The sequence below is a fragment of the Trichosurus vulpecula genome, chromosome 4, assembly GCF_011100635.1.
Source record: "Trichosurus vulpecula isolate mTriVul1 chromosome 4, mTriVul1.pri, whole genome shotgun sequence".
Classification (NCBI taxonomy): Eukaryota; Metazoa; Chordata; class Mammalia; order Diprotodontia; family Phalangeridae; genus Trichosurus; species Trichosurus vulpecula.
Window position 1 is genome coordinate 127,332,824 of NC_050576.1, and position 124,307 is coordinate 127,457,130.

Consider the following 124,307-nt stretch of genomic DNA (forward strand, 5'->3'; position numbering starts at 1 on the left):
TACCTTCTTATGTCTCTCTTGATTCTTATAAGTCATATTTTCTGTTCAGTTCTGGTCTTTTCCTCAAGAATACCTGAAAGTCCTTTAGTTCATTAAATATGTAATTTTCCCTTGCAGGATTACACTCAGCTTTGCTGGGTAGATTATTCTTGGTGGCCAACCCAACTCATTTGTTCTTAGGAATATTATATTCCATGCCTTTCAGTCTTTTAAAGTAGAAGCTGCTAGATCTTGCATTATCTTGACTGCAGCTCTATAATATTTAAATTGTTTCTAGTTGCTTGTAATATTTTCTCCTTGATTTAGGACTTTAAAGCTTAGCTATCATGTTCCTGCAAGTTTTCATTTTGGGATCTCTTTCAGGCAGTGATAAGTGGAGTTTTTCAGTTTCTATTTTACCATCTAGTTCTAGCACTTTGGGGCAATTTTCCTTAATAATTTCTTGAAATATAGTGTCTAGAGACTTTTTTTTTTAATTATAACCTTCAGGTACTCTGACAATTCTTACTTTATCTCTCCTCAACCAGTTTTCCAGGTAGTTGTTTTTCTAGTGAGATATTTCACATTCTCTTCTATTTTTTCATTCTTTTGACTTTGTTTTTATTATTTCTTGATATCTTATGAAGTCATTAGCTTCCCCTTGCCCAATTCTGGTTTTTAAGGAGTTATATTCTTTGGTAAGTTTTTGGATCTCTTTTTACAATTGATTGGCTTTCTTTTCTTTATTTTCTTGCTTTTCTTGCATTACTCTTATTTCTTTTCGCAATGTTTCCTCAACCTCCCTTATTTGATTCCTAAAGTCTTTTTTAAGCTCTTTTAAGGGCTCTTTTGGGGCTTGTGACCATTTTACATTTTTCTTTGAAGCTTTACAAGTTGTTTTGTCTTCTGAGTTTGAACCTTGATCTTCTCTATCACCACAGTAGCTACCTATGGTTGAGTTCTTTGTGTTCTTTACTAATTTTTAATGGCCTATTTCTTGGCTGTTAACTTTATGTTAGAGTGGGGCTCTGCTCTTGGGGTGTGGGAGATAATGTCTCAGGCTTCAGGATTTTTGTGTTGTTATTTTCTGAGCTCTATCTGAGGGCCTTTGACCCCTTGATTCTTCCAATGTTCTATAATCCAGAGCTAGGTATGGTCATTGACACCTTGGTCTGTAAATGACCTCAGATACTCCTCTCTTCACTCCTGACCCCCAAGCATGGCCCCCAACTCTGCTGACACTACAAATGCTCTTGCTTCCTGCCATTCCTTAGGCAACAAAAAGCCTCAGCTCATCCTCTCTGCCCTGGAACAGAAACCAGAGACTGCAGAAGTGACCACAACTAGCAGGGCCTTGCCCCTCTGCTACCACACTCACCCATAGCCACCACCTGAAACTGAGTCTGATCAGCACACCTGGGCCCCTGAGTCCAGCATTAGCTGAGGGCCCCTGAATCTTCCACTGATCAGCCATTCAAGCCCCACACAGTCCATGGGGCAAAAGTACCTGAAGCTAAGGCTGCAGCCAACACAGCTGCCCTCAGGGCTTGCTGTTTGTTGACTCCCCTTACCTGCCCAGAGGTAAGGGCACTTCAGTCCCACTAGACTGGGAGATGAGATCTTTCCTAATCCTCTCAAGTTGTCTTTTGCTGCACAACTGCTCTACTCCAACTTTTAACTGTTTCTGCTGCTATCAAATTTACTTTGAGGCATTATTTTAATTTACTTGTGGAGGAATTTTGGGAGAATCAGGTACTTTCCTGCTTTATTCCACAATATTCCCACAATTTCTCCAATATACTTAGATTTGAAATTCCTACCCTGGGAATAAGCCATTTAGTGACTGAGTAAGTACAAATTTACCTAGCCCACCCTATCTAGTCAGACTATGTATTCTATCCCATCTAACTACCCACCCGGGCCATCTAGCCATTCACTACTTGCTCTAGGCCCATTAATTAAAATCAATACTGTGATTGCTTCACAAAGGGCATGTGAAAGCACTGCCCTATATATCAAATCACCATCCCTATTACTCCTCAGACCCAAACTCCCCTCACTGGCAACCATTCCCCTACATATGTCATCTTCTGCTATTAGAATATATGTTCGTGGGGGTTGGGGATTGTTTCACCTAGTCCCATAGTAAACACTTAGTAAATTGCTTTTTCATTCATTCCTCCTCAGCAGTGTGTGCAGCACCAGGAGTAGTCAAACAAACCAACCAAGATGAAGGAAAGGGGGCAGTTCAGACTACACACATGGTAAATTCATCCTGGCATAAAGGTCCTTTTCTCAGCCTGGAAAGGGGCTTGAAGACAGAGGAGACTGTGTCTGGGTGACACTTGTCCCTGGCTCTCTCCTCCTATGTCATTACAGAAAAACAGAAGTGCCAGATCCCTCCCAGAAAAGCTGGGCTCAGATGGCGTTCATTCTCTAGTGAAGTGCTTCCTGCTGCGTGGTTTCATTTAATTGTGTATTTTTATCATTGGATCTGCGGTGGCCAGAGGCCTGTGGGCAGTGAATGTCCTTTTTCCAGCAATGCGATGTACTTGCCATGATGACACTTGCTTCAATGTACAGCCGTCTTATTTTAAGAACAAAATCTTCTTCACCAACCACTCCCCCTCCTCGAACTTTTTTTTTTAACATATTTTTTAGTCTTGGGGTGTTATCCTAAGGCACTTAGTTCTCCAACAGAGGACCCTTTTAATATTATATGATGCCGCCACCTAGTGACCACTCAGTCAACAACCTCCTCAACAAATTACTGTATTTGTAACTAACTTGACAGTATTTGTAGCTGTTTCATAAGAAAGAGCCCCATGATGAAAAAAAAAATCTATCACCCAGTGGGCAGCTTTCAGGTGAAAAGTCCTCTCTATATGTAGCTAGGCTGGTCCTCAGAGAGAAGCCGTAAGTCCACTGACATCCACGTTATTGCCACAAAAAAAAACACTAGACTTAGAATTAAAAGATCTCAACTTGAATAGTGGCTCTGCAGCTTCCTACCTGTGTGACCATGGTCAAAGCACTTAGCTCCTCTGGGCCTCGGTTCTTCATCCTTCTATAGCTTTCTCTCTTTCTCTCCATCCTCCCTGACCCACTGTGACTAAGAAAGAAGAGACAAAGAGGAGGGAGCAGTCAGGTCTCCAAGGAAGGATTCAAAGAAAGTAACTAGGCAAAGACAGAAATAATATTACCTCAGAAGTCTTCAGGGACAGAGAGGACAGAACATGGGGAAATGTGGGAGAGGGAAGAGGAAGGCTAGGTGTGCTTCTGCCTGGCTACTAGAGAAAACTGGAAGCCCTAAGGCCTATTCTATCCCAGGGGGACTTTTCACTCACTGCACTCTCTTCTAAAGAAGGATGAGGCCTCATAGGCTTTCTGATCCAGCAGCCCTCACTGGCCTCATTTAGCAGACGAAAAACCTGAGGGTGGAGGAAATTGAGTCACTTGCCCAAGATGACTCAAGCAATAAGTATCAGAGGCAAAACCAGAACCTAAGTCTTACTGACTCCAGAACCAGGGACCTTTCCACTATACCAAGTTGTCTCAGCCCAAACTCGAGCTGAGGAAGAATCTGCATCGACATCAAGATTCCTAGCAGCTCAAAGTACCAAAGGATTACCAAGTTAGGCGGCAGCTGGATGGGGCAGTTGTTAGAGTATTGGGCGAAGAGTCAGTAAAATCTGAGTTCAAATCCATCCTCAAACACTTATTAGTTATATTACCCTGGGCAAGTCTCTCTCTCTCTCTCTCTCTCTCTCTCTCTCTCTCTCTCTCTCTCTCTCTCTCTCTCTCTCCCCTCCCCCCCCTCCCCTTTCCCTCCCTCTGTGTGTGTGTGTGTGTGTGTGTGTGTGTGTGTGTGTGTGTTAGTGTTTCTCTATCTTGCTCTCTCCCTGTCTTTCTGTCTCTCACTTCTCCATCTGTATGTGCGTGTTTATGTATGTGTCTGTGTGTGTTGGAGTTTGGTTTTTTTTTTTCAAAAAGTGTGAAAACTGTGGGTAAGGATTGTGGTTTCTTCTACACTTAGACAATCTGAAAGATACTTTCAGTACTGAAGTGACTAAGAACATTCCATGCCTCCCAAAGGGGACCTAGAAGATATGATTCAGTTCTCACAAAATAGTTCTGTTATTCTGAGAAACAATAGCTCATCCATTTCTTTCTCTTATTTATTTATTTATTTATTTATTTATTTATTTTTAACTTTTTTTTTATTTTGAGTTTCAAATTCACTCTCCCTCCTACCCCTCCCCCACCCATTGAGAAGGCAAGCATATCCATTTCAAAGATAAATAAGTGAGGATCCAATGGCCTAGAGAAGGAAGCTGAGTAAGTGTTCATTGGCTCCCTCTGTTTCATTCTTTCCTACCACAAGGTTAACCATTTATAAAATATGAGCTCAGGGCTCAAAAGAATTAACCCACCTTCCAGCATACTCATAATATACCCAGGAAGTTTGTTGGTCATGTGGTGTGCGCTGACTCAATAATCCAAGGATCTCTAAGCACTTGATACACAGAGAGTAACCTCACAACCCCTTTGACAGCTATAGATCAGAAAAGGTAACAATTATCTGCCAGTGTAGAAGCATTCACTCTGTTGAGAAAATGATGACAATTCTCTCCTAGTAGAGAATAACACTAGAGATAGCATTAGACCTATTTCCTTCGCTAGAGAGGAGGAGGCAGTTAGCATTTCTGTATCAGGGACTGGTTTAGATAAACTCTAAAATCCAGCTCCAAAATCCAGTGTTTCTATGATTTATTCTCAGCTGATACCTCTCTATTGCAAGGTCTCACAATTATAGAACATTTTAAGGGATGCAAAGCACTTTACACATATCTTCTCATCTGACCACACCAACTCTGTGAAGTATTATGATATTCACCTTATCAATGAAGAAACTGAGGCTTTGAAAGGTTAAATGAATTGCCACAATCACACAACTCCTAAATATTGGAGGAAAGATTAGAAACTAGATCTCTTGACCAGCACTTTCTCCACTATCACATACTGTACATCCCCTATGTGCTTATTTTCTGTAAGAAAATCAATGCTAACATCAAATTCAACATCAGTCTGGATTTAATGAGATGAAACGTAATAGAGATAAATATAAAGTTTTGCACTACAATTTCAAAAAATCGGCTGCACAAATGCAGGATAGGTGAGACATGGCTAGATAACAGTACATGCAGGGATGTGTTGGAGCCAGCTTGAACAGGCTCAGCAAAGCTAACTATTAATTTTTCAATGTGAGCATCTACACCTCAGAAATTGACAAATACTACAAATCATGGCTTAATTTATCATTTTGTTGATTGTTTAGACTCAAGAAAGTGATAGAGAAAATTTTAATAATGCAGGTTAAGTTTAAAAGTGTCTTGTGTAAATTTTTTTTGGAGAACTGGTTGTTAAACATTTGCCAGCACTCCCCTACATAGATATGTAAAATACATGGGCACTTTTTTATTGAACTAAAACCACAATAAGAGTCAAAAGCAGAAATAAACAGCAGAAATAAAATTAGGTTCATTTAACATTCCCCTTAAAGGCAGAACTAGGACCAATAGACAGAAAGTACAAGGAGGTAGATTCTGTTTAAATAAAAGTAGAAACTTCTGAAACAATTAGAAGGGCCCAAAATTGGAATCAACTTACTTATGAGGTAGTAAGTTTCCAGTTACTTGAAGGATTCAGGTACAGTCTGGATGACCATTTGAGTGGAATATTTTAGGAAGAGATTTATTCTTCAAATATAGATTGAGTTAAAAGACCTTCAAAGTTACTTCTAAATCAGATTCTAATAATTTGGTTTCCAAAGGAAACATTGGTCTTGTTGGAATGGAGAAAGCTCTTTTTACAGTATCCCTACCAATCTGAGTGCTGGCCTTCATGCCAATAAGCCTTTAACAGGAGGTCTTTGGGAACCTTTACATCAATCTGGGGGTAGGGAGGTGACATACAAGGTTCATTTATGAATGAAGATTGGATTTCTTATCCCCTCCATTACCAGACTGTCCCCAAACCCCAATATTCCTTCCAAGCCCATCTTGGACTCATTGTCAAAAAGACTTAAGCTTCCCCCAGTCACTCCAAAGTGGGGCTCCTCTTTGAGAAAGGAGAGTGAGATGACAGGAGACAGCTGGATAAACAGAAAGGAAATACTCTTCTTGGGTTTGTTGAAAGCTTGCCCTATCTGAGTTTAATAAGGTTAATTCTAATCCGTTGTCTTTCAGGAGGTGAGAAAGGCTCTCCTTTCTGAACATGACTCACTGACTGACTCATATTTCAGGTTCCAAGGGAAAAGTGATCATGTCTCAAACAGCAAGCCAAGCAGGTGCCAAACAAGGATCGGCTAGGCCCTTTCCAACTCTAGGGTTTCTATCTATATTGATATGTCACAAACTCCCAACCCCCATTCCCACTGGCAGGTCAGAGCCCCAGAGGGAGGTTACTATGTCTCAGAGTTCTAGGTACACATGGTCCTACAGGGTTGAAGATGTCTTTCTTTGATACATGTGTATATAATTTATTTATTTTTACAAGCAATTATTATTTGCCACCATACACTGTATTTCTAGAAACCCTGCTAAAAATGCCACTGAGAAGCCTGAATCTGCTTGCCTAAGGATGGGTGGACCACTCTGGGTCAGAAACAGAGCAGGTCATACATCCTGTGCTCATCAGCCATGGGATAGAGCCAATGGATGGCAACTGTACTTGTAGTTTGAGTGAGAAGGAAGACCTAGTGCATTGGTAACTAAGGTGGGACTTTATGACTGTTTTAGAATGCTAAATTAATTAAGTGTCTTTGATTGAGCCTTACTAGGTGCAAAGCCCCAGGCCCAGACCCTTATCTACTAGGTATTAAGCCAATGTAGGTATGAAGCCCTCGGGGCCCTAAGGGGAGTTGCTAAAACCAGAGTCAATAGTATGCACCTAAATTCTGGTTGCTCAGATGACATTTGATGATGTCCAAATACTGTATACAAAGAGGTACAGAGCTATTTGCTTGAGGTTCTCACTCCTGGAGGAATGTTGGCATGGAATTCTGGGCAGCCGCTCTAAGAGCCTCCTGGCTAATCAACCCAGATGTTGATGGTTTCTTGGTAACTATGAATTGTATTTGGTCTGTTTTTAATGTATGTTTGTAATTTGTTTGTATTTGCTCTGGAGTTCAGGGTGCTGGCTTTTTCCCCTGAACTAAGTGAATGATATTTGTATGCTGGATTGAAATAAGATTGTTAATCCCTTAATGTTGCTTTCCTTAGTAAAGCAGATCAAAAGAATCTGTGCCGGCAGCATTCTTGTTGTTGGGCTTGTGTTGGTCTTTCACCCCCACAGCAGCTGCTAGCTGAATTGTTGCAACATCCAGTCTCAAAAATAAACTGCTTTTGCATCATCATGATACAGTCATATAGTATAATGGAAAAAACACTAGATTTAGAAGAGAGAGACCTGGGTTTGAATCGTACCTCTGACGTTAGCCTTGTGACCATGGGCAAGACACTTAACCTTTCTGAGGCTCAGATTTTTCATGTATAAAATGGAAATTATATGATCTATAATGTTTACCTTGTAGAACTGTTTTGAGAATCAAATAAAATGTTATATGTAAAGTGCTTACCTTAAGCTGCTACCTAAATACCAACTACTATCACTTGGAGTTGGAAGACTAGAGTTTGAATCCCAACTCTGCCATCTAGTATCTATGTGAACTAGAACAATTGCTTTACTTGTCACAAAGTTTCCTCATCACAAAATCAGGAATTTGGACTAGAGATGATTCTAAGGTCCCTTCCAGCTCTGATGTTCTATGATGCTAGGACTTTTAATATGGAAGAGGGATGAGATTTTTTTTCTCTCTAGACCCAAGGGAATAATCCAGAACAATGGGTCAAAATTGAAAAGAGGAAAATTTAGGCTTGATATCAGCAAAAAAACTTCCTCTCAATTAGAGCTGTCCAAAAGCAGATACAGTGAGCCTTGAGAGTGTGATGGTAATCTTTCATTTTTCCTTTTATTACCTTTTGTCACACCATTTCTCATAGATATTTGGCTACTTCCTGTTCATATTAACCTCACTTGACTAAAACCCTTCTTATGGAATGATAGAATTAAGGGAACACTTTTTGACATTCCTCAGATAAGAAACCAAAGAGGAGTTTGAGCTCCCCAAAATGATTTAGCTATTTGTGGAAGGGTTCCCTTGGCTAACAAAAGTTATGGAAGGATTTCCCTGACTCTTAGTTTTTGGTTATGTTTGTGATATGTACATCTCCTCCTCTCAATCAGCCCATTGTGAACTTTCTAAATGTAGTAAATCTGTTACCTGACTTAGTTTACCTACCGAGTCTGTTTAGTTAGGTTTGTTTTCTTAGAAGGTGCATGAGATTATGATTCTGTTTAACCAATTTTGTCCAATTTTTGTGGCCTAAGAGGATATACTAGATTGTCGTGTGTCAAAAATTATCTCTCTGTCTCTCTTACATAATTTTGTCTATAAAAACCCTCATTAGAATCCTAATGTTGGTTTAGGGTTGTTTTTCTACCTCCTGAACTTGTGCTTAAGCATAATATAACCTAGTGTTTTGCTGCTATAAATTCTGCATTGTGGTAGATTTATTCAGCAGCAGTAACCTATCACATAAACTCAGAAAGGGGATATTTCTCCCATAGCAAGAGGTGATGGCTTCTTTCTCGTGGGAGGTCTTCAGGCAGAGGACAGATGATCATTCATTGGCTATGCTAGAGAGGGGACTCTTTTTGTAGGTTGGACTTGATGGCTGCTAAAGTCCTCCCCAAATCTCAAATTGTGTGATGCTGTGATCCTGATTCTAGCTTAGTTTACCTCAGAGTTTCTTTCTTCTATCATGGGACCCAAACTTTCCCTTAAAAGTCTATCACAAGTCCACAGCAAGAGCAATTATAACATATTTCAAGGGACAGCCTAGAGGGCAGCAAACTATTGCAACAATTTGGCTAGCAGATGTGGGGGTGAAAAGCCAACACAAGTCGAACAACAAGAATGCTGCGAGCACAGATTTTTTGATCTGCTTTACTAAGGAAAGTAGCGTTAAGGGGTTAACAATCTTGCTTTAATCCAACATATACATATAAACTCACTTAGTTCAAGAGGAAAAGCCAGCACCCTGAACTTCAGAGCAAATACAAACAAATTATCAACATACACAATATAAACAGACCAAATCACAATTCATAGTTACCAAAAAGGATCAACATCTGAGTTCACTAGCGAGGGAGCTCTTAACAACGGCTGGCCCAGAGTCACATGCCACTCCTCCAGTGGCTCAGAGCCCTCAAGGGAGAACGCTAACCTCTAGGTTTATGTATCTTGTTCAGGGTCAAAGATGAGTCACACATGCAATTCACCCACATGACCTTAAAGCATCACAAAAATGCAACTTAAACCCACATGGTCTAAAAGCTTCTGATGTCACAAACATGTCACTCAAACCCATGTAAACTAGGCTTTCCCTTGAGGCAAGGAGGTCATCAAGGACTCCTAATTTAATCAAGGAAACAAAGGCCAAACTCTTCAAGGGTACTTGATTGAATAAGTGCTAAACCAATATACCATCCAGAAATCAAGGTCTTTGTTCTGTGTCTGTAATAATCTCCTGCAATAGTGGGAAAAACACACCAACTCCAAACTAAAAGGGAGAGAAGTCCACTCTCCTCCCTCCACATAGTCTTTTCACAGACACCACTCCTGCTGTCGTCTTGAACTGTCCCCTCTGTCATGCCATTATTCTCCTTGAGGACCTGGCCAGAGCTGCAACTCAGACGCTTCTCTGGCAGGGCTAGAGCAAGCTTTCCTAGAGGATCAGCCTTTCAGGTGTTCAGATGGGAGGAAAATCTGAGCACAGTGGGAACAATTACCCTTATCTTCAAGTGTTGTTTTGGCCTGGGACCCACAAGGCCTCCAGCTGAAGATTCTATCTCTATGCTCTCATCTTCCTTCCCCTTGGCTTCAGCAGCCTGACAGCTAAGCAAAAAGAGAATTCAGATGTATCCACTGAGGAAGTAGGTATTTGTTCTGTGAGAAAATCAAGCAAGCCAAGTATCAAAGCTGCTAAATCAAAGACTCTCTTTTCCTAACCTGCTGCTTGGACTCAGAGCTGAGAAGAATATTAAAAGTCATCAACTCCAAGTGCCATTGTCCTCCTGAGTAAAATAGCCCAGGTCCCTCCAGGAGAGACTTTTATTTGTGTTCTTCCTTAAGTCTGCGAAAGGGGATTAAACCAATATGCTGAAGACCTTTCTTTAATTCCTTTGACACTGTGGATACCAGTGGCACACACAGGCTGTCCATTGGTTATGAACTTGTCCCTCAAACATCTGGTTCATTCATTCATCAGATGTGTCTGAAGTTCAATCTGTTTGCTTTTTAAAAAAAAAAAATTCATAGAAAGAAACTAAAAACTCAAATGATTGACTTTTTTCATTGTTGCAGATCTGTGACTGGTGTAGGCCAGGGGTGGGGAACCCTGTGGCCTTGAGGCTACATGTGGCCCTCTAAATCCTCAAGTGCAGCAAGCCACATGTGGCCTAGAGGCCTCAGGGTTCCCCACCACCCTGCCTAGTGTAGGGAATACCACATGAGGCAACTCTCTTTACCAAGGCAGATCAGCAACTGTTCTGTTATTTGGAGTCTTAGGGAGCCACCTGGAACACGTGGTCATGTAGCCAATATGCGTCAGAAGCAGAGCTTGAGGCCAAGTCTCTCTCACTCCAAGAATATCTCTATGCACTATGACACAATGCCTCTGGGTTTTTTTTATATTTATGTGAATTAATGAATGTGTTTTAGGATCAGAGATTTAGAGCTGGGAAGGATTATAGAGGTAATACAATACAGATGAGAAAATTGAAGTCTTATAAGGTTAAATAACTTATCAAAGGTCACAGGTATTAAGTAGAAATGGCAGGACTTGAACCCAAGCCCTCTAAGGTCATATTCAATCTCCTGCTGAATCACACTACTTCCATATAAGTATAACCAAACCACAGAGTCAAACATTGACCTGAGTAGAAAGGAGAGCCAATATAAATCTGTGCATACCTTTTGACACAGGAATACTACTACTAGGTCTGTATCCCAAAGAGATTTTTTTAAAAAAGGAAAAGGACCCATTTGTACAGAAATACTTATAGCAGTTCTTTTCTAAAGAACTGGAAACTAAGGGGATGCCCATCCATTAAGGAATGGCTGAACAAGTTGTGGTATATGACTGTCATGGAATACTATTGTGCTATAAAAATGACACAGGATGATTTCAGAAAAAACCTGGAAAGACTTATATGCACAGATGCACAGTGAAATGAGTAGGACCAGGAAAACATTGTACACATTTACAGCAACATTGTATGACTATCAACTGTGAATGACTTGGCTTCTCAGCAATACAATTATCCAAGACAATTCCAAAAGACTCACGTTGAAAAATGCTCTCCGACTCCCAAGAAAGAACTGACAGACTCTGAATACAGACTGAAGCATACTATTTTTCACTTTCTTCCTTTTTTAGTGTGACTTCTTCCACAAAATAACTAATATGGAAATGGTTTGCACGATTGCACACATATAAGCTATATCGAATTGCTTGCTGTCTCAGGAAGGGAAAGGGGGAGTGAGAAAGGGAGAAAATTTTCAAAAACTAATATTAAAAAATTGTATTTACATGTAATTGGAAAAAAATAAAATAATTATTTCTGAAGAAGAAGAGAAGGAGGAGGACAAGGAGAAGAAGGAGAAGGAGGAGGAGAAGGAGGAGGAGGAGGAGGAGGAGGAGGAGGAGGAGGAGAAAGGAGTGATTAAGTCACATTCTCACCAGGAGGAGCTGAAGACTTTTAGCCCACCTCCTCATTAATATGTCTACCCCCTCGTTAATTGTTCACCAATCAGAGTTGATTTTCATCTGTCAGAGACACCTCCTTTTCCAAAGCATTCAGGGATCTCCACAGTTTTGTCTTTGCTTACTGAGAGAGCTTACTGACCATCAGTTTACTGATTATCAGCTAATCTAATTAATGAATTAACTATTAATTACCCAGTAACTCTGTCTCTCAGATATTTCATTTCTTTCACTAGCTCCTACTCCTTCCCAAGGTGCCTCAGCCTCTACTACCCCTGTGGAGGTAGAAGAAAGGAAGAGAAAGAACGGAAGAGAACAACCATCTATATAATTCCTACTATGTGCCAGTCACTGTGCTACCTTGAGACATAGTGTGTCTTCCCCCCACCCCTTAAAAGTTTTCAAGAATAAACTAGATGCCACATATTTGGTATGCTGTAATTGGGAACCTATCTCAGATATTTACTAGCTGTGTGACCATAGGCAAGCCACTTAACCTTGCTTGCCTTAATTTCTATATCTATAAAACAAGCTAGAGAAGGAAATGGCAAACCACTGTAGTATCTTTTCCAAGAAAGCCCCATAGTAAAATCACGAAGAGTCAGACATGACTAAACCACTAAACAGCAACAAGAAGTAGGGAACCCCACCAAATCAACAGGTCAGAGACTCTACTGGTTAGTGTTATATCACTTGTTTCAAATATGGCACTGCTAGAAAGTGAGTCAAGAACCTCCATCTACCTTTCCTAAATCCATCACATGTTTCCAACACAGACTCCTGCCTTCGGTTCCTACTCCCTTTTCTTTTTAGGTAAATTTGGCCCTTCAAGTACAGCAGATACCTTTGTCTATTACTTCCATGTTCTCTCATTCCCCCATCCTGTAACTATCAAATTAACCATGGATATAACTTTATGAAACAAATTCCTAAAGAAAAGAATGGCTTGGGTTGTAATTTAAATTAAGTTGGTGGGGATGGGAAAGGGGTGGGAGGAGGGGAGATGGTAGAATGAGGGATATCAGATGACGGCACTGGGGAGCAGGGGGATGTAGGTGCCAGATGATGGTATCTGGAGAGGGAAGGATGTGGGTGTCAGATGATGGCGTTTAATTCAATAAGAAGCACACCTGCTGGGAGACACTCCTCACCAGAGGTTTAGAAGTTTCAAGTTAATGGAAAGTTTGAATAATCCTGAAACTCAAGACAAGTATTGCCCAAGAGTTTATCATGCTCCCACACCTCCCTCTAGTGACCATTTTGAGAACAGCAATAGCTGCATCAACATAGGAAACTATACTATACTCTTGACTATCTGAGCAAAGGCTCAGAATGAGAGAAAATAAGGAGGAAAGAAACTGTTGAAAACGTCCTGGGAAATGGGTTCACATGTGCAAAGAATAAAACAATCCCAACTCACAATAAGCTTATATTCTAATGTAGGTGACAAGAACATATAAAAATATACTCAGTATAAATATAAAGCTAATACATACAAAGTGTTTGGGGAGGGAGGGAGGGCACTACTAGATGAGGAGCACACAAGGGTTATCCACTGGTTGATTATCCTTCCTCATTCTCTCTATAGGAGCAGCCCATCTTTTTTTCCAGTCCTACATTTCTCTGATGATATCATAACTTCTCCTGTATAGTTCTTCATTTGAAATGTGTTTCTGTTCAACTTGTTCATGTCCATCATTGTCTTTAAAGTGAGCCTGTTGTTGTTCAGTCATTTTCAGTTGTGTCCAACTTTTTGTGACCCCATTTGGGGTTTTCTTGGCAAAGATACTGAAGTGGTTTGCCATTTCCTTCTCCAGCTCATTTTACAGATGAGGAAACTGAGGCAAACAGGGCTCAGTGGCTTGCCCAAGGTTACCCAGTAAGTAAGTTCTATCTGCTGGGCCACCTAGCTGCCCCAAAAGTAAGCTTAGAAGTCAATTAATCAGAGATGGTGGTACATACCATGATTTGCAGCCAACTAGCACCAGGAGAAGAGTATTTAGTGCTTTTAAAAATGGGTCTTTGTTTCAGAGAAACTTGGTATTAAAATAACTATAAGGTTTCCCAGAGATAATCCAGCCAGTGCTCCCCACCCCCACCCCCACAGCCCATTCAATTCTGAGCCTACTTCAATATCCATTTGATGTTTGTCTCAGAAATATGTATTAGACTGATACATGTACAGATAGATGACTTGATATATGTACCAATGGACAAGCTTAGGAGGTTGTCCCTCCCATTCAACTGAACAGCACAGTATAGACCAAAGGTGTCAAACATGGTGGGTCACAGAGAGCCCACAAAACTTTCAAGTGCATCCTAAAGCAGATTAAAATGTAATAGGCAACAATTTAACAAAATAAATAAAAAATACAATATAACATAGACAATGTCGATTTGTGGGATTCTAAGTCAATGTGTAGCCAGCAGGTATGTTCCAGAACTTTTTGGCCTCAGGACCCCTCTGTATTCTTAAAAATTATTGAAGATGCCAAATAGCTTTGCTTTATGTCAATTATGTCCATTGATACTATATTTAAAATAAAAACTGATAACATTTTAAAATACATATTTATAATACATTTTAAATTACAATAATGAACCTATTACATGTTGATGGCAATGACTTTTTTTATGAAAAATAATTATAATTTCCAAAACAAGAAAAAACTTAGTGAAAACAGTGGCATTATCTTATGTATTTTTGGCAAATCTCTTTGATGCTTGGCTTAATAGAAGACATCTGGATCTTCATATATACTTATGCATTCAAGTTGCTGTTATATAACATTTTGGTTGAAGGATATGAAGAAATCCGACCTCACACAGATGTGTAGTTGGAAAAAGGAGGAGTGTTTTAATAGGCAAATAATATCTTAATATTATTATGAAACTAGTTTTGACCTTGGAGAATCCCGAAAAGGTCAGAGGAATCTCACCAGGAGCATTAAGGATCATACTTTGAGATTCCATACTCTAGACAATAAGCATTCTGTTTTTTTACTATTAGCGTTCTTCATCCACTTTCTTTTGTATAGTTAAGCATTTTTTCTGTGTAAATAAGGATCTTATTTAGATCCTTCTTACAGCAGCTATTTAAAGGGCAAAGGAATTTTATTAGAATTTAACTTCCTAGACAATATTATTTTCTATATACTGCCACCAGTGTGTATCGGATCTCTCCACTGGACTCTAGTGATTGTCTCATTTTTTTTTAATGGACTGTGGGATAGAGATAGGCTTAAGGCCCAATACACAGGAAATCCCAATGAGGGGCATTTTTTAGTATCCTTTAGTATCCTGTCAACTTCAAAAGATACTTAATCAATATGAGTATACACACTGGTTTCATGAGCTGCTATAGCAGGAAAGAGAAAGAATGAAAGAGAGAGAGAGAGAGGAAGGAAGGAAGGAAGGAAGGAAGGAAGGAAGGAAGGAAGGAAAGAAGGAAGGAAGGAAGGAAGGAAGGAAGGTGTATTGGTAATTAAAGTGGGACTTTTTTACTGTTTTGGAATGCTAAATTAATTAAGTGTCTTTGATTGAGTCTTCCTAGGTGCAAAGCCCCAGGCTGGTTAGCAAACTACTTCACTGGTTTGAGAGAGGCAAGAAGCCCCCAGGCCCCTAAGGAGGGTTGCTAAAACCAGAGCCAATAGTATGCACCTAAGTTCTGGTCGATCAGATGACAGCTAAGGATGGTATAAAAAGAAGAACAGAGTTGTTTGTTTGGAGGCTTTCACTCCTGGAGGAGTGTTGATGTGGAAACTCTGGGCAGCTGTTCTAAGAGCCTCCCAGCTTGTCAACCCAGATGTTGATGCTTTCCTGATAACTATGAATTGTGATTTGGTCTTTCTATATTGCGTACATTTGTAATTTGTTTGTATTTGTTCTGAAGTTCAGGTTGCTGGCTTTTCCTCCTGAACCAAGTGAATGGTTTTTGTATGTTGGATTGAAATAAGATTGTTAACCCCTTAACGTTACTTTCCTCAGTAAAGCAGATCAAAAGAACCTATGCTTGTAGCGTTTTTGTTGTTGGGCTTGCATTGGTCTTTCACCCCCACAACAGCTGCTAGCCGAATTTTTGCAACAAACGGAAGGAAGGAAGGAAGGAAGGAAGGAAGGAAGGAAGGAAGGAAGGAAGGAAGGAAGGGGGAGAGAGAGAGAGAGAAAGAAAGGAAGACAGACCTAGTAACTAGCTTTTAGGGTGATGTGGAACTCTCTCAATGCAGCCTCTGATATAGCACTGGAGAATCAATAGTCACCTCCGTACCATAATGATACAATAAAGTATGGCCATCAGCATAGCCACAACTGGGCGGGCACACCCTAGACCAAGCATTACCATTGCCTATTCCCTTGAAAAGAAGGGCTAATGGTAATGCTGACTCTAGGGTGTGCTGGCATACTGAGGAACATTCAGACCACACTCAATGTACTCCTATGATTAGAAGGACCATAGTGTTTTTTCATATTGCTTTTGTAAATGTTTAACCACTAGGAGGCAGTGCTAACCACTATTCTTGTGCTATTCACAGTGAAAAACCAAGCTTTGGATTGTCCTATACCAGACCCAACACAAGAAAGAGCTCCAGGAAAGTGTAAAGTTGTCCATGATTCCTAGAAAACTGGCTATCTACACTGAATTATTGCCTTTCTGAGGAAAGCAACACTAGTATCACTCTAAAGGGTGTTATTAGTGTGAATTTATCCAATTAAAATAGCTCTGAAGTTTGAAGTCCACTGGAAACCTCTCCTCTCTTCTAGCCATTATTCTTCTGGCCTATTGCACTCTTCAGCAGTGTCTCCAGCCTCTCTTGTCTTGCTGATATTCTCATAAACCAGCTCCTGCCCAGAGACTCCACAGAATCGTAAAAGAAAACCAATGGCTCTCACCTCCTTCCTTCTCTGTCCTTGAAAAGCTCCATCACTAGCCCCTAGGCCCTGCCATGACCGCTTCGTTCCCTTACCCACCCCCTTCTCCTCAGCTCTTCCTGTAGTAAGCATTCGCAGAGGCTTCACTGGAGTTTAACCCAAGATGTAGAACTTTGCCAGCTCCTACTCCACCCCACCTTCCACAGTCATGGCAAAAGGAATAGGGTGGAACAAGGGTGCTTAAAAAATGCACGTATTCTTGATGCACATAAAGATGTACATAAAAATCTACTTTGTGAAGCAGCTAGGCATTCCTTTGGTGGAAAGTCAAGTCTCCTATGACAATGAGAACTCAACGTTTCCAAGGCATGGGGATGCACAAGAGGAACAATTTTCAAAAACTGCCAAGCGCTCACTAGTGGCTTACTCAATCTCTGCTCCCTGGGCTTTCTTCCTCTTCTTCCCAGGTTGCTGCTTTTCTCAGTACAATTGCATTTCCAAAGTTGCTTCTGGGATTTTCTGTTGAAATGGAAGTAGGAGCTGGGAAAAGTCACAGAGTAGTCTACAATTTTTCTGAGGCCTAAATTTAATTCCACTTAGGTGCAGGAGAAAAATCATTCAGAAAATCTTCAACAATATTCTTAACCTTTCTCTCATCTTTCTACCTCCATTACTCTCCTCCAAGGAAGAAGTCAGGAAGATGGATGACCAGAGTTAATGGAAAAGAACAGGAGAAAAGCTGTTTCTTTTTTTTTTTTTAGCTCCACCTCAAACCCTGATATCACACTACCCAAATCCTTGGGGCAGAAAGAGTCACAGCAACTAATTCAATTAGTACACTTCTCTACAAGACAGCATAGCCAGTGTTCAAATTCTGCTTCTGGCTTTTTACTAGCTGTGTTACCATGAACAAATAGCTTCATCAATGAGTTTACATTTCCTAAAGTGCAAAATAGTAATAATACCTGTAAAATCTTCACAATGCTGTTGTGAGGGCCAATTGAAATAAACATACGAAAATGCACCCCATGGTCCTGGGCCCCAACTTTTTTAAGTTTACAACAGATCAGGTTCGGTCTTGGAGACTTCCCCCAAAATTAATAATTCTTTGGCTTATTATGCCTTCACCCCAAAATTTACACTCAGAAAGCTCAAAATAAATTTTGTGTCTAAGTCTCCAAAAAGTATTCATAGATCCCATACAAGTATTCAAGGCAAGTGCGTACATATTGGGTACAGGATAGCCTTTAGTTAACTCAAAAAAAAAATACAGAAAACACAAGGGACTCATAAGCAGCCACAATCAAATGCACAAGATACATAAAGGATTCATAATAGCTCATAAACAATGTCCTCCCTCTGGTGATTTCATCTTTCCATAGATACACATACAATCCCCAGAATGTGATTTGGTCCCTGGAAGGGAAATGGCCTTGGGGCTGCCAAGCAGGAAACATTGTGCCCTACAGACATACAAATATTTTGCTTTGTGGCACTCTGATGACTTTCCTAAGAAAGAAAATTCAATTGCAATCAGCAGACAGTCAATCCCTGAAATTCTGGTAAATCATATTTTCATCACCAGAGAGACACTCTTCTGAAGATTTTTACTCCCCCAGAATGGAAACACATTTGGAGCTACTAGACATTCACCTCCTCCTCCCCTTTTCCTTTTCCCATTTGACCCAAACCATCAAATAACTGACTGTAATAGTGAAATATAAAGTCCAGGTCCTTTGCTCCTGTATAGTGTGGCTTCAGTCCCTAGCTGCTCTTCATCTAACGCCCAAGAGCCATGTACAAAATCCTTTTCTCTGGCCAACCATGCTGCCTAGGAAACTGTTCTTCTCTCGGGTAGAAGGCCAGATTCCGGAACTCTCAAACTTGGGGTTTGGCTGGAACTGTCCGAGAACTTCCTTCTTTTCAGGCTAGAAGAACAGATTCTGGAATCATGTTGCCAAGGAAATCCCCTTTCTCTAGCTAGAAGACTGAAACCCGAGGAATTCTCACTACGGGATCACAAGGTTCTCTTCATAGCTAAGCAACTCAACTCTGCCCTCCTTGGCACCATGGGCCCACATGTTCACCTTGGCATTTTTCCTCCTTGCCTCCACTACCCTCCAGAGACCCTGTCTTTTAGGAACAGAGGCCCTTAGCGTTGCACTGGCTGGAACTAAACATTTTCACCTTCACCCTAATCATACTATTCGCTGTCATGGGCATCCCACCCTCCCCCAAGCTCCGTTTTTCACCTTTCACTTCCTCTGAGAACTATAGAAGCCAACACTAGCTTTACCTCCGGAGAGGGCAAGCCAGTGGACTGGCCTCTCTTTCCCCTGACCTGTGACTTCCCAGATCTAGACATTCCTCTTTGATCCTCCCTTCCACCAGACCTGTGTCTCACATTAAAATGTAATCTTCTCCAGGGCGAAGGCTGCCTCATTTACGTATTGGTATCCCCAGGCCCAGCCCAGTGCTTGGCACAGGGTAAGCACTTAATAAATGCTTATTGATCGATGATTCCAGTAATACAGCACTTTGGCCAAAGTGCTTTATGATTTCAGCATGCGAACTCTGGAAACTTTCTAAGCAGCAGCAACAAGAGGAGCTCGTTTTCTGCTGTAGAATCGTTGCAACTCAAACCACGGGCAACAATTGTAGCACCCCTGTTGCAGTAATTGACTTGTTTAATTAACTGTGTACTTCTAAATGGGCAGGATACTTAACGGAGCCCCGCTCTTAGGTAACATTTTGCTTTCCTAATTCTTTCAAGTGCTAGAGCCCGGGAAGCATCTATGAATTCTATTTGGCGCGAAAGAGGAGGGTCACTCTTTGGGAAAGCGTAGGTATCAAAAAGAGGTTAATAGAAAACGGAAGCCATGGAAAGCTCGCTATCACTCAATTATATTGGGGAGGATGATAGGTGGCTCCATAGCTCAGTGGTTAGAGCACTGGTCTTGTAAACCAGGGGTCGCGAGTTCGATCCTCGCTGGGGCCTTTCCTTTAATTGCATTTTCCCCCCCCCCCCCTCTCAAAATATATTTTACAGGCTCCAGAGAGACGCGATTTCTATAAGCGTTGCTTACAGCGGCTCCAGAAGCCGCGATGCTCAGGCAGGGCCCCGGAAGCGAAGGAGGAGCAGCTCGGGAAAAGGAGGCGACGCACTCGGCCTCGGGACGCCGGGGGCGGCGGGCACCTCCGGGGGCGGGACGAGGCGGGACGTCCGGGGTCCTAATTAAGCGCACTGCACTAAGCGAAAGGCAGCGGAGGTGGCCTTGCGCGGGACACCAGTTCCTAGGTCTGCAAGGAGAGGCGGAGCCCCGTCCCAGCTCTTAGGTTCGGGCGGAGCCGCGGATGCCTGCAGCTCCTCCGTGCGGCCGGCAGGGGGCGCCAGAGGCGTGGGGGCTTGGCCTCCGCTCTCCCTGTCCAGAGAGTGCCACGTGGCACCCGAGAGCGGACAAGGGCTTCCAGAGGGGCGGGGCGGGGATAAGGTACAAGGTCCCGGCCTCAACCAGAGGTCGAGAACACGCGAGGAGGCGTGGCCTCTGCGCAGCCTCCGCTTGGCCCGGGCTGGCCCCGCCCCCCTTCTCCCGGCCCCGCCCCCCCTTCTCCCACCCCCGCGAGTGCAGGTTTCGCTAGTTAAATCCGCAAGCGTTGATAAAGCGCCTACAGTGTGCTAACCGCTGGGGAGCTTACGAGCAGCGGAGTGAGACTGCATACAAACGGCTGCTCCGAGCTAACAAGATAGTTTGTTGTTCAGTCATTTCAGTTGTGTCCAACTCTTCTTGACCCCATTTGGAGTTTTCTTGGCAAAGATACTGGAGTGGTTGCCATTTCCTTCTCCAGCTCATTTTACAGATGAGGAAACTGAGGCAAACAGGGTTAAGTGACTTCCCCAAGGTCACACAGCCAATGAGTGGGACCAAATTTTAGCAGGAGACTTAAGGCATGGAGCCCTGTGCACTGCACCCCCAGCTGCCCTAGGTGGAGACAGGCTGAACAGGGATGTCTCAGGACTGGATGCTGGAGGGGGATGGGAAAGACTTCTTGTACAAGGTTGCTAACTTCCTAAATGCTTCAGCATATGCTAATGAGAAGGAACGTAACTATATATTATAGTCACAATAGGCTAGTTCGGTGGTTAGAGCACCAGTCTCCTAAACCAGAGATCATAAAACTATAACACTGAGGGGCTCTAAAGGTCATGAGGTTCAACCCCTTCATTTTGCAAATGAGGAGACAAGCTGACAGTTTAATTGACTTGTCAATAATTGATTTGTTAGATAATAAGCTCCTTGAGGGCAGGGACTGTCTTTTACCTCTATTTGTATCCTCAGCACATAGTAGGGACTCAAATATTGATTGTCCTAAGGAACACAAATGGCAGATCTATGTGCCTGGCATATCTTAGGAACTTAATAAATGTTTATTGATGGATTGTCCTGAAGAACACAGGGGGTAGATCTGGAATTCTGGCTCAGCTCTCTCACTGTGCACAACTACACAACTCTTTTCTTCTTTGTTTTATTCTTTTTCTTTAGACTAGTAAACTAGGCGAGGAACTCAGTAAATCCCTATTTAATTGAGTGAACACCAGCAGTGGAGCAGCCCCAAATCCTTCTATCCAGCGTTGCTTTAAGCTGGCTTGTATTTCATCTCCTGAATGCCAAGTCAGTCTCAAAGTTGGAAGGGACCTCAGAAGCCATGCAGTCCAACCCATACATGAACAAGAATCCCCTTGTTAACAAATAGCCATCTAGCTTTTGTGTCTCTGCCCTTGCTGACCAATAAGTCTACAGGACAAAGAAAGGGACCTTTTAAAACAAAACAAGAAGACTTAGGGGAGCTAATGGCAGAGTGGAGTGAACAGAACCCACAGCAATTTATAAAATATCCAAAAAAAAAAAAAAGTAAACAGGGGACATGTAAAGAAAAACTAAGAAATATATAAGAACTCTGATCAATGCAATAACCAATCATATTTCTGAAGGCCCTGCTGGCAGTGAAGTGATGTACTCAAAGTGCAGAATGAGACATATTTCAGCCTTGGCCAATGTAGAGATTTGTTTGGCATGACTATACAAACAAGGGTTTTATATTTTCTTTCAGTCTGAGGTGGAGTGTAGCAACAGGATAACCAAAATGGGAAAAAAAAGTAAGAAAAGACAGTTATTGAAACTTTTTAAAATGCATAAAAGACAACAGAAGGAAAGTCAATGGGAAAGAAACAGGACAGCTTTTAAACCATGTTGAATTTGTTGTATATTTGGAGGAAAAAGCAGGCTATATAACATTCAGATTCCCCACTGCATGTGTAATCCTCTTTTTTTATTCTGCTTTGTATATGGAAATGTTCATCTTGTTTGATGTTAAGTTCTTAATGAAAAAATAATTTTTTAAAAAAGGAACATAGAACTAGGAACCAAATCTGAAAGCCAAGAACCTCTTGGCTTTTAAATGACCTTTAAACTAATTCCCATCTATTTGCCCATTTGTCCACGAGATATCTACCCATTGCTTACCTACCAGGATTGTTATAAAAATGAAATCAGCTCTAAAGCGGCATTCCTTAAACTAATTTGGACATGAAACTAACTCTGGACCTGAAATAAAGTGGGAGACTTATAAATGTTGTTCTAATTCTAAAAATGAAAGAGCAGGTTCTGGGAAATTTCTCTAATAGAGGACATTGAGGCATTTTCATACTCCCAAGTTTAATATATACATAATTTAATGGAATGGGGGGAGGGAGAACAGTACTAACAAGTAATTTTCTCATGAAACCTCTGTTCATGTCACATAAAAAACTAGAGTTCCACAGACCATAGTTTGAGAAAGCTTGCTCTCAAGGGCCATACTCAGAATGCCTCAGAGAAATGGGCCTATTAATATATATCTACCACTTGGCATCGTTTTAGGAAAACTAGGAATGGCATCCTGCAAGGGAAAGAAATAAACCAGTATCTAAAACATTTTCTGATCTTCAGATGCCAAAACACAAGAATTAGTATCCAGGTTATATTTTCTTCAACTAATAACTGTGCTTATTTTTCTGCACCCACAATAGGTGTTTAATAAGTGTCTTGTCAAATTAAGACACCTTAACCATATCAGCTGCCATCAATTCCCTTCTCCCCCAAAGCCTTCTGTCCAGGAAGAAAAGGCACAGGCATCTAAGTATTTTTTAACATAATGTACTTTTTCAAACCTGCATTTGTTTTGACTCCCCCAGAGCTGAAGGATTTCTTTCAAACAGAACGGATATCCTCAATGAATAGCTGGCACCAGCTGCCTTTGCTTTCATCGTCCAGGAAAAAAAAAAAGATACTCTACCCAGAAAGTATCATTCCACTTCTATCCAGCCAGTTTCCAATCCAACTGTTTAAGGACAATCCTTCAGCTCCTTTCTCTAGATCCATCACCCAGCGTATGGAGAAAGTGAAGCATGATGTTCCTAATGCCCTGGTTTTTATTGAGTCCATTCCTTTATTTTCGAGAAATTGAAGTTAATTCCCAGTTTATATACCTGTATCCAGAGTGATCTTGACTGGATTGTCCTTTATACTCTCTATTTATGAGGCCCCTTTTCCCCAAAGAGTTCAGAACACAAGCATTTGAAGAGTGAAAATATGGGGAAATGAAGGCACGGTGTCCATTCCTCTAATCCAGGGATTTTTTCCATTTTACCATATTGTCAGGCACAAGATTCCTAGCAGTGTGACAGAACCCAAATTTCTACAACTGAATGTAAAATAAGAACCCTAAGGAACAAATAGCTAGGAGGATGTGGGCAAGGAATTTTAGATTTCAGCTAACCATTGAAGAGAAAAGTCCAGAAGATCTGTCAGTTTGAGGAAATGCTGCTTTATTCACCAATTCAATTCAACAAGCATTTATTAAGCACCTAGTTATGTCCCAGGCACTGTGCTAGATACTAGGGATAGGGAGGCAAAAACTAAACAAATCCTATCCTCAAGGAACTCACGTTACCTTGATGTTTGCCTGGACATTTTGATTCAATCAATTCAAAAAGCATTTATTGCATACCCTTTATGTGCTAAATATATAAAGACAAAAATGAAATAGCCCCTGCCCTTGAGGGGTTTATATTAGTTTGAGGTTGTCATGGTAGTTTTTAAACAAAACCAGTATTGCCAAATGGGGTTCTAGAAAAGCATTACTGTCCTTGTGTGCTAGTAGTGAAATTACCACCATTGGACTCATTGATGGATAAGGACACTCGCATGAAAAGGAAAACAACATTGGTTTCAGTGTCAGTCCCAACTCTCCAATAATTATTCAATTAAGCTGGGACTGGAGCTGGGCCTGGGCCTGGGGCTGGGGCTGGGGCTGAATCAGAGCCTCTGAGATGAGATCCCTTCCCCTTCAGGCATTCTCCTCTGCTGGCCATCAGGACAAAAAAAGGCAGAGGGAAGACTCCTACCAACCCTGCCTCGATGTTGGCTGACCTTGTTTCTTGTGCTGCTGGCTCTTAAGGCCCTAATTCTCTTCTCCTGACGTCTCATGGACAGTCTTCTGGCTTTTGCCTGGCGCTTGCCAAATGCTCGAGGAGTCTTCTTCCTGGGCCTGGGCCTGGGCTTGGCAGGCAATTTCTGGGTGCCTTTAGGAGAAGCTGGCTTCTTAGAGGAGGCTTTCCGAGAAGAGCCCCTGCTTCGAGTACTGGAAGCTGATGCTGCTTTGGCCAATTTTCTAGCAGCTTTCTCTGACTGTTCTTTTAGCAGCTCCAGGACAGTCTCTGGAAGACAATAATTTGCACAACAAAATATGTAAGTAGTGGAAAACTGAAATTACTCAAAACTCTGATTTTAGTAAAGCCCCACCACCTATGAAAGTCACAAGTGTTTTCCATCCTCTACATATTAGGTCAGTTATCCCAAATCCTTGAACAGGGAGCATCCTACTAGCTACTGGGATGTTCACCTATTGGCAGAGATGATTCTGGGAAGTTTCTCTTATTTCTCTCAGTACCAAAAATATTTTTAAAATTTTTGTAAATAATTTATTTTTATATTTTATCATTGTAAAAAAGTACTATAAATAATAAGACAAAAAGACAAAAAAATTAATTATTGTAGATGCTTAATAAATCACCATTCGATGAATGAATGAAGGTAGGATTCCCACCCATTTACCCAACAGGCATTCATTAAGTGCCATTAGGTGCCCAGCACTCTGCTAGGCACTAGAGATACAAAACCAAAAATGAAACTCCCTGCCTTCAAGGAGCTTATAGTCAACAGATAGTACTTATAGAAGAAAAGGTTAACAGCAAAAACATAGACACTTCTAGATGTAACAGAGGCACAAATTAAAGGGTTACAAATAACATATTCTAACCAACAAATCACCAGTGTCCTTTCTGAAAGAACATTGACAAATAGCATAGAAAAATCAATAGAGTGCTGATTTTGGAGTTGGGTTCAAATTCTAGCACTGACAGGAAGTAACCAAGTGACCATGGGCAAATCACTGAAGTTCTCTGGGCCTCAATTTTCTCATCTGTAAAATAGAGAGAATTATATTGACATCATCTACTTGAGAAATCATTATGAGGCTCAAATGAGATAATGTAAGTAAGGCATTTTGAAAACTTTAAAGAGTTGCATAGGTCAGTTATTATTATTTAAAAGAGGGAACTGCAATAGGGACCAGACTAGAGAGCAAGCCCCAGGAGGATCACTTAAAGGAATGGGAATATTTAGCCTTGGGCTTAGACTTGGGGGAGATGGGATAGCTGACTTCAGGATGCAAAAGGGCTGTTACATAAAAGACAGATTGGATTGTTCTATTGCTTTGCCTGGCCCTTGAGAAGTGGAAGGTACCAGAAGGCAGATTTTGTCTCATCCTGAGGAAAAACAGCTTCCTAACATTTAGAGCTGCCCAGAAGTGACGGGCAGCATTGTCTTGACTGTTCAGTGAGTTCAAAGGACCACGTACCCTCTGATATAGAGCTGGAAGGAAACTTATAAGCCAATCAAGTCTTATTCCTTCCTTTTACAAATGAGGAAACTGAGTCACAGATAGGTCAAATGACTTGCCCAGAGTTGCACAACTAGCAAAATGTCTGAGGCAGGATTTGAACGCATATCTTCCTAACCCCAAATCCAATAAATACCCTTATGCTACACCATGCTGAGTTCCCATGGGGGTGGGAGTGGGAGCCGAGGACCCATCCAGAGAAGCCTAGATGACTACCTGTCAAAAATGCTATAGTTAAGATTCATGCTTTGGATTCATGCTCAATGATTTTATGATTCCATGGGGGAAACATAGCCCCTGAAATAGAAGCCAGGGCAGCTCCTGGGGAACAACAGCAGAGGGGTTTTCTGACCCCCTCAGGGGCCCAAACTATGAAACTCAAAGATGAACTCACTGGCAAGTGGCCTGAAGGGGATCAGCTTGCTGTTGGTTTTCACAGGTGCTGGTTTATATTTGCATTTGCCTGGGGGTGCTCGCCTGGAAAACAAAGAGGGAAAGGCTGAGTACATGGAACTGGAAAAGGGGAATTGGAGAGCTGGGCTACCTGTAGCCCTGGTGGTTTCCTATTGCTTCCTAGGTCTAGGATAAAATATAAAACCCTCTGCTGAGCTTTTAAAGCCTTACACAACCTAGTCCTAGCCTCCATTTCCAGCCTTCCTGGACATTACTCTCCCTATGATGCAGCCAAACTGACCTTCTCTCTGTTCTTCACCCATGACACCACAACTGCCACATCTGTACCAATGCATTGGCCACCTCCCAAAATCTGGAACACACTTCCTCCTTACGTCCTACCCATCAAGTCCCTCTCTTTAAGATGCAGTGTCTTCGGCAGGAAATCTTTCCAGATGCCTTCCTGGTGCCTCCCCTCCCAAACTCCCTTGACTTTAACTACTTTGTATTGATAATCATTTAATATCATCTTTGTAACTTCAGTAAAGGCCAGAGCCTGAACTAATGATCAACTAGAAGAAGAGCCTGGACCTCAGCTTCTATGTTCTCTGAGTAAACTCAGAGAATGCCTCTTCCTATGTCAACAAGGCCAGATTGGGCTGACTTAAGAGCATTCTTTTCTCTATTAGCCATTAAGGATGAGACCCTTAACCCGAGAAACTATCTTGAATAATGTGACTTTTTCTTATCCTAATATTTTATAGGCATATACTATGTTAACGGTAAATTAAACACAGAGATCCTAGGTTGCAATTTCTATTGATACTTTGTCAACTCTCTTATCTTATTGTATTTACAACCTATTCAATTAAGAAAAGTGCTTTTCTTATAAATATACATGGGGATCATAAAATTGAGTAACACAGGCATGCTGAGTTGGGACTAAAAAAATGTATTTAAACTCTCTCATTTCTTTGTTCAGGCAGTCAGACTCTGTCTGGCTCCATACATGTATGTATCCGCTAGCTTTAAGGGAATAAACAATATGAATTTACATATTACCTACTTCTGTTTGCCTCCTTTAACCAAACTTTCAGGTCAACAGTATGTATTCACTTTATATGTATACAATGTATACACTTGTCTCTTCCTATTAGAAAGTGAGCTCATTGTCAGTAGAGGTGGTTTCATTCTTTGAACTTGACACTTAGAAGACTCTCAGTAAATGCTTGTCGATTAAGTCAACTCTGAATTACCCAGGTTAATGGGGAGAACCATGAGGGAAAGACTGTAATTACTGAAAATATAAAATAGTCCTAGGCTCTACTGGTGTTTATGTATAGCCTTCAAACAGTTGCTGTGAGGACCAAAGCCCATGATTTAGAGCTGGAATCGACCTTAAAGGCCATCTAACCCAAACCCCTCACTTTACAGATGAGGAAACTAAGGCTGAGAGTTGTTAAGTGATTTGCAACAGGTCACATAGCAGAGTATGGACCCAGACTTCCCTGACTCCAAGTCCAATATTTTACAGCTTATACCCTGCTGCCTCTCTGAATAACTCCTTCAATAGGATTTAAACATTTTTAATTAATAAGCCATGCTAAGACATGGGTTCAAATCTCACCTCCGACATCTGCTAGTTTTGTGATCCTAAACAAGTCATTTAATATCTCTGAAGTTTAATTTCCTTATCTAAAAATCAGAATAAGACTTTTACCTACTTCCCAGATTGTTGTGAGACTCAAGTGAAAAATACATATGTAAAATACTTCGCTAACTTTAAAGTATTATTTAAATGTACATTATTAATATTATAATTGGTCCCAAGCCACTGGATAGAACTCAGAAAAGGAGTTTAAAAGATTGGGGTTCCTCTCATGGGATGTCACTGGGTAGAGGGGGGAGGGAGGGTCAGGAGCTTTACCCATAATAATTATCAGCTTCACCCCTATGCAAAAAAAAATTTAACTTCTTTCCCCCTCCCCTCAGGATAGAATTGTCAAGGTTCTGGCCTTTAAGTTAGCTCACCAGCTCCCCTCCCTCCACCAAAATTTAAAAAAAAAAATTTAATATAAGTTCTTTATGGGGATTGTTTCATTCTTCCTATTATGTATCCCCATCATTTAGTACTGTGACTAGCACATAGTAGGAACTTAATAAATATTTACCGATGACTGATTAATTTATCTTCTAATGGGGAAGGACAGTAATCTGGATGTAGGAAAGGACCACTCCATCCTTTGTGACTAAGGCTATTCTAAGAGCCTTTATTAATGAACCAGGAAGAATGGGCAAATGGTCTACATAAATAACCCACAAAAAAATAAGAATCTCTCTAGCACTTGGCAAAGAGCCTTACATCTGTTTTTTGAGTTACATCTTGTAGCAACTCTTGGAATAGCTTTGTAAATTAATCCCAATGAATGTTTATAGATCACAGAGGGTAACGAGCATAGAAAATAAGGGTATTCATCAACGCTACCCAGTTAGTGAGACAGGATTAGGGTTCCCAGTCCAGGGCAGTCCAGTTTCCTGACCTTTAAATCATTCATAGGTCTGGGGGCTAGGAAGAAGAAGAATCCTTTCTATACTTCTTTGAGATCCCCCAGGGTAAGAGTAGAGATTCAGACATAAGGGGTGAGATGGAGACCAGAAGCCCAGGAATGATAGAAAAAAAGTAAATCGAATGGGTGGGATACCTTGTAATCCCAGAGGACCCACAAGATCTCCCCAAATGTAGCCTTTGAGATGCTGCCTTCTCTTATACCACCTAGCTGGGGGCACTAAACCCTGAGGATCTCTTCCAAGAACTTTTTGGAAAAAAATAAACCAAACTGCTTATTTGTTGGGAGTATAAAGTTTATAAAAATAAAAAAATTAATAGAGAAATAAGCCAAGAACCTCAACTTGCCAAAAGGAAGGTTAGATGAGGACTGCCCCCTCTCCCTCCTTCTCCAGCCTTCCACAACTGGAAGGGTGAGTGAAGCTTGAGTGGTACTGGTCCATCTGCCACAAACAGTACCAGCCCTCCTCATTTCCTCAAGTGAAGAAGTAAGCACTTCTCTATCATTCTGTATGGAACTAGATGGAATGCTAGTATAACCAAGAGATAACTATCAAGCCTTTCTGTTTTTCTGTTGAGGGTGCAGATAGGAGAGGAAGAACTTGAGGAGGAAAGTCCTAGAAGCTTGTCAAAGGTCAAGGGTTCCAGAACCTAAACCAGTCAGTCCCATCTCTAGGGCTGCCAAATTCCCCAGTTTCCAAAGTGTGTTGGGAAGCAAAATGGGCTCTTAGCACTCTGTTCAACTAAGTGCCCTTGGAGAGTTTGGCCTTTGTTTCCTTGATTAGATTTGGGTGTCCTTGGTGCCTCCTTGCCTCAGGGGAGGGCTTAGTTTAGACATGAGTTTGAGTGACATGTCTGGGACAGCAGAGGCTTTTAGACCACGTGGATTTAAGTCGCCTCTTTATGACAATTCTAGGTCACGTGGGTGAGTCGCGTGTGTGACTCACCCCTGACCCTGAAAAAGATATAAAGCCAGGGGCTGGCCTTCTCTTCTTTGGAGCTCTTTCCCACAGCAGTGGTGGCGTGAGTGACTCTGGGCCAGCCCTTGTTCTGAGCTCCTGGGCTAAACCTAGATGTTGGTAACTATGAATCTGTGTTGGGTCTGTCTGTTGATATTTGTAATTTGTTTGTAATTTGCTCTGAAGTTCAGGGTGCTGGCTTTTCCCCCTGAACTAAGTGAATGATATTTGTATGCTGAATTAAAGTAAGCTTGTCAACCCCTTCACCTTGCTTTCCTTAGTTAAGCAGATCAAAAGAACCTGTGCTTTTGCAGTGTGCTGGTAGTGTTCTTGTTGTTGGGCTTTCACCCCCACAACAGCTGCTAGCTGGATTGTTGAAACACAAAGTTCCTAGAGAAGCACTGTTCTAGATTTGAATTTGCTCAACTCTCAGTTCCATTTAATGCAGATATTCAAATATGAATCTGTACAAATTTTGGCATCATAGATTTAAAGTTTGAAGGGAACTCAGAGACCATCTGGTGAAATCCCTCATTTCACAGATGAGGAAATTGAAGCCAAGATAGGTTATGTGACTTGCCCAAAGTCACACAAATAGTACTAGATTGGATTTGAACCCAGACCCTCAGACTCCAAAACCACTGCTTTTTGTCTCTTGCCAATGGAGTACGCAAGTAGGAAATGTGTAGGAAATGTACAAAACCTGTGTGTGGTGAGTTTGGAAAACCTCTCCAGAAATAGTAGCCTTAGAGGCCAAAGAAATATAGCCTTCAGTGCTGTATAAATAAAAACAGACTCTCAGTTTGAGTCCATCTTAAAAGGAGGCTTCCACTATCCTACACCTAAATATTAGGATGAGATTAACTAGAGGCCTCCAACCCCACCAAGATGGTCTGTTGAAACTAACTACAGAGAACACCCTTTGACCTGATCTTGGATGACACCAAAGTTACTCCAAAATCAAGATGCTCAGGAGATCCCAACCTCTCCAAATCACCCAACACCCTGTCCCTTTTATTCAGCCTCCCAAATAAGGAAAGGGGCTGAGCAGCCTCACCAAATAGACTTCTTCTGCTGCCTGCCCTAAGGCTATGAAAACCCTATGTGTGAGTGTGTGTGTGTGTGTGTGTGTGTGTGTGTGTGTGTGTGTGTTTCTAACCTAACCTAGCAAGCTGCCCATCCTCGGATACTAATTAAACTTTTTATCTTCTAGCCTAGCCTCTAGATCCATTGACCTCCAGTAGAAAGGCCCTGCGTGGGAGGAATCACTCTCTGGGAACATCTTGGGATCTCTGGGCAGAGGAAATCCCCCAAGAGAAATAAGAAGAGTTCTTACCTTGAAGGGTCAACAAATTTGTAGATGGATCCATGTGGTGCATAGGCACTTGGATAAGAGGTGGCCAGAAAATACAGCTCTCCTAAACAACCAAAAAAACAGGCAAGACCGCAGGATTTTAGTTTTATCGGAACGAAATCACCCAAGACATGAAGCACATATAAGAGGTCCAGTCTGCAAACACCGAAACTAAAACTAAGTTTCTCGCTTATCACGAGTCTCAAGATTGAGGCAGAATCACCGTCAGTAGTTGAGAAAACAAGGACCTTTTAGTCCTTCCTGGAGGCCTTTCCACTCTCAAAAATATTGTATTGGATTTCATCTTACTACAGTTCAATTCAATAAACCTTTAGGCACTACCTATATACGAAAACAAAAACAAAACAGTCCCTGCCCTCGACAGCTAGCATTTGTATGGCACCTAATATGTGCCAAGCACTAGCGTTCACCAATATTATCTCATTTGATCCTCACAGCAGCCCTGGGAGTCAGGTATTATTATTCGCATTTCACATTTGAGGAAACTGAGGCAAACAGGGGTTAAGTGACTTGCCTGATGTCGCTGTGTTAGGGTCTGAGGCTGTATTTGAACTCTGGTCTTCCTGACTCCAGGCCCAGTACACGATTCACTGCACCACCTACCTGCCGTCAAGGAGCTTGCCTTTCCACTGTGGTAGGAATAGGGGGCCCAAAATGTATATAAATAAGTAAAAGGAAAACTGAGGAGAACAAGAATACACATTAGCAGCTGGAGGTGATAGGGAGGAGACAAAGAAAGTGTCCTGGAGCAATGGTTTCTGAATTGAGCTGGAGGGAAGACAAGCATTCTTAGAGGTGGGGATGCAGAGAGTGCCTTGGACAACTGGTTCTGCCAATGAAGAGAGGCAGGAGTCCAGGCCAGTCCAGGCCAGTGACTCAGTTTGTCCGGAACATAGAGATCTTGAAAGCATGTGATATGAAATAATAGTAATAAATAGCATTTATACGGCGCTTTTAGGTTTGCACAAACTCATTTGATCCTCCCAACAAACCTAGGAGGCAAGTGTTCTTATTATCCTCATTTTGCAAATGAGAAAAGTGAGGCTTGTAAAAGTTAAGGCACTTGCTCAGGGTCACGTAGCTAGTAAGTGTCTGAAACAGGATTTGAACCCAGGTGTCCCTGACTCTGAATTCCCCCTGCTCTATCTACTATGCTACCTAATTTGACCCATGTGCTGTCTAGCTTACCCCAGTAAGGCTGGAAAGGTAGAACTAGCAGTGTAACTTATAACATGGCTCCGTGTGTGTGTGTGTGTGTGTGTGTGTGTACATACAATTAGAATCAAATAAATTAAGAGTTGGAAGGAACCTCAGAGGCCATCTAGGCCAACCTGTTCCTGAATCAATAATCCCTTGTGTATCCCAAGAAGTAGTCATCTGGCCTCTGCCTGTGAAGAAAAAGCCATATGAGCTCTCCAAGGAAACCATTCTACTTTTGAAAAGCTCAAATAATAAAGAAGTTTCCCCCAATATCAAGATTCTCTCTCTCTCTCTATCCACTACTCCAAGCTGCCTCTCTTACAAAAATATAAATATGTATTTATATCATATTTATTATATTGTAGTAATATAACATATCTATTTATTATATATTATTTATATTGCATTTAATATATTAATATATTAAATAAATACAAATCTATTATTTATTATAGATGTAAGTATGTTAAATATATTTTAAAATATATTTGTATAATGCATATTTACATTAATTTATATATCACACATATTTCTATATTATATTTATAAATAACATAAATTAAAATGTCCACAGACTAGTAAAGCTTGGGAAATGTTATGTTTTAAATAACTGTGATGATGTGGATGTAGGTAAAAGTACTTTCCCTGAATTTCTACTCCCACCCCCACTGCCAACTCCCAAACACACATATATTGAGTTAAACCTGATCTTGTCAGTCCTGTCTGGAATGTGAACCATGGTGCTAGCAGAGTTATGCCAGGGAGGCAAGAGACAATACTTGCTACATGTGATGGGCTGGTTTATTATCTTGTGGGAAGTTCCAAATTTAAGAAATTCTCCACTGAGAACAAGTTTTCATCAGAAATTCCCTAGGTACATCCTGGCTTGGTAAACAAGCCTAGGGAGTCCTCTCCACCAAACCCCAGCCAAAGATGTTTTTCTTTGCCTATGTTCTGTCTGCAAAGATAGCTTGTTTTTCTTCTAAGACTCATCTGCAGGCACAACCAAAGCCAGAGTACTGGCTTAAGCAATTGAGCTATGGAACAGACTGCAACCCACAGATGCCCTAAGCAGACAGACTGTCCTTGTCTTTGGGGTGCTCTGGGAGAAACTCACCACCACAGCCTGTGGCGTTTTTAGAATAGATCATCTGCCTGCAGTGATTGATCATCAGGTTGCCAACCTGTGGTCCCTCTTATTTTTCATATGTTTGAGTTTCTGTTTGGAACTCAATGGCTTTTTTCCTTTCAAAATGTTTTGTTTTCCAAAATAACCTAATGCTACAAAATGTTCATCTGAAACTTTCAGCTTTGAAAATTGGCTGGGTAGTTTGCTGGAGCACTTCAAAGAGTGCTAACATTTTTGTTACATCAATCAACCAATAAACCTTTTTAAGAGTCTGCCATGTGCTAGATTCCGAGGTTATAAAGACAAAATTGACAGCTATCCCATTGCTCCAAATGTAAGGAAACTGAAGAGTTTAGGAAGTCCCCACCATGTCACCAGTGGAGTGCCTAAAGCAAAATGCAGTGGAGAAGAGGAAGAGCAAAGAGAGGAGAGAGCAAATGGAGGCTCCCAATAGCAGAGGGAGTTAGGGCTTGGGGAAAGGCAGAATCTGATGTGAGGGCTCACTGAGAAAGGCCATTAAGTAAATGAACACATGGAGTTCTCTATCTCTGGTGCTGTGGCAGCCTGAGAGCTCTGATGAGAGCCGAGGTTACCTGCTTCATCTTCGGCAAAGGAAATAATGAACTTGTTGAAGGTGCTGATCAATCCTGGGAAGGCACAGGTCTTAGTGTTGCCAATGCAGATGTCTTGTTTTTTCCATGTATTTGTTCTCTCATCTTCCTGCAAAGCCATAAGTCGACTAGATGAAAAGCAAAACCTTATATTTTAGGGATCCATATGTCCACTGTGCAGGATTCTTTTCGTATGAAAAGCACAGAGAGCCTATCTAGTGTAACCTATGAATGAATGAGAATTCCTTCTATAATATTCCAAATAAGTGGTCATTCTGTCTCTACTTTAGAATATCCAAGGAGGAGGAATCCACCTTCTGAAGCAAGCCATGCCCATTCTGGATGGCTCTACTTGTTAGAAGTTTTTTTCTTATATCCAATTTAAATCTGTCTTTTTGCAATTTCAACCAATCAACAAACACATTAATAATCCACTATGTGGCAGACACTATACTGGGTATTAGGAATACTAATAAATAAATAGATAAATAAAACTGTCCTTGAATTAAAAAAGTTTACATTCTAATGGGGGACACAACATGTGAATACATAAATATGTCCAAACACATACAAGTTAATTTTAAGGAGGAGCTAGCAGCCAGACGGATCAGGAAAGACCTCAAGTCGGAAGGGACATGTAGTCTGAGCCATCAGCAAGCTAGGGATTTGAAGAAATGGATATGAGGAGGGAGTACTTGCCAGGCATGGGGGGCAGCCTGTGTAAAAACACAGATAGGAAATAAGGTGTCATATAAAGCACATCATGAAGTCCAGTTTGGTAGGAACAAAGAGTGTGCAAAGGATAATAATGTATAATAGGTCAGGAAAGGTAGGTTGGAAGCAGACTGAGAAAGGTTTAAATGCTGATCAGTTTGAACTTAATCACAGAGTCCATAAGGAGCCACAGTCGTTGGCAAGGGAGTGATATGATAAATCTGTGAATGAAGAATAACACTTTGGCAGCTGTGAGGAGGATGGAGTGGAAACAAGGCAGGGAGACCAATTAGAACAGTGCTTCCACAGTGCAGGAGAGGGGTGGTAAAAGCCTGGCCTAGGGTAGTGACTGTAATGGAGAATGGGATAGACACAAGAGATGTGGAGATAGAATATAGAAGAGTTGTCAGCTACTGGATATATGGGGTGAAGAAGGATAAGGAATCAAAGATGACTCAGGTTATAAAGCAAGGTGATTGGAAGGATGATGATTCCGTCAACAAAAACAGGAAGTTCAGAAGTGAGGTTGAGTTTGGTGGGAAAGATAATGAGTTCTGTTTAGGACACATTGAATTTTTGATGCTTCTGGGTCATCTCACTCAAAATACTCAGTTAAGGCAGTGAGTGATACAGGACAAGAGCTCAGGGATAGAGAGAAAGTGGATACATAGATGTGGGAGTCATCTGTGTAGAAATGATCATTGTATCCATGGCAGCTGACGAGGTCACTGAGTGTACAGTGAGAAGGGGAAAGAGGACCCAGAATAAAGCTGTGGGTACACTCACAGTTAAGTGTGTAAGTCCACCTACCGCCCCCTTATTTTGTCCTTTGGGGAACAAGAACAAGTCTAATCCTTCTCTATATGCAACTTTGTCAGGTACTTGAAGACAGCTATCATGTCCCCATTAAGCTTCTTTTTTTTAGGGAGAATATCCCCAATTCCTTTTTCTGATCTTCATGAGAAATAATATCGAGACCTTTCATTATCCTGGTTGTTCTTTTTGTATGTCCTACAAATGTCATTCCTGAACTGTGGGCACCCAGAATTCAAGACAATATGCCAGATGTGGTCTGATCAAGACATAGTACAACTACTCTTAATGTCTTAACAAAACCTAAGATCTCATTAGCTTTTTTGGCTGGGATATCATATTACTATTGCCTCATATTGAGCATGTAGTCCACTAATACCCCCAAAACTTTTTCAGATAAACATCTATCTAGCTTTACGTCCCTTGTGTTGTATTTGTATAACCGACTCTTTTGTGCACATATGTCAAACTTTACATTTATCCCTGTTAAGCTTTATTTTATTATCACTTCCTGGTCATCTCCTCATCATGCTGCCTATACTCTGGCCATTGTCCTCTCTCTTCCCCCACTGCCTCAACCGTGGACTCTATCTCTAGTTTCTTAAGCTCTACTAAAGAAGCTTTCACCTATCTTGCCTGGAATCAGAGTTTCTCAACACTTTCCAGCCCTCACCATACCAGGCTACCATACATTTCTCACACACACTTTTCAGCTCCCCTTTATAAGTTGTCTTCTGTATCTCTAGGGCTTAGCAGAGTATGTAGCACATAAGCACTTCACTGATGTTCTTTCTTTTCCTTCCTTCTTTCCTATCTATCTGTTAGTCTATCTATCTATGTATCTATTTATCATCTATCTATCATAGCTATTTTCAAGTATTTTAAGGACTGTCACTCCTTGGAAAAGGGTTTAGCCTTATTCAGCTTGGCCCCAAAGGGTAGAAATAGGAGTAGTGGGTGGAAGTTAAAGAGAGTTTAACTTAGCTTCCATAAAAGTAAAAATTTCTGAACACTCAGAGTTGTCCCAAAGTGGAAGGGTTGCTTCTGAAGGTACCAGGCTCCTTCTTTCACTTGAGGTCTTTGAGCAGAGAGGCTGGATAACCACAAACTGGTTGTTGTACAGAGGATTCTCCTTTGGATACCATTTGGACTAGACGGCTCCTGGTGCCAACTGCCAATTGTAGAATCATGGCACCTCTTCTCTTTTAGACTCTACTCATGATTCCAATTTTGCTAAATTGAAACTTTGAAGTTTTGGATTCAGATTACAATTTAATACAAAAAGAGCTGAGTGAGAGCAAATGCAAAGGAGCTATAAAAACAAATAGAAAAAACAACAAATGATTTATGAAACAATTTTTATTGGAGCTTCTCATAGCTAGCAGCCAGGCAGCTTCCTAATGGAAATTAGAGCTGCCTCTCCTAGGGACCTGGCTTCAAAGCAAGGAACCAAGTTCTTCTTTAATGATCTACTTTTGGGGACAGACTGCTGAAAGAATGGGAGCCAGGCCTGAGTGGGATGAAAGTGAAAAATAGATTTAAGAGCAACTCACGCTGTTGGGTGAGAAACTCCCTCCAGCCACAACCTTGGACTCTGCCAATAGGTTCCCTGGCTCTGAGAAGTTAGCTGCCACCTTATTTTGCCCAGATCCAGGCCACCCCACCGTCTCCCTGCTACCATCTCCCCATCATACTGCTGCAAGTTTTCACCTTATATATTCCTATTAACGTGGAAGCTCCTTGAGGGGAGGGACTATCTTACTTGCTTATTTATATATGTATCCCCAGGGTTCAGTACAGTGTCTGGCACATAGTAAGTGCTTCATAAATATTCTATCTATTTTTCTAATTCAGCCCAATGTTCTAACCTGTTGAGATAATTTTGAATACTAACCCTCCTCCTCTTCCCCCACATACCTCCTTCTCAACAAATAATTTATTATGCATTGCCTGTGTAATTGTAATAGTGTAAATGGCTGTGTTATAGTGCATTGGCACTATGCTAAGCACTACAGGTATTAAGACAAAACAACAAAAAAATTCCTGCCCTCAAGCAGCTTATATTTCACTTGGGGAGGAGGAGGGTGTTCTGGGAATAGGACATGTACATAAAGAGAAAATACAAAATAATTCAAGGACGTAGGGAACATTAATATCTAGGGAGGTCAGGAAGGACTTCTCATAGTGATACCATCAGCTCCTGTGGCTTCACCTGTCATTTCCATGCAGATGATTCCCAGATCTTCTGTACATATCTAGCTCTCATCTCTCACTAGAATTCAGTCCCGTATTTCCAACTACTTGCTGGACCTCTCCACCTGGCTGTCTCATCAGCATCTCAAACTCAATGTGGCTAAAAAGGAACTCCTTAAATCTACCTCTTCTCCTAATTTCCCTATATCTATTAAAGGCACTGCCATCTTTTTGGTCACGTATATCTGAAACCCAGAGGTCATATATTTGACTCTTCACTCTCTGAACTGCCCCCCCCCCCACAAGCCTTATGGATTCCACCTCCTCAACATCTCTCATATCCAGCCTCCTTCTCTTTACCCACACCACAAACACTCTAGTTTTGACATTCATCACCTCTTGTCTGGACTATTTCAATAGCTTCCTAATTGATCTCCCTACATGCCATCTCTCTCCTCTCCAATTCACTTTCCACCCAGCTGCCAAATTGATATTCACAAGCAGGTGTGAACATATTACTCCTCTGCTTCGGAATCATCAGTGGCTTCCCAACTCCCATCAATTACTCAATCATTCAATGACTATCTTGTATGCATTAATATGCAACAGATATGTAAGTGATCATTACTCACTTATAAAGTAACACTTACATAGCCTGTTGTATGATGTGCTATATAAATGCCAAGCTATTAGTATAACTTCAGCAGGGCTCACAAAGAAAGCTTTTGGTCCCTCACTGCAAAGGTGTTGGCAAAAGCTCTTTGATAGACCACCTCCCAATATCCCTGGAAGTAGTTCAGTCAGTCAATCAATCAGCATTTATTTAGCACCTGCTATGGGCCAGGCACTGGGGAAATTAAATACTAAGGGGAGGTTCTTGTATCTTGGCTCCAGGACTCCTCACTTAGCTTCTCTAGGCCTCAGTTTTCTGAGTTTTAAAGTGAGAAAGATGATTTAGATAAGGGATTCTTCACCTGGGATCCATGAACTTAAAAAAAATCTATTTAGATAAGTGCATCTTAGTAAAATTAGTTTCCTGTGTAATTTTACCTTATGCATTTTTAAACATGATTCTGAGAAAGGGTCCATCTGAAGGGGTCCATGACATACAGAGAAAAAGGATAAGAGCCCTGAGCTATGATCTTAGGATAATAAATTCGGAGTTAGAAGGGATTTCAGAGGTCATCTAATCCAATGCCCTCATTTTACAGAAGAACTGGGGCCCAGAGAGGTTAAATAACTTGCCTGCTGTACTATTCTGACTGTGAATTCCAGTGTTCTCTGGGTTTAAGGTCAAATCCCTCCAAGGTTAAAGAAGAAGAGAAGGAAGATAGCTGTGGAAAGGGAAAGTGTGGGGATGGAGTGCTGCTAAAACTGCCCATCTAAAAACTGGTTTATGGAATTGGAAGAGGAAACATGGTGGATCATGGGATCACAAACTGAGAGCTAGAGGAGACCTCAGAGGTCATTTGGTCCAACTCTTTAACTTTATAGAAAAAGAAACTGGGGCCCAGGGAGGTTAAAAGACTTGCCCAAGATGACTCAGGAAGTAAGAATCCTTACCCGCTCATAAAGTCCCCAAAGATGTAGAGGCCATTTAGATTTGGGGATTCGCACCCCCGGTAGACGTATCCTCCAGTGACTGACTTTCCCACCAAATGGCCATAAGCATAAATTGGCGGGATGTCATCTATCAAGAAACAAAAGGAGAAATAAATACTGTTTGTCAGCTACAAGAATTGACAGGTGAGGTAGAAGAAACTGACATATGGTGGGGGGGAGGGAGGAGGAAGCAGCTTTGAAAGTGTTTTTTTCAAACTACTGCAATACAGGAATCAGGCATGGAGGGGTTAGAGATTAGCAAATCCTTCTAGTGATAGGCATACAGAGTTATAATGGTGACCCTGGAAAAACTTCAAAATACAGAAAGGCATAGTAACTAGCATATCGAAAGAATTAGAAATGCATATTTTTAGCAAGGGATTGTCACAGTCTGTGTCAAGAGAACCCAAGAAAGGAGAAAGAGCCTATTAACGACCAAATGAGACTGATCCAGTAAAATGTGATTTACTTCTGGGTGCTTGGTGAAAGAAGGGATCCAGGCAAGGGGCTGGTTTTTCTGGTCAGGGCAATGAAGCATTTCATGGCCTTCTCTGTTTCTAGCACCCACAAACAAAGTAGAAGGATAAACGAAGAACACCCAGCAAGGCAGAGAGCATTGAATTCAGAAATGCTTTTGTTTCAAGTTTTGTCTTCTCTCTCTCTCTCTCTCTCTCTCTCTCTCTCTCTCTCTCTCTCTCTCTCACACACACACATATATACACACACATACATACACACACACACACACACACACACGACCTGTGATTTCATCATAGAACATGACGTGAGGACACACAAGCAGTATGTTATGTGTTTCCATGTTAGAACTTGAATTCAGATCTGTCCAACTCCAAGGCTCTCTCTGACCCTCATTTTACCACAGTTTCTCATTCCCAACCTGTATCCTCCCAAACTTCAAGTTTTCTTGCTTACCTAAAGAAGCATTATGACAGAGTTTAATGTCATAACATTCAAAGCCTTCCTTGGCTCTCCAGCCATAGTTGCCTCCTTTGATAATGAGGTCCACCTCTTCAAATCTGTTCTGACCCACGTCACCACAGAATATCCGGCCTCGGCCCTTCTGGGTGATGGGGTCACCTCGGTCGACTGCACAGCGCCACATGTTCCTGACCCCGTATGCATAGATAGCGGGGTGAGCCCCAGGCTCAGAGACAAAGGGGTTATCTGGAGGGATCCCATAACGCTTCTTAGCAGAGCCTCTCTGGTTGACATCTATCCTCAGCACTTTTCCCAGCAGTGAACTTCTGGAGAAAAAAAAAAGCAAGGGAGAAGGTGGAGAGGGAGTAGAGTTAGCAATGAATGAGAGAATAAAATAACAAGACTGACTACAAATTCTGGGATGAGGCAAATGCCGCAGAACAGACCTGGGGCAAGCCATGCAGCTGGGAGAAAGGGTGGGGAGAGGCTTCAGACTCTGGAGCATAAAGCCCTTTCAAAGGGAGAAGAGAAAGAGAGACTCAGAACTGAGGAGGGGTTAGGTGGGAGGTGGAACACTGGACACCCGGGGCACCAAGAGGCTCCTGCTAGGGAAGCTATTACTGAGGGAAGGAGTAGAGCCAGATAGCACTAGGAAGGAGTTCTGGGAGTTGGGGGAAGGGGAGGGAGAAAGAAGGATGCCGCCTAATAGCTTCTGTTTTAACTAATTCTTGTTTCTAACAAGTGCTTAGCTTATTGTTTGTGCCTATTTAAGGAGGACAAATGCTGTCGGAACCTTATATATTTTGGCACCCAGGGGCAAAGTACAGGTTCCCTTATCCTAGTTACTGTTTTTGCTTTGCCTGCCTAAGATACGTTTTGTGGCAGGCAGTCGTATGGTACGATAGGATTGTTTGAAATGGCTTGCTAGGGGCATGCATTCTGTTTTCTGTCACATTTCAATCCATGCAAGGTGTTAGGATTGTACATGCTGAAGTTTAAGGAATCATTTCTTAAATATTTGTTAAGTACCTACCATGTGTAAGATACTGAAATACTGTGATGAGGATGCAAAGACAAAAATGAAACTATTTCACTCTGTTACCAGGTAAGAAGATGATATTCTGCATAATTTTTTTGATCCTGTTTGCAATTAATCAATTTTGTCTTCTAACTGCCTAAGTCATGGTTCTTTGTCTCTAAACTTAGTGCAGAAATTCAGCTGACCTATAATGAGTTAAGTTTAGAAATCTAGTTCTCCTTTATCATGTTACTATTTTTGCCTCAAGGAAATCTGCTATCCTTGGGGGAATGCAGGTGGATACCAAGGAGTCTGGTCCAGTATCTTTATACCACCAAGCTATCTTTCAAGGATATCTGTTTGCCATCCAAAGAAGTGTGGCCCACTATCTCTAACCTTGTCAGCAGACTCAATGACCTTTTCTTAGTCACAGGAGGGAGGAAGGGGGTTGTTGCTAACCTGTCAGTTATAGTTTCCAACCAGTCACGTTGTCCCCTATGCCTCAACTCTGTAACCATCATGTTGTCCTCACCCTCAACATGTCGCCAACCCTGTAACCAAACATAACTTGTTTCCCGCCTATGAAGTCTTGTTCCTTGTTCTGTACTTCCCCAAAAACTATAAAAGGGGAGCTTTTCTTTTGCTAGGGGTCTTTGGCTTAAACTGAGGTAAGTCATTGACACCTTTATCATCAGATTCATGACCTGTTAATAACTGTTATCTTGCTCAGAAGATACATGCCTCAGTCTACCTTTGTTGAATTTCATTCATGACACATTTGCCCCTAATTTTGCTATGTAACCCTGGGCAAGGTTCCTCCCTTCTCAGCACTTCAGTCTTTTCATTTGATAAATAATAATGCTACCTCTCAATTTCAGTGAGGTATTAGGAAATATAAAAAAGGATGGGGTCCCATTCTTCCAAATGCATTCAAGGTGAAAGTTGACTTCTACCCAACTTCTCAAGTCAAAAAGTCAAACAACAAGCATTTATTAAGAACTTATTTATGCCAGGCATAAATAAAGCACTATGAGTACAAAGAAAGGCAAAAACACAATAAGAGCTGATGGTCTCATGGAGGAGACAACTTGTAAATAACTAGGGACATGCAAGATATATACATGTTCAATGGCAGGTAACATTAAAGGAGAAGGCACTAACAACTTGAAGCCTCAAGGGAAACATGAGAAAGACCTCCAGCAGAAGGTGGAATTTGAGCTGAGTCTTGAAGAAAGCTGGGGAAGTTATGGGTCTTGGCAATGAGAAAACCAAGTAGCTTATATGGACATAAAATAAAATTTATTCTGTAGTATAAGGTGCTATGGGACCAAAAGCTTAATTAACCAAACAAGGCACCATGTAGAAATCTGGAATTTGAACACTGAAAAGAAGCTAAATGGGGCTTCTCCACGGGATCACCTCATGCAGTGAAGGGTAGCTAAGCAGCACGCCTTGATTTTATACCTAAGGCAAGCTGAAAGAGCTTTTGGGCTCTACCTCCCAAGAACATTCCCCATCTTGGCTGCTATCCCCACCCAAGTAAATACCAGGCACAACGAGATTGAAGCCCAGCCCCCAGCTTACTTGTTCTGAGCATTTCCAAACTTGCCAAAGGGGTCTCCAGCTTGTCCGCCATCCCCAGTGAATATATACAGATAACCATCAAGGCCAAAGAGGAGTTGACCTCCGTTATGATTGGAAGCTGGCTCTTCTAACTCCAGGATGACTCTAAAAGAGAAGGATAAACTCTGCACATATCCTTGACTCAAACTGAAAATCTCAGATGCATAGAAATAATTAGTCCTCTAAGGCAGCCAAGATATCCCATGTTTCCTAGGTCCAAGTGGCTTACTATTTTCAGGTTACAATCAGTGCAAGTATGCTATGGTTAATCAGATTCGGTTAATCAGATTCTTTCCCTGATTAGCACACTCTGTAGGTGAATTCCTAGCTAGTCTGCTAACTTGGGAGCTATGTTGGGTTTGGGACTTTGCTGAGTCTGGCAAGGCTTCCAGGAGGTTTGTGAACATGACCTCCACCTTGGATTCTGTACCTTATTTTGCTTAGTTATATGTAGGGCTGTGCTATAAATATTTAACAATTGACTCAACTCAAAAAAAGAAAAACACATGCAAGAAATGCTTTTAAATTTAATCTGCATTATTAACAATTCTTTCATCGCTTTTAAAATTTTAAACAATAGACAAATCAATCAATCAAGCCTTGATTCGCAGCAACTTGCCAAAATATAAATGCTCACTCTAAAAGTTTAACAAATGGTTGGTTCTTCATGTGGTACTCACCAGCTCCACTCACCCTGCTAATTCTCTGGTAAATATATTTAACCTTGACCTTACCTCAGTTGAATTAGAAGGAGGGCTCCCTGACATCTTGTCTAGAGGAAAAAGGGGACTGACTAGTCAGAATCCTCTGAGGTTCAGAATTAATCTGGCGGCAACAAGAAAAACAGAAAACTAAAATTCGTAACTCAAAATCTTGTGGAAATCTATGCCAAAAACTAAAAATATCAAATAATAAAGTGTGGGATAAGAAACTTTAAAAAAAAAAAAGAAAAATAGAAAACTCTGGTCCATAGGAAACGAGGTGGTACCTCAGAAAGAGGTTGGATTTAGAATCAGAGGACTTGTCTTTGAAAACCAGCTCTGCCACTTACTGACTGTGAGACCTTGGACAATCACTTTTTAGCCCTCCGGTCCTCAGCTGCCTTAGTTATAAAACGAGAGGGTTGGACTAGATAACCTCTAAGGCGTCCTTCCACCTCTAAGTTCAGGATCTGAAAGTGACAGATCTTTCTCCGGCAATAACTGGGGAGTTCAGTCTTTGAAACTGTTCCCTATGACCAGTATTAGGCTGGAGCTAGCACTTATTGGCTCCTAAGAACACAGTTGTTAAAATTTCAGCATAAGCACTTATGCCTTGGAAATTGTCACAAATCAGGGCTTGATTTATTGTTTTGTTGATTGTCTACAGAAAGTAATGCAGAAGATATTAATAATGCAGATTAAATTTTAAAATGTGTCCCATATGCATGTTTTCTTGGGGATCCGGCTTTAAACATTTACCAGCACACACACACACACACACACACACACACACACACACACATACCAGCACACCCACATATATGTGTGTGTGTGTGTGTGTGTGTGTGTATAATACATATATAGATACATAAACACATCCCTCCATATACCAGCATATGTACGTGTGTATCTATGTATATGTATATGTGTATATATGGATGGATGGATGGATGGATGGATGGATGGATGGATGGATGGATGTAGATAGATAAGTAGATGGTTAGTCTGGGGCCATTTTGTCACAAGTAGATAGGGCACTATTTCCCAGTGTTTGACCTCATTGTCTGAAGACTTAGAATGCTAAACTATGTACCCATGATACTTAGAAGTTCTGCCCATTATTAGTGTGGATTCTATCCACATAGCATACAAGTCCCTATTTTTACCAAATCATTTTAAATGGCTTTTTAATATTCTGTAAATAAAGGGTTCAAAAAAGCTGGGCTTGAATTATTGTATCGCTTCTCCATGGTCTTTGGGATTTCCCAGTCTATCTGTATTAACAGTGAGAAAGAGGTGAAGAAAATTTAAAAAAAAAAAAGGAAGCCTTCTCTTCTATGTGTACCTGCTTTTTCTTGTAGTATAGGCACAACACTGCCTACACCTTGTATAAGTCTAGTAGAGGTTCCACTCAATCAGTGAAATGTCCTAAGAGTCTTTGAGTAAAGGGGACACATTATAAGAATCCACTCTGAACATCTTCATTATTTTGCAATGCCTCTTTGGAGATGTGATGAATCACAGAACACAATCAACCAAAGGTGTTTTTATGAGTCATCAAAAAAGACAGTCTCTGCCACCTGTAGGACACCTTACCTTTCTGAGTTTATGTCAGCCTTATTGATATCAGCCTGAGAAACCTTCATCTCACTGATACGAATTTTCTCTGCCTTCTTTTTGCCCAGGCATGAGTAGTAAATATAGAACTTGAGATTGCGTCGGAATCTGGGGTGGAAAGCCAAGCCCAAGAAGCCCCTCTCATCACCTATCCATGGGGTTGTCAACACCAAGCTCTTGAGGTCCAGAAAAGGCTCCTCCAATCGACTCCCATCTGGCAAATAGACCCACACGACTCCAATCTGCTCAGCGACAAATAGGCGATGAGTTCCATCCCCAGCATGGACCATGGAGACTGGGTTCCTCAGCCCATTGGCCACCTCAGTCAGACAGAGTTGCAAACAGCCCTTACGGTCCTCCACCACAGCTCCAAGATTGCGATTGAGGTTGTCATTCCTTAGCACGTTGGGGAAACAGTAGTCCTGGTCTGGGAGATTGAGGAGGTGACAAAAGTGGGCTCCATTCTTCTCCTGGGATGCCCGGATACGGTGGTCATTAGTCAGCAGAGAGATGGCAGAGTGGCAGTTGGAATGGAATGCCGAGCAGTAGTCAGAGCAAAGGCCTGGGAGATTCCGAAGGGGTGTCTGATGGTTTTCAGCATCATAGAGGTGAGCTGCATAGGGGGAGCACTCCTAGAAAAGGGGAGGGAGACTGGTCAGAGGACATGAGTTTGGTAAAGAGCTTTGTGAATCTTTAAGTCAGGGTTTCTTCCTTTGGCAGTCATGAACTTTAAATATACGTGTGTGCATCTGCATATATGTATGTGTGTATTTGATAACTGTATTTAAATGTAATTGGTTTCCTTTGTAATCCCATGTTTGATGCATTTAATAACATTATTCTAAGAAGAGGTCCATAAGCTTCTCTAGAATACCAAAGTGGTTCATAATACAAAAAAAAGGTTAAAATCCATGCTTTCAGTGCTCTTGATATATCTAACCACTTAGGAAAGTCATGTGTGAGATTAGGCTCCAGGATCCTGTGCCATCTCACCTTGCCCACCACACATGCTCAGTTGAAGGCTAATCCTGCTAGGGTATCATATGCCCTCTCTGAGCTTAGGCTGCTCTTGAAATGCCCCAAGAAAATCAAGCCACCAAAACTATTTTAGCGTAAGCACTATGGCTTTTCACATACTGCTACTTGACTTATCTACAGAAAGGAAATTAACCAAATTTTTGGTCTGTTTTTTTGCAATGTTTGTTAATATGAAACACACACATATACACACACAGCGCGCACGCACACACACACACACACACACACACACACAAACTTTGTTCAGCTCAGCTCAGCCTCCAGTCAGCTTAGCTGAACGAATAAATCTTTCATCTGTAAAAGGAGAATGTCATTTTGAACATCTATGTCAATAAAATATTTTGTTGGTCAGTGGTTTATCACATTTTAAAGGCTTAGCAAGGGAAAGTGAACATTTAGGAAAAGGTCCAAACTTCCAGAGTCTTCAGATTGCTTTTTACACACACACACACACACACGTACACACATGCACACACACACACACACACACAGGCAGAAGCAGAGGCAGAGGCAGAGGGGGCTGGGATGAAAATGAGAAAACAACAACTAAGACATTTACCCTCCCTCTGAAGGAAGGGAAGTGGGGAGGAAGAGGTCCCTGCCAGCTGTAATATGATCCTGTGACCCTCTGTTACTGTCTCTCCTCCTGGCTCACACTTGATTAGCAATGCAGAGTTTGGTCAGCAGTCCACAGTTCTTGCTCTGATCGTCCCTGTCATCGCCTGCTCTATCCCATCTCTTCACTCGTACTGGCAAGATACTGGCTATTCTGACGATTTCTGTTCCTGCTGCTCTATGATGGCTCCTATGGTGTCTTCTTCCTATTTGTGGTTTCCTCTTTGCTCTTCCCAAAAGCTCCTTCACTTTTAAGGCCTGGGATATTCTGAATAATCTGCGTCAGGTCAAGTTCAAAACCACTGGAGCTTAAGGGATCTTGGGAAAACCTCCCAGTCCAAGAGTATCTAAAGAGAAATTAAGTGACTTGCCCCATTCACACAATCAGTATGTGTCAGAAACTACACTTGAGCTTAGGCTTTCCAGCCACTGAGGCCAGCTCTCTATCCAATGTGTGACACCACCTCTTTGAGGGTACATAAATGTCAGATATAATTTTTAAGAACATTCTGGACCCAGAATGATAGCAATGGGCTATTTGTCTCCATCTATGATCACACACTAAATAAAGAGGGAATAGAAATGTAGCATAATGGTATAGTGAGGAAGGAACAATGGATCTGGACCAAGAAGACCTGGATTTGAATCTTGGCTCTGCTACTCACTGCTTGTCACTTCACTTTGGGCCCTGGATCGTCTATAAAATGATGGACTTGGACCCGTTGGTTGAGACAACTCATAAAGGGTCAGGACTCTTGGTTCTATTCTTGGTCTGTCCCACTAATATGCCAAGTGAATTGATTCTTTTTATTGGAACCTGAGCACTATTAATAAAAACATCCTTCGAGGGGAATAATTTTGAAACAAACTCACTAAATTTATAGCTCCATTTAAATAAGCACCGTCTACTCCAGAGCGGTCCTGGTAGGGAATGGACATGCCATAATGTCATCACTGTCCTCAAGCACCTGGGCATGGGAGGGGGGTGGCTCTTTTGGAATTGCCTCCAGAGCCTATAGCATTGACTCCTCCTAAATGATACGTCTTCATTCTTCCAAGGCTAATTCTAGTAAATAAGGTAGTTTAAGGTATGATTAGCTTCAAAAATGAGGTGAGACCAGAGAGCAATGAGGCTAGTTTTACTGTATGTATTATAAATAGAATATAAAGACAAGAAGCAATTGGAGAAATGTAATCCTATCAAAGAGATGCTAGATACTCCATCTCCCATCTCCATGTCTTTGCACTGGCTGTCCCCCATACCTAGAGTGCACTTCCTCCTCATGTCCACCTCATAGAATACCCCAACTCAAACATCACCTTCGGCATGAAGCCATCCCCATAGCTCCTAGTGTCATCCTTCCTCTAATTATGTTGTATTAATTTTGCATACAGGAACGCACTAGAGGTTTTCCCAGTAGAAACAAGAGTGCAGCGAGGATGTTCCTTTCCCTGCTATTGTGTGATGTAGCTCTGGAGGCCCTAACAATATACATGGGATAGAAGAAATATATCTATCTATATTTTTGTGATGGAATTCCAGCCCATTCTCATCCTGAGCCATGATGAGTATCATGAGGGACTGGCTAGTGAACCCAGCCCTTATGAGCATGCATGGAGAGTTCATTTGATGCAGTTCCCCACAGGGAATTTAGAGCATGCTTAACCTTCCATCCCTGGTACTGGTTTGCTAACTATGTGGTAAATAAGAGCCTGTTTGATTGGCTTCATAGCCAGAATGTAGGGGTATCCAATATGCATTAGTTGTCCAGAGTCTAGTCCTTCTCTTTCTAAGGACCTTCATCTAGCCTGGTAGCATTCCAGTGACAGATAATACTATAAAGAAAGAGACCATAGGGGCAGCTAGATGGTGCAGTGAGCAGAGCACCAGTCCTGGAGTCAGCAGGACCTGAGTTCAAATCTGGTCTCAGACACTTGACACACTTACCAGCTGTGTGACCTTGGGCAAGTCACTTAACCCCAATTGCCCTGCCTTCCCCCCTCAAAAAGAGAGAAGAGAGACCTTGGGCTCTCCACATCTGAGGCTAGACATGTGATCCATGAATATAGTCCTTAATTATTTCCCTTGGCATTTGTTTTCTCATTTAAGACGAAGGAGATTGAAGGCTATGATCTTGTGAGTTTCAAAAAAGGCCAGGATTCAAGTCCATGCTCAGTGTTGTAGCCACCAGGTCTAGCTTTGAGGCTTAAAAGACTGAGGATAGATCTTTGGGACCCAATCAATAATGAGACAAGGGCTCATACAGCAACAGTGCAAATTTGGTGGGACTTGTGCTTTGCATAATGTGTGCATATGTGTTTAAGCCTGAGTCTGCTTTCCCCAGGGATAGAGCAAGTATAGAGGAGAGCACATCCCCAGTCATTAAAGTAAAATGTTTGTACTTTTGTTCCTGCCATACTTTCAAAGTAAACATTCTTTTATAAAAGCTAATTGATGGTAAAAGGTAAATGGAGCTTGGGGTCTTGAGCTGACGGCATTAGAGAAGAGACACTTCTGCCCTAGAACTCTGAGGAGAGAAATATACCTTCACCCCAGAAAGTAAAGCCATAGAGTACTTGGCTAATTTATGCACATATACATATGCATGCATGCATGCATGTATGGATGGATATGTCACACAAACACACACACACACACACACACACAACAGCTCAAGCACCATCTTCTACATGAAGGCTTTCCTGATCCCACTCACCTGCTAGTGCCTTCCCTCCCAAACTACTATATTTAATTACTTTTGTATATATTTGTATTTTATGTTGTATATATTTTATTCCCCATTAGAATGTAATATCCTTGCAAGTAAAGATTATTTCATTCTTTGCACTTGTATACTCAGAGCCTAGCACAGTACCTGGCTTAGAGCAGGTGCTTAATAAATATTTGCGGATTGATTGATATACGTACATGTTTCCAATAAAATGTAAGCTCAGTAAGACAAATACTGTTTAACTTTTGTCTTGGTATTCCCTGCACCCAGAACAGTCCCTGGTTCACAGTAGGCCCTCAATAAATTGTTGCTGATTGTTTGCTGCTCAGGATATAAGAGTCTGAGTAGATAAAGCTCATCTAGTACATTTCTTACAGTCATTTTCTTTTTGGTCCAAACCCATGATCTCACCATTGTAGAGTGTGGTCTGAGGAAGCCCTCTTTATCAATGCAGATCAATGACTATTCTGCACCTTAAAGCTTTAGAGAGTTGGCCAGGTTATTGAGTGTTTGAGTAATTTGCCCAGGATCATACAGCCAGCATGTCAGAGGCAGAGACCTGACTTGGACCTAGTCCTTTATCCAATATGCTTCTCTATTGCTTCATAAAAATATATTCAATGAATATATGGTTATAAGAAATGATACTGGCCCTCAAAGAGTCTAATGTTGAAACAGAACACAGAGTTAATACTAATCTGAAGATTTCATTAATATAAGGCCTTTAGAAATTAACATAAAAAATAAAATTCTGTGGTGAGTGGGCATCTGATCATTATTTGATTTTTCAGTCATTAGTAGTTATTAATTGGGTTAGTGTCAGGCTAACAAGCAGTAAAACAAGGAACATGAAAAGTCCAAAAGTTAGCATTTTAAAATAACATTTTGCTCCTTCAATCCAGACATAAAGGCCTAGGGCCTGGTGACCTTTGTGAGTTGAAACACATATTCCCTTTTGATAGCCTCTTAGAAATGAGAAATAGATTTCTTGAAAGCAAATATCTCAGCCTTTAAACTAATCCCAATACAAACAAAATCTAGTAAATACACTGCCACTCCTTCAGCTACAGAGTTGCTGAGTTTTTATTTTCAAATCTCCTGTCCAAAATTTGAAGCCAATTCTTACTCTAGGACTGCCACCTGAACTCCCCAAGAATCACTCTGGGGAGGGGCACTGGAGTCCTTGACAAGCAGCAAAGTTGCCTTAGAGATGTTGTTTCTTTAACCTATGAAGACAATGCCACTGACCCACTGTCCAGAGGATGTGTTTTCTTGTTGGGATGACAGATTTTCACCAATTTCACTCTCGTCCAACTGTCCAAAGTCCTCTAGGAGATACAATTAATAACCAGAGGATCAGCATCAAACTCCTGACTTCTGAATCATTAGCATGATTACTCTAGCCAACTAAGCTAACTTTTCGCAGATGAGTAAGACTGCTCAGAGCCTTTGCATTTCATAGGCTACCCTCTAATGGAAATTCCAAAGAACAATGAGAAGATCCAAAACAAACAATATGCAGGAGGATCAAAAATAATTCAGACATAGGATGATCCAGAAACTGAATGATACCTTAGTTACCTCTGACGGTCAGGGTCCCTACACCTGTGACTTCAACTTGCCCTAAGGAAGAAGGAATGGCCCAGAAGACATTATCAACTTAATATGCATATCCCCTGGTCCCCAGCACAGTGTCTTCATACATCATAGCTGTTTAATAAATGTTTGTTGTGGAATTAAAGGCACTTTCCACTTGTTTAGGCCTTCAGTTAAGTCAACATAATTGAACAAGAGAGAGTTCTATGTGATGGAGGCAATAGAAGTTGGAAAGTATCTCTAGAAATGACTGATACGTAAAAGCAAAATATGATCAAATGAAAGGAGGAAGAAGTATCAAGGAAATACAGACACAGAGAAAGTAGAAATCAGAGAGCTGGATCGGGTTGTCCAAATCAAGGGTGTACAGACATAGAGAAACCAGGAGCTAAATGAAGAAAACAAACACAGGGGAGTCACTCACAACAGAGCTCAGAATGTGGGGCTCAGAGAGAGCCGGTGGCCTCTCTGCACACCCAGAATTTCATTCTCTGTAAGCTGCTCTTATATGCAAGTACCACCATCTGTCTGCCTTTGGGTTGTTCCTTCTTCCTCAGCATCTTCCAACAGGGAAGGAGGACAGGGGGAAGAAATAAGCATTTATGTGGCACCTATTATGTTACGTGCCAGGCAATATGCTAAGCTAATTTTATAAATACGATTTTATTTGATCCTCACAACAACCCTACAAGGTTAGTGCTATTACTATCCCCAATTTATAGTTGGGGAAACTGAGGCAAACTGGGGTTAAGTGATTACTCAGGGTCACACAACTATTAAGTCTCTGAAGCCAGATCTGAACTCAAGTCACTCTGACTCTAGGCCTAGCACTCTATCCACTGAGCCATCTAGCTGCCTGGTGGCACTTATATGAGAATACTAGAAACTTAGTCACCTGCTCCATTACAACGAGGTCCATCTATCGTCATCTCTGTCCTGTACTGCTCTGCATGGTCAATCAATCAGCAAGCATTTACTAAGCACCTACTATGTGTCAGGTACCATATGAAATGCTTCCCTTATGGCTCCAGCTTTCTCTCACATTTCTCCCTTCTCTTCGGCTGTGGGATTGCTCATCACCCGACCCCTGGTGATAGATATTTCATGTGTTGAACCCCACATATAAACACATTCCCTCTTTACATTTTTTCTGAACTGTTGAATGAAAGAAAATTAACTAGCTTGACTCTCTTCTCACCAACTGTCCAATCTGTTAGGGATCAGGGTCAAGAGGAGGAGGATTGCTGTTAAGGAATAATAATAGATTGTATTTACAAAGCAGTTTTCAAGTTTACAAAGAACTTTCTTCTCAACAGTCCTGTGATGTAGGTATCATATTATTCCTATTTGACAGATAAACAGGCTCAGAGTGGTTACCATCTCACCCATGGTCACATAGCCAGTAAGTAGAAGAAGTAAAACTCAAACTCAGGTCCTGTGGCTCAATATCCATTGCTCTTGTCACCACAACTCGCTAACTACTAGGAATAGCAAGGAACAGAAGGAAGTGGTAGGAAAAATGAAATAGCTTGGTGGTCTACTTACCTTTCCTAATTTCCCAAGTATTAGCACTCCCTCATGAAATTACTTTGTATTTGTGAACCTGTATATATGTTGTTTCATCAGTTGTTGAGCAGACACGGATAAGTTACAACTTCCATCATTGGAAGGAATGCCCACATTGATGAGATCAGAATTCTATTGGAGCATTTGACTATATGTCATGTCACCCAATAGGCTGTAAGATCCTTGAGCACAAGGACTGTTTCCTAGCACAGTTCCTTGTACACAGGACATGCTTAATAAGTGACTGTAGAGTTGAACTGAAAATCAGCTTTGTAATATATAATACTAGTTAATTATTTCTTCACCTTTGCCTTATAAAGCCCTCCATAAATAATGGCTACCAGTATCCTTAAATAAAACTGAATTGGCCCACCAGCTCAGTTCACTGGCTGTGGGATAACATCTTTATATATTTGAGGTAAGGATGGGGTAGGTTGAGAGAAGAAGAAGGCCATACTTCTGCTAAGGTCTTCTGTCCTACTCATACCCATTCATTCTATCTCTGGGTCAAATACAGGTGGTAACAATTAAGGATGGGATGAAGGTCACGATGTTTCCAGTCCTAACAGTCTATTAATGCTAGATACAAATTGGCCTCTATGGGACAGAAGAAAGGACAAGAAAAATCACAGGAAATTAGAGCTGGAAGGAACCACCTTAGTTCAGCCTCAGTATTCATAGATAAAGAAACTGAAGTCCAGGGAAATAAAATTACTTGCTTGAGGTTACATGGTAAGTGACAGAGTCAAGGCTCAATGTCTAGGGAATTGGAAAAATAGGGACATTAATGCACTATTTTGGACCTGTGAACTGATCCAACCATTCTGGAGAGCAATTTGTAACTATGCCCAAAAGAATACAAAATTGTACATACCCTTTGATCCAGCAATACCACTACCAGATCTGTAACCCGATGAGGTCAGAGGAAAGGAGAAAGGACCTATTTGTACAAAATTATTTACAGCAGCTTTTTTTGTGGTGGCAAAGAATTAGAAACTGAGGGAATGCCCATCAACTGGGGAATGGCTGAACAAGTTATATAATATGTGATTGCAATGGAATGCTATTGTGCTATAAGAAATGATAGGAACGATAGTTTCAGAAAAACCTGGGAAGATGTATATGGACTGATACCTAGTAAAGTGAGCAGAATCAGGAGAATATTGTACACAGTAACAGCAATACTATAAGGATGATCACTTGTTAAAGACTTAGCTACTGTGATCAATACAACGATCCAAGATAATTCCAAAGGACCAATAATGAAAAATGCTATCCTCCTCCAGAGAGAGGACTGATCAACTCTGAGTACAGACTGAAGCATAATTTTAAAATTTTCTTTATATTTCTTGCATGGCTTTTTTTTTACTTTTTTCCCCCAACATGGCTAATACGGGAATAAGTTTTGCATGACTTCACATGCATAATTGAAATCATATTGCTTGCCTTCTCAATGAGTGAAGGAAGGAGGGAGGAAGAGAATTTGGAACTCAAATTTTTTTAAAAATGAATGTTAAAAGTTTATTTTCTTAAAGAAAAGATGTCAGCTTGATGTCAACTGACACACACTTGGCCTCTTCCCAATGAAATGGAAGAGGTAGGGTGGCTGTAGCCAGGAATTGACCACACAGCCTTGGGCTATAGGTACCCTTCCTCCCGGCTTCTGAGTTTGGCACTGTTACAACTCTCTTCGAGAATTCTGGTAGCATTATTAACTTCTTTGGATCCATCAAGGTAGTGAGACCACAAGTGTGTTTCATTTTCTGTATAGAGAGAATGTATCTTCTGTGGCCCTTCTTGTCTTAGAGTTGTTTGGGGCAGCAAGCTGCCAAGTGATTTGCTCAGGGGCACAAAGCCAATATGTGACAAAGGTGAGACTTGAATCCAGATCTCGCTGTCTTCAAGGCCGGCTCTCTACTCACTATACCACACTGCCTCTCTTAATAGTAAATTACTGATAGTCTTCCCCAGTAAAATCAGGAATCTCATCAGTTACCTGGTACTGCTCCCCATCTCCCCATAGCCCAGCACTCTCAAAGCCAGCAATGCATTTTCACAGTCCACATTTTTAGGATGAGGAGAATGACATTGGTGCTTCTCTAGAATGTGGATTTTGGCTGAATCCAGGACAGCTGGTGAAAGCAAAGCCTCCATGACTCATGCAGTCAGTGGCATGACATTTACTGAACCAACTCCTGGAAACCTGTAGAGCCATGACTCTAGGGACAGAAATGTTCTCTCCCACTCTCCTGCCTGTGCCTGCCCCCCCATCAGTACCTTGGCACTGAAGAGAAGACCCAGGAAGGAAGGAATCCTTAGATATCACAGGGGTCCCAGCAAAGACTGGCCCCATACCTTTCACCTCTAAGACTGCAGAGAGGATGTAGGAGCAGTCAGAACTCCCAAGAGGCCCATCCCCACCCACCTTTTACCCTCTTGCCAAAACAAAGAGAGAGAGAGAGAGAGAGAGAGAAAATCCCACGAAGAAATTATTTCAAGCTCCTCTGGGCTCTAGAGAGAGGATACAGGTTAAAGAGAGCACCCAAAGCAAGCCACTTTTTATCTTCCAGAAGACTTAGAAGGCAGCCCCTGTCAAAGCCTTTGCAGCTAAAGTCTAATCCTCCACACCTCTTTTCTCCGTGGGTGTCTCTGTCCAATACAGGTAGTGCAGAGGAAAGGGATGCTATTACAATCAGAACCTAGGACATTTAGCTGGCAAGATAACTAATGTAAGCTCCTACCCAGATGGGGAGCACAGGATTAGGGGCAGCCCTGGTAGACAGTTCCTTGACGCTGACAGTATTTAACGGGAAGCTGGGCGACCACTGGTTGGCAATTCTTGATCAGGAACAGGTTGGATCAGCCAGTCTTTGCATTCCCTCCCAACTCTAAGATTCAGTGACTGAGGGAAGTGGAACAGCTTCCGCTTCCATACTGCCATCCAGCCTGGCACCCACCCCTAACAGCTAAGGTCAGGGCCATATTTGATCCTAAAGCAGTCTCCGTCCCTTACTGCCTCAGCCATCATATCCATCCCTACCTGGCATAGGATGTCCTTGATATAGCCACCACACAGCTCATGGCCTTTCAGGTCTAAGTACTCCACGATGTCCCAATAGCGGGCAGCAATGCGGCGGTCCTTGCTCTGATCACAGCAGCCAAAGGTTTCATAGTCAGAGCAGAACTCTAGGTGCACAGGGGGCTTGAAGGGGGGCCCATAATCTAGGCACTGCGGATGTCCGTGGAGAAAGGCAGCCTGGCTTAGGAAGAGCAAGAGGCAAAAGCAGGAAACATAGCACGATTTTGGGAGCTGGGAGCCAAAACTAGATGCCGAGTTCCTTGGACCACCTCTAGGTACAATCCCTCTCAGCATGTTGGCTTGGGAAACACTCAAGCTGCTGTTTACCCAGGTTGACTTCCCTGCTTTTTACTTGATCCCTCCCCTCTCTTTTCCTCCTCCTCTCCCTCCTCCTTCTTCCCCCTCCCTCCTCTTTCTCCATGAAGTTTAGTAGCAATCTGCTGGGCAGAACTTTTCTTAAAGGGCAGAGAAAGTCATTCTCCCTGCAAGATCTCCCCCATCTTCATTCAAAGGAGGGAGCAGGGAGCAACCCAACCACAATTAGACACGAAGCTGTTAAAGGACTGATCCCTTGTCTCTGTTTCCACCACCCACCACCCTCAGTGCTGAGATGATTGTGAGTGAAATTGTAGCCATAGGAGTGACCTCAAAGGTTCATTCTGGATTTAAGTCCAAAGAATCTATAACTCAAATGTAACCCCAGCTCCAAAGCCCATTGGTACGGGATGCTCTCCTTCTTAGTGGAGATAAATGCCCTGCACCGTGGACTTTGGGACTGAGGTTATGTTAACATCGAATACACAAGACTTTCTCAATGTCTAGGGGAAAAATAAGCAGGAAGCCATAATGCTTCCTAGTTAGGACACTCACTTTGCAGAACAAGGAACCCTGATCCAGCATGTTCCTAAAACTGAACATGAAAACCAATTTCAGTGGAGAGGACCTTAAAAACACTATTTCAATGTTATTTCAGACATCACACGGGACTTAGGAATGGATGGATTATGCTTCAAATAGCTGAATGTTGGATATACCAATGCAAAGTAAGTGGTAGTGAGTGAATTTAGGGAATCTTGTACACATGACTGAGAGTAAGGAAAAGTGAAACAAGAGAGGCCTAGTGAACTCCTTGAACTATCTGTGAGAAATGTTTGGGGAGGTATGTCAGGAATAACACCAAATCTTATGCTCTACCTCATCACTCAGGCAGCTCTCTAAGGCTAAAAATTATATACAGGTGGTAATCTAAATCAAAGGAGGGAATTGCCATACTAAAATAATAACAATAATTGCCAAGATTTATATAACACCTTAGGGTTTATAAAGTACTTTACAACATATTTTATGCTCACAACAACCCTGAGAAGTTTTGTTGTTGCTTTTCAGTCATGTCTAACACTCCTTGACCCCACTTGGGGTTTTCTTGGGAAAGATACTGGGGTAGCTCACCATTTCCTTCTCCAGCTCATTTTACGGATGAGGAAACTGAGCCAAACAGGGATAAGTGACTTGTCCAGGTTCACACAGCTAGTATGTACCTGAGGCCAAATTTGAACTCACGAAGATGAGTCTTCCTGATTCCAGGCCTGGCACTCTTAACCACCTAGCTGCCCTCCAAAGAATCTGAATTATTATTATTCCTATTTTAAAGATGGGGAAATTGAGGTAGAAAGAGGTTAAATGACCAACCCAGGATCACATGGTTAATGAGCATCTGAGGCTGCATTTGAACTCAGGTCTTGTCAGTACAGGTCTGGCACCTTCACCCACTGTATCACCCAACTGTCTATAAAGCAAGTTCTTGATAGATGGATAGTCACTCTTTAGATTGATGCAGTATCTTGCTTGAATATCTTGGATGTGTTACAGGTTCAATTTTTTGTGAAAGCAAAGCAAAAAATGAATGAATGAATAACAAATAAATAAGTAAATAAGAAAGAGATTTGGAAGTGTCCAAACTCCATAACTCCATACACAGGGCCAAGGAGAAATGAACTAGCATAACTCTTGGCTGTTTGTTTGTTTGTCTGTTTTCACAGCTCTGCTAGGAATCATTTGTTCATGATTAAAAGTTGCCATTGGAAATGCTAATAAAAGGGACAGGGTGCCCAATTTCTCATGTCCTTAAAAGGCTCTGTCTCCCCACTCCCCACCATAAACTTGCCCTGGTTGTATTTCAATAGATGAGAGACAAAGAAGTATGTAAATAGTCTGGCCTCATCAATTACCCAGATTCTTCAAACACAAGATAAAAATCTAACTAAAGCAAAAATACTTTTGCTCATTATTCAGGTAAGCAAAGGCAAAGGGTTTCCCCCCATGAATTACACAGATTGCTGATGTCTACACAGTTCTCCTCGTCCCCCCTCTCCTGTTTGTACTGCTCTGTGTCCTACCAGTTTTACTCTTTTTTTTAATGACCACAAGCCCAACATGCCTGACTCATCCATTGCTGACTAGGTAGTTTCCATGGGAGTGGCAGCCAAATGGTACAGTAACATCAGTTTTCTGCTAGTCTTGCCAGAAGGGCAGCTGGATGGCACAGTGCCAGGTCTGGAGTCAGGGAGACTCCTCTTCCTGAGTTCAAATCCAGCCTCAGACACTTACTAGCTGTGTGACCCTAGGCAAGTCACTTAATCTGTTTGCCTCTGCTTCCTCATCTATAAAATGATCTGGGGAAGGAGATGGCAAACCACTCCAGTTTCTTTGAGAAAAACCCCCAGATGGGGTCACAAAGAGTCAGGTATGAATGAATAACAACAATGTCAGTATTCTGGCAATCTTAGGCAAGATATGTAAAGAAAAAAAACCAAAACGACCTAAATCCAGTCAGTGAAGACATAGCTGCCATTGGCTTCTCAGGAAAAGTAAAGGAAGATTATCCTCACCCCAGCTTGGAGTGAACACTCCCTTATTCTATGGAGCACTTGCCAACATTTTGAGGTTATTTAATGTGTATTTATTTGAGTTTCAGTTGCCTTTTTTCACAGAAACAAAGTTTCCACTAAAAGGGCATCTCTTTCATAAAAAGCTTTTTTTTTGAATTGTGCAAATCATCAGGTGGTAAAGTATAGAAATAATTTAAATACTACAAAATTCTAGCATTCTTAGACATGCTGGACTTGTAAAGTCAGGCCCAATAGCATTGTTTTTGGCCACTGGCCACAAGATTTACAGAGCAAATGATGGGTTTTGGTTTTTGGTCATCGGAGTTAGAGTTACATAGTTAGAATGAAAGAATTTTTAAGGATAAAAATGTGAAATTTCTGGGAGGGGAGAGTTTCATAAAAAAAAAGATCACTAGACCAATACATCACTGCTTGATTAAACTGAAGTACAGAGTAATAGAGGTAAAGCGCTATTATTATCTACATTTTACAGATTAAAAAATTGAGGCATAGGTTAAGTGAATTTAACACGACTAATGTGGGAAAAAAAAGACTTCAAAGACAGACCTGATGAGAAACTGTGCCAGTCACCCAAGGACCGAGTGAGCTAACTTCAGAGGCTCAACATCAGATCCTTCAGAAGATGGCAAAGCTTTTGCCCAAAGAAACACTTGAGGACTATACACTAAGTAGCAGAAGAGTTCTGATCCTTATCGATGGAGGGACTGTCTTCACTGACAAATATTACTGATATTATTCACTGATAAATACCAGAACAAATTTATATATAGGTTAAAAAAAAGGTTAATTGAATTGCCCAAGGACACACAGCTAGTGAGTGTCTGAGGCTGCACTGAACTCAGGTCTTCCTACCTCCAGGTCCAACGCTCCTTTGCAAAGCATTTCATCTTCACAACCACCTGGTTAGTTAGATGCTACTATTACTGTCATTTTACAGATGAAGAAACTGAGGCAGACGGAGGTTAAGTGACTTGCCCAGCGTCACATAGCTAGTCAATGTTTGAAGCAGAATTCAGACTTGTTTTCCTGACTACAAGTTGGGTACTCTAATCACCACTCTGCCTGATTTACATTTAAATATACAGCACTTTAAGATTTCCCAAGGGCTTTGCGGATACCTCATCTGATTCTCATAATGATGTGAAGTAGGTAGTATTATTGTCCCCATCATACAGGTGAGTAAACAGGTCTAGAAAGGTTCAGTGACTTGTCCAGAGTCACGCAGCAAGCGAAGTTACTGAGGCAATATTTGAACTTGGGTCTTCCCAATTCCAAATCCAGGGCTCTATCCACTAAAAGATAATATTCACCTCATGCTCATTGGGCTACAAAAGGCTACAGAGCAACCGGGCTCCTACGTCAGGGTTTGAACATTGTGCCCCCTATACCTAAACTCTACGAGGAGTTTTAAGCCTTCGCTGTAACGTGGGTAACATGAATTCCTTTTGCAAGTATGGAATCTGACAGCATTAAAATGTCATAGCTCTCTGCATGGTAGGTGACCATCTTCTCTCTCATCTCAGCCCTGCTGATTCTCTCCGCCCTTGATCAGAGAAGTGCTGTCACCACAAAGGCTCATCTAAGCTTGGGAAAGGTAAGATTGACTAGGTCAGGTGAAACCTGGTGATCATTTTTAATTGGCCCATTTGATTTGATTTGGACGTTACTTATCTATATACTCTTTGGTGTAGGGAACTTCTCTTGAGGAGTGCCAGTAATTCTATGTAGGGTAAATGGAAACCTTTGGTGATAGCAGAGCTAGCCAGTGTAATTAACACCAAATAGTACTAGGTCTTGAAATGAATGAAAACTACTTCCTCTCTAGTAATGGAAATGGAGGCCAGGGTACTTTGGTACACCAGCTCCCATTACAGTAACCCTGTAAGGGGGGTAAGGAAGGCAGATGACCCCTGCAAGCTATTAGTGAACTATAGGATGTTGAACAAAGCTGTCATTCCAATTGTTGAGGCGGTGACAATTGTCACAATTATGACAGACCAGATAGCTTAAGCCCTTAGTAATGATGTAGGGTTTGTTGTTAATCTTGGTAATAACATGTTCTCTATTGCTGTGGTTGAGACTATTCCCTTTTACCTGGGAAGGAGTCCACTGTAGCTTCACTGTCTTCCCCAGGATTACCATGACTCTCCTTTCTACTACCACAGTAGGCAGCATTAAACAACCCCCACTTCCTGAAGGTATTGATATACAGTCCTATGCTGATGACACAATGGTGATGGGGGTATATGAGGCCACAGTGGGAGAGGCCTTACATTGGACGGCCACCCATCTGAGGGATAAGGAGATGGACAGAAATCAATCTGAAGAAAATCTAACCAACTACATTAATTTTCGGGGCATAGAGTGGAAGGAATGAGCCCAGATTAATTCTGAACACAATCCAGAACAAACTACACTCACATCCTCACAGTCAAATAGAAATGGTACATTCAAGATAATGCTTGCCCCTGTCTCTCAGGTGATAACATCCTTCAGGAACAGATTTAAAGTCTTCCAGAGGTTGAGACCTGTGGTCCCAGTCCTCTCTTGACTTCGCTACTAGTCTAGTGGGCCTTTACCTACAAGGACCTGGCTTCTGAGAAACACTTTTGCCTGGTTCACCAACAGTTCTGATTGCTATGATAGACAACTGGATCTCAGCAACCATTAACCTAATAATGGAAGATACCTTGAGAGACGGAAAAGTCTATTGGTCCTCCCTGCGGGCTAACGGGCAACTCACAAGGCTGGTATTTGAGAAAACTTTAAATACAAATCAGATTAGATCTTCACCTACCCTGGGTGGTGGTCATGGGTCAGAGGCCTGGAGAGAACATCTTGGGACAATCAAAGGCTCACTCCTTCAGATCTGGACCAGAAGAGGAATGCTTTTGATGCCTTCCACTGACAATTGTTTGTAGAGCATGTCAGCACTCTCTACTAAAGTAAACATGGCATAAAAATGGCAAAAATTCAGTAGATCAATGGCCAATATGGATGCAGGAGCTACACTGACAATAGATCCACAGAGGCATAGTAATTTTCCAAGGAGTATTGCCCCAGACAACACAATTTTGTGGTATCACTGTTAATACGTATGAATAGGAGTAAACCCTGTTATTCAATCAGTCTGGAAAGTGTCTTCTTCCCTATCTAGGGAAGCCCTCCATCTTCAGAAAACAGGTGCAGGGAGTGGCCCAGGAAGTTCATTAACCATTACCATAGGGGAGAATTTTTAGCCCAGGACAATTTCATCTGTCCCTTCCCCCTCCTATTTTAATCTCTTATAGCCCAAACTGGAGTTGCCTAGAGACAGGTCTTTCATTTAAAACATTTTCTCCACCTGCCCTTGCAATGTTATTTCAATTGACGAACTGATTTAATCTATAATATCTGGAATATTTGCTTACTCAAGACACTCACGAATGATCCCAGATAATGTTTACACTCCCTCACACTGGAAAATCTACCTCACCGATGGTCCAATTAACCTGGAGGATAACCTAGATGAATCAAATGGAATCCAAAGCTCACTGTATCCCAAACAGACAGCACCAACAGTGCCTCTGGGGTCCTTCTCTCAGGTTCACTCTCAGGAATACACTCCACTCAGCCTGGGAGAGACCCCAGTGACCCACACTGCATCTCATCACCAGATTTAAAGCACGAACTCACTTAACAAAGAGAGCATTCCTTCTTGGATAAATAATTTTATTATTCCATAAGAAAGTTAGAAACATATAACAAACATTATAGTTACAGTGAAGCTACAATTGTGCTGAAACAAGTTTTCTCTGCAAAACTGATTATAAGAATTTTAACATAGAAAAATATTTGTTTCTGAAGATCTGAAGACTGCCTTCTTTTAACAGAAGTACTTATAATGCTTTACATTCATAAAGTGCCTTCGTCACAGTCATCTTGGGAAGCTGACAGAGAAATTGTTATTCCCTCCATTCTGTAGATGAGGAAACTGAGTTTCAAACCTATTGAGGCTTTATCAAGATTACACAGATGTCAGAACTGGGCCACAAATCCAGGTGTTCTGATCCCAGTTCCAGTGGTCTCTTCATTATGCCATAATTCTATAACACTACAGTTCTTCTGAATCTAAGATGTTGTGCTTCATCACAAACTTCTTCATTGTTTTAACACTCTTCTCTCGGATTTTACAACCTTGTTTAGAAACATACATAAAATATTTGCAACCTAAAACACAAAAAGTAGAGCATTTTAAAAATCTGACACAAACCTCTTAGTCTGTATCTCTAAATTGTGTTATTCCACTTCAACCTAATTTCATTACCTATGTCAAGAATCTCAATCCCACAGACCACTCAAGTCATATTACATAGACCTTCTCTATCCAGAGACATAAATGACCCAATTAATTAGATTCAAACTGATTAGCATTTACTGAATGCCTACTCTGTGAATGGGGAGACAGAAATGAAACAGCACCTGCCCTCAAGAAGATCATATCCTCCTGGGGGTAAACAGTGTATACACAGATGAGCATATGCAAAATGGATCAGAATAAATACAAAGTGATTTTGGGGGAGAACGAGGGCCAACAAAGGCCACCTACAGGAGGTGGCACTTGAGCTGTGCTTTGAAGGGGGGGTGGACAATTTAAGAGGTGGAGGAGAAGAAGGAGAGTACTAAGGGCAGGGGGGATAGCCATGCAAAGCCATGGAGCTGGAAGACAGACTTGCACGCACAGACAGGTAAGACAGTTTGGCTGCAAAGGAGAGTTTGTGGCTGGGAAATACTGTGTCATCAGTCTGGAAAGATAAACTGGAACTAAAGAGTGAAGGGCTTTAAAAGCCAAACAGACTAGTCTGCGGGTTATCCCAGAAGCCAAACTGAAGCTTCTTGAACAGGAGAACACTATCACAGATGAACTTTAAGATTTCCTGGTAGCTATGTGGAGGATATTCGGAAGAGGGAGAGAGACCAATTAACTACAATGTTTGTTATGTTTTTTTTTTAACTTTTTTATGGAATAATAAAATAATTGGTGTAAAGACCAATTAAGAGACAACAGTCCAAGGGAGAGGTGATCATTAGGGCTGTCTCTCTGTATGGTGAGAAAGGAACAGGCATGAGACACTGAGGAAGCTGACTGGACTTGGCCCTGGCTGAATATGGGTCGGGGGAGAGGTGAGACTGAAGAGTCAAGGATGATGTTGAGGTTGTGACCCTGGGTGGCTAAAAGCATGGACCTCTAACAGAAATGTAATGTTAGGAGGAAAAGAAGTCAAGATTGGGAGTTGGAGGGGGGCATAATAAATTCTGTTTAAAAATCTTGAGTTTGATAAGTTTATGAAACACAGAAGAGAGAAGTTCTGTAGGCTGCTGATGATGCAGAATTAGTACTCAGGAGTGAGTAAGGGCTGGATATCTCATCTCAGAGAATATGGGTGAATGCATGGGAGGAAGTGAGAACAATCAGAGAGAAAATGTAGATGAGATGAGGTATCAGGACAGAGCCCGGTGGCATTCTCACCCCTTCAGGCAAAGACATGGATGATGATACAGCGAAGGAGAATGAGAAGGAATTAGAAAGCTGAGAGGAAGAAAAGGAAAACTCAATGTGACAACACCTAAGGAAGGAGGGAAGGGTCATTAGTACAGAAAGTAGAGCAAAGAGGAAAGTACACTGCCTCTGAAGGGAGGGGACTTGGGTTCAAATCCTACCTTAGACACACCTTGGGCAAATCATTTACTTTCCTTCCTGGGCCTTGGTTTTCTCATGGTAAAGTGAGGTACTGGATTAGACAGCTTCTGAGGGCCTTTTTTGTTTTAGATCTATGATCTCAATAATTGAGAAATCTACTGGACTTAGTGGTTAGGATATCCCTGGCAGCCTCAGAGAGCAACTTCAGTTGAGTGGTGGGGCTCAAAGTCATATTACAAGAGAGTACATAGTGAATGGAAGGAAAAGAAGGAAAGGAAACAAAAGTATTTAGCTTATTCTAGGGGTTTGGCGATGACAGGGAGGAAAGATATAGGAAAGAGTTTGAGAGTACAGCAGGATTAAGTAGAAGCTCTTATGGAAAGGGATGATCTGGGCATATTTGTAGGCAATAGAGAGGAAGCAAGTTAAGAAAGAGAAATTAAAGATTTTATCAAAACAATTGATGTTCCATGGGGTAAGGTCTTAGAGAAAATGGGAGGGAATGGTAACAGGGACATAGGTAAAGGGGTTTAGCCTTGACGTTTGAGACAGACTACCTCTTCCTCTGAGGTTGGAGCAATGGGAAAGAATGGATATTGATTTTTAGGAAATATGAAGTGTAGGTATCAGGACAAGACAGAGCTCCTGATAGATGACCCCAGCTAAGTCTTTCTGAAAAGAAAGACTGAGATAGTAATATTGTGAATATACTAGAGATATAAATGTAAAACAAACAAGCAATGTGAATCTAAGACCAGTGACTATACCACTAAATAAAATTGCTTTCCAAGATTAGTAACATATAATGGGCTGAAATTCATATGTTATGGTCATGCTTCTAACCCATCACCACTGCTATATATGCTTTTTTATTTAAAAAATTCAATAAACATCTATTAAACTTTATTAAATTCAGTGATGGTGAATATGTATATATATAAATATATATATATATATGTATGTGTATATGTGTGTGTGTGTATATGTGTGTGTGTGTGTGTGTGTGTGTGTGTATGTGATCTGTCAGTGTTACCCAATCAAAACTATACACCAGTAAAATACCTAAATTCGCTGTGACCCATGCCTTCCTCTGTATCTTCTGTACTAAAGTTCTTAGTGGTTTCATGAAGCAAGGATTAAGAACTTGGGGAAGGGGAGGAAGACAGGAAAAGAACAAGATACATACAGAGTTTGTCCCTCAGTATGTATATGTGAGATGGAAAGATGGAAAATACAGATGGACAATGATTTAGTCCTAGAATTAAACAAGAGGCTGAGAGTGATATAGATTGCCTCCCAGAAGTTGTAAAATTCCTTTCATGACTCCAAGCTTCTTCCAGAAACAAAGGCCCATATTTTTAATATCAAATTCTGCTGGTCCTATCATATGGCTATGAAATAAGAAACACAACAGTCTCGGAAGAACTAAAAACTTAATATTACACAGAGAACAATGGAAAAACACATGGTAGGTATGAGCATTGCAAAACAAATGAAGAACTTTGAAAAAGAATGGGAATAAAAAGTCATCAAGGAAACATTAGGAGGAGATATATATGCTGGTGATAGTATCAAGGTGAGAGATGCATATCACTAATGTTCCCCTGGTGTCCTTGCAATGTTAGGAGACAGCAATGTGGACTTCTAGAGCATTTGAGTACTCTCTGTGGTGAATTTGCAGGAGGGCATGGGCAAGAGTCACAAATAATAGATAGGCAGAGACAGATTTAGAACAGCATCACAGGAAGGAATATTCAAATTGATGAGATTACAGATACATTTGAGGGTTTGAAGAATCAATAATAATAATAGAAATTAGCTTGTGTGGCTTGCTGTACCTTAGGATTTACAATTACCATGAAGCACTAAGTCAATTACTGATAATTTATTTTCCTAACCCAAGGCAATGAAAACAACCTTATTAAAGAGACTAGTTATAGTGACTTCCTCAAAGGCAGTTTGGGCATTATCACAAAAAAAAAAACCATCAGGGATTTTTAATCTTTTTTGTGTAATCTGGTGGAAGCCTATATAACTCTTCTTAGAAAAAATGTTCTTAGGTACATAAAATATGTAGGATTGCACAGGAAATCAATTATATTGGAATACGGTTATCAAAATATTTTTAAAAACAAATTCCCATACCCCAGGTGAAGAACTCTTGCTGTAAGATATAAGAATGCCAGCTGTGGTTTGGTTGTTGCTTTACATCCATAAGAATTAATCAAAGACTAGTGTGAATTAAATTCCCATAGCATTGGAAATATCCACATTGAGATATAAATACCAGTTTGGCAAAGTAAGATTTGATTAATAAATTGCATATTTGGATCACATTTCTTTTTTTTTTTTGTGGGGGGGAAGGCAGGGGAATTGGGCTTAAGTGACTTGCCCAAGGTCACACAGCCAGTAAGTGTGTCAAGTGTCTGAGGCCACATTTGAACTCAGGTCCTCCTAACTCCAGGACCAGTGCTCTCCTCACTGTGCCACCTAGCTGCACTGGATCATATTTCTTCAAATGACTTGGGTATTAAGCCAATCTCTGCTCCTCTTCATTAAGACTTAAATATGTGTGTGTGTGTGTGTGTGTGTGTGTGTGTGTGTGTGTGTGTGTGTATTTACATGTGTTTGCTATCTCCTTGACAGGGAATTTTATTCATCAATTTTGTTTGACATTATATAAGCTATAAATATAACTATTTCTCCAAAGATATATATGTGTACAAAGACGAATAACATGATTTTGTGAACTGTTACATATGATTTCACTAAGCTTGATTATAGGTCATATTTGTTGAAGTTTGTATTTCATAGATCATATTAAATAAGCTACATTAAATATAAAACATATAAACTGTTAAATATATGTTTATGTTAAGCTATGTTAAATATAAAAATTAGTTCATGAAACTATGCTATTCATTCAATAATCATTTATTCAGCTATATAACCATTTATGTAATAATTTACCTTCTAAAAGTGTTTTTCTCTTAAGTCTGTGAGAAAACTGAGCCCCAGAGAGGTTAAATAACTCACCCAAAGTCATTCAGCTGGTAGGGAGGGGGCAGAGCTAGGACTCAAGCATAGGTGTTCTAACTCGAGAAGTTATAATTATTTCTTGATGCCTAACTATATAGGAAGTCAGAGGATATCATAGGAAGAGATGGAGGGAGATGTCTCAGAAACTGAACTATGGAAGCCAAGCAAGGGCAGGACATTTTCAGGATACTTTTACACTCCAGGAAGAAAGATATTTTAGCAAACATCACTGTGAGACCCTCGTGTAGACTTCTTTGAGCAGCCTCACTAAACATGCTTTGCTAGAGACTGACAACAGTTACTGCACAGCACTTATTCCAATGCTATCTGCCTCTCCACACTGAAGTGGTATCAAGAGAATGAGAGTTTTGTCAAGCAGCCAACATAACTCACAAAGTAAAGACTGTCTCCTCTTTTCTCATAGGAGGGTTTGTTTGCTGGGCTAACAGACACATTTCTCTTCTTTACAGGGGAGATGCTGTTTTTTCTACACTGAAAGAAAAAATGGATCTCTACTGCTATTACTGCAACATGGCTAATAAATTATATTTTTGATTCCCTAATTGGAAAAAGCAGGGAACCCCCCAAAACTATCAAGCTATCAACAGACAAATCATTTAAGACAGTAGGCTGTTTCCAACTGCATCCCTCACCTCAAAGTCCCATATTACACTGCTAGAAATAATACTTTAAGCCAATAGACAACATCACAAGTCAAATGAGATCATCAATACACACGGGCACTCCCCAAACACGTAAACTTAATCCCCAGGGATTCTTGCTAAGCATACTGAATCTCTACCCACCTCCACATCCTGCATTGTTGAGGTCAAAAGACTATCCAATACACTGTGCCCAACATCACCAAGTCTAAGGGTCTCTAGAGTATTACATAATTATTTGGTTCAAACCTGTATGTCTCTGCCTATTGAATCATTTCAACTAAAGCAGGTATACAGATAAATATTCTTGGGAATTGAGGTCAACAGTAACCCTTCATACTCTCAAAGTGATACATTTGACATAGAGGAATAAAAGGCACCTACCTTTTCCCAACAGTATTCCAGATGTGAAAGCTTTTTTCACTGCTAGGATCTTATTTTCTTTCCAATTCTTTTTTGCTAGATAGTAGCTGAAGTGAAATGTTGGCCACCAGTCCTTTCTAGAACTCCACCCCTCCTGAATCCAGTCTAGGTGCTTTCTAAGGCAGAAAAATAGGGAGAGGGTGTATAGGACTGGAAAATAGACTAATGTTAGTAAAGCATTTGAAAAACAGAAAGCAAACATTTTTAAATTATGAGGGAGATACATATGAGGGAGAACATTATGGAAATAAATCATTTTATTAAATCTCCACCTAACTTCCTTATTTTCATTCATCCACTCACAAAAAATTTCACTCAGCAACTTCACTTAATGAGTGTATGTGCTAGCAAGTTCTACCATCTTAATCAGCTATCCATTTTTTTTGCTTATTATTTTATTTCATTCTTTTTGTAAATAGAATTTCATTTTTTTCCTTTTTGTGGGGGGAGAAGGCAAGGCAATTGGGGTTAAGTAACTTGCTCAAGGTCACACAGCTAGTAGGTGTCAAGTGTCTGAGGCCACATTTGAACTCAGGTCCTCCTGACTCCAGGGTCCATGCTCTATTCACTATGCCACCTAGCTGCCCCTCATTTTTTTTGAATTACATGTAAAAATAGTTTTCAACATTCATTTTTATAAGATTTTGAGTTCCAAATTTTTCTCCTACCTCCTCTCTTCCCTCCTCCTTCCCCAAAATGGCAATCTGATATAGATTATACATATGCAATTGGAAACATAATTCCACATTAGTCATGTTATGAAAGAAGAAACCGAACAAAAGGGAAAAGTCCCCCCCAAAAATCTGAAGATTCCATAGTTCTTTCTTGGGATGTGGATAGCATTTTCCATCATGGGTTCATTTTGAAATTGTCTTGGATCATTGCATTGCTGAGAAGAACTAAGTCAATCATAGTTGATTATTGCACAGTGTTGCTGTTACTATGTATAATGTTTTGGTTCTGCTCACTTCACTCAGCATCAATTCATGTAAGTCTTTCCAGGTTTTTCTGAAGTCCACCTGCTCATCATTTCTTATGACACAATAGTATTCCATTACATTCATACACCACAACTTGTTCTGCAATTCCCTAATTGATGGGCATTCCCTCAATTGCCAGTCCTTTACCACCACAAAAAAGAGCTCAGCAATCCAATTTTATGAAAAACACAAGACAAACAGTTTGACTTTTGAAGGTAAGTAATTTAATCTAAGGTTTGTAATATCTTAGTTTTATATAGTTTCTCTACACATCATACTCTACCAAAGAATCAGCTACTAAACCTCAGAGTCAACATTTAGAGATCTGGTTAAATGTACAAAACCAGGTAATTATCTGATCATTAAAGATCAATTCCAGAAAAAATTAACCTCCTCAAAAAAAGGTAATTGTTACGTTTTTAAAAACTACACAGGAAAAAGCCTATTCAGATGTGTTCCTTCCTCTTCATATATTGGCATGTAATAAAAGAGGAAAAAAAAGGAAAAAAGGCAAACAGGAGGAAGCCCATTTTTCTGAATATGCCACCAAATATAACATGGCCAGAGGTATCAGGATTGAAGCTACCTTCTACTGAGATAAGAGTCAAGCAGGAAAACAAACAAAAAAAAAAGGTATACTATTATTATACTATTAGCATGAACTTTTCTCTCCTTCAAAGGTATGCCATGGAAGAATTCTTCTGCAAGATTTTAAAAGTTATGGAAAGATATTACCATTCACATAACAGGTCAGTTCCTTACAGTACACTGGCATAAAAGTAGGGTGCTCACTTACTAGTCCTTATTCACTAAGCTAGAACTGGATGTTTCAATGCCCAAGGCATTTATGACATTTACTATTAGGATAACACACTCAGTTGGATGGCATGGCAATCTCTATTCACCCCATAAGAATAAATAGGCCTTTCAGCTTCAGGCTTTGTACATCATGAAGCTGAAAGGCCCTGAAGAGATGTTAAAGCATTGGTAGAGAAATCTGAAGTATAAGAGATGAAAATCTGATATAGCAAGTACTTAAAAATGTTTATTGGGGTAAACAGTTAACTCACTGTAACCCTCTCATATATTCATAAACAAATCATGGAACAGGAGAACCAGCAAAAACATGGGGTGAAACATTGTTTTAGCCCAAGAAACCTGGAAGATCGGAAGGAAAGATCTGTCTCACTCAGGTAAAAAGAGAGTGAAGTCCAGGACAGGAAGCATCCCAGCAAGCTGGCAGCAAACCCCACTACAGCAAACCAGCTGGAGATCCTGAGTCCCAGTGCAGTGGAGCAGGCAAATGCCAACACCAGGACCCTCATATGCCTCAGTATAGCCAGGGGAACAGGCAGACTACAGTGCTGAGAACAACCATGAGCTTCAGCATAGCCCCGGGCAAACAAGTAGATGCCAACCCTATGGGTGCCTAAGCTAACTGGCAGCTGCCAGCCATGTGCGTCAAGGTAGCCTGGGGAAACACAGAAACACTCCACTGGGCTCGACCTCAGCACATGCCAGATATCAGCACTAGGACCCCAGCTTAGCACCAGGTAAGCTGCCAGACCCCCACAGCCTCCAGCAGCACCAGCCAATCCCCACCCCACCCCCTCAGCTCAGCACCAGACAGGAGGGTCCCCTATGTGCCTAGGGTAATATGAGTGTAGCAATAGGTAAACAGCAGGGCCTGCAGCCACTAGCACAAGGAGCCTGAGACAGTGCCCCTTCCACCCTAGGCCCACATGTGGCCTTCTAGGTCCTTGGGTACAGCCTTTTGATTGAGTCCAAGATTTACAGAACAAATCCTTTTATTAAGGGGATTTGTTCTGTGAAATTTGGGTTCAATGAAAGGGTCGCACTTAAGGATCTGGAGGGCCACATGTAGCCTCGAAGCTGCAGGTTCCTTACCCATTACAGACAAATTAAATAACTATCAGGTCAAGGAAAAAATACTGCAAGTGTCCAGAAAGAAACAATTCAAACATCGGGAAGCCACAATCAGGATTACACAGAACTTAGCAGCTACAACATTAAAGGATAAGAGGTCATGGAACATGATAGCTGGAAGGCAACGGAGCTAGGACTACAATCAAGAATCATCTATCCAGTGAAACTAAGCATGATACTTCATGGGAAAAAAATGGTCATTCAGTGAAATAGGATTTCAAGCTTTCACAAGGAGAAGACCAGAATTAAATAAAAAATTTCACCTCCAAAATCAAGGCCAAGAGATGCCTAAAAAGGTAAAAAGGGAAAAGAAAACATAAGGGATTCAATGAAGCTGAACTGTTTAAATCTCTATATGAGAAGATGATATTTGTAATTCTTAAAAATTGTACCACTAATGGTTGGTTGGTTGTTGTCCTTTGTTCTCAAAGAGAACTAAAATGACATCACTATGCTAGAGTCAAGTTTCAGGGTGTCTGATTGTGGCTATTCAGACTAACAAGAGCTCGGAATGTTGTACTATAGGTTGGGCACAAATAGTCCATGTGAACATTTGGGGTGGATTCTCCAAGTTTGCGTATCTTATTTTCTCCTGACCTATTTCAATTCTGCTTTGCTCATAGAGCACAGCACCTTCTCTGATGTGGACACACCATGCTGAGCAGTCCTGTGCCAGTGTCTCCTATGTCACATAATCAATTCCAAAGTTCTTAAGAGAGACCTTGAGAGTGTCCTTGTATCACTTCTTCTGACCATCATGTGAGCGCTTGCCCAGTGTGAGCTCTCCATAAAATAGTCTTTTTGGCAAGCATAGTTTTGCATTCAAGCAACTTGGCCAGTCCATGGGAGTTGCGCTCTCTGAAGCAGAGTTCGAATGCCTGGCAGTTTAGTTTGAGTAAGGACCTCAGTGTCTGGTACCTTATCCTGCCAGATGATCTTCAGAATCTTCCTAAGACAATTCAAATGGAAGCAATTCATTTTCCTGGCATAGCACTGGTAATACTGTCCAGGTTTCACAGGCATACAGCAATGAGGTTGGCACCACAGCTCTGTAGATCTTCAGTTTGGTAATCAGTCTGATACCTCTTCTCTCCCATACTTTCCTTTGGAGCCTCCCAAACACTGAGCTAGCTCTGGCAATGCGTGGGTCAACCTCACTATCAACGTGTACATCCCTGGAAAGTATACTACCAAGGTAAGTGAACTTATCTACAGCATTCAAAACTTCTCCATTTGCTGTAAACAATGGCTCCACGTATGGCTGGTGTGGTAGTGGTTGATGAAGCACCTGTGTCTCCTTGGTGTTAACTGTTAGGCCAAAATTAGCATAAGCAGCAGAGAATCGATTCATAATTTGTTGCCTCTCAGCTTCAGAAGCTACACTGAGTGAACAATCATCTGCAAACAGAAAATCATGCACCAACACTCCCTTCACCTTGGTCTTGGCTTGTAGCCTTTTCAAGTTGAAGAATTTACCATCAGTGCAGTAGCTCACCTTGACGCTGTGTTCATCCTTGTTGACAGTATTTGACAACATGACTGAAAACATTATACTAAAAAGCATGGGAGCAAGCACACAGCCTGTTTCACTCCGCTGGTGACTGGGAAAGCATGAGAGTATTGTCCATTATCCAGAATCCAGGCAAGCGTGTCATCATGAAATTGATGTACAGTGCTAATGAACTTCTCTGAGCAACCACAAGTTGATTGAAATTTTCCAGGCATATGAAGAGGAGGTTATCCTCCAGGAGTTCAAGGATGTCTCCATTGTCCATCTCTATTAAGATAAAGGAAATAGATTGTTCTGTAACAGTCACGGTGGGGGGGGTCCTCTCTCTTAGTCATTGCTGACAAGATTCTTGCCAGAGTCCTCCTCCTTAATAAGCTGATCCTTTATCTGGAAGATGGTCGTGTTCTTGAAAGTCAGGGCTGATGAACAGTAAATATGGTGTTTGCTACTCAACAACTCCAGGAGAAATGCCAGGAGCAGAAAAGTGGTCTGTACACAATGTTTGTAGATCTGACCAAAGCCTTTGATACTGTCAGTCATGAGGGCTTATGGAAAATTATACCACTAATAGTATAGCTAGAAGGAATATACATAGACAGAAGGTACGGGTATAAGGTGAATTTGAGGGAATGACATAAAAAATAATTAAGGGATGAATAAGAGGAGTACATTGGGTGCATGCAGTAGGAAGGGGAAGGTAGAATGAGGTAAATTATTTCACATGAAGAGGCATGAGAAATCTATTACAGTGTAGGGAAAGATGAGAGGGTGGGTGGTGGGCATCACTTGATGCCCAGTCTCATCAGTATTGGCTCAATGAGGGAATAATATACACAACCAGTTGAATACAGAAATCTATCTTGCCCAGTAGGAAAGTAAGAGGGAGAATATTAAGTAAAGGAGGGCTGGGCACCGACAGAAGAGAAGGCAGATGGGGGGAAGCAGGAGACAGAAGAAAAACACTGTCAAGGAGGTAAATGGTGAAAAGAGAGAGGACAAACAGGAAGAAAAATAGAATGGAGGGAAATACACAGTTAGTAATCATAACTGTGAATGTGAATGGGATGAACTCTCCCATAAAACAGAAGCAGATAGCAGAGTGGATCAAAAACCAGAATCCTACAATATACTGTTTACAAGAAATACACTTGAAGCAAAGAGACACACACAGGGTAAAGGTAAGGGGCTGGAGTAGAATCTATTATGTTTCAGCTAAAGTTAAAAAAAAAAAGCAGGGGTAGCAATCCTGATATCAGACAAAGCAACAGCAAAAATAGACAATTAAAAGAGATAAGGAAGGAAAATACATTTAGCTAAAATGTGCCATAGACAATGACCAAACAAGAAGTAGAGAGCATTATGAAATGTCAAAGAGATCATTTTGATTATATTAAATTAAAAAGCTTTTACATAAACAAACCAGTGCAACCAAGATTAGAAGCAGACAGCTAAGAAACAATCTTTACAACAAGTATCTTGATAAAGGCCTCATTTCTCAAATATATAGAGAACTGACTCAAATTTATAAGGATATATTGATATATCCTTATATCCCCTGTTGATATATCCCCTGTTGATAAATGGTCAAAGTATATGAACACGCAGTTTTCAGATCAAATCAAAGCTATCTATAGGCATACCAAGAAGTGCTCTAAATCACTTTTGATTAGAGAAATGCAAATGAAAACAACTCTGAGGTACCACCTCATACCTATCAGATTGGCTAATATGACAAAAAAGGAAAATTATAAATGTTGGAGAGGGTGTAGGAAATCTGAGACATTAATGCACTGTTGGTGGAGTTGCGAAATGATCTAATCATTGCAGAGAAAAATGTGGAACTATGCCCAAAGGGCAACCAAACTGTGCGTACCCTTTGATGCAGCAATACCACTACTAGGTGTGTATCCCAAAGAGATCATTAAAAAGGTAAAAGGACCTACATGTGCAAAAATATTTATAGCAGCCCTATTTGTGGTGGCAAATATTAGAAACTAAGGGGATGCCCATCATCTGGGGAATGGCTGTGGTATATGAATGTAATGGAATACTACTGTGCAATAAGAAGTGATGAACAGGCATATTTTAGAAAAACCTGGAAAGATTTGTATAAACTGATGCAAAATGAAATGAGCAGAACCAGGAAACACTGCACACATAATCAGCAACATTGTGTGATGATCAACTCTGAACGACTCAGCTCTTCTTAGCAACACAAAGATCCAAGACGAGTTCAAAAAACTCACAAAGGAAAATGTTATCTACATCCAGATGAAGGACTCTGAATGAAAATTGGAACATACTTTTTCACTTACTTTTTTTTTTTCATAGTTTTTTTCCTTTTGATCTACGTCTTCTTTCACAACTCTAATATGGAAATATGTTTTTACATGATAGCACATGTATAACCTATATCAAATTGCCTACCATTTTAAAAAAAGAGGAGGAGAGGGAAGGAGGGAGAAAAATTTGGAACTCAAAATCTTGTAAAAATGAAAGTAAAAGATTGTTTTAACATTTAACTGGGAAAAAATAAACTACTACTCCAAAAAACAAGAAATGAGAGCCTGTTAAAACTGACAAGATACAGATCCTCTCATTCTTTCTGCATCATTGGGTCTGGCCAGAATCCTGGGCCATTTAGTTTCCACTGTCTCAGCTATGTAAGATGCTTCATACTTACTCCATCATTATTTTTTTCAGGTACCTTGCCAAGTACCTCCAAGCAGTTATGTTTTCAGTGCAACCAGAAATATCTAAGACTGCAAATAGAACTTCTAACCCCAGTTTATGGTGTTCTTCTTTCTCTGCAATGGTAATACAAGGTCAGGTTAATGTACAGCATTGAATTGAGAGAGGCTCAAAAATTATAGTCTTTGGGTTACTGCTGACTACTAAATATTCTGGTCTGGCTCACAGGTTTGAAGAATGCATTGTACTAAGCATAGCCTGTGATGTGCTTGGGTAACTGAAACAGTTAGTTTGCTTCTAGTAGGGCTGTGGATTGGACACCTATAAATTCTCATTACTGAAAAAGAACTCAAAGCAAAATTACTACTACAATAATACTGAAAGGAGAGCATAATGCTGCCAGAGTAAAAAAAATATGGATAATTACAAATGAGTAGCTCTGAAGTCTCAGCATAAGTCAAGTGTGCCAACCTCCTCCTCTCTAAACATTTTTCCTGAGCTGCCCAGAGCTTCATTTCCTTTCCCTACTCATTCTGAAATGGTCAAGAGGCAAGTACAATATGAGAGAGGACAAAGCTCCTCAATAATGCAATACAGGTAACAGATGACGGGCTTTCTTCCCACTCAATGGAGGTCTTCAGATTTGTATAGGCCTCAGAAACAGCTGTGTTTGGATAAGATTTAAGAAATTTATTTCCTTTCGTTAAGAAGTACATCTTTTTAACCACTGAAATGGAGTATTGCAGTGATTATAATGGATAGGTTACTTAAACTGGAAAATAACTATGGAGACATTTCCTTCACTTGCCTTTTCTGACCCCAGCAGTTTGTTTACCCAAAGGAAGATATTCCGTTCGTTGAAATTTTAACTTACTTGACTTTCTAAGTAACGTGTGAAATTCAAGCATAATCTTATGAGAAGGCACAATCTGGTGCAAAATCTGAAAAGTAGAATGGTGCTTATTGTTATTACCATATTAGCAGGTTATTTCTAAGATTTTATCTCATTTCGAAGAAGTATCTTCCCCCTCTTCTTCAAAAAACAAAATAAACAACTTCAAGATATTTTACTTCCATCCTATTTTGGCTGCTCCACAATGTGTCCTTTACAATACTGTAAAAATCTTTCCTGCAGATAATAAACCAATTTGACTTTTCTACCAACAGAATCATGCAGTTGGCATCCAAAATTACCCGATAATTTTCTCATTTCTTTTTTTAAAAAGTCAGTATCAATGAAAACAATTAATAGAATCTTTCAGGACACAAAATTAAGTTAGGTTAATTTGTAACAGTTATTGATTATAGGAAGTTATGCAATGTTCACTTGGAATGAAAGTTCCCAGAAGACAGAAGGTAAGGGCTTGCTTTGAGGGAAGTTTAGCATAGGCACAAAGGGTTCTGCCAGGTCACTTGATCCCTTAAGCATTTAATAAACAATTGGCTGAGAAATACAAGATGTTGTGAAAGAATTAGAACAGCCTTTAACATAAGCAGCCTGGTTTGGTGGAGAAAAATCCCAAACACAAATAAGAGGGCCAGGGCAGTGTCCAGCACAAAGTAAGGGCTTACTAAAAGGCAGCTGGGTGGTGCTGCAGGTGGAGGCTGGACCTGGGGTCAGAAAGGCCTGAATTCTGTGTGGCTCACTTTTCTCATCTATAAAATAGGGATAATAATAGCACTTATTTCCCAGGATTGTTGTGAGGACAGAATGAAGTAATATTTGTAAAGCACTTTGAAAACCTTAAAGCACTATATAAATGCTATTATTATATTATTAATAAATGCTTATTCATTTGTTCATTCATTTATTCTGACACAGATATACATCTTTTACTAGCCCTTTGGCAAATCACTTAGAGAAACTGAATCTCAGAAAGGTCAGTTTTTAAATGGAGACAAAAATTTCTGCACATTTACTTCACAGGATTGTTATAAGAAATAAATAACGTACATAAAAGCACTTTGAAAACTGTAGAGCACCATGTCAACATAGGTACATATTCAAATGTATCTAAACTACATAGTAGTATTATAAACTACATATAAAAAACTAGAATTTCAAGTGAAAATACCATTTTTCTCATTTCAACATACTTAATACAAGAAATGCTTATTTCATCTTTTTTTTTCCTTGCTAAGATAATTGTCTTGGTCCCACATTTTCAAGGAACTTTTCAGATCACAACAGTCAATTCTGTGTTTGGCTTCTGTTAAAAGAAGCATGCCACATACCAGAAAGGGCATTTTTTTTTAAAGAACCACATTAATAATTTGAGCAGTTGCTAAGGAAGTCAGTCACCTTACTCTCACAGATTTGGGATAATAATAAACTAAATAATAAATAAATAATATAAAAAATGTAGCTTGCTAGGAGATCATTTGAACCCTCTAAAAAGTTGATTTTTGGTGCCACCAGGTGGCTATTAGAACCAACACTCAGGATACAGAAAGTAACTAAGTGCCAGGCATGACAATAAGGGAAGACTAAAAGGGGGATTGAACTTGAAAACATCAATTAAATAAAACTAAACTAAAAATACTGTTTGTAAAAAAAGGACCAAGTCTTTCTGTTACTAAAAATCCTTGGGACCCCTTCTCAATCCAGACTCCACAACATTATTTCTTATCTTTTGAGAGCACCAGAGATAGGCTTTCCACAATTATTCTCTGTTGGTTTCAAATACGATTTCTTTCCTCCCCAGGACAATGACAAACCTCCTGTTCCTGAAGCAAAGTCACTAATCCTACTTTTCTAAAGATAGCAAAGGACAAAAGGTTCCATATTTTGATCTCCCTACAATGGCCTATTTTCACTTATTAGACCCTATAATATGGGTTATTAACTTTTTCTGCACCTTGATCTTTGGAAGTCGGATGAAGCCTTTGGGACCCCACCTCAGAATAATATTTTAAATGTAGAAAATGTATACATTACAAAGGAAACCAATTATATTTAAATACAATTATCAAAATCTTTTTTTAAAAAACAAGTTCATGGACTCTGGAATAAACCCAGCACTGTAGGGAAAGACAAAGGCGTCTATAAGTGACAATGGTGGGTCCTTAGGTATATACACAGACTCAATCAATGAGTACCCTAAACATTTTATCATAAGAGCCAGCACAGGATCTTTGTGGGGAAGGTCTTGGAAAAAAACAGAGGAGATGGGGGAGAACCAGGACTCCTGTCTACAGACTATTGCTAAAGCTCTGGTACAGAGGAGAAAACAATAAGAGCCCCAATGTTTTACTCAATCCTTTTCTTTGCAATCACAAGTTTAGGGAACTACATAGGTTCCTTGGACTAGAATGGGAAAGGAGAGAAATGGAGGTCAGAGTTGGTGTGGAGGTCCATCCAGGTACAGGCGAAAGGAAATTAAAAGAGAAATTTTAAGCAGCAAAAACTAGAAGGAAAAGGAAAGTGTTTGAAGCCATTGCCTAGACAAATTTCCTTGGTTGTTATTCATATATAGGATGAGCCTACATAAGTAAGGGATCTTTTGTAATTACTACTACATCAGCTATCATCAGAAATTTTTCTCCCCACACTGAGGTTCCTACTCTCAATCAAAGGAGTTAGAGTTATAGGTGTTTACTGTGAGGGAGGTATGGAAGAAGAAGTATTTATCTTTCATTTCTATTTTAAGTCTTTAAATTAAGAATGTCATATTTTGAGTCAAATGCGAATACAAGTTTTTATTTATATCATTTGGCAAAAGCAAAATAAAATTTCTACTTAAGAATTTGTATCAATATTTAAGATCTAGTTGAAATTTTAAAACATCATACCTTAAGCACACTAATCAATTTATCTACTGGTGCCTTTTCTTTCTTCAGAAATTTGTATAAGTAGATGTGAGCATTTGGATTTGATGGAAAGTCGTTATCATAGGCATAGTCAGTGAGCACCTGCCGGGCTCCATCTTGATCTCCATAATATTCTAACATCTATAAGGAAATGGAAGTCACCAACACACTAAATCAGAAACATTAAGGACATGTCTGCAACAGTAAAGTTAACAAGATTTCTAAAGAACTCATTATTGACTCAGTAAATGACCACAACATATTTGTTTCATTTGGGCATGTTACATACAGAAACAGAATACAGTACAGATAACAAGAAATGTTGCAAGTTTTGCTTTCAATGGACTTTTACTCTGCAAAAGTTTCTTTGTGATAGGACAAATGTTATACTAAAGCCGTAACCACCCATACAACTACTAACAATAGGCTGGAGCACACAGCTACTCCAAAAGGGCCCTAAAATTTCAGTGGGAACCCTTAAACGGCAGGGGGAAGAGAGGGAATAAAAATTTTTATAGCACCTACCTATAGCACTGTGCCAACACTTTTTTTCCTATTTTATTATTATTTTTTATTTATTTAATATATTTAGTTTTCAGTATTGATTTTCACAAGTTTGAATTACGTGCCAAGCACTTTTTACAAATATTATTTCATTTATCCTCACAACAGCCCCAGAGGGTAGGAGCTATCATTATCATCCCCATCTGAAATTGAGGAAACTAGAGACAAAAAGAGGTTGTGACCTGCCCAGGGTCACATAACTAGGAAGTGTCTGAGGCTGGATGTGAACTGATTCCAAGCCCCATACTTCATCACCAGCAGCTCCCTTAAGGAGCGAAGAGCTTCAAAGCAATATGTTCACGTTCAAAAACTTGCATTCGCAAACTGAAAAGAGAGAACTGTAGGCATCTTCATTCTTTTTCAGGGGCCCAGCCTTCCACCCAAGTTACTGGCTCACTGTCCACTATGTTGGGTGTAGATGACTGCTCAATGGCTTTTCAAATGCCATTATTACCAAAACAGAATTGGTGACACTGGACTCTCGCATTCAATGAGTAACTTGCCCAATTTATCACTATCTGCAGGCCTCTCTGCCAAGTACCTTAAGAATACAAGCCTCTTGCACTTGAAAGACTCCATGGTGCTCTAGCCCTACATCAACAACTAAGTGGTGAAAGGTCAGCATTGATCTGTTGAAAATTAACCACAACTATCTCATGGTATTGACATAATAACTCTCTTATGCACTGTAACTCACCATTCTACTGTGAGCCTGTTTTCAGACTTTTTTTTTTAACTAATGCTACAATCTCCAAGGTATTAAAAATCTACTTTCTTTCAGGTTCTCTTAACAGTAATGAAGAATTGGGATGTGTCCTACTACAGCAGAAAGCATGCTAGATTTGGAGTCAAAGGACCTGGATTTCAAATCCTTGCTCAGCAAGTTACTTAACTGGGCCTCAGCTTCCTCATCAGTAAAATGAGGAGTTTAGTCTATTACTCTTTCTAGGTTTCATTCCAGCTCTAAATCTAAGCTCCTATGAATCAGTATTTACAATTTCACCACTGTTTGAGTCTTGATAACCAAGAGAAAAAAAGAATCCTACGCCATTCTAAATATTTGTTTATAAATAAGATAACAGTGAAATAAGTTAATGGTAGGTATATAATATTCATAGAATATTAGTAAAATGAACACATTACACAAATTCAAGGACCCAATGCTCTAACAATTATTTTTTGTATAATCTTCCTTCTGGGATATTAAAGACTAAGGAAAGTTTTTGAATATACTTACAACAGCGAAGGAACAACCAGTTAAACTCTGAGCCATCTGCTTACCTCTACATAACTCTTTACAAAAGGGTCCCATACTCCAGGGATTTTAATGATCTCATGAAGATTTACTGAAGCCTGTCGGAAGTAGCTGTGCATGTCCTGGGCTGCTGCATTGGTGGCAAAACTGTCCATATCTATCCAAAGATTGAACTTTCAAAGTTATTTATAAATGGCACCCAGAAGCAAGAGCTATCAGGGACACATCACCACCCCATACACCCAAAAAAGGAACACAAGGGTCTCCTAGTACCAGAAACCAATTTAGCTAGTGCCAGTGTAGACTTGCCAATGGAAAGGAAAAAAAAACCCAGCAGACTAAGAAGTCAAGTGAAAATGCAAAAAGAGATGATTTACATGTCTTTTGACTAGGATAGAGTCAACAATCAAATAACAAATTTAACCAAGGATGACAAAGAGGTAAGATACTGTCCCTAAGCTAATGGGGTTTGCAATCCAGCAGGGGAGATATGAAGTACATACAATTAAAATACAAAATATGAAACAAAATAAAATACAAAACAGATTACAGTGAGTGCCTAAGAGGGGGACTAAGCACAAAAGGCTAGTCCAGGTTTGAGGAAGGAAAAGCTATTTTCAGTTGGGCAGGGGGAGGACTAGAGAAGGCTCAGAGAAGAAATGATACTTGACCTAGGCCTTGAAAAACAAGATTTCCGTAAGCAGATTTGGGAAGGAGGGTCAAGTAGGAGGAAGAAGACAAGGTGGAAATTTCAGGCATGGGGGGTAGTGAGAACAAGCAAGACCACACATGGTGAGTAGTGAAAGCTTTACTGAAGCTGAGAATGTACTGCATAAAGTACAATAGGCCACAACTACAAAGAGAAGCTGGCATCCCCTAATGAAGGGCTTTAAATGCTGGACTAAGAAATTTGGATTTTAGCAGGCAATAGGGAACAATTGGAAGGTTATAAGGACTGACATGACCAGAGGTGTGCAGAAAGAAGATTAATCTGTGAGCAGCATGAAGAAGGGTGGTATGACGCAGTAAGCGGGATTCCAGAACCTGGCTGATTCAAGGCCACAGAAGCCAGGAACAAGTACTAGATGATACTTACATGGTCAAGTGTTCTATTTCTTTGCGAATTATAAAAAACTTTCTGATCACCCTTTCTAAGACAGTCATTTGAAGCTAAATAAAATCTGAAAAGCTATCTACACATTTTGCTAACTTTTCACTTCAGCAAACTTCAGGGAAAGGCTAGTAGAATCTATGGTAGGGAAGGGGTTAGTGTTGAAGACCATATTCTCCAGCTGTCAAATATTTACTTGGTCTTTTTACAGAAAAGGGTAAGGAGAAAGTGAAATATTGACTTGAAATTTGATTCTGTTCATTTACAGGTCACTGAGCGTTTCCTGGGCATCAAATGCTTTGTGGGCAGAACATTTTACTAGAGTCCCTGTTTCTGAAAATTTTATATACACTAACTGGGGGAACTGAACATGCACATATGCAACAACCTAGCAAAACAAGGCAACAACTCAATGCCTAATTCATTTAATATTAACTGCATGTGTAGAGGACGTGAAATAGAGGAAGCAATGTAGAGGTTATGTAATTAATTAGGGAAGGGTTCCTGAATGTAAACCTCTAAATTCAAACATTTATTAAGAGACTACTGTGCTAAGTACTGAGGGAGATAAAAAGTTTAAAAAGGATATAAGCCCTACCCTTATGGAGCTAAGTCACCTAGGGAGATATGACACAAACACAAATAATTAGGCTAGTAAAAACAATTACTCATATTTGCATAGTATTTCAATAATTACAAAATACTTTTCTAATACCCTGTGAAGTAGACAGAGCAAATATCACCCGTTTTATAGATAATTTAACTGAGGATTAGCAAAGTAACTCCCCCAAACTTACATGGCTAGTAAACTAGATCTGGAGAAACTAAAGGCCATTTAGAACAGGTATCCTGCTGATCTTTGAAAAGAGAATTTCAATAGCATGGTGGCAACAGAAGGCAGATTCAAAGGCATGGAGAACAGAGTTAGTGGTGAGGAAATAGAGGCCTTTTGCATCTTTTTTTTTTTATAGAACTGACAAAACCCAATCAAATTGGAAGGCATTCACAGCAATCATAAGACTGAAGATGCATAAAGGAGGATTAAAATTAGCAAGAGATAGGACCCAAAGGTAAGGGCACAATAGCCTAAGTGAGAAGCAGAAACAGATTTTTTCCTCTGAGACAAAAAGCTAACCACAAAGATTTAATAAGTACCTACTATGTGCAAGGCACTGTGTGAGACCCTGGGGTTACAAAGACAAAATGGAACAGTCTTTGCTCTAAGAAAGGAAGGAGGGGAGGAAGATGTGAAGAGGGGAAAATATTAATTTTTAAAAGATGTGTGGGTTTTAATGGACCACAAACTTAATGACTCAGTAGTGTGACATAGCTTCCAGGAATAGGAAGGTGACAATCCTGAGGTACTATGCTTTCATAGGACCACATGTGAAGTATTATGTTCAACTGAGGTGCCATCAGGTTAGGAAAAAACATTAATAAGCTGGAAAGTATCTAGGAGACAAATAGGATAGTGAAAGATCTTGAGGGTAAACAAAATGAAGATCACTTGAAAAAACTGGGAAGTATTTAGCCTGAAGAAGAGTTGGAAGGAGGTGGGGGGAGGGAAGGAGCATGTTCTCTTCCAAGTATGTGAAAGTCTGTCATATGGAAGAGAGTTCAGGTTTAATCTCTTTGATCTCAGAGGGCAGAACTAGGAGAAACAGGTAGAAGATGCAAAGAGACAAATTTAGGTTTGATATAAAGAAAAATTTCCTAAAAGTCAGAGCTATCCAAAAGTGCAACAGGATGCCTTAAGAAAGACCAGGTCTTTATTCACTAGTGGGGAGGGTCTGAAGCAAAGGATAGATATTTACTTATCAAATATACTGTACAGGGGATTCTTTTTCAGGTGTAGGTTGTGTTAGATGGCCAATGAGATGCATTTCAACTATGAAATTCTGAGATTTGGGGTCTGGAGTTGAAGGAGCTCCTGTCAGGTGGCTGTTATCTCCCAGTAAGAAATTAAGCCATTTGCTCTGACTGTGAGAGGTATGCTTGGGAGTTGGAGAACAAAAGAAAAATGTTAAAAGTCACTCCAGGAAAAAGAAATACAGAATCAATAGGAATTCAATGGAAAGACTTCCAAATAGCAATGAGGATTCAGCTGTGGTTATGTGCCATAAATTTACAGTAGGTGAAATCAGCTGGATTTCATTACTTTCTTCAGTGACACTTAGCAGCCCAGAAGCAGTAGATAAATCAGATGGCAGGAGCTATTCAGGGGCTAAAGATTAGCAGAGCAAGAATAACAGAAGGCTTTGAAGAAAATGATTGTCATGAGAACTGACTGAGAGGCAATGTGGATTCAAAACTAAAATCGAAATAATTCCAAAGAATATAAACCTAGAAGCCTAAGGGTATGACAATCAGTAATAGGGAAGTTAGGAAGTGAGATATGTTTCACATGCCAGAAGTTGTAGAAAATGTACAGTAGCGTAGAAAGGGTTGATTCACAAGAGAATCAATTGGATTTGAATTTACCTGATGCTATTATTTACATAGATTAGTCTTACAAAATGAGTAAAATGGACTTCATTACAAACATGCACAAAGGACAATCCACATCTACAAGTCACTACTAAGTAAATGACAAACCAACTATTAATGGCAGTTGAATTTTTTAAAAAGCAACGACCATATAATAACTGACCATTTTATGGAGGCCCATGAAGTTTCCTGTCTAGAAGGGTTTTGAAACATTAAAAACTGTATCAAAAGAAATTATGAAATTTCCTTTGTTGGAGATTTTCTTTCTTTGCAATATACAAATAAAGTCTAGAGATAAACAATATAATCATAACATTTTTTTTCACTTCTAGATATCGTAAGGTAAAGCCTAAAATTCACTCACCAAATTTGGACAGTTCAGTCCTCTTTTTAGACCATGTATAATAGTCCAAAAGCCCTCTGTAGGCCTGGATAAGTTTAACTAATTTTTCTTGGGAAGCAGACATTTCACCGTATCTCCAGCTCTCTGCTTGGTTTAGGTTCCTGTAAGCATCCTCAACCATTCCCTTATGCAGAAGGTATAATGCATGTTGTAAGGAGATCTGCAAAAGATAAAAACAACCTGGGTCACAGGTTCCAAATAGGAGAGGCAGAGAAGAACAGAGGATAGAAAAGTGGCCTCAGAGTCAGGAATACATGGATCCAAGCCATACATCTGATACATACAGTCAGTATGACCCAGCAAGTTGTATAATCTCTCAGTGCCTCTGAGGCAACATGCAATTCCAGAATTTACTTTGATGAGGAATCTCTTCCCTGGGAATTCCTTACATCAAGGAAATCACAAGACTGGACCAAAATGAGACATAAGAACTATAAAAATTATATCAAAGAGGTTGAGACATGATCCTTGATGTCAAGAAACTTAAATCTAGTCAGAAGACAAGACTGAAGTTCATGAGAGAACAATACGAGATATAAATTCACTACTTCAAGGACCTAGAGTCTTTTTGATATATGCACTCCCATTCACTGACGTAGACTGTAACCCTTTGCAATTTAGCAGACGATCTTTTAGTGCTGCTGGGACAGAAAAATTAATCACCCTACAGCCATCTTGTAATGAACCTCTCCAAAAATAGCTAAGTTGGTAAAACAGAGAACAGACAATCAGTTAGCTACTAAGCCCATACTTGAAGCTTTCTAGCCTGGCAGACCCTGTCAGAGGTTGTAGCTGGTATAGGCTCCACAAACCCAGGTCATCTCCACACTGGAGTGAGGGGCCAGAGGAAGTCTTCACTGAAGGAAGGACTAAGAGTAAATGCTAAAGTACAAGAAAGAGACACTGAGTGCTATGGGACTCAAAGACAGAGCTCAGTGCAAAGGCAAAACCTCTGATGTGTGAGGAGCATTTCAGGAGATAAGAGAGGGGGAGAGAAAGCATCCCAGGAAGGAGGAAGAGAATACATAACGCAATCATGATGAAGTACACCCCAACAAAATAAAAAGAAGCAAGAAAGGACTCAAGTATAGGAAAAAAATCACAGCAGCATTTTTTGTTGTAGCAAAAAAACTAGAATTGAGGGGGTGCCCAACAGTTGGGGAATGGCTCAATAAATTATAGTATATGAATGGGACGGAATATTATTAATATTATTGAGAGTGACAAATGAAACAGACTAAGAGAAACTTGGGAAAACATGAATGAGCTGATACAGAGTGAAGTGAAAAGAACCAGGACAACAATTTATATGATGACAACTACAATGTAAAGAAAACAAACTTTGAAAAACTTAGGAAGTCCGATCAATGCAAGAAATCACAATGACCAGAGAACTCAGATGATAAGATGTGCTTCCTAACTCTGGACAGAGAGACGATAGACCGGAGGTACGCAATGAAACATACATTTTCAGGTATAGCCAATGTGTAAATTTGTTTTGCTTGATTACGCTTACTTGTTACAAAAAGGCTCAAATGATATGCAAACATTTTAGAATTTAGTTTATTATCACAGAACCACAACGATAGTACACACTCTCTTTGGGATCCTTCTCTGGAAAACTGGGAGAAATTCAAACAAAGGCATCTTAGTATTTTCCTTTTGAAAACACTGAAGGGCCAGAAAAAGCCAGAGAACATGAAAGGATAGTGTAGAGAACTAAAGAAACGATGGGGTAGGTAGATGTTATACAGCCAGGAGTCATGAAACACCCCCTTATTCATTTACGGGTACCACTGCCCTTTCTTGTCCCCTCTCATCAATTTTTCATCATCACTGGGATATCAATTCCCCACCACCCAATTATCAGCATGGTGCAGTGGGTAGAGAACTGCACTTAAAAGTCAGAAAGAGCTTCAAATTCTGTTTTTCACACTTGCTAGTTGTGGAACCCTGGCTAAGTCATTTAACCTCTGCTCTGTGAGCCTCAGTTTCATCTGTGAAATGAGGGGGTTAGTACTACATGGTTTCTAAGCTCCCTTCTAACTCTAAATCTATGATTGTACAAAACAGATCCTTCCTTACCTTTAAATAATTTTGGACACCAATATTTTTCATCCGCTCAGCAAAGGCACTGAAGGTTTCAACATTGCTCTTAGGATGATGATATAAAATTGCACTGCCCAGTTTCCAAATGTTCTGTCAAGTCAGTGCAGTGTAAAGAGGAAAAGAATATGAATAAAAATGTTAAATTCCTTCCAGTTTTTATTTCTACCTGAAAAAAACTATTATTAAACCCCACTATTTACTTAATAAAAACTACACAAGGCATTAAATTACCAAAAAGCTGGGATAAGTAATTTCATCTAGAGTGGATGGCGCTTGTGGAAAATAAAAAGTAAACTATGTTTTAATTTGGGAAGTCATTAGCAAAAGGTATCATAAGACAAAAAGAAATCTTTTCACTTAGTTAAGTCTAATTTTATATTATTCCCTTACCACCAACATTTGGGATTAAGAGTTGTCCCTTCTGGTGGGCTTGCTTCTTTGGCTTTTTTTCCCCTTTCTTTCTCTGATTTAATATAACTATATAATGTTCACTTCAAGGAAGATTTAATTGAAACTGATTTAAATAACTTATTAGGAAAAAACATAAACTTGAGATCTACTCTGAGCTCCTTCCCAGGGCATGAATGGTTGTCCCACTTGTATTTACGTGTTCCATGTAAATAGATAAATGTATACATGATACACATGATAGTATGAGGAGAGAGTAAGCATTGACAACTCCTGGGATCAGGAAAGACTTCCCAAAAGAGATGGCTGAACCTTATAGGAAGGTAAGATTCTAAGAGGCAGAGGTGAGGAGGAAATGCCTTTCAGCCATAGATGACAGCTTAGCACACAGATAGGAAATAGAATGTCTTACCCAGGGGACACTTCAACACTGGTTTGGATGAAACATAAAAATCATGAAGGGAATGATATGCAATAATAAACCTAGAAAAGCACTCTATAGCCAAATTATAGGGGTTTTAAATGCCACACTGAAGAGCTTTTGGGTTTTGTTCTAGATGAAATTTTAATTGAGTTTCCAGAGAAGGAGAGTGACATAGTCAGATATGTACTTTAGGAAGAGAATTTTGGCAGTTATGTGGGGAATAAACTGGAGAAAAAGAGGTTAGAAGCCAATTAGGGGACTGCGGAAATGGGCCAGGTAAGAGGAGATGAAGGTCTGGAACTAGGGTGGGAGCTACCTGGGTGGAGAAAAAGATTTGAGGTAGAATTGCTAGGATCTGACAACTGACTGGATAAAGGTAGAGGTAGAGGAAAGAGTCAAGAATAATCCCACCACGTTTGCCATATGTGTCCTTTCACCTGACATGACCGAAATGCTCATTCTTCCTAATTCAGAAACTAGTGTTTATTTCACATGTAAAAGGTACAGCCATAGAATCAAAGAATTTTAGAGATTTTCTAGTCCAAATACTCTTTTTGAGAGAGATGGAAATCGCAGCCCAATGAGGTGAAGTAATTTCCTCAAGGTGACACAGATTCAACTTGCAAATAAACAAATAACTGATTCTTTTTTTATTAACTATAGCCAAAGGAAGAAGGAACCTATGAAATCAAATGACGAGTAATCACAATGATTTGCAAATTTTAAAATTGTGCATTCAAACTACCTTATCACTTTTTAAATTCCACCTCATTAGAAACACAGAAAATATAAAGGGAAATAAATCTTCCCCTCATCCATGCACACAACCTTCAGCTGAAGCTGCTTCCATTTAAGACACTCTTGAAAATATAACAAAGACATCCCGATTAAAAATCTTGAGTCCTGAGAAAATTACTCATCAATGAGGTCAAGGATGAAGAACTCCTCAGGCTCTCTCCCATTCCCATCATCAGCTCACTTGCCTCCGGGGCCACATGCCGTTTCTGGCTGTTAACGTCCTCCAGGGTCTGGAAATAACACTGCAGGAACTCTGAGGCTTGCTGCCATTGGTGCTTCAGCACGGCTTCTTGTATGAAACTTAAACAAATACTTGTCGTCTCAGCAAAATTTGTCCTCTTATGGCCATGACTCACTTTAAAAAAGAAAGTTTAGCAGACAGTCACCACAGAGCACAAGAAATAACTAAATTTGACAGTATAACTATTACCTGAATAATGTTGCTTTGACCAAGATTATTTCATAATAACATCATTAATATGTTAAAAAAAGAATACCCTTCTTAGGTCTGGAAACATTGGTATAACATAATTAGGCCAGTTACCCATTTATAAGATTCTGGTTTTGTGGCACAGCCACAGAATCAAAAAAAAGTTAGACCTAGGATGATCTTGTCCTATCCCCCATCTCATTTTGCAGATGAGGAAATTGAGCTTCACAGGGGTGAAGTGAGACAGTTAATTCCCAGGCATAGGACTAGAACTGGCTCTCCTGACTTCCAGTAAGGACCTAGTCATTACATTATGCTTTGAAAAAAAAATAATATACTTGTCATTAGGAAGGGTATGCCTGTATAGTACGTAGGTTACCTCAATTCCTTGTCAAAGTTGATGACTAAGGCCTGTTTTATAGTCACAAATTTCAGAATGGGAAAGAACCTCAGGGATCATCTACTTAAACCCAATCCTGAAAACACCCTCAGCAACTGGTTATCCAGCTTTCTGTCCAAAGCCCTCCAAAGAGAAGCAATCTACTGTATCCTGAGGCATTGTGGGCACATTGGACTGAACTTAAGAAGATGAAACTGAATAGGCATAAATGTAAAGTCTTCCATTTGAGTTTTTAAAAATCTGTTTCATAAGTACATGATGGGAAGATACAACTGGTTAACAGTTTGTCCTAAAAACATCTGGGGATTTTAATGGATTTTAAGTTCAAAATGAATTAGCAGCATGACGTGGCAGCCAGAGATTTAACTTTTAGAACTACTAATAAAATAATTAGAAATCTTAATTAGAAAAGTTAATCATTCTTCTTCACTACACTTTGGTCAGATGACACTGGGAGCATTACGCTTAATTTTGGTCACCATGGTTTAAAAAAGACATTTACAAGCTGGAGAGCATCCAGAGGGTGAACAGGATCCATATCCTATAAAAAGTGATTGAAACTGGGGGTGTTTAGCCTGGAGAAGAGAAGCCTGGGGGAACCAGACAGCTGTTTCCAAGTATTTGAAAGACTCTGAGGAGGAAGAAGGGTTGGACTTGTTTTGTTGGTCACCAGAAAAGAGGCCCAGGAGGGGCAAAAGGTGCCAAGAGGCAAATCTAGGGTTGATGTCAAAAGAAGCTTCCTACCAATTGTGGAATGTGTTGCCTTGGAAGGGAGGGGCTTTCACCTTATTAGATGTGTCTGAGCAGAGACTGCAAGTCCCTTTCTCAAGCATGTTCTTCTCTGGGGATTCCTTTTTAGGTATGGGTTGAACTAGATGAATGCTGAGGTCCCTTTGAACTCAAAAATCCTGCGATTCTGCAGCTGAATTGTTTATACCCTTTGACCCTACAATCTTTTCCTAGGCATATGCCCCAAAAAGATTAGAGATATCAATAAAAATCCCATACATGCCAATGTGTTTTACAAATATATTGCAAATAGTGCTTTATGTGGTTGCAAAAAAACTAGAAAAAAAAATAGGTTCCCACTGACTGGGGAATCACTGACCAAACTGTGATAAATGAATGTAATAGAAAGAATATTACTGACGAAGGTGAGGAATTCAGAGAAACATAGAAAGACTTACTAGAACAATATAAGCAATGACTACATTAACATAAATAAAAATACTAAAAAGTGTTTGAATTAAGATTAATTGCAATAACTAATTTTGATTCTAGAGAACAGATGATGAAACATATTTCCCTGTTCTTAACATATGTTGCTTAGTTGGTCTGTTTTGTTTACCTGTTTTTCATTGTTATAAGAGAGGGTTCAAAAGTAAAAGATCAAATATCAAGAAATGATCATGATGTAAAACAAAAATTATCTGAAAAAAATGTTAAAAAAAAAACTTGAAGACTACTGGGAGAATCACCTTTTTCAGAAGATACACAACACAAGATTCATCCCTGTTTTACTACTTTACCTACTGAATTTCTAGAGGAGAGACTTTATCGAATGTTTTGATGAAACTAAGACACGCTACAGAATGACAATTCTATCAAGAAAATAAAATCACACTGGTATGACCTGTTCTAAGTGATCCCAAGCTATATGCTAATAATGATCACTTATCTCCTTTCTAAGTGTTCACATATCATAAATTTACGGCTTCTCTCTAAAATGCCTCTAAGTCACTGTGGATACATATCAGATATATGCATCAATCTGCTGTTTGCAGAATCCATCTTTTTCTCCTTTTTGAAAATTGGGACATTTGCAGATTTCTAGTCTTCCAGCACCTCTTCCATCATCTATGAATCTACAAAGACTACTGACAACACGTTGCTGATCTCATTGGCATCTTCTTTTAGCATCACAGAATGTTATTTGTCTGGACCAGGTGACAAGCTCAATTACTGCAGGCAGCATCCTCTCACAATCTCCTCAACTATCTTTGGTTCCAATTCCCTCTTAATCACATTTCTCCTACCCTTTCCAGTCTGAAAATTATTCTCCTTGAAGGAAAAGAGAGAAGCAAAATGGTTGAGTCCTTCTGCCATCTCTGTCATTTTTTAACATTAACACTATCTATGCCCAAGAAGTAGGCCTATAACTGCCTCGTTCAGCTTGCCCAACACATAACCTGGAAAGGTCTTCATTATTGCCCTTAGAACATTCTGGGAGCATCAGCTTTATCTGAACTCTGACATTTCTGACATTATTATAAAAACAAAGTCTGTGTCAACCTCTTGTATTTTAACTCAGTTATGTACCTTCCTTGAATTTTTCAGAGATGGTCTTTTAAATTCTAAGCTCAGCACCCCATACATTTAAATATGTCTTTTTAGATGTGTCTTCCTTTTCTTCCACATCAGTCTCTGAAGACTCTGGAGATTTTATAGTCAGAATTTAATTGTGGGGTAACAATAGGGAACTTCCATACTATTCTACTCTAACCTCTAATCCAAAAAACAGCACTACTAAGACCTATCTGACACGTACTCATCTGTCTTCCAGTGCTTCCCATTTCCCATAGGCCATTTTTATTTTTAGGATCATAGACAATGAGGGGCAGAGCCAAGATGGCGGCTGGAAAGCAGGAACTAGCTTGAGCTCCCCACCACATCCCTCCAAAAACCTATAAAAAATGGCTCTGAACCAATTCTAGGACTGCAGAACCCACAAATAGCAGAGGGAAGCAGGGATCCAGCCCAGGACAGCCTGGATGGTTGCTGGGTGAGGTCTTTCCGAACGGAGCGGGGAGCAGAGCCCAGAGTGGGCAGCGCGGACCAACCAGATCAGGAGCTGGGTGGAGCATACCCTAGCGCCCTGATTCAGTGAGCTGAAGCAGTTACCAGACTTCTCAACCCACAAACACCAAAGACAACTGAGAAGGTTAGTGGGAAAAGCTGCTGGGGACAGAGTGAAAGAAGGAGTTCGCAGTTTGGCCACCGCCCCAGGGACAGAGGAGGTGGGGCAGCTACAGAACTACAGCTGCAGTTGCTTCCAGCCCCAGGCCCACCTGGTGGGAGGAATTAAGTGGTGGATCAGAGCAGGAGTGTAGAGCCTGCTTGGATCTGACTAGCCTCTGCGTTGGTGGTTCTTGGGGGAGGAGCTTGTGGCAGAGCTTGCTATGTAGAAGTAGCTCTGAAAACAGCAGTGCAGCCCCTCAAGCTTGGGACAAAGTACTCTCTACTCTACAAGCAGTCATACCCTGACAAAAAGCTCAAGGATCAAGTGGTTGGCTAGGAACATGAACATGCAGCAAAAACAGACTCGGATTCAGACTCAGACTTTGGAATCTTTCTTTGGTAACAAAGAAGACCAAAACACACACCCAGAAGACATCAACAAAGTCAAAGAGCCTACAACAAAAGCCTCTAAGAAAAACATGAACTGGTCTCAGGCCATGGAAGAGCTCAAAAAGGATTTGGAAAAGCAAGTTAGAGAAGTAGAGGAAAAATTGGGAAGAGAAATGAGAAGGATGCAAGAAAACCATGAAAAACAAGTCAATGACTTGCTAAAGGAGACCCAAAAAAATACTGAAAAATATACTGAAGAAAACAACACCTTAAAAAATAGACTAACTCAAATGGTAAAAGAGCTCCAAAAAGCCAATGAAGAGAATGCCTTGAAAGGCAGAATTAGCCAAATGGAAAAGGAAGTCCAAAAGACCACTGAACAAAATACTACCTTAAAAATTAGACTGGAGCAAGTGGAAACTAGTAACTTTATGAGAAATCAAGATATTATAAAACAGAACCAAAGGAATGAAAAAGTGGAAGACAATGTGAAATATCTCATTGGAAAAACCACTGACCTGGGAAATAGATCCAGGAGAGATAATTTAAAAATTACCGGACTACCTGAAAGCCATGATCAAAAAAAAAGCCTAGATACCATCTTTCAAGAAATTATCAAGGAGAACTGCCCTGATATTCTAGAGCCAGAGAGCAAAACAGAAATTGAAAGAATCCACCGATCGCCTCCTCAAATAGATCCCAAAAAGAAATCTCCTAGGAATATTGTTGCCAAATTCCAGAGCTCCCAGATCAAGGAGAAAATACTGTAAGCAGCCAGAAAGAAACAATTTGAGTATTGTGGAAACACAATCAGAATAACCCAAGATCTAGCAGCTTCTACATTAAGAGATCGAAGGGCTTGGAATACGATATTCCGGAGGTCAATGGAGCTAGGATTAAAACCAAGAATCACCTACCCAGCAAAACTGAGTATCATGCTCCAAGGCAAAATATGGACTTTCAATAAAATAGAGGACTTTGAAGCTTTCTCAGTGAAAAGACCAGAGATGAATAGAAAATCTGACTTTCAAACACAAGAATCAAGAGAAGCATGAAAAGGTAATCAAGAAAAAGAAATTGCAAGGGACTTACTAAAGTTGAACTGTTTTGTTTACATTCCTACATGGAAAGATGATGTGTATGATTCATGAGACCTCAGTATTAGGGTAGCTGGAGGGAATATGTGTATATATACATATATATATATATATATGTGTGTGTGTGTGTGTGTGTGTGTGTGTGTGTATGTATATATGTGTAAATATGTATGTGTCTGTATATATATATATATATATATATATATATATATATATAGAGAGAGAGAGAGAGAGAGAGAGAGAGAGAGAGAGAGAGAGGGGGCACAGGGTGAGTTGAAGATGAAGGGATGATATCTAAAAGAAATAAAATCAAATTAAGGGATGAGAGAGGAATATATTGAGAGAGGGAGAAAGAGAGATAGAATGAGGCAAATTATCTCGCATAAAAGTGGCAAGAAAAAGCAGTTTTGTAGGAAGAGAAGGAAGGTGAGGGGGAATGAGTGAATCTTGCTCTCATCAGATTTGACCTGAGGAGGGAATACCATACACACTCAATTGGGTATCTTACCCCACAGGAAAGAATGAGGAAGAAGATAAAAAAGGGGGCATGATAGAAGGGAGGGCAGATGGGGGAGGAGGTAATCAAAAACAAACACTTTCGAAAAGGGACAGGGTCAAGGGAGAAAATTAGATAAAGGGGGATAGGTTAGGAAGGAGCAAAATATAGTTAGTCTTTCACAACATGAGTATTGGGGAAGGGTTATACATAATGATACGCATGTGGCCTATGTTGAATTGCTTGACTTCTTAGGGAGGGTGGGTGGGAAGGGAAGAGGGGAGAGAATTTGGAACTCAAAGTTTTAAAAACAGATGTTTAAAAACCACAAAAAAAAAGTTTTTGCATTCAACTAGAAAATAAGATACACAGGCAATGGGGTGTAGAAATTTATCTTGCCCTACAAGAAAGGAAGGGAAAAGGGGGTCTGAGGGGAGTGGGGTGACAAAAGGGAGGGCTGACTGGGGAACAGGGCTACCAGAATATAGGCCATCTTGGAGTGGGGGGGAGGGTAGAAATGGGGAGAAAATTTGTAATTCAAACTCTTGTGAAAATCAATGCTGAAAACTAAATATATTAAATAAATTAAATTTTAAAAAAAAGTCATTTGGAAAAAAAAGAATCATAGACAATGAGATTACATCTATTATTCTCTAGATATTTGAAATTGGCTTTCTTAAAGTCTGGAGCATATATTTAACTAGGTTCAGTATTCCCTTCCTTAGCTATAAAAAATCCTGAGATACATCACTTTCTTCCTGTGTCACTTCCACATTTGCAACCTGTTCTTCCTGGTTGGTCAGAATTAGGTCCAAAGTATCTATTTCCTTTATTTTTTCCCCTACTTTTGCAAGAGAATAGGCAATTTAGCAGATTTTCTGCTTTTAGTGATTTTTCTAGTAGCTATACAGAGAAGTGAAATCTCTCACTACCACTATACCTTTCTTCTTTGTGGCTTTCATGATCTATATCAGGAAAGTGTTATCTATATTCTCCACCTGGCCAGGTGACATATAAGGCTCTAATGATGTAACCTGTGCTACATCACTATTTCTTCTACCAATTAGTTCTTTGAACAAATCATACCTTTCAGGATGTGTGACCTTAGTATTATTCTTTATTTCTCACTCTCTCTCACCTCACATAGCCAATCAGCAGCCAACAGCTGCTGTTTCTACGTCCCCTATGTCCCCTTCTCAGTAGATTCAAACAGCTACCACCTTGGTTCAGGTACTTGTCACCTCTTTCCTGCACTACTGCAAGAACTTTATACTTGGTTTCCCACATCAAGTTGTTATTTTGTCAATCCCACCTGCACATAGCAGCTAAAATGACTCCGTAAGCACAAATCTCTCACCTAAACTCCAATGGCTCCCTACTGACCCTAGGATAGAAGTTATTTATTTTTTGTATGTCAGAAACCTTTGGCAGCCTGGTGAAATTTACAAAATAAAATACTTAGGTTTACAAAAGAAACCAATTATATTGAAATAGTTATCAAAATATTTCTTTTTTAAATTCACAGACCCCAGATGAAGCTGCTTTGCTCTAGGATAAAATGTAAAATCTTCGTTTGGCTTTTTAAAGCCTCTAATAAAATGTTGCCAACTCTTTCCACTCCTATTATTTTTACTTGGTCAATAGGCTGAGAACCTACTGTGTGTAGGACATAAAGAATAACTTCAAGTTTGAGTAGTTAACTCATAAGCACTTTAGGCATTTAATAATTTGTCCTTTGCTATCTTCTCTTAATAGAGTTGGCCAAATGGATGGCCTGACAATCTTTCTCAAGAGAACTTTGAATTTACAAACAAAATGAAGTTACATGAACCTGTGTATAATTAATTGGGCAGATGGACTTGGATACCAGTCACAAGACTAATTCTTTTTGAAATCAATACGTAAAAATGTGACAAATTCAGCTTTTATTGTGGACTATTACTCTGCCTTGTGGAAAAGGCACTACTGCAATTCCTTTAATAGACTATAAGCCAGAGTTAAGAGCAGTTTCAATTTGTAATTAGGGATGTATAATTTTCAGAGCCTTCAGAGAGCAAAACCAAAGGATGGAAGTTTTTAGAAAAGTTTTCTGCCAAGAACTTCTGTGAGTATACATAATTCAACAGGTATATTTAGCGTATAACACAACTGTATTTCAAATGTCTTGAGAATAGTAATTCCAGTTTGTCTTGCTTACATGCAAATAAGACATAACACACAGAGTCATGCTTGAGAATGACAGAATGGATTATACTAAAATGTTATTTTCAATATTATTTTAGACCATTTAAAATAACTAGCAGTATAAAAGACCTGAGAATATACCTGCTAAAATAGACACAGGAGCTATATGAACATAAACATTAAAACGGTTTTTATACAAATAAAGTCAGATATAAATAACTGAAGTAATATTTATTGTTCATGAGCAGGTAAAGCCAATATAATAAAAGGGACAACCTTACCTAATTAATCTATTTATTCAATGCCATTCCAATTAAATTACTAAAAACTATTTTACTGAGTTAGAAAAAATAGTAACAAAGTTCATTTGTAAGAACAAACAGTCAGGAACTGGGGAAAAAAAGATGTAAAAGAAGTAAATTCAGCAGTATCAGACCTTAAACTATATTATAAGAGGAGAGCATTGTTGAAGTGTAAAATGGATAATTTCAAATATTTTAAATTAAAATTTTCTTTTACAAATAAAACCTATATAGCCAAGGAGAGAAGGAATGAAGAAAACTGGGGGAAAAACTTTCATAGGCATCTCTCAGATGGGATGTGACTGGGCTGAAATGTTGCTGTGGCGCAGGAAATGATGAGCCGGTTGATTTTAAAAACATGAAAAAATATGGTTTTATGAAGGAAGATGCTATCCACCTTTAGGAAAACAGAGAACAAGTAGAAATAAGCACAGTACAGTCTTAAATGTATGTGTGTGTGTGTGTGTGTGTGTGTGTGTGTGTGTGTGTGAGTGTATATCACATATATGTATATGTTTATAGATATAGATAATAGATATAGATACACATATCCATGCTTAATTGTAGCCTTCTTTAGGGTGGGGAAGGAGGGGGAAAACATAAAATAAAAAGTGAACAGTAGAGAACAAAAGAAAACCAACAAGGAAGCAAAGAAAAGCTGGACAGCTTTGAAAACAATGTGTAGCATTTATTATATAGGTTTTCCTGAAGTGGAAAATTATTGTTTTATATTGAATCCTCTCTTATGTTCTGCTGTGTACATGGCGATTTTTTTTCCTTTTCTCATTTTGTATTTAAGTTTTAAATAAATAAGAAAAATTACAAAAAACGTTATTTTTTTCATTCCTTGTTCTCTAATAGGCATCATTTCCTAAAAAAAAAAAATCATCTCTAAATGGATAGCACTAAGTTCTCTAATATCTAGCATGCTATATAAATAAAATGAGTTAAAATCTATTGGCAAGGGTGGTCTTGATTTTTAAGAAGATCCCAAAGAACCACTGAATTTTAGAGGAGAAGAGACCTTGAAAAGTTATCTGGTTGGTTGATTTGCAGAAGCTGACATCATGAGTCCTTGGCTTTGTTCCATCTACCAGACACCAACCCTCACCACCTTTGCTTCTGTTGTCATATTCCAAAGACAGGAGAAAATTTCTACACTCTGAGCACAGAGAGAAAGGATTTGGGTTATAAGAGATTCTGCTTCCAAAGAATTATTCCTGGTTCATGTGTCAGGGTGGTGACTTCACCTGCCATAATGGCACTGGTGGCAAGTCCATTTCTGATGAGACCTTCATCACTGGTCTTGGCATACTGTCCGTGGCAAATGCTGGGCCCAACACAAATGGCACCCAGTTTATCATCTGTACTGCTAAGACTGTCTGGATGGCAAGCATGTGATCTTTGGCTACGTGAAATACTACATGAACATCATGGAAGCTGTGGGGTACTTCATTTCCTAATATGGCAAGAACAGCAAGATCACCACTGCTGACTGTGGACAACTCTCACAAGTTGCTTGGGTTTTGTTTTTTGCTTTTGTCTTAACCACCAAACCATTTCTCTGTAGCCGGGAAGAGCCCCCCTAAACTCCTACTGTTCTCATACCCTGTAATTCTTGTGTTCTCACCTGCTACAGTTCTCTTTGGATTCCTTCCAGAAGTCTGGCTAGACAACAGAGTTAAGTTTATGATTATGAAAGAAAAAGTCAACTACCAAAAAAGTCATTTAGTCTAACCCTCTCATTTTACAGATGAAGGAGATAAGAAGCAAAGAGGTAAACTTATCTACCAAAGTTAGGTCTAGAATCTAAGTATTGCCTGACTCCCAATCCAATTCTCTTTCCAGAATATACAAGCCAGAGTTAAGAATATATACTATACAGTTATCCTTTCCACCTCACAACTTTCCCCATTGTGGTTTCGATATATCATAGATCAGCATAAGAAATTAAATGGGAATTTTGGGGAGTTTTGCTGAAGCCACAGATGAAACTCAAAGGCAACACAGAGCCTACGATCAAATACTTAACCCAAATTTTGTAATAAGGTACTATAAACACCCCATAAAAGAAAAAAATCAGACCTCCTCTGGTACGAAGAGAGGGCCAAAAAGTTTTATGCAGATTTTCCAGATTGCAGGGGTGCTGCACGCCTAATCCCCTACTTCCCAATGTGGAAGGGATAACTGCATATAGTATATAGCAGGGCTGTCCAAAATAAAGCCCGCGGGCTGCATGCAGCCTGCAGTGGGATTTTATGCAGCCTGCCTGTGGGTTTTAATTTACATGAGCAGAAAAAATAAAATAATAATTTGCATGGAATGTGTATTAGATTTTTAATTCCATCACTAATAAATAATCTCATCAATGTTAATCTTCTTTGGTGTTTTTAAGCAGTATTACAGATGGAACATATCGCACGGAATTTTCAATCTATCTGTGGGATGTGTTCTGTCTGTATAATGCAGACTAGTCAGTATGCACCTATCTTTATACTGTTGTGTTGTTGCTTTGTTGTTTCGTGTTTGCTTTCGCACTTTGCCCCTTCACCTGTCCTATTGATGACATGCATTCCCCCACTTTCTATTAGTGTACTGTATTTTTTATTCTGGCTGAGGCCCTAGAATAATTATTTTATTTTAATGTGGCCCTAAGATAACCTAAGGTTGGACAACCCTGGTATATAGCATATATACCATACCCTATACTAGGGAAGCATACGTCCCTAGGACCCTAAGAGGATATTAGGCCGACTTCAAGTGAAAGAACAAGATTTATAAAGAAATCCTCATGATATGGCAAACTTTTATTTATCTAGAATCCAAACAATCAGGAAGCTCAAAATCCCTATATTTGTCTTTCATATTCTGCATATTATTCCCATAGGACAGCTCCACTTACCTGAACTCTGGATGTGCTGTGAGAGCCAAGGTAAATGTACTTCTGGACCAGAGCCTATTGATGCTTCTGTTTCATCATCCTCTTCCACAGACCTCATCCATTCATCACTGGAATCATCCATATCTACTCCAAATGAAGAAGAATATTTACAAACTCTGCACATGAATTTATAGTTCTTCTACATCATATTAAGAGAAGCATTTAAAAAAACTAATAAACACAGCATGCACTTCAATGTTCCTGGAATTTCCCTTAGTTTAAAACAAAATTGAGCTGTCAGCAGTAGTTGAAATGAATCAGAAGATAACATCCATATAAATCAATAAAAAAAAAACATTTATTGAGCACATACAGTGTGCCAGCACCTAGGTGGCATAGTGGATAGAGTGCTGGACCTGGAGTCGGGCAGACTCTTCTTCCTGAGTTCAAATCTGGCCTCAGACAATTCCTCGCTGTGTGACCCTGGGCAAATCACTTAATACTGCTTGCCTCATTCCTTGATGTCTAAGGTTCCAAATCTATGATTTAATATGAGCTTTATAGGTTTAACAATGTAAATCAGCCAGGGTTCTGCTAAAGTTAACAGATGTTAATGGAGGACCCAACTTGGTGAAATGTCTTTTGATTAGTAATTGTGTGACACTTATGCCCTCTGGGCATCAGTTTTCTCATGCAGTCGATTCAAGCTCTCTCACTGTTAAATCTGTGACAAGATGCTACTGATTCTAACAGACTTTTAAACAAATGATCAGTTAGGATAAAGTGTAAAAAGAATCATAATTTTCTATTTAGTGGTTTGATGTGTAGAGCAATGTTATCAATCTCCAACAGAAACAGAGGCCACTAAACTCTAAATAATAAGAATCCCTGAAGCTGCATGTTGACTTAAGAAGCCACATATTAACCTTATCTATCTATTGTATTTTTATTTATTTTGCTAAATATTTTCCAATTACATCTTAATCTGGCTGGGGGGTGTTGGAGACTTCCACTGTAGACAATCCGGCGATCCACAGCTACTTTTTGCTATATAAGAAGAACTTGTAATTCATTGAGAATGACAGAACTAAACTAATGGAGAAGAGTTCTAAACATTATTTAGTTGAGGCAAAATAGACAAGAAGTAATCTGAGAACACCACAAAATATTATATAATATAACATAGGTTTGTGGAATGTTAGAGCTGGATGAGTCTTTAGAAATCAATTCAACTTCCTCATTTTCAAAGGCTTAATCTTTAGGCACGTCAGCTTCTTTTTTAAAATGTGGTAAGTCATATTGTCTGTCAAAATGAGATAATGCACAAAGACAAACAGGGACTGGACCTGTTGCTTCACTGATACAAGGAACTCCTAAAAGAAAAAAATGCCCCCACCAAGGTAGGTCAGGTCCTGGTCTCCAACTCAGAGTTGCCTACAGCACCAGGTGGTGTGAGTGACTCGACCAGCATAAGTGTCAAAGACTTGAACCAGGTCTTCTTGGTCCAAGGACACCATAACTGAGTCTTTACAAGAGCTGGACTTGAATACCTGTGAGGAGCTAAGTGATACAGCGGGTGGAGCACTGGCCTTGGAAGTCTGGAAAACCCCAGTCAGAATCCTGTCGCAGCACCTACTTCCAAGATTGTTGTGAGGACTTTGTGAGATAGCCTATGTAAAGCCTTTTGCAAGCCTAAGGTATCTTTAAACTAGCTTTTATATCCCTGCCTTGCCACTTTCTCAGCTAACTGTGCACTTTCGAGCAAAGTACTTTTTATAAAAACACTCAGCTCCTCATCTTCTCTTGGCTCCGGGCATTTTCTCTGACTGCTCCCCATGCTGCGACAGCTCTTCCTCCTCTGACTCCCGACCTCCGTGGCTTCAAGTCCCAACTACAATTCCCCCTTCTACAGGAAGGAGAAGCCTTCCCCAACCCCTCCGAATTCCGGCGCTTTCTCTTGGTTCATTATTTCGTATTTACCCTCTCTATAGTTTGCTTTGTATGCATCTGTTTGTATGTTGTCTCCTCCCTTGGAGTGTAAGCTCCTGGAGGTCAGGAACTGTCTTCTGCCCAGCGCTTATTAGTGCTTGGCACATAGCGTAGTAGGCGCTCACTAGGGATGATGACAATTGCACAGCCAGAGGGTTGTCGTGGGGAAGGTATTTTATAAACCCCGGAGATATCCTCCTCCTCCATCTCCATCAGCAGCAGCAGCAGCAGCAGCATCACCACCACCACCGCAGGGCTATACAAATATATGGCACGGTTTTTGCTAACCAGCTTCGTGAAGTTTAAAACCGCAATTGCAGAGAGGTCGTTATTGAGATGAGACTTAATTGATGATGACCGGGACCTCACCAATTACCGCACCCTGCTCAGCTCAGAGTCACGAGGCCGAGGGTCCTAGACTACCACCTCCCTCTCCTTCCCCGCCCTCCCTCCCCCTCCCCGTGACGTGGTAGCCATGGCGACCAAGCCTCGCCTCCCCGGAGGCAGAAGAGGGAAAGGAATGGAGGAGAAAGGAAGGAGGGAAGGGAGAGGACAAGGGCTCGAGCTCCCAAGGCAACAGTGACGAACCCTTAGTATAAAAAAATAAAAAAAGCAGGCCCAGACGGAAGGGGACATCCGAGACGAGGCCCAGTCACCGTTTGCGGCTCCTAATTCTCTGAGTTCTCATTCCAGACACTTACCCGGAGCTCCGTTCTGGCTGCGCATCATCTCCTCTTAAGACCCAGAGGAATCCCCGCGGAAGCTCAGTCAGCCTGGGAGCAAGGAGGGAGACCCACACGGCGCACGATCCGACTGCGCATGCTCACTACCCCGCGTGTTGCCTTACAGGGAGTTTGCGTCACTTCCTTCGATCCCGCCTTTTCCTCCCCTCGCACCTCCTCCGCTTCCGGTCTGTGGGGCCTTCGGCTTCTGTTGTGGCCTTTTGTTGGTCACTTGTGGATCCCGAGTTCTCCCTCACCACGCTTTCAGATAGAGCATGAGGGGTTTGGGGTGAAACTCGAATGCTCTTGGTGAATTTGCCAGGCAGTGGCTTTGCCAGCAGCTGTTGATGCCCACAATAAGCGGGAGGACCAAGTGGTGGAATTGTTGAGGGACAAATGAACCCAGGGATGTTTGAGATTTCTCCAAAACAACGTTCCCAAGGCAAGGCTGCCTGGAATGAATGGGGGGACCCAAGCATTCTTTAAGTCAAGGAGGCAAAGATTTATTATGCTTTATGTAAACAAAGCAGGCAAGAGTTCTTAGGGAACCTGTAACCATACAGGGCTACAGGGAAAGTTTAAGTACAAGATTTAAGGTGAAAACTGTAAATTAGGTGTTTTGGGGTGGGATTAGGGAGTGGTTTAGGTGTGATTAAGGGGTGGTCAGTTCTTAAAGAAACATGCACTTTTTGTATCTACTGCACAGGTATCTTACCCAGAGTTCACTGGGAAATAGCCCAAGGTGGGGCTACAGGGGTGTGGTTTGGTGACTAAGTTACCAAAAGTTCATGGCTGACTGGGAATAGCCAGATGGATTCCCTCACATGTCTTGTTAGACAAGATTAACGTAAGGGAGTATACATTTGACTATGTCTAGGATGTGTGTTAGACTCAGTGTGTAGTCAGTTATCAGCATCCTGAATCAATCTATAATGGAGCATAGCTGCTCACTGAAGAAGAAGCAGAGATAATTTTGGGACACACTGCCCTTTAGCTAGAGAGAAGCTACCTGGGAAAGAATATGTTTTGAGAACTAGTTGTTTTGGTAAGGCATGCTGCCCTTGAACTAGAGAGAGGCTGCCTGGGCCAACACTTTGAAGCTAGGGAGAGATGTGTTTTTAGAACCGGAGTTCAGGCACAGGCACCCAGCAGAGGCTTAGGAGGAATGTGATGTTAGAATTAGGGTACAAGTGCAAGCACCCCATCATCCTCGTCAGTCTGAGCGCCCCGCTGTTATTTTGTTCAGAAAAAGAATAAACTGAGAGGCGGGAATCACTGTTAAGAACTCTAAATCTATATGGTTATGAATATGCCCATGTAAATATATTCATAATGGATGCTTTTATGTTGCCTTGAATCTTAAAAAGGAATTCTCACCTTTCAGTGTTGGCTGGAAACTGATCGTCTTGATTATAAATACGTGATCTTTAGAAGCAGGCAAACTTGGAAAGGAGCCGAGCAGAGAGAAGCACATTTTGCCTGTCTCAGGTTTCAGTGCTTCCTAGGTCCAGAGACATGCCTGACCTGAAATAGGGTGTAGCCCAAGGAAGACTTTGTGGTTTTTCAAATGGAGGAGAAATTAGACTACTCTGCTTTGCCTGACAAAGTAGAACTAGGAATAGCAGCCTAATGGCCATCTGAGAAAGGCAAATTTCACATCAATGTGAGGAAACATTCTGAATTTAGAGTGCTTATGAAGTGGATGTCAGAAGATAGTTTACCTCGTTGGAGGTCTTCAAGAAGATATCACTTATAAGGGATGTTTTGGAAATCTTATTGTATGGAAAATGCCTTGAATTTGGTTACATAGGACCTGGGATTTGAATCCTGGATCTGTCACATACTACTTGTGGGACTTGGAGCAAGTAGTTTTATCTCAGGGTGTCATCTCTAAAATAGAGATTTGTGCTAGATGACCTTTAAGTTTCTTCCAGCTTTAAATGTAAGATCCTAAGGGACTCCTATTCATGTGTAAGTTGGATTATATGATCTCTGAGATCCTTTCCAACTTTGGGGCTGACGGAAGTTTTCTGAAGGCAACCTGCTTGGGAAAATCAGTACCCTTTAGGCCCTACTGAAGAATGGATCCAAGAATTCATCCCCCTATTATATTAATGTGGCAGTGGAAAAATAGAGATAGAATAATGCCTGAGCTTGGTAAGGAAATTTCACATAACTGCAGGCAATAAATGTATAACCTATATCAAATTGCTTGCATTCTTAATGAGGAGGGGAGGGAGAGAATCTGGAACTCAAAAAAATTTTTAAAAATAAGTGTTAAAAATTGTTTTTACCGGTAATTGGGGAAATTTTTTTAAAAAAAGAGCTGCAGGCCTCATCTGAGGATTTGGCTGATGAAACCTTGGGTTGAAATAATTTATTTATAAATTTAAGAATTTAATACAACACTTACTGAATGACTGCTTTGTGAAAAGTACTTTACTAAGCCACAAAGATAAAAACAAAGTACAGTCACATAATCATAGAATTTTGACTGAAAAGGGCTTCTGGAGCTCATCTGGTCCAACTGTACAATTTTACACATAAGAACCTGAGGGCTTAGGAAAGTGACTAGCTTAAGGTGACTATTCTGTGATTTAGAGGTACAATGAAGCTTTGAAAGGTTTATCCAGTGTCCATACTGGTAATTGGTATGGGTGGAAAGTCCACCCTTAATTTCCAGCTTAGAGTCCAGTTTCAGAAGTTGAGGTGAGCTACCTCCATACTAACCCTAGATTTGAGCTTTTCATTCCATCTCTCCCATCTCTGAGAGCTTGATCCATTATGGCTCATTCTCTCATCTTCAGTTTTACTCTGTTAATTTACAGTCTATCTGTAAACATGCTTAAGTCTCCCTTTAACTAAAATTTTTTTTTCATTGATCCTGTTATCCCTTCAAACTATTTCTTCTGTCTCTCTTCCCCTTCAACGTTCAACTTCTAGACCCCTGCAGTCTAGCTTTCATCACTGCCATTCACTTAAACTGCTGTCTCACAAGTAGTCAATGACCTAGTTAGCAAATTGAATAGCTTCTCTGCAGCACTCCATACTGTCGAATAATCCCTTATGTACATTGCCTTCCCCCTTGGCCTCTTTAACAGTTGTCTCCTGGTTGTCCTACCTATCTAATTCTTAATGGCCAACAGAAACTATTATGAACTAGTATGCACCTGTATGGGGAAAAATTAATCAACAAATCTATTTGAGTACCCACTGTGAGTCAGGCACTATGCTATGTGCTGGGTATATGAAAACACATATAAGTAAATACAAAGTAATGTTGGGAGTGGAGCAGGTACTAGCAGCCAGAGAGATACATACACAGAAAAATAATTGAGAAGAAAATACAAATGTCAATTTTGTTACTATCTTATTAAATTTGATATACATTTTTTAAGCTGTAACAAGTTTACAGACACAGATAGAGCAATTTAGTAAGTGCTTACTACATGTCAAGCTCTCAGAACACCAAAGCGAGACAGCCTTTACTCTCAAGCAGCTTACATTCTGTTATGGGAAAACAAAATAGAAAGCAGTCAGTATGGAGGTGGAACAGACTGGAGAGTGAACAAGAAGGGAACAAGCATTTATAAAGAGCCTACCAGAGGATAAGTGACTTGTCCAGCAGCATACAGCTAGTAAATAAATGTCTGAGGTCTTCCAAATGCCAATTCCAACATTAGATTATCCCCCATTAGATTGTGAGCTCCTTGAGGGCAAGGACTGTCCTTTGCCTCTTTTTGTATCCTCAGTACTTAGCACAGTGCCTAGGCACTCAATAAATGTTTACTGATTGATAGCACTTGATCCCCCCAACACTTAGCTGGAGAATGAACAGTGTGGTTAGGCCTTCTGTGTGGCAGTTCCAGGCAAAGTAGAATCATCCACCTTGTACTAGACTTCCTGTCCCTAGGGTAGGGTAGCCAGTTGGGAGGTAGAGTAGGTCCATATGGTGATGGAGCAGGCCAGAGAGTCTTATATACAATTATATAGTAGTTTCATATACAATCATTTTTGTTCTTTGTGGTACATTAAAATGTTTCGTGTTGATGATTAAATTCAAAGTAAAAAGATTTTTTATAATATAACAAGTTAGATTAAACTGAAGTCTGTAGAGAATTGGATTTAAATCCAACTGAGTCAGGACAGGGAGCACTGAATTTTTGGTCAGAGAATAAAGCTTCAGATCCCAACTTTGCCACTTACTACCTTTGTGATCTTAGAAAAATCATTTCACTTCCCTGGGTCTCAATTTCTTCCTGTATAAAATGGGAATAATAATCTCTATACTAATCCAATGATCATCATTATGAGGATCAAATGTAATAATGTATTGCTATATAAATATTATTTGATAAATATCAGATCAAACCTTGAAATGCAAGTCTTTCCTGACTTCAAATCCAGCAGTTTTTCTATTGAGTCACCCTGTTTTCTTTTTTCTTTTCCTTTAGGACCAAGATCAGGTACTTCATGATGAAAACTTCCCTCATGCTGCCTAGTGATATGATAACTCCCCTCCACAGACTTTTTTGTTAGAGTATTTTGTCTTGATCTCTTCCTTTGCCCCTTTCACATTCTACCTTGTATCTGCCTACATTGGGTATCCTCCTTATTGGATGGGCCAGTGATGCTTTCCATATTTGTATTCCAAGTGTCCACTTAGTTTAGGGTATTATATGTAGTAGGTACATGATGCATGTTTGTTGAAATGAATGACACAGAAGGCAGTAGCTTTAGACACGTAGTTAGGATAGGTTGGAGGTAGAGCAATGAATGATTGCCCCTGCTATTCCAAAGAAGAGGACATAAGATCAAAGAACCATGGAATTTTAGCATTGGGAGGATCCTTAGAAATTTTCTAAGTCAATACCTTCATTTTACAAATGGGGAGACTGATTCCTGTGTCTCAAAATTTTTACATTACTCTAATATTCTTTTATATGCAGATCTCAGTGGAGATCTTTGATAAAACAAAGCAAAAAGTTTCAATAAACTTTAATAAAGCGTCACCACACCTTTGAATGGCTGTTAATATAATTTATTTCCATTTTGTTGATGGAGAAAAAGGCAAAAAAAAAGATGATTCTCTCAAAGAGCAACAACAGATGAGTAGAGGTTAGAGATGGAAGTAAAATTCAAGTCTTCATATTCCTGGTTTTCAGGTACTGTTAGAATTCTGAGTTTTATATTAGGTTATTCATTCATTGATTAAGCATTTCTTAAGGCCTACTATATGCCAAGTATGGGGCAAGGTGACAGAGATACAAAGACAAAAAGGAAACATTCTCTAATATCAAGGAATTTATAATGCTACTATGGGGAACTTTTAGTGAAGGATGGACTGTGACTTTCAAATAAGCAGTATTTTTGACATGTTATGTCAGCCAGAATTATCTTTTTTTTTTCTTTCTGGTATTGCAATACCCGAATACAGCTGAGGTGAGGGACAGGAAGTCTAGTATTTTTTTTTTTAGTCAGAAACTAATTGACCATGACACTATACATGCATTCTTGAGGAACACCCTTAATTTTGATACTTGGATGGGTCTATGATTTTTCTCTCTATGGGTGCTCTCTTATCCAATAAGATTGTAATCAACCCAGGCCTTTTCATTCTGTTTGATTTTATTCTTGTTCACATTGTAAAAGGGGGTCTAGCACATGTGCAGACTCCCATCAACTTGTTCAGATGGAGCCTCTCCAGGTGGAGGATCCTGAGGAGATGGCCAGGAACAGTTGTGTTGGGAAGTACATTGGAGATACTGTGAAACATGCACCCTCTGTTACAGGTTAAGGTGAACTAACCATATGGTAAGTGGAGGCTCTCTCATCAGCTTTTGAAATATTCAAAAAGGCCTGTATGTTGCAGTTTCAGAATGGCAGAGTAGAATGAAAAGGCAGAGCTCAGCTCTTCCCGACTACTAAATAACAACTCAATTACCATTTAATTCCCCTTATTTGACAAGTGGTAAATATCCAGATCCCCTAGGGATGAAAGTGAAAGTGAAAGATTGAAACCAAGAAAAAAGCCTCCGTGGGAAGAAATCCCTTGAAGGACTAAAGAAGGTGAAAGACTTCAGAACTAAGAGGGGAAAGTAAAAACTTCAGCAAAAGTGGGGAAAAACCTCACTGAAAGGGAAAAAAGTGGACTGGCCTTGCTTTTAGAAAATAAAAGAGAAGAGGGAGTAGGGAGATGAGGAAGAAAAGGACCTAAGGGAAATAAAAATAATAAATCCTTCCTCCCTACCCTTTTCCCTCAAGGAAAAGGCCTCAGCTAGGTTTGTTCCACCAGAGCAGTGGCAACCTACAACACAACCAAAAATTAAAGGAAAGTCCTCTCCTTCCTCTCTCCTCCTCCTCCCAAGATAAAGGGCTTCAAGTAAGGCCAATCACAGAAAGAAAGGAAAACGTTGTTGTCTGTGGTGAAAGAAAAGGCACAAGCTGTAAGAAAGAGCCATAACAGGTCTAAAGAAATAACCTAGAGTAAAGTAAAGGCCCTCAACTTGATCTGATCCCTAGAGTAAGAGAGATCTAAAACTCAACTCTTGAGACCTTGGCAACAAAAATAAGTAGGGAATTTTTAAGATATCAGGAATGACCAAGACACAAATCCATGAGCGGAGAATAACTCAAAAATACCTACAATCAAAACCTCAAAGAAATAAATAGTTTGATCATAAGACCAATTAGAAGTCTTCTAAGAAACTATTCAAGAATTTAGAAAAGATACTACAAAAAAGTTATGAAGGACTTAGAAAAAAAATAGGTAAACATAAGAGGTACAAAACCTTACCCTACTAACAAACTAAAAATTAGAGGGGACTAAATAGAAGTTGGAACTCCAAAAAACAAGAATTATTAAAGTCAAAAGCTTCAGATAGAGAAAAATGTAAGTTACACACACACACACACACACACACACACACACACAACTGATCCCCAAACAGATACAAGTGAGATAACCTAAGAATAATTGGATAATCCATGCCCATTTTTTAAAAATAATCTTAATATATATTTAAAAAAAGAAGCTAATGTAAAAATAGGAAAAAAAATCCACCAGTTACCTCCTGAAAGAAAACCCCAAATGAAAACTCTTGGGAATGTCATTGCCAAAATCAAGAGTTTCCAGATAAAAGAAAAAACACCACATGCAAGCAGAAAGAATTCAAATATTGGGGAACGACAATCAGGATCACATAAGATTTAGCAGATATTACCATAAAGGAGCAGAGAACATGGAATGAGATATCCCAAAGTGCAAAAAATAAAGGTTTGAACTGCTTACAGCCCTCGGGTCACTTGCAGCATGCCAAAGGATTTGGGGCACCGAAAAATGTAGAAGAAAACATCCTTTGTAGAGGAAATCCTTTGGCATGCTGCACAGGCCTGGTCTAGCTGAAACATCTGGGCACCCTGAAAGCCAGATGGTAGCAAATGTCAGGACACTCAAAACCACCATCACAATTGCCTTGACCACCATCTTCACTCAGATCCTAATGGGGAAAGCCCAGAACCCTGAACTCAAGAGCCTTGGGAATGTCAGTATCTCACAAATCACCAGTCCTGTTTCCAGTCCAATCCCTACAGCTTCCATCTAGGGAAGAAATCATTCTGGAGAGGAGGACCACCTTCCTCATCATCAATAACAACTGTAGCCAACAAAAGCCCTAGTAGTGGTAGCACCATTTCCCTCCCCCCACCCTCCAACACCCCACTCTAGTCTTGCTTCCAGTAAGAGATAACCCTCACAGCTATCATCTTGGGAGGCAGCTCTTGTGGAGAAGAGGCCAACTATCTCCATCAGCAATTAACCAACTTCCCTCCATAGTGCATTCAAGTCAGCCTAGGTAAAGTAGCAAGGTCCCTTGAAGAAGAAACAGGAGGTAGTATGTGCCAGGCAAATCAAACCACCACCATCACATTGCCCACTGTCTCCCCTCAGACCCTGATGAAGATAACACAGGACTCTGAACCCAAGGCCCCTGAAAATAACAATGCTTCCTCCCCAGTGTCCACCAACAGCATCCTTGGAAAAAACCTCTAGCAACTGCCCCCTGCAGGTACTACAGTCACTTCTTTTGAAGACCCAAAAAGAAAATTCTTGTCACCAAAGTCCTTGGCACTTTTGAATGGTTCAACATTAGAGATGGATGTGATTTTATCAGTGGACATGTCATTTAAGAAGAGGTGTTTCAGTCTCCTTTGACACTGCAAAATAAGAACCATAGTACTTTTTCATCTGACATAGAGCTGAAACCTTCCATATTGATTGTCTCCATCATCAGAATGTTAAATGCTCTTTGAGAGTGAGGACTGTTTTTTTCTATTTGTATCCCCAACATGTAGCACAGTGCTTTGTACGTTGTAAGTGATTAATAAATACTTCATTCATTCATACATAGGAGGTTCTAGAGGTAGTCAAATGACACAGAATATCTATAAATTCACTTGTTATGCTTTGACAATTCTGTAAGAAGAAATAAAGGAGGAAAGAAATGCTAGAGGAAGTTGGAAGCATGAGGAAACTTATTGTTACACATAATTGTGGTGCACAAGTAGCAGTATATACAAAAATGGAAGGAATTGACAAAGTGAGCATCACTTGAACCCACTTCCATCCAAATTGGCTAAAAGAGGGTAGAACACACACAAAGTGTTTGGTGTGGGCCTACTTTCAGCTGAACAGGAATACAGATAGGAGCAAGAGAGGAGAAAGAGAAATATATGAGCAGATGATTCTCAAGATAAAAAACTTAAGCTATGGCCAAATGAAAAAATGCCCCAAATCACTAATTAGAGAAATCCAAATAAAAATAATATCTCACACCCATCAGATTGACAAAGATGACAAATGTAAATGTTGAAGCAGTTATGTGAAAACTAAGCACATTGATACACTGTTAACCTGTGAACGGATACAAACATTCTGGAAAGCAGATTGGAATTATCTACAAAAAGTTATTAAACAATGCATGCCCTTTGATCCAGATGTAACACTGCTAGTCCTATATTCAAAAAAGATTTTAAAAGGAGGAAAAGGACCCATACGTACAAAAATATTTACATCAGCTATTTTTGTGGTGGCAAAAACTGGAAACTAAGAAGATGCCCATCAACTGGGGAGTAGATGAATAAAATTGCTATATATGAATGTAATGAAATACTCTTGTGTTGTAAGACAAGAGGAAATAGATGATTTCAGAGAGACGGAAAACTTTTATGGAGTGATACAGAGTGAAACAAATAGAAACACAACATTTTATACTATAACATCAGTATTATTTAAAGGACCAATTTTGAATACTTCTGTACACTGATGAAGAATGAAGCGCACAGAACCAGGAGAACAATTTCTACAATGACAATTATACTGAAAGGCATACTCTTTGAAAGCTAAAAGAACTATTATCCACATAATGATTATCTATCCGGGGAACAATTTACACAGTAAGAGCAATACTATAAAGATAATCAACTGTGAAAGACTTAGTGACTTGGATCAACACAATGACCCACCATTCATGAGGAAATGTTATTCATCTCCAGATGGAGAGCTGATGGCTCAGACTGAAACATGTTTTTTTTTTTTCCTCTTCCTTTCTTTTTCTTGACTTTTTTTTTTGGAACATGGCTAATATGAAAATTCCTCTTGCATGACTATACATATTTGTAATAGGTTTTGTTTTTCTTGCCTTCTCATTAAGTGGGAGAGGGGAACTAAGAAAAAAAAAACCTAAAAAGTCTCTGCACTATTAAAAAAACAAAAGGAAAAAAAACCAATGATCATCCATGATTCCAGAAAAGCTACGATGGAGCATGCTATTTAGGTACATACTAAATGTGAATACATCTAACAACTGGATATTGGCTTAACCAAAGTGTTTAATCTGAATTATCTCTGCATATGCCACCAAACAGTTGTCTGATTATTCTTTAATAAAAATATCAGATCAGTTTGTATTCCAATATATAAATGGAACACACAGATCGTAATCACAACTCTGATATCACATAATCTAAATTCAGTGGGGGAGGGGGCTTCTCTCACTAATCCCTATGGTTTGTCCTCAAACCCAGGTTTCCCCTGGGGACATCAGGATTTTCCATATTTCGAAAGGTCCATCAGCTCCATGTAAACATTTAGGCTAATAAAATAAGGACTAGAGAATAGGTTTTATTTAAAGTAATATCTAATGCAAGGGATTTGCACTAAAAGCCCATACATAGTCAAAACATCTTTTCTCTCCACCTTCTCCAAGGACCTATAAAATATTATTCTGGGTGATTACTTTCCCACATCCCCACAGTGGGAAAAGAACTTAAGATTGTTAGGGAGTCAAGCAATGTTTCCTGTCTGATGATTCCCACATCTCTTTGGAACCTATACAGCCCATGTAACTCACAGTACTAGTTGTGGTAAAAGAAAGAAAAGAAGGAAATAGGCATTTATGAAGTGCCTACTACATGCCAGGCACTGTGCTGGGTCAAATATATCAACTGATTCTCACATGTGTAACCCTGGACTAGTGTAAGCAGGCCCAATTTGTATACTATGGAGCTGGCTGCATCTTCTACCACATTAAGTAGAGAAACCTCCTTAGATTGGCTGCCTTCATCTTTAAAATTGGTGAAACTGAGCCAGACATTCTTTTTCAGGTGCTATTGTTATTCTTATTTTACAATTGAGAAAACTGATTCACACAGGATCATGTCAAGGCTGGATTTGAACTCAGGTCTTCCTGACTCCAGGCCAGGTGCTCTATCTACTGTGCCATCTAGCTGCCTCTGTGTAGACGCTCAGCTATGCAGATGCTTTTCCCCACTTTATATTTCCATTTGGCAATAATTTCTCTTCTTCCAAATCTCCATCTGATGACAGTTCCTTGGTCCACATTATTACCAGGAAAGGCCTGCATATCCACATAGTCTATCTAGGAAACCATATGTCCCAATGGGGAACCATGTGCTTTGATAAACCATTGCTAGATAAAAACATGGAAAGAAGCAGCCAGTGGCAGAGAGAAAGGAGAGGAGCCATTACCAGACTGAGATGCAGAAGGAAAGAGATCAGCACAGTAGGAAGTCACAATGTAGGAAAGCAACCCAGACTTATCCTTTTGCTGGTACTCGTAGCCTCTTAAACAACAGACTTACTGAAAATGTAGGTCCCAAAGGAAGTGAAATCTATCATAGAGGAGGGCTGCTTCACTCCCTAGATACCTTGAGTTCATTCTTCTTGTCAGAGCCCTACCCAGGGTAGTACTATGAGACAAGAGGACAACAGAGGACTTCAAAGCCCCCATGATTTGATTTGGCTTGAGTCAGCCTGGAACTGAGGCTTTGAGCCATAGGCTATAATAAATAACATTTTACTCTATCCTGGCAATGGTACACTCTGATAACTCAGTCAATAAGTATTTATTAAGTGCCTGGTATGTGCTGTGTGAACCTGGGTAAGTTACTTCACCTTTCTGGGTCTTGGTTTTCTCAGTTATAAACTAAAGAGGTGGAGCTATATGGCCTCTAAAGTTCCTTCTGGCTCTAAATCATTGTTATATGATCCTGTGAAAGTCTGTGATAAATATTTACCTTTTCCTTGCCTCATCAAGGCACTGAATGTTCCATATATATTTTCTGGTCTGTGGATAAGGAGGATTTTACTTTATCACCATGGAGTTGGTGTAAATAAAGTACAATATACCAAATAGTTGTGGTATTTCAATTTTGAACGACTATCTTTGATGCCCCTCCTGCCAGATTTAACTTGAGGACTTTAAAAGATTCATGATTTAATCAATGCCAGCTCTTCCAACACCAACACAAATAACATCCCTTTTATGAATTAGTATAAAGTCTTGAAGAGTTGTCCAAAAACTCAAAATCATCACTTAGTGACTTAGTGATGAGTCTCCCTGAGTTTAGTTAAATAGGGCTTTGGATGACAGACTATATATCTGTCAGTGGGCCCATACTTGAAGCCTTGGCAACCTGGTAAGATATACCAGAGCTTTCACTCCATGGTATGGTCTTTGATAACCTAGAATCACCTCCATATCATTATTAGGAAACATTTTAGTAGAGGACAGGATTAAATTTAATATATATATATATATATACATACACATACATACAATGTAAATAACTCAAGTTTTTAAGAGGGACTTTAATCCATAGATAAACTTACAAATTTCTGATATGGGTATTGGAAGCATTATTTTGCCCATTTTGCATCTCCATCATTTTGAAAATGAAAAAACTGAGACTTAGGGCCCACTCCTCTTCCCTCACTCTTTCCCCAAGCTCCTCCTTCCCTCTTCCTCCCTCAAACTACTTATCTTCTTAATTGCCCTATTTAAGGTGGTATCACCCTTCTAGTCACCCCAGTTTATGACCTCAGTCTTATCCTAAGCTCCTCCCTTTCCCTCATGTTACATATTAAATGAATTGCCAGATCCTGCCATTCCTACTTCTACAATACCTGTTGCATCCAATCCCAATTCACACAACCACCACATTAGTTCAAGCTGTCATCACCTTTTGCCTAATTATAGCAGCAGCTTCCTGACTCATCTTTTCCCCTTTCCAGTCCATCCACCACACATCTGTCAAAGTGGTTTCCCTAAGTGCAGGTCTGACCAAGTCACCTCCCCTTAGTAAACCCTAGTGTATTCTTATTATTTCTAGGATGAAATAGAAATTCCTTTGTTTGGCTTTTTAAAGCCCTTCATAACCTGGCCCCAAAAGATTTTTCCAGGCTTATTACTCTCCCTTCCCTCACTCTATGTCTAGCCCAGTCAAACTGGCCCTCTTGCTTTCTTTACACATGCTACCCCATTTCCTGTCTTCATGCCTTTGCTTTGGCTAGCTCTTATTCTAGGAATGTATTCCCTCTATACCTCTTCTGTCTTACAGAATTCTTACTTCCTTTAAGAATCAGCTCCAGCCACTTTCTACATGAAGCCTTTTATAATCTCCCCCAACTACTAGGGCTTGTCCTTCCTAAACTACTTAATATTTATTCTGCATATACTTGTATAGATACACATAGTTTCCCTCAAAATACTAGCTCCTTGAAAACAGACTGTTTGGCTTTTGTCTTTGTGTCTCCCCTGGCCAGCATGGTGGCCAGCACATTGTAGGCAGTTAGAAAATACTTGTTGATTATTGATCAGTTGACTGCCTACAGTAATACAGGTAGTAAATGTCAGAGGCAGGATTTAAACCCTGATGTCTCTTGCCTCCAAGACCAATACATATACTCGGAATAACTATTAAGCAGAAGATTGAATGGAGCCTTATGGGGTTTGATTTTCATTTCCAAGCAAAAAAACAAGTCCAATGAACATCCAGTAAGTATGAGACTATGGCAGGTACTTGATTTCAGAAAATATAGTATTCCAAAGTCATTCCTGACCACTTGCGAACGTTAAAATAAGGAGCTGTATTCTCTGAGCCAAGCTCCCCATGAAACAAATATATGCTACTAATTTAATTTAAACTGACCCTGTAACAAAAGTCAGAAAAAAGGTGTAAATATAAACCAAGTGATTCTACATTTTAGGAAACACCTTTCCTTCCCAGATGTCTATATATTTTGCATTTAGGTTATAAACCTGGGATAGTGAAATAATGGTGGTGCCTTTGACAGGAATAGGGAAGGTCAGAAGGATGGGATTCAGAAGACAGATGAGTTCAGTTTTATATATGTTGAGTGTGAAGGATTCCTAGGACTTCCAGTTTGAAAGGTCTAATAGGCAGTTGGTGATGCAAGACTGAAGCCCTGGGAAGAAACAAGGGATGGATATATAGATCTGTGAGTCATGTGCATAGAAATGATAATTAAGCCCAAGGGAGCTGAGGAAGTCACCAAGAGAGATAATTTGGAGAGAGGAGAGGACATGGGATAGAACCTTGGGAAATACAGGTGGGAGGTGTGATATAAATGATAAGCTAACAAAAGAGACTAAAGGTAGATAAGATTAAGAGAGGGCAGAGTCATGAAAGTCAAGAGAGGACAATATCTAGGAGGAAAGGGTTGTCAACAGTGTCAAATGCAGCGGAGAGGTAAATAAGGATTAGGATTGAAAAAAGCCAGTGAGTTTGGCAATGAAAATACCAATCAGGTCACTGACAACTTTAAAGCAAGCAACTTCTCTTGAATGATGAGGTTAGAAGCCAGATCACAAAGGGTCAAAAAATGAGAAGAGAAGAAGGAAAGACAATGAGTAGAGATGGCTTTTTCAAGGAACTTGTTTGAGAAAGGGAGGAAGGCAATTGTTGAGGGGTTTGCTCTGTGAATTGATAAGTAATCTATGAAATTATGAAAGGGGGCAGGTACCCTTGGTCCTTTGGGTACTCGCTGGGAAAGACTGTGACTGGCAGAGGGAAATGGGGCAGTAATCACATTTTAATTAGGCACAGAAGGTACAGAGAAAGTGGCAAAAGGGGTATAGAGGCAGATGGCATGGAGTGGGAGAAGGAATGGCAAAAGGTAGGCCATATGGGGAAGAAGATGGGGAGGGAGTAAGGTAGAGCATATCACACATATAACCATAGATTAGATTTGGGAACACTAGGTAGCATGGACCCAATGGAGATGGTAGGGGATGGGGGGAAGCAGGAGTCTGAGGTCTAGTTTTCACAGGGTTTGGGGAGAAACCAACTCTTATCTGTGCCTCCCTAAGATTAGTTTGGTTACATATCCCAATTATCTCGAAATTATCAGTACCTTTTAATGTTCTGCTGGTCTGGAACTTGTGGAGGTCTGAAGTCTGTCTGGAATTTACATATCGTAGGCTCAGAATCCTGACAGCAGTAACTGGATGGCTTCTGCTGATTCAGCACATGTTACCAGGATGTTGATTTTGGTTAATATATGATACAGCTTGTAAATTATGTTATTTTGATCTTTGGGACAGTTTGTACATGACTTCCAGTTTCTCCTTTGCAACCTTATTTCCTGCTATTGCCCCTTTATACTGGCTGCTTATAAACTCTCTTACTATACTGACTAAAAAGGGGAAGGGGTGGTCAGTGAGACCAGAACAAGATGCAATTTTAACACACCTTGGCAGGGAGAAGAGACATCTCATTGCCAGAAACTGTTGGGGAAAGATGAAAATTGGGTATGATGTCAAGGGGTTCCGAGGTAAAGAGAAAGAGAAAAGAAGGATCTTATTACGGCCAATGTCCTTAATTTTCTCAGCAAAATATGAAGTTCAGCTCATTAGTTGGCTATCAAGATTTTTTTTTGAATTCTGATTTGAATTATAACCTAGAAGCTATCCCTTCCAGTTCTGGGTAATCTGCAAATTTGATAAGAATGCCTTCTCTATCTTCATCCAAGTCACAAAACATGAACAATTTTGAAAAAAAAAGATGAGACCAAGGACAAAGAGCCACAGAATATAACTAGACACTTCAACACTACAGTTACAGTTATTCACAAAGTCCATTAAAAATCATCTAACTATATTATCATCTATTCTATATTCTTCCCATCTTGTCCACAGGGATATCATGAGAGACTTAATATCCCTTTCTGAATACTCTATGTAGGACACTCATTTGAGCTATCTGTCCAGTATCCCTATCCAAAATGGAAATTAGGTTAGTTTGGCATGATTTGTTTTTAATGAACAAGTCGCACAGTGGTTCTCTCAATTTCTTAAGTACTCACAAGTCAATTAGTTAGTAAACTGGTATAGAATTTTATGAGGATTGAGGTCAAATGTATTAAATTGTATTTTACAGAATTTAGTCTTTACCATTTTGGAAAATTGGGATATTTAACCATCAAAATCCTGGGGACCCAAAATCATCCATAAGGTCACCCAAAGTGCAAGGGACAGTTTTTCTCAATCTCTTGATATTACTTGGGTACCAATGCAGAACCTGGGTTGTCCACAGTTTATTCCTCACTCTTACAACATAGCCAACCTACTTACTTTTCTGGCCAAACATCTGCAGTGCACATAGTAAGTGCTTACTAAGTGTTTATTAGTTAGTGAATAGGTTATTCTTTTCTCTTCATACTCTCTCCCTCAGATAATTAATCTGGAGAATAATGTATTTGGCTAAAATACCTTTATCCCAATGATCTCCAAAAATTTCCAGTATTGTCCACATACTCAAGTGCCAGTCCTCTGTATCCAAATGTGTATTGGACATTCCAACTTGACTTGGATATTTCACTGTCACTTGAATCTCCAACTGTCCAAAACCAAATATATCTCCTACCACTCCCTTCCAAAAACAATGCTGATGACAACAGTAACAAATACAAATTCCCCTCCTAACTTCACTGTCAATGTTATGACCATTCTTATAGTCATTCTAGCAATTAAAGCTATTTTTAAAATATCCCATTCTTCACATTTACAGAAAGATAGTTACTGAGTCCTGAGAGTTTTTCTTTTGAAATGTCTTTCATATCTGTTCTTTTTCTATCCTCCTTGTTTCATCCTATTAGAATTTTACACATACATCCCTCCAATAACTTTGAATGAAATGAGTAACTGTGAAAACACTTATTAAGCACTTACCATGAGTTAGGCCAAATAAATCAGGCATAATAATATGGAATTGAGAGAGTCCAGCAAAGATAGTGAAAGTAGGGAGAGCATAGTCCAGCTTCCCCCTCAATTATTTCAACAAAGGTCAAGAATAGTGCCAGGCAGAGTGGTGATTAGGAAACCTAAACAGAAACCTAAGCAGAAACCATAATAAGTCATCTTCCCAGCCTAAGATCACAAATTCAACCCCAAACCCTAATATCAGAAGTGAGACAGTATCTTTCCTCAAGAAGCTCAGGCTTTAATAGGAAAACATACATGTAAAGAAGTAGTGGCCAAAGAGGTTTTGGTCTGGGGAGTCATAGAGATGGTAAGTTAATACATAAGACAGTAATTGACATGTATGTTCCAGAAACAATATTGATTTAATTACCACATCCATCATTCCTACGTTCTCTAGTGTTTTTAATAGAAATTTTTACTAGGAATAATAGGAATGGCTGTTGTATTTTGTCAAAGGCTTTTTCTGCATCTATTGAGATAATCATATGATTTCTATTGGTTTTGTTATTGATATGGTCAATTATGCTGATAGTTTTCCTAATACTGAACCAGACCTGCATTCCTGCTATAAATTCCACCTGGTCGTAGTGTATGATCCTTATGATATATTGCTGTAATCTCTTTGCTAGTATTTTATTTAAAGTTTTTGCATCAATATTCATTAGGGAAATTGGTATATGGTTTTCTTTCTCTGTTTTGGCTCATCATGGTTTAGATATCAGCACCACATATGTGTCATAAAAGGAATTTGATAGGACTCCTTCTTTATCCATGTTTCCAGTATTGTAATTAATTGTAATTAATTCACTTGTGAATCCATCTGGTCCTGGGGATTTTTTCTTAGGGAGATCCAAACTAATCTTTAAACAATACTTTAATCATGTTAACCTCCTGACAAATCTCATATGGTTCTATATACACACACAAACACACACATGTATATTATCATATTAACTCTAAACCTATTTGCTTGGCTTTAAAGAAATCAGTCAATAAGCATATATTAAGCCTCTACTGTGTTTCAAGTATTATGTTAAGTTCTGGGGATACAAAGAAAGGCAAAATATAGTCCCTGCTCTGTAGGGGCTCACAGTATAATGGGGGAAACAACACAAAAATACCTATGTATAAACAAGATATAGGTATATAGATACACACATCTATATATATATATATGTATATATATCTACATGGTAAATTGGAGATAATTAACAAAGGGAAAGCACTCAATAAAGGGGTACTGGGAAAGGCTTTCTTGTAGAAGGTAAGAGTTTATCTGAGACTTGAAGGAAACCAGGGAAACCGGAGGCAGACATGAGAAGAGAGTGAATTTCAGGCATGGGAGAAAGGTGCCTCAATCATTTTTACCATTTATTTCTGATTTCTCAGCTCTGATCAGATACCTTTCCCTCGAACATACTGTGCTAATTCCCTCTTCTGTTCCTTTGGTCATGCTACTTTATTTTGTGGAGTAGATATCCTGTTCTTCTTCCTATCCTTTTAAAATCCAGACCAAGGCCTAGCAAGTCTCACCATCTTCAAGAAATCTTCCCTAACTACTTCAATTATTATTTGATTTAACTCTAATATCATAGGTTATACCTATATAGCTTATATATTCTTTACCACACAAATTAGCGCTTAATTGTATGATGTCTTGTAGTGCTTTCTAATGGTTGTACATATCCATGCAGAACATAAAATCTGGGTAGGAAGGCACCATGTCTTATAGATCAGAATCTCCCCTCAGTGCTGAGCACATAATAAATGCTTAAAAAACTTTCATATATTAAAATCAATTCTTCAAGTACTTATTGAATACCTACCTAATTCACTTTAGTACCTAGAGCACTCATTTTGGCCATCATTTTCCTCCTCACATGGGAAAAATTCTTTTGGAAATGCTAACAATTCAGATTGGAGTTTCATTTTCTTTGATCACCTCTGCCTATCTTCTAATAGACTGCAAACTAAGTTAACTAATCATCTACATAGGACAGGTGGAATAACAAAGAATGCCAAAGGAAGAGGCACAGAAGACTTTGTCTCCCAGAGTTTTAGGCTGTTTAATTCTTTGTAAATTGTTTGTATAACTGTACTATAAGTAGTTATGTTACCTTAAGGCACGAAAGAGTGGGGGCATAGAAGGAAATGGCCTGGAGAATCTACAAATGATATGGCCATCCCTTGAATAATTAATAGTTAACTATTTATTTCAAAGACAGACCACTTATTTATTACTTTTGCACAAACAGCTAAGCCACTTCTTTTAAATAAATACAGTGAAACTAACATTGCAATTCTAAATATTAGTTACAGTTTTCCATTGATGTATTCTTGTCATCTTTCTTTGAATGGAAATCAGAAAAATATTAGCATGCCTTCTCAACTGTTTAGTATTCTTAAATATATTTGAGAAGCAAAAATATAGTACTAAATGTAACAAGGGTATATATAATTGATAACCTTCTTCTGAATTTTATCACTCACTAAAGAACAGAGACAGGTATCAGGAAATGCATAAAAGATTTCCATCTCTGAAAAGGAAATTGCTTTGGGATCCTTACAGGTGGCAATTTTTGGAGTTATATTTTGCATATTTTCCATACGAACTAACAGCTGGTTGCACACCATCTTCCCTCTTCCCCTCCCATACTAAAGACAGTAAGAAGGGCAATCAATTAGTCAAAGCCAGTAGTTTCTTCACATGGCCAGTGCAGAGAACTATCTGACATAGTATCTTCCTTCATTATCTCCTTTCTTTTCCTTAGAGGAGACTGTGTACTTTTTTATGCCCATCCACAATTGCCTCTTTTTTGTATACACACATCCTCTTTAACATCTTTCTTCCTTCCTCTTTTTAATACTAATTATTGTCCAGTTACTCCCCTTTCTGCTCTCTTTATTTCATTTGTAATCCTACTACCTTACCAAGCCTGGGCCAGTTTCCTGAAGAACAGCCTGTAAATAGAAGGAGGGGTGAGTCCTGACTTGGCTGACAAAGCCCTGAGCTAGGACACTGAGACTATGCTGAGGGTGAAAGAGGTGGATAGCCATTTTTGAAGGGCAGATGGGACACTGGAGGCTGGATGGTGGAACACTAAACTCCTCCCCAAACCTTCCTTTTTTTAAAAAGGTCTAACTGCATTTTCCATCGGTTCAGTTTCCCTTTCTTCCATGGAATAATATGTCCTCTCCCCGACTCCATGCCAGGATAAGCTGATCATCTGAAATCTCATCACCACAAAGAAAGACTCAAGTTTTGACATTCTATTTTTTCTCAACTCACTCCCCATTGCCGCTCCCTTGTGATTGAAGGGGTAGAGGGCACAGCATTTTAAACTCCTCCTAAAACTTTCCTTTATAGAGGACTCACAAACAGGTACCTCCTGTTTTCCATCAGTTGGTTGGCTTTCAGCTCTATAGAACAACAACCCCTTCTATCAGGGTACTCCCTTGTACCCTACTCCCTAGTTTATCAGTTTCCTTTGGTGTGTTATTGTTTAGTTGTTTTCAGCCATGTCCACCACTTCATGACCCCATTTGAGGTTTTCTTGGAAAAGATATTAGAGCAGTTTGCCATTTCCTTCTCCAGCTCATTTTATAGATGAGGAAACTGAGGAAAACAGGGCTAAGCAACTTGCTAGTTCTGAGGTCAACATCTGAGGTCAAATTTGAACTCAGGAAGATGAGTCTTCCTGACTCCAGGCTTGACACTCTATCCACTGCATCTCTTAGCTGCCTCTTGATTTGTTGGCTTTCCCTATTAGATTATAAATTCCTATAGGAGAATGCTAAAAGCAATTGCCCTGCTGAGAGGCTTTCCCTGGTTAAGCTAAGAGTTTAGCTTACTTCCAGTTTAAGAGTTCATCTATTCTTCAATTTTTATATTTTACTTTTTTCCAGTTACATGTAAAAACAATTTTTAACATTCATTTTTTTGAAATGTTGAGTTCCAAATTCTCTCCCTTCCTCTCTCTATTCCCCACTCCTTGAGAAGGCATCCAGTTTGATATAAATTAGAGGTCATCTATTATTGTGTATTTTTCCCCACTCTAGTCCATATACTTTTTTCTAATTTCTGTTTACTGTTTACTTGCATACTGTTTGCTTGCTACCTGGTAATGTTTTTTGTATCCTAAGTGTTTGGTGGAAGGGAGCTAAATTGACAAAAGTAAGCTGTTACCCTCCCATTCAGGTAAAGTGCTGTTAATCTTGGAACCCGAAAAGAATCATACCCATAAGCTATGGGTAGTAGAAATAATTCTAGCCCAATAATCATGAAAGAAAGATTGCCTAACCACAGCAGTTCTGCATCCTTGCTGCCCCTCCCTCCCTCAGCTACTAGTAGTAGTGCAACCAGGGTGCACTTCCTACTGCCCATAAGAGTTGGAATTACAATCCCCCTTGGGGCCAGGTCAGATAGATCTATCTATCCATGCCACATACGGGCAAGCAGTTTTATATTAGACAGTCCATGCATTACTCCATTTGTATATATTATACATTCATGAGCCAAAAGGCAACTCAAACCATGGCTGATAATCATTTGAGTAGTACAAATAATATACCTATATCAAAGAAAACAAAAATGATAGGTTTTTAAGTGAAAGCAGATGGTAAACTAAGGCCAACAACTTTTAAAGCCCTTAAAAGTGTTCAGAGGTCTCAAGAAACACTACAAAAGTTTCCCTACTTCTCTTCTAATTAAAATTATTTCCTCAATCGTGAAACAGTATTCGAGATGAAGTTTTTAAAATGATCTTATTCGGTGTTATTATTTTTTGTTTTTTTTTGTTCATTAGTAGCACTACAGCAACATAACCTTGGGGTTAAGACAAAACTCT

The 124,307-nt window shown here is 40.0% G+C and overlaps 2 protein-coding genes and 1 non-coding gene across 3 annotated transcripts; 1 reads left to right on the top strand and 2 right to left on the bottom strand.

Moving 5' to 3' along the window:
* Positions 1–19,664: 19,664 nt before the first annotated feature.
* Positions 19,665–19,737, top strand: TRNAT-UGU. Its single transcript has one exon. It is a non-coding gene; the product is annotated as a tRNA-Thr (tRNA).
* Positions 19,738–23,584: 3,847 nt separating this feature from the next.
* Positions 23,585–56,155, bottom strand: HHIPL2 (HHIP like 2). The gene is made up of 9 exons (XM_036757724.1): positions 55,780–56,155; positions 45,172–45,824; positions 42,836–42,979; positions 40,228–40,559; positions 39,256–39,382; positions 33,955–34,100; positions 30,994–31,075; positions 26,134–26,216; positions 23,585–24,495 (listed from the first exon to the last, which is right to left on the bottom strand). The coding sequence occupies exons 1-9, from the start codon at positions 56,110–56,112 to the stop codon at positions 24,095–24,097; spliced, it is 2,301 nt and encodes a 766-aa protein (XP_036613619.1). The 5' UTR covers positions 56,113–56,155; the 3' UTR covers positions 23,585–24,094.
* A 6,264-nt stretch (positions 56,156–62,419) lies between these two features.
* On the bottom strand, positions 62,420–102,995 carry TAF1A (TATA-box binding protein associated factor, RNA polymerase I subunit A). Its single transcript, XM_036758072.1, has 11 exons — positions 102,857–102,995; positions 100,188–100,310; positions 89,214–89,383; positions 87,375–87,488; positions 85,251–85,449; positions 81,315–81,445; positions 79,452–79,610; positions 76,534–76,600; positions 75,652–75,775; positions 68,493–68,647; positions 62,420–62,936 (listed from the first exon to the last, which is right to left on the bottom strand). Exons 1-11 carry the CDS (start codon positions 102,882–102,884, stop codon positions 62,821–62,823), a joined length of 1,386 nt encoding a protein of 461 aa, XP_036613967.1. The 5' UTR covers positions 102,885–102,995; the 3' UTR covers positions 62,420–62,820.
* Positions 102,996–124,307: the final 21,312 nt, after the last annotated feature.

Excerpts from the sequence above, each read along its gene's own strand:
- TAF1A (XM_036758072.1), bottom strand. The coding sequence starts at position 102,884 with ATGATGCGCAGCCAGAACGGAGCTCCGG. Across the intron at positions 76,601-79,451 it reads AATTGATTAGTGTGCTTAAG|ATTTTGCACCAGATTGTGCC; the intron begins GTATGATGTTTT and ends TCTACTTTTCAG. Across the intron at positions 75,776-76,533 it reads CACGTTACTTAGAAAGTCAA|AGAAAGAAGAACACCATAAA; the intron begins GTAAGTTAAAAT and ends TTACCATTGCAG.
- HHIPL2 (XM_036757724.1), bottom strand. The coding sequence starts at position 56,112 with ATGCTGAGAGGGATTGTACCTAGAGGTGGTCCAAGGAACTCGGCATCT. Across the intron at positions 40,560-42,835 it reads TTTGGAAATGCTCAGAACAA|AAGTTCACTGCTGGGAAAAG; the intron begins GTAAGCTGGGGG and ends TTTTTTCTCCAG. Across the intron at positions 24,496-26,133 it reads CCCCTTCAGGCCACTTGCCA|AGACTGTCCTGGAGCTGCTA; the intron begins GTGAGTTCATCT and ends ATTGTCTTCCAG.